The sequence below is a fragment of the Rattus rattus genome, chromosome 1 (genome assembly GCF_011064425.1).
Source record: "Rattus rattus isolate New Zealand chromosome 1, Rrattus_CSIRO_v1, whole genome shotgun sequence".
NCBI lineage: Eukaryota > Metazoa > Chordata > Mammalia > Rodentia > Muridae > Rattus > Rattus rattus.
Genome location: NC_046154.1, coordinates 158655769 through 158777664, shown reverse-complemented (window position 1 = coordinate 158777664; position 121896 = coordinate 158655769). Strand labels below are relative to the sequence as shown.

Here is a 121896-nt window from a genome sequence, read left to right as displayed (position 1 = left end):
TGGAAAATATGGTGCTTGCTAGGAAGAAGGTTCTGTGCAGACATAGGGACCAGGGCTCAGACCCACATGTAAATGAGTGTAAACACTTGGGTAAATGAGGAAGAGTCTGGATCCCCAGCACTCCCTGTGAGGCATGGCAACAACCTGTAACTGAGACACTTCAGAGGTGGACACGGGAATCTTCTGGCAAGTAAGCTAGCTAGATTAGTGGGGACTGGTGAGCTCCAACTTCAGTGAGAGATGTTGCCTCAATAAACAAAGTGGAGAGCAGTAGAGGAAGACAATGTCTACTTTGGGCCTCCACATTTACTTGCTCACATCTGTGCATATACATATTCATTTGTATATGTATGTGTATATAGCTAAGGATGTAGCTTGCTTTGTAGAGTGTTTGCGTAGCATATATGAAAACTCTGGGTTTGATACCTAGTACTGCCTAAAACCTGGTATATTGGCATCCAAGCTCAGGATCAACTTCTGTGTAAGGTGGGCCTGGGCTGAAACAGGGAGGAGGGGAGGGGAGAAAGCTGTTGTCAGTTTTCCCTAAAAAGTCCAATCGAAAGCATGTCTTTCGTTCACATACTCTACAAGCTAAGGCGGACTGAGAGTTCCAGGTTAACCTGACCTGGTAGACAAAAATTGCTGGTTTCTTTCTGAAATTTTATGTCAGACAGCAGAAGAAGGCATCGGATCCCCCTACAGATGACTGTGAGCCACCATGTGGCTGCTAAGAATTGAACTCATAACCTCTGGAAGAGCAGTCAGTGTTCTCAACTACTGAGCCATCTCTCCAGCCTATTTTCTGATTCTGTAGTGGGATTTATATGTACTCACCTGACTAAGAACAGCAGCCTAGTCTCAGGCCCCGCCTCCTAGAGTGGCGCCCAGAACTAGGCCACACCCCATATCTCGCGAGATCTGAGAAGCGGGAAAATGGCGCCGACGTGAGCGTGAGCCTGTGCCGCCGAGGAGGCCGCCCCTGCTGGAGCCAGAGCCACCGAAGGCACGGGAACCAGAGGTCTAACTGAGTAGAGGATGGTGAGCGCAGCACCCCGGACGCGGGCGCGGAAGAGCAGCGGGACTGATAGGGAGCGGTTCTGCCGCGCCTCCCTCCAGCGACCCCGCCCCCACATCCGGGTCCCCGCCCGCCGCTGACTGTCACTTAGTGAGCGTCCAGCCCCTTCAGTTAGGCCTGGCTTCGCTTGGGCCACGCCCATTCTCCTAGAGTTCAGCCCCTAAATTTAACACATTCTGGCCCTGAACATCCCTGCTCAGCTCTAGCTCGACCTATATTCCCCATCACACAATCCCCTCCTGGCCCTCCAGCATTTCCTGGTTGCTCCTCTAGGCCACGCCTCCGCTCCATGGTGCCTCTCCTGCCAAAGTTGAAGAGGAAGGGATGTTGATGATGTTCTTTTATGCATAATCCCTGATGACTCCTTCTGCAATTGGAGTTAGAAGACAGTAGCTCAGTTTGCCCTTACCTCCCTTACCTTGCTGATGACTCAGAAAGTGAAATGACTGGGGTAATATCTGGTGAGAGTGGAGGGAGTGTTGTGGACCTTTGTAGTAGAAGGGCTTCCCTCTGTCCTAGGGATCCCAGTCTGATTCTAGCCACGTCTTGCACCAGGAGGAATTATCCGGACCCAGCTCGGACACGCTGGCCACTGTAGAATCCAGCTCCAATGAGCCTGACAAGGAGGTGGCATCTCCAGATGTGGCAGCTACAGCCACTCTTTCCTCTGTGGAGGAGCCCGGCCCTAACCCAACAGCCACGCCACCAGTATGGGACCGTGGAGGACCTCTGCAGCAAGTTGCCTGTCCAGTCCCAGACAGCTGCCAGACTAGCTCGACCACCAGAGGCGTGGGGACCAATGAGGACCTTCGGTTGCCTAGACGACGTCCACCACCAGGTTATCTGTGGAGTTTCTGGGGAGTTACATGCCTTTGATAGGACTGAGATGGTGCAGGATATCCCATGGGGGGTGGTCTTCACCATTTACTGTGCATCTTGTCAATATGTCAGGTATGGCTCCAGGGATGAACTAAACCAATCTAGTCCTTCCAGGAAGTTTATTCTAACAGTGGCTGGGTGGGGAGTGTTCAAGGCTTTGGGAATGAGGGGAGGTCAGTAAGGAAAAGATTAATGATACCCATTTATCCTGCAGGGAAACAAATACCCTGCTCTAGCCCTGGCTGCTCCCTCAGTTTCCCCAGTGTTCGAGATCTGGCACAGCATCTCCGTACCCACTGTCCGCCCACACAGTCACTGGAAGGTAAGTGGAAGGTTGCTGATAGTGAAGCAGATTAGGGTGGAAGATAGGCAGCTCCCCAGGGTTAGTCTTAACCACCCCACTCCACATCTGCACTTTATCCCTACCAGGCAAACTCTTCCGATGCTCAGCCCTGAGCTGCACTGAGAGTTTCCCCAGCATGCAGGAGCTGGTAGCCCACGGCAAGCTGCACTACAAGCCCAATCGATACTTCAAGTGAGACCCTGACCATCCCCTCTGTCGGTTCCCAATCTTTAGGGCTTCCTAACTGGAGGAAGGGTGGGTTGAAGTATGAGTATGGCCTGGGAAACCAGCCCCAACCGTGCATGGAAAACAGATGTGAATTAGGAGTAAGTCACTGTGGCTACAGGCTCAGTGTGGAGGTGTAGAGTACACATGCTGTGGTTCGGTCCAGTTCCACCTCATTTCTTATATGGAAAACTGGTCACCTAAGTACAATCAAAACTTGAGAGTCTGAGCTAGAAAGATCCAGAAGACTACAGGCACGGAGGCCAAGCTCCTTCACTTTGGGTACAGTACCACAGAGGTTCTGATGTAGATACCCTTCCCACATCCTGGTCCCTGGGTAGCAATGGATAGGCCCTTCCTGTTGCCCAGGAGACAGTCAAGTACTGTGCCTGCCTCCAGGTGTGAGAATTGCCTCCTGCGCTTCCGCACTCATCGCTCGCTCTTCAAGCATCTGCATGTTTGTATAGACCATGGTCAGAACCCAGCCCCGCCACCACCCCCTGCCCTGGACAAAGAGCCACCTGTACCAGAGCGTCCCCCAGAGTCCGACCCTTCGTCCTCCCTGGGCCTGCCATTCCCACTACTTGAGCCTTTCACCTCTGCCCCCACTGGGCCCTTCCTTCCTTACTTGAACCCTGCACCCTTTGGCCTGAGTCCCCCGAGACTGCGCCCATTCCTGGCTGCCACTCCAGGGCCACCGGCATCCAGCACTGCCATCTGGAAGAAGAGTCAAGGTGAGTATAGGAGCAGGTTGCCTACAAAGCTGGTTGAGCCTACTTTTATTCTGAACTTGAACTGCTTCTTTCCTACAGGTGCTACCAGTAGTCCCAGAAGACCTCAGGGCGGCTCCGATGCGCCCTCAGGTGCGTGCAGGTGACCACCAGGGACGGGTGGAGGGGCCTTCATTCCTGTGCCCTAAGTGGGCCCTGTGAATGCTGGAAAGCAGCGGTGACTGTCCCTTAAAATACATGATTTTTGCCTTTCAAATGACTGGTATCTATGCCTTCATTTGGTATCTGTGCCAAGTTCCTGTGTAAACATTTGTGTCTTGTTCTGTCTCTGAGTGGTCTTCTTCTATGGTGGGTCCAGGGATAGGAGGCAAATGTGGTACCTGCTGTGATGGGTAGTCACGCCCAGGGAAAAGTCTAATCTGTCCTGGTTGACATCTACCATCCATGGTTGAAAGGCTCTCTGGAGGGAGACCCAGGACTCAGAGGCCGGCCGGCCTGCCTGCCTGCCTGCCTGCCTGCCTGCCTGCCTGCCTGCCTGCCTGCCTGCCTGCCTGCCTGCCTGCCTGCCTGCCTGCCTGCCTGCAGGGTACATGGCCCCCAGCCACATTGTGTGCGAACACATGGATGGCTGATATTCGTGTGACTTCTTCTCAGTCTCTCGGTCTGCCATTATACTGCACCTGCAGGACCACCACCCTGGCTACCCCACAGCCTCAAACCTGGGTTCCTTGGTTCCAACACCCAGTTGGGTAAGGCTGAGGAATGTTCAGGCACGGAACTAGAGGCAAGGGATGAGGCACAGGCTCAGCTGACCCCTCCTCAACTCTACACAAGACCCAACCCTGTTTGCTATTGGGGTGTCACAGTGGTCAGAGGGGGAGAATCCAGTTTTATCACAGCTTTGAACCAGCTCTGCTGGGCTAAGTTGTAGGGATACAGAGATTTTTGTAATTTGAGGAAGAAGGGGACAATAGAGGAGGCACGTTGTGCCAGTGTGTGCTGTGTCTTGGGTTCCTTGCCCCTCAGATTTTTTTTTAATGTCTTTATTTTTTTAAGAGAGAGTGCAAGTGATGTGTGTACAGAAGTGTAATGCTTGTGAAGGCCAAAAGAGGGTATAGGATCCCTAAGCATTTGTGAGCTGCCAGCGTGGGTGCTGGGAACCACACTTGCATCTTCTGTAAGAGCAATATGAGAGTGAACTTTCTGTTAGTGTCACAGTTAATCTTTTTTTTTTTTTCATTTATTTCAGAGTTAACTCTTATCTGCTGAGCCCTCCTCTACAGCCCCCCCCCCCCAATAAGTACTAGGCTGATACCTATGGGACTAGGGTGCTCACACACCTTGGGAGGGGGACTTAAAATTGACTTCACAGAATCTGACTCTCATCAGAACTCCTATTTTCCTGGCATCTCAGCTGTGGAATCCAGATCTGCAGTTCACTGCCCACCCTAGGGGTAGTCAGTGCCCACTGTTCTGTTCTACAACTTCCAGAACCACATAGGTTTGTTATTTTCCCAGATGGTTTTCCTTTATTGAAAACCCAGGCATAGTGACACATGCCTCTAATCCCGGCACTTGGGAGGCAGAGGTAAGTGGATCTGAGTTCATAGTCAGCCTGTTCTACAGAGCTAGTTCTAGGACAGTCAGGGCTACACAGAGAAACCCTGTCTTGAAAAATAACAAAAAAGAAATATGGGGGTTGGGGATTTAGCTCAGTGGTAGAGCGCTTGCCTAGCAAGCGCAAGGCCCTGGGTTCAGTCCCCAGCTCCGGAAAAAAAAAAAAAAAAGAAATATGGCTTACCATGTTCAAGTGCTTGCCCATGCAACCCTGATGGCCTGTTTGAGTGGGGTAGAAAAAGAAAATCAAGTAGCCAAAATTGTCCTTTCATATATTAAGCCCTGAGCTTAAAGCATGGTGGCACACATCTTTAATCCCAGCACTTGGCAGGCAGTCAGGCAGATCTCTGTAAATTCAAGGTCTGATCTAAGTGACAAGGTCCAGGCAGGACACATAGTGAACAATGTCTCAAAAAAATGAGGGGGAAAAAAGCCCCATGGTATGGTGGCACATGGCACATCCAAGCTCTTGGAAAACAGAGAAGGATCATTCTTTTTAAGTTCATACCAACCTAGACTACAAAGCAACACTGTCTCAAGAAATTTTGTTTTTAAGTATCAAGAATTAGGAAGGCAATGTGGAAATCTAGGTCTGAGTAAACCCTGCTCCTGAGGCCAGTGGGTTCACAGAGATGAAAGCCTTGGGTAGCTATAGTTGAGGAGTTGGGCAGGTCAAGATGGAGAACTGAACTTTATCAGCATCTTCCTTGCAATCAGCAGACCTTCTGTTGCTGCTGGCATCTACCCCAACCTGTATTCTGGAGAGTCCGGGGTCCATTTGAAAATGTACTATGGATGGGGATGTAGCTCAATATAGTACTTGCCTAGCATGCACAAAGCCTTGGGTTCTTTCTATCAACACCACATAACTAGGCTTGCTAATAAGTGCTTAAGTTCCAGAACTAGGAGGAGGTGGGTATTAGCACTCTCTAAGCTCCACCCCTACAGTTAACCTAGCAACAGCCAGGCATGCCTGACACTATGAAAAGGGCTGCTTGCCCCTTCCTCTCTTCCTGCTTTCTTGTTCTTACCCCTCCCCCTTCTCTCCACGTGCTCATGGCCGTCCTCTACTCTTCCTCTACTCTTCTATTTCTCTACTTCTCTCTCTGCCCTACTACCCTCTTAATCCCCCTCCCCATGCTGGCTGGTCCCTCAGAGGGATGGGATGTCTCAGCATGGGCCTGCTGAGGCACCCCCTTCCCCCAGACCCCCATAGAACATAATCCCCACCCTCTCCTTTATCTTTTATAAAACACATTGGTGGGGCTGGAGAGATGGCTCAGAGGTTAAGAGCACTGTCTGCTCTTCCAGAGGTCCTGAGTTCAATTCCCAGCAACCACATAGTGGCTCACAACCACCTATAATCAGGTCTGGTGCCCTCTTCTGGCCTGTAGTTGCATACATGCAGGCAGAAAGCTGTATGATGTATACATAATAAATTAAAAAAAAAAAAAAAAACATTGATGCTAAAACCCAGGACATATCCTTATCTTTTAATAAACACATCAGTGGGAGTGTGGACTCTGGAGGATTGGGAGTTCAAGGTCATCCTGGCTAGATATGGTATATGTCTATACCCACCACTAACCCCCCTGTCATATATATCCACAAAGAAAACATGGTGCCTTACTTCTGTTCCAGTCCAAAGCCAGGCTGGCCACGCCTCTTGGAAATAGAAGTCCAGTGTGTTGTTTTTCCATTACTTAGAGGTTGGTTCTAACCTCTGTCTAGCAAGGGTAATCCCCTCCTATCCCAAAGAGCCTTTCACAAGTGCTCCTTAGTGTCCCTCATAGGTCTCTGGATAAAGACTCCTTGGGCTGGAGAGATGGTGTAGTAGGTACAAACAGGATCTGAGTTTAGATTCCCAGTACCTATTTTAACACAATACGGTAGTACATGTCTGTAACCCAGTACTGGTGGTTGGGGCAGGAGGGAGGGTGCGGGGGCAGCCATTCTGGAGGCTTGATGGCCAGCCAGTCTAACCAAAACAGCGAGTTAAAGGTTCCATTGAAAGACCTTGTCTCAAAGTGCCTGAGGAAGGCATTCTAATATTAACTTCTGTCTGGTCTCCACATGTGCTGGCATGGTTGCCTGTACCCCACATGCACAATACATATACAAACACAGATCCAGTTCTAGTAGCCCACAAGGCTCCTCCTTAAACTTCCCCATCTTCTTCCATGGCCATACTCTTCATACCTGCTTCTTCTGGGAAATGTAAAAATCTGGAAAAGAAAACCTCAAAGACCTCCTTGGTACCACCCGTTTGTCTCACTCACCACTTCCTTGTATCCTAACTTTAAATCAGGATTACCCTCTATCACCTCTTTGTCCTAGTATCTGCAGCCAAAAGGTGACATTACTCACCTGGTAAGCTAGGTCCTCCAGAGCCTACATCTGTCACAGCCCTCCTATCTTTTTATCTTCACTGTTTGTAGGATCCAGAGAATGATTTACACAGTCATATTTGGTTTTGAATGAGTTTATTAAGCCAAAGTAAAATAATAAATAGCAAGTGATTAGTGGGGAGGGGAAGGGAGGTAAGTGATAGATACCTAGGACTTCTTGGCTGGCCAATCTAGCAAAAAGTGAGCTTCAAGTTCTGAGACCTTGTCCCAAAAAATAAGTTGGAGAAGACATTGATGGCAACTTTTAGCCCCTACAAACATAGGCACAGACTCATGCACCCACACAAAATAAGGTAGATGTCATTATGCTAGTACTTTGGGATCTTCTGGATGAAAAGGGTTGAGTGGGGAGAGTAGGGGATTTGGGAAATGTCTTCTCAGTGGTTCCTGTCCCAGAAACTTAGTATTGAGGGTCAGATACCAGGGACATACAGAATTTCCACTGCAACCATTTCTGCCCAAAGTACCTTTTATCCTTGCTGTTTTACACACGCCCAATCTTTGCTCTTCTGGGAAGCCTTGCAATCCCTATCCCCACCCCCACTCACCCTTGTGCCACCCCACTCCCTGCTCCTTAACTCCCATAATCCCCAACCTCCTTCTCTTTAAACTGGGACTCTTTGTGTTCTACCCTGAACTCCCACATAGACAATGAAGTCTTCCTATTGCCCCAGCTTTCCAGCAGAGAACACCCAAGAGTGTTCAGTGAAGGAAAAGCATCTGCTGGCAGGAGCTTGCACAGCTGCTCAGAGGCCAAGGTTAACTAGAACAGATGGAATTCCTGGAGATTTCTTTGCAGGGTCAGGTTTCAGGCTACCTCTTGGCAATTATGCACTATTATGCACTAACAGTTCTGTCACCTCAAGGATGCAGAATTGCTGATATTTATTCTGGCTAAGAGAGGTGGAGAGCACCAACAACCCCAGATGGATCACAGCTCATATGTCTGGACCGCGCTCCTGCTCCCTCCTTCAAAGAACTCCCCAATCTACCACAATAATTTAGCCCTCGATCTTTTTTTTTTTTTTTTTTTTTTTTTTTTTTCAGTTTCTTTTTTTCCGGAGCTGGGGACAGAACCCAGGGCCCTAGCAAGCGCTCTACCACTGAGCTAAATCCCCAACCCCTTAGCCCTTCATTATAGGCTTCTAGTTCAGCCCTTCAGTTTGTGTTGGTCTTGATTGCCTACTGTGTGCTTTCCTTTCAGGCCAGCACAAAGATCAGAGGACAGCTGTGGGGTTGATTTTTCCCCTCCATGTTACATGGGTTCCAGGAATCAAACTAAGGTCATCCAGTTTGTTTTAAGCAAATGTTTTAACCACAACCACAACCGCTAGCCATCTCACTGGCCCATTGTTATCGGTTTTGAGATTGGGTCTCCACTCAGTTACCAAATCTGAATTGCATGCGTGATCCACCAGCTACACTCTTAACCAGTAACTGAGATTATAGGCATGACTTTTTTCATATTCCTACCTCTGACTCCATTCAAGATTCTGGAAACTTAAACCCAGACTTAGCCATCCCTAACCATCAAGACTCCTGTAAAAGCAGACTCATCTCTAGGAACTCTCCAAGACAGGAAAGCAGAAGCATCAGAATCTTGATGCTGTGTGCTAAAATGAGGGAGGTGTCTCTCCCAACCTAAGCTGCTTTCTTTCCATTTAAATAAGCTCATGAAACATCACCTGAGCTCATTCCCAAGAGTTATACAGGTTCTTGCTATTCCATCAGCCTCATAACACACAACAGCAGACTTATCACCTAAGTCAAAACGTGTTTATTTTGTTTCTAAGATTGGGTTTCATTGTGTGTGTTCCTTGCTACACTGGAACTATGGCCTTAAACTACCAGACCTTCCAATTCTCCTGTTTTTACCTCCCAAATGCTGTTTTATGAAGTTCTGGAAATCAGGTTTAAGCCTTTGTACATGCTATATAAAAGTACACTACCAGAGCTACAAACCTTGGATTTATTTATTTTCCTTTGACAGGGTCTCAACTTTATTTTTCCCAAGATAAGTTCTCATTATGTAGCCCTGGCTGTCCTGGAACTTGGTATGTAGACCAGGCTATCCTAGAACTCAGAGATCCACCTGCTTCTGCCTCCCAAGTGCTGAGATAAAGGTCATTATGTCCTTTTAACAGGGTCTCAACTTTCTAGCCAGAGTATGGTCATGCACTTAATATCCTCTTGCCCCCAGTCTCCCAAATATTGGGATTACAGATGTGTGCCACCATATCTGAGCAGGACATGGACTTCTTTGGTTAAGTTTCTTAAGTTTCTGAGTCAGGGTCTCATTATGTAGCGTTAACTGGCCTGAAATTCACTATGTAGATTAGGTTAACCTTGGAAAGGTTACTGCTACTACTTCTGCTGGTATTACAAGTATGCACCACGACATCAAGTGCGTAGAGATGTACTTTGTGACTCCAGGGACATCGACACATGTGTACTCATCTATGCACTGGAACTACCCTACTAGGGTCTACATATTCCTACTGGGACCATAGCCCAGACTGGTGACATCGGAATCTCTGGAAGATCTTTTTCAACAGTTCAAGGAATTCTATTCTGTTCCCAAACTGAGAATCATATCTCTGTACTTTGCTGACTGTTCTTTGTTCCTGTGGACTGAATCCTGTGCTCGGGGCTCTCCTTTTCCTATATCTACCTTTGTCTCACTTTGGGTCTCAAGGGCTATTTCCATTTTCCTGCAATTCAGTTTTCTGGTTTCTCCTCTCTCTGCTTCCTTTAACCACAAGAAACTTGAGAGGTCCTAAAACCCCCTACCTTCACAGGAACAATCATATCCCCTGACCCCAGAGACTTAAAATTTTTTAATACCACCCACCCATAAATCTGCTATCCCAGTTGATTATGCTTTGGAGGTACAGCCCTGACTGATGCGGCATTTGTCACTTTAACAAGGAAGTCCTGTTGAGAGTACAAGTGGTGAAACAAGGCAGATGAAGCAATATAGGAAGACAGATATGTCCTCATAATTGCACCAGCCATATCCTAGGCCTAACTCTTAGAGACTTCTAAGACCCAGAAAAAACCATAAAATCCCCACTGAGGTGCTCTGTTCCTGTGGCTGTCCTTGCTTCTTTGGAGACAAAGCTTGTCAGAACCCCAAAGTGTTAAAACTAAGAGGGAAGAGGGACAATAGGGAAGAGGCTAGTGGCAGCTCTGAACTGTGTGCTTTAGAGATGTGCTTAGGTCTAATGACCTGGCCTTGGGGACAGTAGTAGACAGGCAGGAACTCAAGGAGGTGACAGAAGGCCAACTCCGCCTCCTTCCTCCTCTGCCCTCCTCACCCTGACAGCCCCTACTTGGTGTGTCAGCCTGTGGAACAGAAACCACTGTTACTTCCTCAAGACAGAAGCGTAAGCTCAGAGCCCATTCACCCTGTGGTTCATCACACCCTGAAGCCATGGTGAGTCCTCAAGCCCCCATTGGAAATTCTTCTGGCCAGGTAACAAGGGGGCAGAAGCAGAAACTGGGGAACTATAAATATGCCCCCCAGGAGTAGCCTAGCAGAATAGAGATAGAATAGTCTTGGGAATGAAATGACCCAGGAAAAGATAGGGACTAGCCAAGGCATAGCTTGAGCTCTTGTGTACCAGCTTTGTATTTGTGACTACAAGGCAGTGTGGTGCTGGTTGGGTCTGCATGAAACAATATACCCTCAACCCAGGTCAGCAGCTGGGATATAAGCAGAGGCTTCCTGTGGGATGATTATATGGGTCATGCACCTGCTACACCAGTCCCCATCTCCAGCCAGTCAGTTACCCAAGCTATGCTGTTAAACTCTTCCTTATCTAGTCCTGTGGTCATCTGGAGTTGTTGCCTCAACTCACTTAGACTGGGGTTTCAACAAAGGCATGTCTGACCTCAGGCAAGAATTTGCTTCCTTCCCAGAGATCCTTCTGAGTCCATCTCAAGATGGGTTCACAAGGTTCTGTCCTCTCTGTTCTCCAATCTTCTTTACCCTTGGTGAAGATAGGCTGGGAGTATCTATCAGTATTTCTACCAGCACCTGTGACCTATGGCAGAGAGCCGGTCAGACTTGAGAGCACAGGAGATGTTCTGAACATGTCATATGGTGCCTGTACCCATTTGGAGATTCTGCCTGCTGGTCCTCATGGGGGGTTTCATGAGTCATATCAGGGACTATCAGACCTTATACCCACATCTTAGATAGATGTGTATGAAGCTTAACTTAGACTGGCTGGCCAGCAAGCCCTAGAGGGCCTCCTCTCTTATCCTCTCCAGAGCTAAGGATGACAGGTACTGCTGCTGACTTTTTTATATATGAATACTAGGACTCAGGCTTGCATGACAAGTACTTTGCCTACTGAGCAATCCCTTTAGCCCCCAAAATAAAATTTTAACAGTCTATAGTCAAACTGGATGTGGTGGTACACACCCATAATCCCAGTACTCAGATGGCTGAAGCAGTAAAATTGTGGAATCCCAGACAAGCCTGGGCTACATAGTGAGAAACTGACTCAAAACAAGTAAATAAATAAAGCCAGTGGTGGCACACACCTGTAATCCAAGCACATGGGAGGTGTAGGCAGGAGGTTATCAAGGTTATCTTCAACTCTAAAGCAAGTCTGAGGCCAGCCAGCCCAGGATAAATGAGACCCTGCTTCAAAACACAAATACTGAAAAAAAAAAAAAAAAAACAACAAAGCCCCTCACTACTGGGGAATAGAGCTCACTGCTACAGAGCTTGTTTAGCAAGGTGCTACGTTCCCTCCCTAACACCATGAAAATAAAAACCCTCAAAACAACCTTGTAAAGACAGCATAACTAGTATAAAAAACTTCCTAGGTAATGAGAGACAAAGAAAACAGAAAATGTTAGTGAATATGGGCAACTGGGAAGAGAAAACTGATTTAAAATGGGGTTTTCTCAGAGGTCACCCTCAGGAACATTATGATAAAGACATGGAGGAGGACGAGGAGAGACCAATGCACTGTGTGGTATGCATTACAGACAGAACAAAGGCTATGAGATGGGAAGGATGTTGCTGAGTCATCTAGGGACTGTTTGCTTTCCCTAGATATGAAAACGCGCTGAGAGATTGGGAGCAGACTGGGTAGGAGCTCATTACAGTGATCTGTGGCGGACAGTTCCTCTAACTGGGGTGACAGTGAGAAGTGGTTGAATTCCGGATGTATTTTGAAATCAGAAAAAAAAAAAAAAAAAAAAAAAGGACTGGGGAGAACATAGTGGTCAGGCAGGGGGGCAAAGAAAGATCAAGGGGGGAGCAGTGGCACAAAGGTTGAAGATGCTGGGAAGGTATTGTTGACTGGAAGTACCATGTGAGGGCCATGGGCTAGTGGAGAGGCATAACGAGCTAGGTCCCGTTAGAGGTTAGACACAGCTTAGGTGGAAGAGTCTGGAGGGTATGGGTTCCAGGAACCTGGGACAGTAGTAGTTCTTACCCAAAAAGAGAAGCTAGCTGAGGTTGGGGAAGAACCAATGTTAGATGGGAACCTACGGGAAGAGGAGGTTGATGGGTCTGTGTGCCTATGACCGACTGTTTCTCCATCTGTTTTCTTGTTATGAGACCCTTCCTGAATGACCCATGTCCTTTTAGGGGAGCAATCAGGACTTCAGAAACCTCCAAGCTAAGTTCCAAGCCTCTCAGCCAGAACTTGGAGAACCGTTCAGAAAACCCCCAAAGCCTGAGTTCAACAAACTCCTGAAGAAGTTTCCACAGACTGAGTTAAATGAGCAACCCAAGAAGTCCTCACAGTCTGAGCTCAGTGCAGTGTCCTTGAAACCACTGCAGCTGCAGTTTGCAGACCTCCCCAAGAAGCCCCCACAGCCCGAAGTCCTTAAAAAGTTGCCACAGCCTGATCTAGCCAAGAAGCCTGCACAGGCTGAACTCCCAAGGAAGCCTCTACATCCAGAGTTCGCTGGTCTCAAAAAGCCTTCCCAGGCTGACCTCACAGATCTCAAGCAGCCCTCACAGCCCCAGTTTGCCAGCCTCCCCAAACCCCCCCAGTCTGAATTCCCTAACCTCCCCAAGAAGCTCCCCAAACCTGAGTTTGGAGAGCTCTCCAAGAGATCTCCACAGCTTGAGGCACCCCAGGAGCCTAGTGTACCTGCCCAGAAGTCTGAGCCCAACAATCCTGCCAGGCCTCTAGATCTCAAGCCCAAGAAGTTTTGGCAACTTGAGTCCAATGAGGCCCCTCTGAGGCCCTTGCCATCTGAGTTCAGTGCCTTCCCCAAGAAGCCACTGCAGCCTGAGGCTGTTGGTTTGTCTGGGAAGTCCCTAACACAGTCAGAGTCCATCGAAGTTCCTCAGACATCCCCCTCTAAGCATGGATCCAGTGAGTTTTACTCCCACTCCCCACAGCCTGACATCAGTCCCTTTCCAAAGAACACTGTGCAGTCTCAGTTCAATGAGAATTTTAGGAAGCCTCCATATCTTCAAGCCACTGGTTGCCCTAAGTCCCCAAAACAGCCTATGTTCTATGAGGTCCCCCAGACACCCTCCTGGAAGCCTGAGTCATGTAACCCCCAGTCTCACTCCCCGCAGCCAGACTTCAATGCATTTCCCAAGAAGCATCTACAGCTTCAGTCAAGTGACCTTACCAGAACATCCTCCGAGCCTGAAGTCTGCAAGGTTCCCAAGAAGACTCAGCATCCAGACCCCAATGTGCTTTCTAAGAAGCCCTCACAGCCAGAATTGGGTCACCTTCCTAGAACATCCTCGGAACCTGAGTTCAGCTCACTCCCAAGGAAGCCTCAACATGGCAAGTTCTTCCAGCCTGAGTTCCCCAAGGGTCTGCCTAAAAAGCCCAAGCTTCCTGGTTCAGTGTCCGAAAGCTCCCTGCCCCCTGCTATTGCGGGCTCCAGCCCCCAGCTCCCCCTCAGCCCTGGACTTAGAGTTCCTGGTATACCCCGCTGGAAATCAGAAGACTTCCAAGTCCGGTGCCCACCCCGACGGCGGCCCCTGCCCTCAGCCAGCAGCCTGGGTCACCCCCCAGCCAAGCCCCCACTACCACCTGTCCCCATCAATATCCAAAGCTTCAGGAGAGCTCCTGCAACAGCCACAGGTGAGTTAGGGTAGGTCGCTCATGCAGAGGAAGGTGCTAAATATTTGGGCAGAGCCATTTCCCTTGCTCTTTCTCCACAGCTGTACTGAAAAGAGGCTCTTCTATTGGGACCCACTTCCAAGGCCAACATTCTCAACATATTGCACAGTGAGTATATAAAGAGAGGGGCCAGGCATGGGTGTGAGGCTAAAGAAAGCTCATTTCAAGTATCTTTTTCAGGAACCCGGATGAGATCTATGAATTGTATGATGCTGTGGAGGCCACAGATGACTCTAGTCTCAGCCCCAGAGGCAGAGGTTTGTAGGTGGTCTTGGTGGTTGGCCTGGGCACCCATGAAACATTAATTGCAGAGGCATTCTCTCATGCCCCAGGTTTAAGACCGGAAAGTGATCCAGACTAGAAGGGATGCTGGAGGGTCAGATGGTGAGGAAGGGGAAGCCCAGAGGTACCCAAGTAGACAGGTTTGCTGTTGGTAGAGGCATGGTCCAGTGAGGTGACAAGAGACCTGGACAGCAATGAAAGAATTGGCATGGCATGTTCCCTTTATAAAGCCTAGCACTTATGTGCACGAGACATGGGAGAGTAAGGCATTAGGTTGCAAAGCTGGGTAGTTAATTACAATGCATACCTTTAACTACAGCATTTAGAAGAGGGCAGGATGATCAATCTTGGCTACTTAGCAATCAAGACCAACCTGAATTAGATGAAACCTTGCAAACAAAACCAAAGCAATCCTACCCACCAGGTTCCTTGCAGCTGATCCTAGGAGGATGCCACAGTAAGATGTATCTCTGAAATCAGAAGTTTAGGCTGGCAGTTTGGCAGAAGGTTCTTTTAAGTCAATTCAAGGGGCTCCAGGATTGGTGACTCCATGGCAACATGAGCTTCTATGAGAAAACTGCTGACTCTGCAGCAACGGTCAAGGAAGTTACCCTATTACCAATGAGTTCAAGTATCTAAGACTAGGTCAACCAGTTAATTCTAGCTGAGCTTCCCTTCCCCTGACTGTCTTACTGGGCCTCCGAAGAGGGTACTCTAGGCATTGAAAGGCACTTGCTGGGGCTGGGGATTTAGCTCAGTGGTAGAGCACTTGCCTAGTAAGTGCAAGGCCCTGGGTTCAGTCCTCAGCTCCAAAAAAAAAAAAAAAAAGGCACTTGCTCTCTCCGTCCCAGCTGGAGATCCTCATACCAAGCCAGGTTCCTTCAAATTCTCCTGCCCCTTGCTCCTTCCTGGGTGCCTTTTGTTTGCTTATCATGGTATAACCATGACAATATTTACAATACCTCCTTTAGTCTGTCCATCTGTTTCCTCCCCCTCCCCCCCATCTCTCTCTCTCTTGGTTTTTAGAAATAGGGTTTCTGTGTAACAGCCCTGACCTGTCCTGGAGCTCACTCTGCAGACCAGGGTATCCTTGAACTCGAGATCCAACTACATCCACCTCTGCCTCTGCAGTGCTGGTAGTAGTTCATTACCTTGCCCCTTAATGCTTCCATTGAGAAGATACTCTATGGGTCTTTTTGGGGGTGGGGATGGGGGGTGGTTTGGTTTTTTGATAGGGTGCAGCTTTGCAGAAGCTGGTGAGAGCGAGCCCTGGCTATTGTTTCCAAGGTAAAGAAGGACCTCCCTTTCCTAAATTTAATAAACCACACCCCTGCCCCCCAGTGATTTAGTAACATCCTCCCAGTCTTTATCTACCTTTCTTCAAGATCATCTTTACCAGACTTCTTGGGTTTCTTTCAGTGGAATGTGGTATGAGCCTTCCTCTGGGTACAGAGCCTCTTAAAGGCTATTTTGAGCATTTCAGTGATCTTTCTAGTACCACAGTGGCCCAAAACCTCTAGCTTCTTCCTCCTATACTTGGGTTCCTTTGAAGCATGGCAGCCTCACTCTTTTTTCAGCTGGGCACTAATTGGGGGTGGGGGGGGCGTTTGGCAGGGTTCAGCCTTTCTAGGATATGTGCAGATCAACAGAAAGGGCAGACTGCTAGTGGCCTACTCAGAACAAGCTGTAGGGTAACCCAGGACCACAGGACCCAGTAGTATCACAGTCAAGTTTGCTTCTGAGACCACACAAGGCTGAGGCTGATAATGAGAAAAGCGGGTGCAGTACAGGTTCTAGGTAGGAACCAGGTATTTGCCTGGAGAGTGGAGATCAAGTGGTACACACAGACACCCCCTCTGTGGACTGTTCATCAGAAAAGACTGGTAGTCTGAAATGTCCAATGACATTTGGGTCATTAACAAAAATGAGGCTTTTGATTCAGACCCTCACTCAGTCAGGCTTAAAGAGGTTGTCATGCAAACTCTGCCAACAGTTGGACTCACTATGGAAGCCTGGCTTACTGCTGGGAAGTAGTACAAGTTAGCCATCCAGAAATTGGCCATTCAGCCTCAGCAGCAGAAGGTTCAGACTAAGAACACCCAGGATGCTCCTCCTCAGGGGTAAGCACTGGATGCCATAAGAGAATGTGTTTTTAGCTCTGAATCCAAAATCTTATTATAACTTCCAACATATTCTGAGAGGCAGAAACAAAATGGCTCCCAGAACCTACAACTTGTAGCCACACCTTTAATCCCAGCACTCAAGTTGTCGGAAGTAGATAGATCTGAATTCAGGGTTGCCTAGTCTACATAACAGCAAAAAAGCCTACAAATCCATCCCACCTCTACAATTTTACTAGCTGGGTAGCCTTAGACAGCTGACCAACTTCTCAGCCTTTATTTTCTTCACCAAAGTGAACCTTACCCACAAGAACTGATGAGCCGAGAAAAGTGGTTGAGGTTCAGGTAATCACTGAGAACCCAGAGCCAGCAGGATCATCTCACCAGTCACTACGGTAGAGGCATACAGCAGGGGGCCTTCATACTGACTCTGTTCCTGACTCTGTCCAATGCACTCAGATGAAAGGCAGTCTACCCAGCAAGCCACCAGATGGCCTCAAAAGGAGCCAGAGCTCAGGTACACAAGGCAAATGGGGTGTTACGGTGTTGGGCTGAGCTCCGGTCCTCTGATGGGGATACTTCTTGCTCATAAATACCCCGTTACCTGGGTCTTTTAGGAAGGCAGCCACACAGCCCCAGCAGCTGCCAGCCACAGACCCCAAGCTGCAGAAACAGATCAGGAAGGCAGAAAAAGCTGAGAGAGAGTTTAGAAAGAAGTTCAAGGTAAGAACATGGGGAAGAGAATGGGTTCTGGGAAGACTGGTAACCAGGCCCAGGACATCCATCCCAAGGAAGAAACCAAGAAACAGCAGAAGTTAACATGATGTTCTCCAAGTTTGAAGGTGAGATTGTAATTCACACAAAGATGATGATTGACCCCAATGCCAAGACCCGGCGTGGGGGTGGCAAGCACCTGGGCATCCGGCGTGGAGAGATCCTAGAGGTGATTGAATTCACTAACAAGGATGAGATGCTCTGCCGGGACCCCAAGGGCAAGTGTAAGTATGCTTAGCTTACAGCCAGAGAGATAGGAGTAAGGGGTGCCAGGGCCGAGAATCCACTCTACCCATTCTCTCCTGCAGATGGCTATGTGCCCAGAACTGCATTGTTGCCCTTGTAAGTGTTGGTCCTTCCTGGGGGGAGTGGGGTACACCAGGGTTGGCCTCTGCTGACTCTATTATGCTCTCTCTGCCAGGGAAACTGAAGTATATGATGACGTCAGCTTTGGGGGTATGTACCATTGTAGTCCCATAGAGATGCTTTGTATCATCCCTGTGGCACAGGGTCACTTAAAATTCATCCTTCTTTGCAGACCCTCTGGACACGCAACCATTTCCTCAGGGACAGTATGGCAGATAAGTGGGTTCCAGGACCAACAGTCCAGCCACTGCTCACTCAGGAGCCCCGGATCCCAGCCTGGCAAACAGACACCCAAAGGAATGTGCTTACATAAAGTCCTCTTTAAATATCCTGGTCTCTGGTCTTTTCTCCCTTTCCTGACTGGCACACACAGTAGAACACATGCATATATATGTCTGGCACCAAAGGTGAAGGGGAAAAAAAATCAGCTACCCTCCTAATTGAAAGGAGCTGATGAAAGGATACATCCACACACAACTTGAATGACTTAGTAGCTGCACCACACTTGAAAGCTTCCTGTAGGCTGCAAGCATCTGTGTTTCTGAGTGAGTGAGTCTATGATGACCCATCACTGGTGGTGCTCCAGCCTAGCAAGACATCCGTATGAAGTATGTCCCAAACAGTGACATTCTCAGTGGGCTTGAACAAAGAAAACCCAAAGTGAAGTGAGCTGGGACTCAGAATAAAGCCAAAGGATGACTTTCAGGATTGCTGTAAGATATTTCAGGGTTGCTAATTCACACCTAGAAAAATGACAACCTTCTAGAATCTTTACTAATAGTGTTCCTAGTATAACCAGGTCCTCTCTTCAAACCCTGGGGCCCACAGACAAGCAACCATGAGGGTGAGATCCCTGGTGTTGACAGCTTTGAGGAAGAAGGAAGTGCAAGCTGCCCCGCTCTGCAGACCTCAAATGGCCACCTCTACAGAAACAGACAAAAATACAAAAAGGCAAGCCACTTTCAGGAACTGGTATTTATTATCAAAGTCATATTCGATGTCAACAAGATGCCACAACTACAAAAAAAATTGCGCACATTGCAATCTCAATGCAAACAGTCAAATGGAACCCCAATCATTAAAAAATTAATTCAAATTACCCCAAAAAGCAACTGAATTTTTTAAACATCTTTATACATCCAGCCAACAAATTAAAATGGTTAACAAGAAAAAATACAAATTCAGAGGTCTGGTACTGATGTTTAAAAAAGGCAACTGCTTAAGCGTTTCTATCAATTCGAACATCAATCTCTCGGCCACTCAGCTTCATGCCATTCATCATCCGGCAGGCTCTCTCAGCCACCTCTGGAGACTCAAACTTAACCACACCGCACCCCTTGGACTTTCCGTTCTCCATCTTGATGTCGGCGTACAGCACGTGGCCTGGCACAGGGAGGGAAGAAGAGACCACACGCATCAGGCAAACCCAGAGCTCAGCCTCAGTCTGGGCTCCACTCAGTCCAGATCACCTGTTGGATTTCGGTGACAAGAGTCAAAAAGGAGAGACCCTTGCATATGAAGTGAATGCTCAGAACACCACGTATGGCGGCGCCAGCAACTACAGCCCCCTCCACTACATTGCCATTGTTCTCCAAGCATGACAACAACTTAACCTGCTGTGAAGAACCTGCAAAATGGCTTCAAATATTTGTGGTTATGCTCCAGCAAGTTACAGAGAGAGGGGACTATGGAGACAACCTTAGAGTAGAACTCTTAAGGGTGATTGCTGAATAAAACCATCTTGTCACAAGGCCATTACCAATACGATGGTTCTATACTGCCCCAATGTAAGGCAGGTATACTCGGTGAGTAGCTTATGGACCTATATGATTATTATGTACCCAGGTATGCGTCAAGCACAAAAGAAATGGGTCTATAATAAATAGATTAAGAGTCACAGACACACATTAGTGCTGTTAGGGCCCACAATTCTAGTGCTACTAATGGCTTGGGGAGAGATGACATTCCACTGGCTTCTCATGATAAAGTTCTGAAAGATATTAAGTAGAAATTCATCAAAATAAACATTCCTCCCAAAGTTGGACACAATGGTACCTGCAAATCTTAGTACTTGGGAGACTAAAGCAAGATTTTGCATTCTAGGCCAACATGGAGCTACCTGGCAAGGTCCAGGCTCAAAAGGGAATGACAAGACAGAAGAAAAAGAGGGAAGACAGAAAGAAAAATGGAAAGGTGTCTCACCTGTAATCCCAGCCCTTGGGAGTTGGAGGTAGAGGAATCAAGAGTTCAAGGTAACTAAAGATGCAGCTCAGTGGGCATAGTGCTTTGCCTAGCATGCATAAAACCCCTGGTTTGAGCCCCAGCATTTGTACAAACCAGGCAGGGTGGCACACCTCTGTAATCCCAGCATTCAGGAAGTAGAAGTAAGAAGACTACAAGTTCAAGATTATTTTCAGCTATATAGTAAGGGTCCATCTGAGTTTTAAGAGACCCAATCTATACTACCACTCCTAAACGCCCCGACCTCCAAAAAAACCAACTAGAATTTAAGGTCATACTTGGCTACATAAAGTCTTTGGAACCTCTCTCTCTCTCTCTCTCTCTCTCTCTCTCTCTCTCTCTCTCTCAAAAAAAAAAAAAAAAAAAAAAAAAAAGTAAAGGAGCAGAGGGAATTTTCTGGCAGGAAAGCACTTATGTTCAAGGGCGGGCGCGCGCGCGCGGGGATGGGGGATGGAACCAAGTTTCTAGAACCTTTTGAATTTGCATTTTCTCAGAAGTAGGGAGAGCGACACATTCCATTCCCAGTTTTTGGAATATCTAGTTACAATATTGACTGTGGTGAAAATTACAATTCAGAGAATCATAGAAACAGACAAGAAGGTTGGCTTTGACTCTACTGCTTATCCTAAAGAATCAGGAAAAGCACTAAGAACACTGGAACGTGAGCCATTTCTGCATGAAGAAATGAGAAACAGGTGTCTTGACCCAGCAGCCACCCACACCTTGGTTTAGTTGAGAAGGTGCAATGAGAGCAGGGGAAGACTGCATCTCGGTCACTGAAGAAGCTTTCCAGAAGAAAGGTTGTCTTGTGTTAAGAATCCACAACCAGAGACTTTCACCCCACACTGTGTGCCCAGATCTACAACTACTGAGCATGAGTTCTCTGAGGAACCTATGAGCTTAATGGGGGAAAGCAATTTTTCTTGAATATACTTTTTTCCTCTTACAAGATTCTGAACTTAGGAACACTGCTTCGCTGACTCTTATGTAAAAAGATGACAATATGGCTTCCTCTCAGAAACTCTGAAAAAGCAGAAGTGGTGGCATTTACCTATAGTTCCAGCAAATGCAAGGCAGAGGCAAGAGAATCATGAGTTCAGGCTAGGTTATAAAGTCAGAGAGTCTAGTTCAAAAGACTAACTAGAAAAGAACTGCAAGGATGAAAGGAGCAAATAGCATGACACATCCCAGGACACCCAACACCTGCCTGTATACCTGCAGAGGTAGAACAATGGCAAGGCCCATGGATGCTCTAGAGCCCATGGACAGTGGTTAAGACTAGAAGAGAAGCTTCACTGCTCCAACTCAACAGCATCACCAACAAGCCACAACACAGGAAAGCACAGAGAGCCTATCTTAAACAGACACTTACCACATTCATTGAATTTGTCCTTTAGCATCTTCCATGTAAAATCAAATGGGAGCTGAGGAAAAAAGAGGCAGACTAATCTGTGATAAAACAAAGTCTTAATGTACAAACACTACAATAGATACGAGAATATGACCTGAAGGTACTTGGGCTGGGTATAATGTGATTTGCCTAGTATATGTACAGCCCTAGATTCAATCTCCAGTAATCCCTCCAACTCCAATTAAAAAAAATCCTCATTTCCTGACCTCTGTAAGATAATCAGCAGGGAACAAAACAAGTCTATCTAGAATTAGGCTATTAAGTGGCACAACTCACAATTTGGTGACAAAATGTAATTCATGCACAGCTACCTTTCCCGGAATTACTGTGCCAAGACTGGAGTGCTCCTTAAGCCAAGGGATCAGAAACCACAAACCTTTTAGAGCTCAGTCAATTCCTCACCTGGCATACCACAGGCAAATGCCAGACTATTGTATTTGTTTCTTTGTTATTTTAGAGATGGTGTCTAACTTGGTAGCTCTTGTTAGACTGGACCTCAGAGTGTCACCTCACCTCCGCCTCTAGAGTGCTGGGATTAAAGGAGTGGGCCACCATGCCTGGCACTGGGACTACTGCTATTCCAGTAACCCTTCAACCTCCTGCCCAACTCTGGAGATGGGCAAGCGGTTTCCCCATACTGCCCAGTTCTCCCTTCATCAGACTTTCCTCTCTGGTCTACACCATTCTGTCCACTGACCTCCCCACCACTTCATTCATATCAACACAGGAATTCCACTAAAGAACCACTTACATTTCTCACAAATATCTGGCAGGCCTTCCTGGCTACTCCAGGTGCATGGCCTCCAGCTCCGCCAAAGGAACCTGCGAAGCTTCCTCCAAAGTTGCCCCGCTCCATCTCAATGGCTCGGTCAAAACTAGCACCGCCGGCGCCACCCATGGCCAGGCCCATTCGCTCAATACCAGCGCCCAATGCTGGGCCCATGGCAGGGCCCATCCGTTCCAGGCTGTTGGCGCCCATTCGTTCCAGGCCCATGCGCTCAAGACTGTTGGCTCCCATGCGCTCAAGGCCCATGCGCTCCAGGTTGTTGGCGCCCATGCGCTCCAGGCCGGTGGCCATACGATCCATCACAGGACCCATGCGCTCCAGGCCGGCCCCCATGCCTGTGGGCACCATTCGATCCATGCTTAGGCCCATTCGCTCAATGGCAGGACCCATGCGCTCTACACCAGAGCCCATGCGCTCAATGGTTTGGCCCACACGGTCAATGGGTGCGGCCATGCGCTCCAGGCCGAAGCCCATACCGGCACCCATGCGCTCCACACCAGAACCAATGCGTTCCATGGTCTGGCCCATGCGCTCAATACTGGAGGCCATGTGGTCAAGGCCTAGTGGGCCCATGCGCTCGATGCCGGAGCCCATGCGCTCAACTGAGCCCATGCGGTCCATGACCAGGCCCATACGCTCAATCTCAGAGCCCACTCGATCCATGCCATGGCCTAAGCCTGCGCCCATGCGCTCCATGCCAGCACCGCTAATGCGGTCAATGCCAGGGCCCATCCTTTCGATCCCAGGGACACTGCCTCCAGCTCCACCTGAAACAGGAATAAAATAAAATAATAAAAGGCACAAGTGGAAGTCAGGGACTTGTGTAGATGTTCATATACTAATGTATGCCAGGCTGGGCACTTCAGATCCTAAGTTCAACCACAAATCAGCAAGTCATACTCAAAGTAATTTACGATTAAACAACTCTCAAAAATTAGCATTGAAATCCACACAATGATCCTTTCCACTACATAACAAAGGTAAAGTTTTTAAAGTAAAATTTAGAAGGAATAAAATTTCATCTCCATACTGGTACCTGTGACAAGCTATAAGTAATCACACTTCATTTCTTAAAAAAAAAACAAAACTGTAATTTCCCCAGCAGCAGACATTGAGAATGCTCTTTAAAAGAAGCATGGAAAACTTCATACTCAGGGATAACTGACAGGGAATTACATGGAGACAATTCACAGTCACTTACAACCTTCATCCTCTCTTAACTTCTCCCTCTTAAAATGCCCTGCTGATGGCTACTCTGGCTGCACTTTCAGGGCATAAAATGATTACACATTCATGTAAGCAAAAAGTAAAACAAAAATATTCATATAGACCCCCAATGTACACAAGCACACAAACTGGTCATTTTCTATAACCTTTCCTTCTATAAGGAAAATTGATAGCTATTTTATTGCTTTGGAAGTAAGATGCTGCCAGCATGGTAAGTTCAGTTCTGGAAGAGGCTAAGGGTCAGAGACTAATGCACAATGACTCTTATCCGTAAAAACACAGACAGGACAGGAAAGGTCTGACTCCATCACCAAGGCCAAGACGCCACCAACTTCACCAAGCAGAGCTCAAAACTGAAGTTTCATATTACCCACTTCTCAGCCCACAGCTAGCCTCCTACTGACACAAGGTGCAAATTCAACAAGAGATTACCCAGCAATTTTTCTAACAGTGTGACCTGGCCAAAACTGTGTGACCTGGCATAAATCAACTCACCTTTCTGTGCCCACTTCTGTGGCTGAAATGCAATACACTGATTGGCAAAATCCAAGCACAACTTCAAGAATGTTAGCATTTCAGAACAGAAATACCTCACAAAGCTCATTTCTTTATATTTGCAGGATGAAAAAAGTTGTTGGCTCAACACATAATATAGTAATAATGCTGGCAGCCACATGCCCACAGCAGCAGAACCAGGAATAAACTTAGCAATGATCAAACAGAAATTCCTGGCAAGTGGGCTGCCAAGAAAAGACGGAAGGGAAAAGGGGGGTGGAGGGGAGGTGAGCCTTAAAAAGGTAAGGTTAGGGCTGGAGAGCTGGCTCTGCAGTTAAGAGCACTTATTACTCTTGCAAAGTACCAGAATTCATCCAGTTCAGTTCAGAACCCACACCTCATAACTTTACGACTACTTGTAGTGCCAACTCAAAAGAGGTCTGCCGCTTCTGGTCTCTATGGCGTGTGCGCACACACACACACACACACACACACACACACACACACACACACACACACGCACGCACGCACGCACGCACATTTAATTCTAAGTGCTCATAAAACTATCATGGAAGAACATACAATAAAATGTTTGCAGTACTCAATGTACATGCAGGTTTCAACAAACATTTGTCATGCATTAGGTGGTGCACTTTTCAGTTTTTTTTTTTTTTACGGGGTTGGGGATTTAGCTCAGTGGTTGAGCACTTGCCTAGGAAGCGCAAGGCCCTGGGTTCGGTTCCCAGCTCGAAAAAAAGAACCCCCCCAAAAAGACTTTTAGCCCCCCTGTAGGTGAGTTTGTCACTTGTCATAAGCCACACAGTTAGGAAAAGGCAGCAATTGATACCACCCTGGGTCATCTGTGTCAGAGCCCATGTTTGTCACATTACTGTTGACTTCTCATTAAGTACTTGTTCTAACAACAACAACAACAACACAGAGAACAAACAGCTAAGTGATTCCTACCTCCTCCTTGCTTTGCAATGATCTCTCCTCTCTTCAGTGCATTACTTAGGATTTCTAAGGAAATCAGGAAGAAAACATAATTAGCCAAATATTTTTGTAACAGAAACCTGCTCATTATGTTCTAAAAGTATACATAGATTTTAAGAAAAAGGGGGACGGATTTGAGAAACATACATAAAACAACATCATGCTAGGACTCCTTATAGCTTTAGCATGAGGCCCAGTTTACAGGGGTGCCTGCAAATTTGTCCAGCAAAGAGGACAAAACTTCAACCTTGCTCAGTAGCAGTTTTCTAAAGGTGGTCTAGACACACTTAGTATTGAGGCTTCCTTAGTAGGCAGGAAACCAAGGGTTCTCCAGGTGTCCTGGAGCCTGCATGGACTTTTCTCCGCATCACAAGTCAAGGTATCTGTACAGAATAGGAGGTGAGACCATCAGCACCCACTGAGTAGGCAGTATGTGATGGTGACAAAGGAGAATTATTTCCCTGCCCACTGTCCCATCGAGAAAATGTTGCTTGCTGGCCAATGGCTCATACCAGCCTCAGGTTTGCTACTGCTTTAGAAATTCAAAGCTTTAGCTTCTATCATGTGAGAACACATCTACTAGCAGAAAATGGGTCCTTAAATTACATCAAATTTGCTAGCTGGACTTCCAAGCAGTCATAAGGGTTTGCAAATGAGCCCACAGGGGAAATCTTTATGAAATGACATACACAAGCAGATCCACTTTCTGTGGCCATCTTTTAGGACTACATGCTTATGCCTATGCCATGCTCTATGCCGTCGTGCAGCCATAGCAATCTTAAAAGAGTATATTTGCCAATGGCAGGCATCTAATGGCCCAGAAAGAATGCCATCCATGTAACCTTTGCCCCTCCTGAGGTCCAGAGCTGTTCCTACAGACTCTGGTTATCTCCTCTTAGTTGGGAAACACTGTGTATGGTATTTAAAAGGGAGTAGGTGACTTTAGGCAAATCACACTCGGTCATCATCTTTGCAGGAATGCATAATGGGTAGTATTTGCAAGGAATAGAGAGAAGATTCTTAAATGTACCCTGCTTGCTGATAAAGAAGTAGAATAATCATCATCCTGGGCATGTGGGAAAATAAAGGGGAGAATGAATGGCTACTTGGCTCCCAACTTAAGCACAGACCTAGCAAGCTTGGGGGATGTGAGCTAAGGACCCAGTTCCACAGGGCCTGGTTGATAGAAGACATTCCTGTTATTGTTTTGGAGACAAAAAGTAAACTTAGTGTGGTGCTATGAAGTGTGTCAGTCAGAATAAAAACCTCATACTGCTGTGTTGTTCCAGGGCATTGTATACAGGTCCACCTGTGTTGACCTAACAAGAATGAAGTTGAGACTTGCCTACCAGAAAAGGCAAGGTACCCAAGAAAGCTAGGTGCTTCTGTGTCAACATCCTGAACAAAAAGAGCATGGCCTTAAAAAAGAAGGAAAAAAGACCCTGCCTTGGCCTTGGCCTCTGTATGCTCCAGCACTCTTGTTTCCTAGCTGTCCCCAAATGGAGATTGTTGCAAGCCTTTGTGATTAATAATTTGTATTACAATGGATACCTAAGTATTGTTATTACACATTTTTCCCCCACTGTAGCTGGAAATCAACACTGCTTCTTAGGCAACAAAATACACAGAAAATGGAAGCTCTTTATCAAGAGTCAGTATTAATCTGAAAATGCTCAACCTTGCTACATGGACACCTGAGACGCATTTTAGCACTTGTCTGGATTTCACAGAACACTGACGCTTACTAAGAATGCCTACAACAGGAATGTCTTATCATTAAAGTTTTGCTCACTGTCCTTCTAATGTGTGCTTGAGGTCATCAGGTCATAAAAAAATCTAGGAAAACAGAACTAATTAGAAGGAAGAGGGCTTTCAAAAGAAATGATGAAACTTCCTGGAAACTAAAGTTTCTTGATAGTTTGTTTTTTAAGAGATTTGTAGACTTAGAAACTGGGTGGTGGTGGTGGCATACATCTTTAATCCCAACACTATGGAAGAGGAGGCAGATCTCTGTAGTTCAAGGCCAGTCTGGGCCAGACAGAGAAATCCTGTCTAGGAAAAATTAAAATATAACAAAAAAAAAGTATCTATAAAGCAAAATAAACAAACAAAAAAAGCACAAACAACTTGCATGCCACAGCTGTGTTCTATTTCTTACTTTGTAAAATAACCATTTTAACATTTGATAAAGCATGTATACATGAAAATATTTATTGAGAAAATATTCATTTTATTACCTTCCTTGTACTTTACAAGTAGGGAAGTTTTACCTTTTATGTCATATAATAAAAGGACATCTTTGAAAAGGAAAATAATCCCTCCTCACCCCACCCTCCCAAACTTGCATTTCTCCAGTCTTTTTTGTTTGTTTTTTTTGTTTTTTGAGACAGGTTTTTATGTAGCCTTTTGGCTGTCCTGGAACTAAGAGATCCAACTACCTCTGACTCCTGAGTGAGAGGAGCATACATTCTCCTCAGTCTTTTGCTATGTAGGAAAATATACTCAATAAATTTAAACTTTCTATAGATATTCATAGACAGCTCCCCTCACCACCCCACCTCCATGCAGATGCCCCAACTAACTCTGTACCAAGTCTCTGGGCCTCCAAGTCATTGACTTCAATTGTTCCTTTATCCTGTCTCCCTACATTTTTGCTTTGAGCATAGCTTATCTACTGGTTGTAAAGAGCAATCCTTTCTAGGTCTTAGCATATTGCATGTGCTGCTGATATAGCAACTTGGCCAAGGTCACATGCCTGGCAAACATGATCCAAAGGCTGCCCAAACCGAATACCTTCTATCCATTTGTTCTTTATACCACTGTTAACACTGCTGAGAGTTATTTGCCATCCTATCCGTTACAATGTCTTAAAAATGTTGAAGTTCTGTAAGAGACAGGCCAAACACATTTAATACCTGCCTAAGATGGTCTTCACGGGGCTGGGGAGATGGCTCAGTGGTTAAGGACAGACAAACTGGGCTTGATTCCTAGCACCCACATAGGCTCAGAACAGTCTGACCTCAAAGGCAACAGGCATGCTTACGATGCACATACATACACAGGCATATTCATAAAATAAAATTCATTTAAAAAAAAGTCTTGGGCTGGAGAGATGGCTCAGTGGTTAAGAGCACCAACTGGGGCTGGAGAGATGGCTCAGTGGTTAAGAGTACCCAACTGCTCTTCCAGAGGTCATGAGTTCAATTCCCAGCAACCACATGGTGGCTCACAACCATCTGTAAAGAGATCTGATGCCCTCTTCTGGTGTATCTGAAGACAGCTACAGTGTACTTATATATAATAAATAAATAAATCTTTAAAAAAAAAAAAAGAGCACTAACTGCCCTTCTGGTGGTCCTGAGTTCAATTCCCAGCAACCAAATGGTGGCTCACAACCATCTGTAGTGGGATCTGACGCCCTCTTCTGGTGAGTCTGAAGACAGGTATAGTGTACTTACATATGTAAAGTAAATAAATATTAAAAAAAAAAAAAGTCATGTATGACCCCTACCTCCATCTACTTTATACCTGTACATATACATCCACCTCTCTCATGCAAGATTCAAATGTGCATCACTTTGCTTTCCGCCTCTACTGAAAAGTCATAGGAAAATCTAGTAGTATTGGATAGACAGGGGAGTATAAATCCATGGTATGCTTGTCTGGCATGCCTGAGGCACAGGGTTCAATGTCCAGCCGAAGGGGGAATAAAAACAGTATTATTTCACTCCTTGGGAATATCAGGCAAATTGGTATTGTATAATATATACCTTTTAGTGTATAACTGTAAGTTTGCTTGCATACAGCTCACACTTATCCTTTCAAGGAAGTAAACAATTAGAGATATGGAAGTTAGGCTGGGTTAGAATTTTTACATTTGTTTGTTTAGACGTGCTGCCTATGGGAAAGTGCACATGCCAAGTTGCCAAGGACAACTTGTAGAATTCAAGTTTTCTTCTTCAACCATGTGGATTCTTGAGACTAAACCCAGTTCAGTGGAAATGTAAACCTATCTCTGCATTACTCACAATGTAGCTTTCCTGTATCTCTTCACCACCATCTATCTATATTAAGAATCAGAGAAAAGGTAACAAAACCTACACATAGCTCTGTGTACTCTGGAGGCTGGATGGTGCAATCCTCAAAAACACCTTAGAAGATGCTAGCCTGCCACATACTGCTTGAACACATTACTAAAGAACAAAAACAAAGCAAAAAATAACCAAAACGTGAAATAAAACAAAACAGCACAAATTCTTAATGACTCTTATGACTTAATCTTAATGACTTAGGGAACAGTACTAGCAGCTTTTCAGCAAGTAGAAATCAAACTTCTTTTGGCACAGAGAGGATTTTTAAAAGCAAAGACATCAAGTTTCTCAGCACAGGGGGTACCACCATGCTAGAGGTGATCCTAAAAGACAGGATGTAGGCATGATGAAGAGGTGAGTTCTAGAGAAAGGCTGAATTCCATACCCCAGCATCGCTAATTAGTAGCCATATGACCCCTAGTTTCTGACAAAATGAGGGTAACAACACCTACTCATGTGATTCTTAGAAGGACTGAATGTAGTGATATTGGTTGTTCTGTTTCTAAAATATATGTTGGTTAATACTTAAATGTGAAGACGATACTGTTTCACTTTTGGACCATCACACTGGCACCAAGACCTTTTGATATCTCCCATTCTAATTTATGTACTGAAGAAATCTATATCTAATTATGGTTGTCTTAGGAATCAAGTCAGGTGTTTTAAATCTGAGCATATAAGAATGAATCATAGCCATGCAGGTGGCCTATGTCTTAATACCAGTACTTGGAAGGCAGAGGCAGGTGGATCTCTGAGTTTGAGGCCATCATGGTCTACATAGAGAGTGCTAGGACAGCCAGGGCTGTCTCAAAAAGAAAGCCTGTCTCAAAAAAACAATAAAAACAGGAGGAGAAAGAGGGGAATGATTCTCTTCACCTAATAAATACTGCATGACTTACTGTTGCAAGATTTACAAACACCTGCGGTGGGATTTACCTTATTACCAGATATGTAGTAGCCTAATGCATTCTGGACAAACTTTGTCTTCTCAAATAATGAGATCTCATTAACTAATGCAAGTAGATGCAAGGATGAATCCATCCCTAAGTTGTTCAAGCCAAATATACAGAAGACAGTTATCTGAAGTCTTATCACAACTAATCTGACTTCCATCAAGTAACTCTTGGGTGACTCAAAACCCCACAGATTAGAGAAAGCACCACTGATTTCTATTAAAGATGGTCCAATCCTGTATTATAATTCATATCTACATAAGGCCAAGTATTCGTGTGTACATAAGGCCAAGTAAACTAAAAGGCTAACAAGCTGATGTGGTCAGCATTACAGGCTTGATGCTCTGAAGTTACCTGAGGTTTTGGAACCTCTTCTGTACTTGCAAACAGATGGCCTTATTTTGTCAACTAGGCAAACAACACCCAAGAACAGGTCAAAGCTGTGTTTCAGGATGAATGACATCTCCAATGCAGTGAAGCAAGGTGTATGTAACCCCCTTGTAATTAGTATCATTAGGAGATTTAATTCTTTCCAATAGTCAAGTGTGATTCCTTGGGCATACTGACTGAGAGAAAGGTCTTGTCATGAGCAGAGAAACTGTAAGACTTCATTAGCAGTTACAGGATGAATGGTCTACCATGGGCCAAGTCAGGCATGCATTTACCCACTTCTCCTTTTCTGACCTCAGGCCCAGGAGCTCCAGGGCTCAGGTCTAGAAATTACTGTAACCCTATGATTGAATGAACCTGGGAAAAAATATACCCGTTGAATTTATGTCTACATAAGGCCAAGTAAACCAAAACAAGGCCAGCAAGTTGGCATCAACATACTGTTAATCTTGTAATATAAGCATTATCACCATAAGGTTGAAAGGGATATTATAATGTGTTACATAACTGGATTTATAAATAATTTTTCCACATTTTGGAGTAATCAGGGTAACAAATAAAAATAAAATGTACCAGTTTAGCATTCTGTGCCAAGAGCATTTTGGAAGGCATTCTTTAAAAAACTATCATTATTATTTGCGCATGTGTATGCGGTTAAGGGGGTGGGGGAGAACAGACACGCAGAACCTGCAGAGATCAACTTAGGTGTCAGGTTCCCTGGAACTGGAATACGGACAGTTGTGAGTCATCATGTGGGTGCTAGTAATTGAACCTGAGTCCACTACATGAGTTGTGTATATACTCTTAAAAGGTTGAAATCTCTCTCCAGTCCTGGAAAATGTTTTTGAACGCTGAAGGCAGTAAAGAAATTTGAAATTTTTACTACTCAAGTAGTAAGGGGGTTTGATACATTGGCTACCTTCAAAGTCTTAAGTGAATTAGGTTTTTTAGCAGTTTCAAAGGTATGTGATTAAGTGGAAAGACAGAAGTAGGACATCACTCACAGTAGGCTTACAAACAACAAGAAGAATCCCTCGGCTATCAAAGGGTAGACAAGTCACAAGCAGGAGGGAATCCCATTCTTACCATTTATCCGGCCCATGTTCATCCCGGATCCAAATCGCCCCATGTTTTCCATACCACCACCAAAGGGTCCTTCCATGCCTATAAGAAAAGTATTTAATGTCATCCCAACAAACCTGCTCACATTCTTCAGGCAAGGAAAACTTTATATTTCACTTTTGACATTATGTTATGAATATACAAAGTTTTAGAGCTTTTGGGTAAAGAAAAGATTTGATTTCCTTTTTTAAAACATGGCTTGATTCGACCCCTTCGTGAATACACAAGCAAGAATACAGAGAGAGAAAGCAATCTGCCCAAGGTCACAGAGCTAGTTAGTAAGAAACCCAGAACCAAGGCAACAACAAATAACCACTGGAATAATATACAAATAAAATCAAGTAATTCTTAAGACTTCTAGAAACCAAAGGAAGATACCACACAGGGTTTTGAAAACAAGGAAAATGGGGGGAAACACTTTGATTACATTATTTTAAATTTCTTACCTCCGATTTTATTTATTCCAAATCCTATGCCTTCCATTCCCATTCCTTTAAAAGAGAAAGTCAATGCAAACAAACTTTATGTCAAAACAATAATGCTTAACTTTAAAAGCACAAATTCCAAACCAATACATTAAAAAAAACTTTGATGTTATTATATTTCAAAGGTGGGGGTATCCACTATCTTAACTGTCAAGATTGTATTTCAAGCAAAAGCTTTTAACAGAGTAAGTTTAAATGTAGATTAAAACTAGAGCCCATGTAATCTTATTAAATGACCAAGCCAGACATTAAATATAAAATATAACAATCAGACACAAACTATGTAAAGTCGCTTTTTAAAATGTTACAGAACAGAAAGAGATGATTTTAAAACCCTATTAAAAGCAAAAATTAAATAATAATAATAATAATAATAATAATAATAATAATAAAGCAGTTTCTAAACCATACATGCTCCCTCCACCATTCCCAATCAAATAAAGTGTGTTGAGGTTGGTAGAGCCATGAGATCAGGGATATGTAAGAGTGACAGTGCTAAGGCAAAGCATCCAAATAACCATTTCAAATGATTCTATGAAAAGTCCAAGTCTATATCCAAAAGAATGAAATATGCCTTAATAGCACAGAAATATAGTACTCAGAAACTTAAAAAACACACATAGCTAAGCTTTTACTCATTCTATTTTTCTTGTCTTCTGAACAAAAACTCTCAATTTTTCCTTGTAATCCATGAGTTTTGTCATTCATAAAAGCTTTCAAATTCCTTTTATTTTACCAAAATGCTCATACTATAGAAAAAAGTTATGTCAACATCAGGTGCAAAATAGTCTTCTTAACAGGCTTAAAGCACCAATGGTAGAGCTGTGGGTCCTACAGTCAGTGGGCTGGCTGCACTGTTACCCAGTGTGACCTTGGGTGAGATCAACTCTCTACCTTGCTTCCTTTTAGTAAATGGTCTATGTCTGCTCAAAAGTCATCATGACTAAGATGAAGAGGCACAGTGGCTTAAAAAAAAAAAAAAAAAAAAAAGTCAACTCAAAACAATGCTGCTTTTGTGCACATGAGGATGAAACAAAAATGAGATTTTGTCCCAATTGCATTAATCCTATTTGAAAATCTCCAGATAGAACTGACCACCTAATAGTGGCTTTTAAAAAATTCAATTTTCCCCAGTTATTCCCACTACAATTCTCACCTGCAGGTCCTAGGTTTCCCATTCCAATGCCTTTGTTCAAGTGGTTGGCATCAATAGGCTGCCCTCCAGGTCCTAACCCCATACCGATACCACCAAGTCCATCTGAAAGAAGCAGAGAAAGTCAAGAATGTGGCTTCCCTTTCTGAAAACACGGGATCCTCAGAGGCAAGACACTGGTATATTCTGGCTGCCATGCTTCATCCCTAGACCAAGCAAGCCTGACTTGACTTTAACACTTATACACCTGCATATCTTTGAGTGTCCCTCTTTATACACGTACAGCTTTTTACATACAGTCAGACTGGAGCATATAATATGTACCTATATAACAAGGGCAGCTACAAAGTCAGTTTGCAGGCTGGCAAGACTCAAGGGTTACGCCCAATCCTGAACTCTACCTCCAGAACCTATGGTAGAGAAAGCTGGTAGATTCCAGTTGTTCTATGCCCTTCAGGCACCTGTACATTTACACAGACATACACATACAAAATGAGTGTATGAAAGAAACAAATACAATAATATAGTACCACTATGTAGCCCTCTCTGCCCTCAAACTTACAAAGATCCACATGACCCTTCCCTGAGTATTGGGATTAAAGTTATGCACAATGCCTGAGCCCCACGCCATTTTTTTTCTCTAAAAAACTCTAACCTTTTTCTCTTCCCTCCCCCTTTGACCCCTTCTTTTAAAAATGAGGTCTTGGGCTGGAGAGATGGCTCAGAGGTTAAGAGCACTGTCTGCTCTTCCAGAGGTCCTGAGTTCAATTCCCAGCAACCACATGGTGGCTCACAACCATCTATAATCAGATCTGGTGCCCTCTTCTGGCCTGCAGGAATATATGCAAGCAGAAAGCTGTATGATGTATACATAATAAATAAATAAATGCTTTAAAAAAAAGTTTTAAAAATGAGGTCTTACTCTGCAGCCTAAGGCTGGCCTCCAACTTGAGATCAACTTGCCTATAACCTCTGAATGCTGGTATCACAGATGTGGGCCACCACCTCAACAATTAATAAATTGATATTCAGCACATCCTCACCGCTATGTTCCGCAAACACAAACAAGAAAACAAGAATGCAGACTGATATTTGGAAAGAGCTACTAAGGCCTGACACTTAAACCAAGATAATGAGCGAAAAAAACCACGTCAGGCTCTAGGTACTTAATCTAACAAGTAGGTTTTAAATTGCATGGCAACAGCTCCAAGAAGTCACCAAGGGTTATTACTCTAATGTACTCAAAGCTCTGAGATCAACCCTTTGAGCCATACCAAGAGGCCAAGAACCAAGAATAATGGGCTCCCTGGGGCATAGTGCTCTTTACCTCTAGCACGAGCATCAACAAGAACCACAACAAACTTGTTAAGTGACCACCTGCAAATAGGTAGTAAGGAAATATGGTCCTTTCAACAGACAAGCCATCTCCTGTCTCCCTGATCCCTTTTTTGGTACTGGCTAATCCAATCAGTATATCTGCATTTCTGATCTATTCTTAAAGCCACAGGCTCTTTCAGGCTACCATTACACAATTTCATTAACTTTTTCATCACTCTGAAAACCTCATCCCCAGTAGCAGTCACTCCTCAGCTCTCTCCTCAGCAACCATGGGACTTACTTGCTGCCTTTTAGATCCACTTGTTCTGGGCACTGCCCAAAATTGGAAACAAGGTTTATCTATACTTCCATTTGCAATTTGTCTAACTACCCACCTACTCCAAGACACTTTCAAACTGCATAATTATTTTGCCCTCTATATCTGGGCAGCCTGCCTTGTCACAGTGTAATCCAAGAGCCCTTCTTTAAAAAGTATCTGCAACAGAAAAACTCAATGCGTTGCTCTCCTAATTCTTTTATAAAAAAAAAAACCAGGACCAAAGCAAACCATTAAAAAAAAAAAAAAAAAAAAAAAAAAAAAGGTTTAATATGGGGCTCATGGTTCCAGGAGTTAGACTCCCTGATCATCATGGCAGGGAGCACAGCAACAAGACAGATACCAGAACAGTAATTAAAAGCTAACATCTCTACAAAGACAAAGCAAAGAATTAACTGGGGATATTGTGGGCCTATGAAACCTTGAAGCCTGCCCCAGTGACTTATGATCTGCAATAAGGCCAGACCTCCTAATCCTTCATAATCGTACCATTAACCGGGAACCAAACATTCAAATATATGTGCCAATGAGGGCCATTATCACTCAGACCACCACACACAAAAAAGCCTTGGTACACAAGTCAAGGTCTGAGGACAACTTGCAGGAATCTCTTCCTCGAACATGTGGCTGCCAGGGGTTAAACTCAAGTCATCAGGTTTTGTATCAGATCCCTTTACCCTCTGAGCCAGTGCCACTATCAAAACTCTTTAAGTTGTGAATTTCTTCACTCATTTCTTATCCTGAAAAATCTATAGAAAGCAACTAATCAAGACATGCATAGCAAGTGCACATCATTAATCCCAACACTTAGGAAGTTAGAGGCAAACAGATCTCTGTGAGTTCCAGGCTAGCCAATGCTACATGGTGCAACCTGTGTAGGGTGGGGTGGTGACAGGACAAACAGATCAAGAGAATCCCCAGGGTAACCTTTCCACAATTGCAAGTGTAAATATAACTGTAACAGTTTCTATTTAGTATAATTCATATACTCACGGGGAAGTTGCTGTGGGCGTTCAGGAGGAAAAAAGTCTCCCTTTGGTAAAGCCCTCTCATCCTGGAAAAAAAGAAAGAAAGAAAGAAAAAAAGAAATCTCTACTGGAGCACCAATAACAAAAGAACCAGAGAAGCCATCTGTACACCTCCACACCTCTAATCACAACACTTCAGAGACTTACAAAAAAGGGTCAGGAATTCAAGGCCAGCTTTGGGATACACACCAAGTTCTAGGATAGCTTACATTACACAAAACAAAACAAAAAATAATAACAAAGATAGGTTTGGAGATGTAGCCCAGAGATAAAACACCTGCCTATCATTTACAAGGCCCTGTGGCCAGTCCTTAGCACCAGGGAAAAAGCAAAAGTTTAAACTAAGCAAACCAGATAACTAGTTAAATATAAATAAACTATGACATAGCCACGGCACAGAACTACATCAAACATAAAGAGATATATGGGAGTATGTTTTTATCTTCTGGGCCAACAACAGGAAGGATAAAAATACATTTGTATTATTTGGTGAGTAGGGCAGCACCTGAGCAATAAGTACCAGTGAGGCTTACACTATCATTTCATGGTTTAATTATTTATGCTTATCTTATGTGCACTGGTATTTTACCTACATGTATATCTGTGTGAAGGTGTTGGAACTCTTGGAGCTGGAGTGGTGAGCTGTCATGTGGGTGCTAGGAATTGAACAGGAGTCTTCTAGAAGAACAGCCAATGCTCTTAATGCTAAGCCATCTCTCTAGCCTCTCTTTTCATGTGTTTTGAGACTTATGAATCCATTAGCTATTCAAAGAATTAAACTCCTTCAAATAACAAAACCTATAGTTCCATTTATTTCTGAATCTGAACCCTAACCAGACTGCCCTCAACATCTTCCAGTACTGTTTCTATAAATTATTTTCTTTGGCAACGCTATAGCAGAGTTATTGTTTATGAAGACTAACTCCAATAGACCTTTAAAAGCTGTCTGAATCAAATATTTGTTCATTACAAATATAATACTAACCAAACACTGTATGTTGTACTTTGAAAACTGGAGCTCGCAGGATACTCAATGGACTTCCTGAACATAGGAGTTAACAGTAATAGTCAACCAGAGAGGGATCTACAGAAAAAATTTCCATGAGCAAAGGCGCTCATCTCTCCGCAGACTACTAATTTAAGGGCTAGATATAGTTTTAGTAATTCTAAATTTCCCCTAACTTATTTGAACATATTACAAAGAAAGTGATCCTAGTAACTTACCATCTTGACGTGCATCGGTCTATCAAACAGCAACTGGCCATTAAACATAGCTGGTTATTACAATTAAGGCTATTTCTAACAACTGTTAAAGCATACTATATAAAACGATAAAAAGGTAACAACCCCATAGCTACCAGTCCCTCTCTGAATTCATAAGCAATTTCAACTCTTTAGGTATGAAGTTTTAGTAAAGACTTTATACTACAAAATGTTTCTGGTTAGTTAAAGCAAGCAGTTTTCTATGTGTTCAAGAGTTTTACTACTTCTAAAATAGCATATTTTCTGGATAAATCATACAGTAATACTCTCCTGAGTTTAATTTCTGTAGTTATGTGTGACATGCTTCATGTAACTTTAAAAAGATGTAACCCCAGGGCAAGCCTATGGCAGGGAGAAAGGTCTCTTCAATGTCTACTCTACAACAGACAGAAGGTTCAATTCAAAAGGATATTATAAACAAATAAAAGTCCCAGTTCTTATGAGTTTTCCTAAACTCTTCTGAAAAGACCATTCTTAGCATGTCTATCCATTTGTGTTCCACTCCAGAAAATTTTCAGATTCCATAGTAATTTATTCACTCTAGTCACAGAAAAAAGTTACTTCTGCCTTATTATTATAATATACTTAGGTACACTAATGTCCAACAGTGCCGTGGGCACTGTCTGCCATGAGTAAACGCCCACAAAAGGATACATATAGCTTGCACAGCTTCAATGGACTGTTCAAAAGTCACAGTGCCTATTCCACGACTTTTCCCATCTTTATCTTCCAGAATGTCTGCTCGGACCACCACACCAGCCATACTAAATACTTCTTTCAGTTTCTTCCAGCCAACTTTATAATCCAGCTAGGTGAAAGAAGAGGGTAGAAACCTCAAGGTAAACTTTGGAGAAAAAGACATACTTTTACTATTAAGACTTGCTTGACTGACTTCACAAGAAAATTAACTTCAGTGGAATTTTTCAAATAGGATTGCAGAGCCTGGCCTTAACTCTGCTATTTATTATCTCTTCTCTTAAATGGAACAACCTAAGTCTCCTCACATTTAACAAACTTTCCCCCTCAAACTTAAAAAGCCAGCAGGATGGTGGTGGCACCTGCCTTTAATCCCAGCACTCAGAAGGCAAAGGCAGGTGGATCTGAGTTGAAGGCCAGCCAAGGCTACTCCACAGACAAATTGTCTTGAAAACCCCAAAAAGTCACTCCTTCTTTTAAGTCTGTCCAACACTCCTGAACCCACTTTGTCCTAAAAGTATTTGTCCTTGCAGAGAATAAAGATATCACCATTTACTCCAGACACAAAAACTGTAACTCTATTGTCTGTCCATTCTTCCCTATACCTAAATAAACCCCAATAAGGATGCACATACAGCTACTGCTTTTGTTAAACGCCTGAAAAACACAGTAAACAAGACCTGGGTAGGACTGAGATCAATCCTGAAGCCACAAATGCAGGGGTTACAACAGAACAAAGTAGAAGGCCTACTTTAAAATAAAAACAAGCTATCCATCCTAAGTCTTACTTAAATTACTTGTATAACAGTGATACAATCAATCTAAAGTGTTTTGCACATTTTTCTAACAATGTAAAATTAAATGCATACTATTTTCACATATTCCCACCCCTCCCTATTTTTCTATTTTAGAGAATGTTCCCATTTACTTACATTTGCTACAAATACTGTGCTTCCAAGTCTTCCAGCCTGTAATGCATGGATAATCTCATTTGGGATGTTAGGATTATTTAGGATACTGGGTGGGATATTAATCATTCCTGGGCCACCTGGTCCCATACCCATCCCACCAGTCGTAGCCATCACCTTTTGCATTGCTCTCCTTGCATGTTCACCATCAGGATCCTGAAAGAAGCACAAAGCGTTATAGCTTGAAGTAGGTCAGAATAGGCTTGCAGAAACTAGTGGAACTGCTGCCTTCACCACTACAGAGGCTCCCTTCTGCCGAGGTGCAGCTCAGCTCAGTGAAAGTTTCTGCCTGATATTCCAAAGTGCAATCCCCAGCAACAACCATTAAACAAATAAAATACAATAAAAAGGCTCTCAGTAAAGCACTGTAGCAGTGGTGGTAAAATAAAGGTCTATAGCCTTAACCCTCAGGATTGCTAAAGCAATTCAAGGTCTGTTTGAACTCAAAGCCAGCCTACAAAGCTAAGTGAAGCCTTGTCTCAAAGTAAGTAAAAAGCTTCACGTAGGACTCTGTTACAGTCCAGTCTGACACTCCTTGCTGTGTACTCAGTAAGTCTCACTTTGGATACAACTTAGTAATGGCAGACCTTATCAAGCAGCACAGTATGCACCAGTCACCCCCATTTCCAACACCAAAGAAAAACAAGCAAACAAAACAACAAAACTGCAGAAACTAACAGTTTGAAAAGTATTTCTCAAATTAACAAGACAAAACAAACCACAGCAACCAGAAGAGTTCTAGAAGAGTAACAGTTCAGAACCAAAAGGCATAAAACTAAAAATCCAAAAACGATTTTGACTAAAATGAATAGGTAAGGGATAAAAGGATTGGCTGACCTGAGTTAAAAATTCCAGATTGAAACAAGGTCTTCAGGGGCATACAATGGTTGACTCTTACTATTAGAGTAACTTTGTAAAACTCATCAATGATTTTTTCACAAAGTCTGAAATCACCATTCTATAATCCCAGGTTCCCCCACCCCTCAAGGGCACCAGTGCTAGCACTTAAGTACAGTCAATGCAGTGTATCAGCACCTAAACAGAATTATGAAAATCTGATGCTGGCATGATTATCTATCTTATTCTTATTTGTGTCTGTGTGTCCATATGGGATATATAGCAAATGTATGTGAACATGCCTTGGAGCTGGAATTATACAGGCCGTTGTAACCTGTGTATTTCCCACTTGAGTGCTGGAAATTAAATGCAGATCCTCTCTAGAAAAGCAACAAGCATCCCCAACCACTGAGCCATCTTTCCAGCTTGACCCAATTCCTGAAGGCTGCCTCTTCAATTTACCATTAACACATAAGAACTGACTTACACCTAGCCATGTTTTCCTCTAAGTCCCAAATATGTTGTGTTCCTTCCAAAAGGAAAAGGTCTAGAAGAGTGGGTAAGGCAGCTGGAACCTTAGTTATAAATTAGCCTGGGATACACAGCAAAAAACTGTTCTCAGACATCTCAACACTGCTCCCTAGATATTCAGTCAAGAAGGTAAATATTTGACAGTTAATACAACATCCTTCTATAGAAAAAAAAAAGTATAGTGGCAATCTAGTAGGCACAAAGCCCTGGGTTCAATCTTTGCCACCAACAACATAAAAACCAAACAAAGAAACAAAAACCCCAAGGTTTAGATTTAATAAAGATGAATACATTCATTTTATAAAGTTCAAAGATGGATAGGAAAATGGCTCAGTGGGTAGATGAACAAGCATTAATACGGGAGCTCAGCTCCTCAGCCATCCATGTAAAAGCTGGGGGTGTGGAGCATGCTTGTACTCCCAGTGCTAAAGGGAATGGAAAAACAGAAAGATCCCTGGAGTCCACTGGCCTGCCAGTCTAGCTTCAACAGTGAGCTCAGGTTCAGTGAGACCACTCATCTCAAAATCTAAGGTGGAATGATTGAGGAAGAAAAACATTCACTACTAGTATGACCACCTGTGTACACAAGTGTACACAAGTGTACACAGGTACATAGCACATACACAAAAATAAAGAGGCAAATGGTAAATGTACTGTGACACATCACTGCGATCCTAACACTTAGGAGGCTGAGACCACCAAAACTTCATAGCAAAATTCTATCTCAAAAACAAAACAGAACAACAACATCAAAAAAACAAAACAACTCAGATGGGCCAAGAATAGTGTTCAGATTGGTGGATAAAAAGACTCCCTTATACAATTTCAATTCTAAAATCCAGAAGCCCGGGTTTTGTATTTCTCAGACAGCAAGGATTGAAGAGTGGTAAGCTTAGGTTACTCAGGATCTGCTATTACAAAGTCACTATCTTCTTAAATTAGTAGCAATTAAGAGATAAAGAAAGTTCATGAGTTCAAGGCCAGTCTTGACTACAGGGTCTACCTTAAAAGAACAAAGAGCCAAATAAGTCAAAAACAATAGGTATATCTACTTAGTACATTCTAGTCAAAGGCCATTCTTTTTTTTTTTTTTTTTTTGGTTTTTTTTTTTTCCGGAGCTGGGGACCGAACCCAGGGCCTTGCGCTTCCTAGGCAAGAGCTTTACCACTGAGCTAAATCCCCAACCCTGTCAAAGGCCATTCTTATCCTCATCAAACAATTATACCTTACTTTTTGAGTTGGAAATGTAATTCAGTAATAGTCTGTTTTCCTAGTATGTACAAAGTCTTGGGTTCCCTCACTAACACCAAAGGAAAAGGGGAAAAAAAGAGCTCACTTCTTTGACTTTCAGTGGCCTTCCACTCAGACTATGCTTGTTTAGAACTTCGGCAGCTTTTTTCATGCTCTCCTCCATCTTGAACTCAACAACACTATAAAAAAAAAAAAAAGTCAAAAAACAAATGAATGAAACCAGTCTTACTTGGAAAATTGAACTTGGAAAATTCAAATGCCAGTAAGTATAAGTAAGTAATACTTACGCACATCCCTTTGAAAGAAGCCACAGACCAGTAAGATGAGCAAGGGGAAAAAGAAAAAGAAAAAACAAAAACAGTAAATATCAACGACAGTTATGAACAAATTAAAATATGATGTTTGTAACAAAAGTCAAGATTTTTTAAAAATTAATCCTTCTAAGGGGAAGCTGACAGAAGTGCATGACCTAGCCTTCCATGTAAAAAGCTGGGCTCCTTAATCTCCTTTTCCTACACATTATCGGCACTGCACTAAAACTAAGTTATAATGAGCAGACCTAAATCAGGTTCTCCAAGAAATCACACAAACTTTTGATCTGCTTCCCTCTGTATTCAATCAATCCTTACCATACTCCTACTAAATAAATCCATCCTCTCCATAAACTAAATTCATCCTTTGGATTATTCTAAGCCATTCTATTACACGACAGAGAATAGTTTATGTTCTCATTAAACTAGGCCAATTTTGAACATTCAGGTTTGTAATGTGTGGTTTACAATTACTGGCACAAAGGCTACTTTTCAGAATCTTTGGTTCACACAACTTTCAAATCAGCAAACAACCGAGAGTAACATTTTCTAGACAAGAACACACTTTTACTTTAATTATACCACCACTAAAATTCCATGCATAATTCACACACAGCCAATTCCTGTTAAACAAAGAGACAATGCTGCTATTGGTCCCCAGTTATCCAAATTGGGCATCCAAACAGAATACCAGAAAGCTCTTTGGCCAGCCATTTGGAAAAGCGGGACTCCTGTTTGCAAGCCCCCTCCCACCCTACTGGAATGTTGGCAAAATCAAACATGGCTACAGTAACATGAGCACTCACTGCCTTCCTGATTTCATTCGAGTCCACGCCACCATACAGTTACATTTGTCATGTAGTAAATCCACAGAAGAAATTCTCTCAGACACTTACCCTTGACTTTCCTTCAGCGTCCATTAAGAGCTCCACGTATGTTACCTCACCAACTACAAATCAGTTTCCAGACGACACATAAACCAAGGGAGAAAAGCCAAGAAAACAATGGGAATTTAGAACAATCATCAGCAACCTTGTATGGAGCCTCTGCCTTATAAGAAAGCCCAGAAACACTCCATATTCTCTAAACCACCAAACTAGGCATTACAGGTGTGCAGTAAATAGGTGAAAACTCATTAACAATATGTCCTTGATTTTCCTCCCACCACAAGCACACTACTTCCACAGATTTCCATTATCAATTTCCCTGTCTGTAATGCTCACTCATGACTAGAGGCAATCCAAATCCACAGGAAAGAATTCTGCAAGATTCAACTTTCAAGAAAAGGAAGATGTTTTTGCATCTTACTGGTGAAGTCAAGATAAATCGCACACACATCACAATGCCACTGAACTGAGCTCACATGCCACAAATACAAGAACATACCTATACATAAACCAAAAGGCATATAGACACAACTTCAGGGCCAGCTTTGTGTGTATAAACTGTTTAACAGTTCAGGTTTTTAGCCTAAATCATCTTGAAATTTCTAATATTAACAAGCAGCCTCTCATTTTGTACTGGGCTCCTCAAATTCTATACCTAGATTCTGCATACAGTCCAAGACACCACGGTTTGGAAGAAGAATACTGGCTATACAATTGTTAAGTCAGAATAGTATCAAGCCTTATTCTTCCATTTTTAAAAATCTCTGTAAGAGGGTAAAAGTTTAAGTTTGGGGTTCAGTTGGCAACAAACAGTTAAACAGTACAATGAATCTAAACTACATGCAATGGAAAAAAGCAGATTTTCAAATTTTCAGTAGATTTTCCTCAAGGTTTGGATTGCCAATTCATGACCACCAGAACCAGATGTTAGAATCCATCTAAACAACCACCAAAATGGCTGCTGAACTTGAAGATGGCTCAAAGCATTAACTTGTAGAAAACAACATCTAAATCCAATTTCCAAAGTTTAAAAAAGAGAGATAGGGGGAATTTCCTGGGAATCAACCCCACTCTTTCCTTAGAAGGATGATTAACATCTTTAACGCACTTAGGTTTAGCAGTGCTCAGGGAAACATGACCCATTAATGGCCCAGATTGGTCCTCTCTACTTACAACTCCTTTGTTCAAAGGATGTAAGAATTAGAATTTTTCAAATACAAAAAGATTCGGGGTTGGGGATTTAGCTCAGTGGTAGAACGCTTGCCTAGCAAGCACAAGGCCCTGGGTTCGGTCCCCAGCTCCGAAAAAAAGAAAAAAGAAAAAAAAGATTCAAATGGAAAACATAATTATTTCACAAACACAATGAACATTTTAAGGGTGTATTTATTAATGGAGTTGCAGTGTTTGAAGGCCAAGTGTTCAAAGTTTAAACTTTATAGCCTCATCCTATCCTGAAATGTTACAAAACTGGTACTTTGCACAAAACAAGGAGAATCAGTGCAAAGGGGGGAAAAATAAAAGGAGAAGGGCCATTACATTTGACTCTGAGTACATACTTTATGTGGGCAAACAAAAAAACTGATCATAGCCAAGTGACAGTTGTACAGTTTGGCTTTATGTTATCCTTACAAAAGTTTAAACAGTTCCAAAACTCCATGACCACTTCTAAAGTCATTTTAAAAAGCCATTTATTTCAACAGCAGCAGCCATTCAATGACCAACAGCTCTTATCTCCACTGATGAAAATGCCTAGTGTCAAACCAGTGAAGAAATTCCAAGTTTATTTCCTACCAGCTGTGACTACTGCTCAATGACCTTAAATAAAAGAATCACTCCATCAATCTCAAGACAACTTTTAAGTTTGTCAGAATCCAAGGACTGTTACGTTTGAAATTTCTAGCTTGTGTCCAAAGACACTTTACCCAAAACAATGTTATTACAACCTAGAAAACAACAAAGTCCAAAGCAAACTTTTTCCACAATCATAATCATTTAACAAAATACCAAGTTAAGAAAATTTCAGCTTTTCCCATTTGACATTCTAGTAATGACACACATCCAGCTTCAATTCTGTGCACTAAAAATTTGATTTAAAAATTATATCCCTTAGAAATATTTTCTCTGTGGCTCAGAAGTATTTCTAAACTGAGGTACAATCAGCATAATCATGCTCATCCCAAGTTTGGAACATTCCCATCTTGATACACTGAAAAACTTCATCTGGTTACTCTTAGGGAATCTGCCAACTGCTTGTAATTCACATCTATAGAGGTAGACAATCATGAAAGCTTTAAAAAGGCTGATTCATCTTTTGTACTAGTATGTAGTTAGGAGGTAAGTTAAGTGACAACAGCAGCCACACAAGTGAACTCAAAAGTTGATGAAATATGCTATAGCTCTTTGATCACGAACATGGATAAAACCCACAGAATCCCAAGATTCTGTGACTTCTAAGACAAGTCTATTGTACCCTTAAATGTCAAATTATCTAAATAAAAGACTGAAAAAGAAATAAAAAGAATAAAGAAACTAAAGCTTTACTGAAGAGAATGCAGATGTGTGCTTGTGTACTAGGGATTGAACCTAGGATCTTTCTTTCATCTTTTTTTTTTTTGCAATCTGAGTTTGTATCTTTGTGAGATGGGGTGGGTATTCATGGCACCATTGTGGAGGTCTGAGGACAACCTTAGGTATAGTCGTCCTTGCCTCCCACATTAAGGCACTCTCATTTTTGCCTCTGCATACACTAGTATAGCTGACTTGAAAGCCTCTAAGGATTCTGCCACAATCTCCTTGTAGGACCAATGAGATTACTGTAAGGTTGTGAGGATTCAAGATAAAGTCTTATGCATGTACAGCAAACACTTTTACCTACAGAACCAGTCTATGTTTTTAAAACAAGGTCTCATGTAGCTCAGACTTGCCTCTAAATGTACAATCCTCCTGTGTTCACCTTCTAAGTGCTGGGATCACAGGGGTGTGCTGGGGGATATGTACATGAAAGAAAGCAGGACAGACTGTTGAACATGCTCTTTTGTATAATAATGGTCAATACTCAATCTAAGAGAAAACTGTATAGATTAAAGGCCCGGTCCAGAAAAATTTCCCTGTAAAGACAACTTATGTTGGGAGCCCGCCTTTAGCCCCTTGGAGGAAGGCGGATCTCAAGGCCTCAATGGTACCTGTCTCAAAAAAAAAAAAAAGACAACTACCTATAGCAAAGACCACAGAAGAAAGCTTCACAGGCTGTACTCCTGGGGCTCAACAGCTGTACTTAAACATCTGAGTACTTGGTTTGCATAGCAGGCCTAGCAAAATAACAGCTCAATTTCCAACAGGAAAATATGAAGAATAGACTGGGCAGGAACTTCATTTAAATTGAAAGCAGTTTTGTCTCATTCAACCCACAATGCAAATTATTACAAAGAAACAGGAGAGGTTTGCTGTTGGACTACTTCTGCCCTCTGGGCCTCAATTTTCTGTCAGCAGCAATCTGAAATTTATTCAAAGTGACGAACATTAAATAAGAATGGAAGGATTAAAGGCTTAAAGAAGTCTTTGCTTATACAAATTAAACTGACTGCTGCTAAACTAGGATTTGAGAGTAAACTGTATCACTGACTTTTCTTTCTTCCTCAAACTGGGCATAGTGTTTATTCACCAGTGCAGCTAAGTCCAGCCAGAGTGGCAGCTGCCCCACCTCCACACTGCTTGCTCTCTAGGTAGACCAAGAAATAAGAAGCTCAGAACCCAATTTTCTTCATTCTGAGAATTTTAATGTCTCTAACTAACCTTACACATTAAGATGCCAAAAACAAAAACAAAAACAAACAAACAAAAAAAAACAAAAACGAAAAAACAGAAACAAAATAAAACAAAAACCTCCACATATTTGTTTAAAAGAAATCTTCATTTTTGGTACTCAAGCCCTACAGAGTCCCATATTCTGTTGTAATTCATCTAAGTAGCTGTGGATGAAAGTTACTTTCAAACATAGTTCTGGAACCTGTAATTTAAATTCATGTAAAAGTAGTTCCCTTTTTTATTTTTCCAATCCAAGAACTCTCTAGCACCACAACCATTACCCCCATTAAAAAAGATACTTAAGTTGTGAAAGTCATCTGTCACCCTAGCACTTGGAAGACTAAGGCAGGAGGGATCAAGAGTCTGAAGCAAACCTGGGATGAGAACCTGTCTTGAAAATAAATAAATAAATAAATAAATAAATAAATAAATAAATAAAAGTTGTACCTTAATCTAGGAGCTGCACTGACAGGAGTTGAACAAAACAGCAACATGGCTCAGAGGAAAACAATGCTTTCCATACACCTTGTTTTAAAAATGGGTAATAATGGGCTGGAGAGATGGCTCAGTGGTTAAGAGCACTGGTTGCTCTTCCAGAGGTCCTGAGTTCAATTCCCAGCAACCATATGGTGGCTCACAACCATCTGTAATGGAATCTGAAGCCCTCTTCTGGTGTGTCTGAAGATAGCTACAGGTTACTCATATACATAAAATAAATAAAAAAATATATATACATACATTCATATGTACATATGTCTATATAAAGGGTAATCCTCTGACTTCACCATTAGTACCAATCACCAACAAGTTTTGCATCATTTTTCCAAGGGGAATGTGCAAGTGACCAGGTTTTTATCAGACCATTAACAGACTGTCCTAAAATGCTGATAAAGTGCTAAAATTAAACACAAAATATACACTTGATATCACAGAAAGGGAAGTCCAGAAGTCAGGAAAGGGTACATGAGATGCTATTGCCAGTACTGTTGCCCTTCCTGTCTTGTTCTGAGAGGCTGCAACTAAAGACAAGTTGCAACGGTAGAGACTGGAAGTAAAGATAACTAATCCTAGTTCTTTTTCCAGGAGGACATAGTTTTATCAGGGTAGAACGCAGATTGGAAAAACTCCTTTCATTGTGTCAGTCTAACCTGGTCACCAGCAGTCTAATCTGTTTAGTTGTGGTTGCTAAGAAACAAATCTTCAGTTTAAGTACCTTTATCTGCCACTCAAGCTTTTCAAAACTTAGGGTTTTCTGACAACACATTATGCCTTTAATCCCAGCACTGCAGAGGCAGAGGCAGAGGCAGAGGCAGAGGCAGCTGTATCTCTATGGCTACCATGGTCCGTATAATAAGCTCTAGGACATTCAGCTACAAAGTGAAACCCTGTTGTGAGAGTGAGGGTGTGTGTGAGTGTGTGTGTGTGTGTGTGTGTGTGTGTGTGTGTGTGTGTGTGTGTGTGAGAGAGAGAGAGAGAGAGAGAGAGAGAGAGAGAGAGAGAGAGAGAGAGAGAGAGAGAGAGAAAAGATAGATAAGAGACAGGAAATAACACGTTTAAAAAAATCAAACAAGGACATTTTAAGCCATTTATTTATATATATAAATATAAATGTCTTTAAACGCCACTGAATCTCAACACCACTATAAAAAAATTAACCTTTCTCTTATGAATCATTTTATTCCCAAGCTAATACTGCTAATTTTTTATACAGCAGAATCATTAGATTGAACTGGGGAGCTCTAAACAAGAACATTTTAATGTTCAATAAAAACAAGATTTACTGCACACCTGTAATTCTGAGTTACACCACCAAAAGTACACTGAGAGGGAGAAGCACCCATATCCATGGCAGTATGCCAGGGGAATATGAGAACCAGTTTGGAAGGATCTGAATAAATCACCAGGCTGGCTCCACACTTAATACAGGACAAATAGTAAATTGAGGTGAACTGCTTCTACATCCAGAAACGTCATGGCTGCAACTTTATGGCTTCCAAAACTTAATTACTGAATGGTAAAGCAGTAAAAGTATCACCTACTTTATCCATCATGTCCCAAAACTGGTTCACACACTCCTAAAAATGAAAAGTAGTTTGGCCTGCAATCTCTTACAAAACTCTAACAATTGCATTTTCAAAGCCACATTCCTGGTTCTTGGAACTACTATACCTTAATTATCAATGGAGATAGCAATTCAGTGGTTCAACCAAATCACAAAAGAACACAAATTTGAGGTTTATTCCAAAAACTAATTCAAATGAGATCCAACTGTACTATACAAAAATTCTAAGCTTGTATTAAAGCAGCAGTCCCATAGAACCAAGAACACTGTATCTGGGATGCCACATGACACTTCCTTCAGACAAAAGAAACTTCACTCTTGCTCTAGAATTGGCAGGAATGATTTGGCTGACCAAGGCAAGAAATAAATCTCACACAGGAGCAGCACATGTGACTGAAGGCTCACAGTGCCTAGTGCTTCTTGCATGTCACGGTCAACTTAATTGATAGAATAATGATGGCGGTAGCCACTCAGTTTCAAAACTCAATTCTGGGGCACCAGTACACACACCAAAAGGGCCATCCAAGTGTTATCCTTGTCACTAAGAATTAACCATTCAACAAATCAAACTCAAACTTCTCTTCATTATGAATGCTCCAGAAAACCAATTCCTTTCAGTCCTTCAAAGAAACTCCATTAAGGGTGATTTGATCCTAGGTTCCCTTGGGAGAGAGGAGCTGCTCAAGGCATCCTATCTTATCTAAACCAGGACCCAGCAATCTCTTCAGTCCCGAGAGCCACCATCAGGGATAAGAATCATGAAGGAAAGGAGGACAAAAGCAAACAGAGTGCAGGAGAGGGCGACGCTCCAGCGTGCAGAGACACTTGGTCATTTGTCCCGTCTTAGGCCAGAATTTGGATGCCTGGGCTGGGACACCATACACCCTTTAAGGCACCACATGCACAGATGATCTGAGATCTCCCATTGCCAATCTCTGACTCCAGAGGAGAGTTCACAGTTCAAACAGAAAGTCCTGTTGCAGAGTTTGAAATCTGAGCAGCATACATTCCAGGCACTAAATTTTGATTCCAGGAGGATACCCACAAAATTTAAAACTATCTCCTAATCAGACTTTTAAAAAACTTTAAAAAAATTAAACACACACATACACACACACACACACCCCAAAACAACAAATAATGTGAAGAATTTGATACATTTCCTTAACATAAAAACTCCCCTCTCTGACTGACGTCCCAATAACCATATTAAGCCAGTAAAATCATTTGTAGGTCAAGGGACCATATAAATCACCCTATTGAACACATAGTCATGATCACATAAAATGGATGGGAGGATTGAGGGATAGCGCTAAACCTGAACAGAACACATGCTCTTCCTAGAGCAGCTTCCACTGACAAAAACCAGGAGATAGCCACAGAGAAGATGACACATTGACCTTCTTACCCTACTTCACCACCAGTACCATTACCTTTTTCTTTAACCAGGTCTTTAAGTGACTGCCATTTCACATCAAAAGGTATATTTGTAATGAAGGCTCTGTATCTTTTAGTTGGGTTGGCATATGGCTCAAAGCGATTGCCTCCTCTTTTTATGTTTTTCTCCTTCCTCTTCTCATTCTGAGTAGGTCGTTCTTCACTGAATTCAAGAGAAAAAAAAAGTTTTTCAGTTAATACAAGGAAAAGCCACTATTTGTCATACCAGATTTATTATCCCACACAGTTTTGTATGACATGGTCAATGCTGGTTTTGATTTGTAATACAGCAAATGAAGGATGGAGACAGAGCAGATATCTGCAATTATGCATTCCCTAAAATGTACCCCACTCCTGAATTGGACATAGTGGCATATGCCTACATTCCTAACACCCAGAAAAAGGAGTCAGAGTCAGCCTCAGTTACATGAGAACAAACCTTCCTACCTATCATCAACCCACCTTCAAGAGAAAAGTGCTATCCTAGGCTTAGGTATGGTGTTCTTTATGCTAACACAGAGTTATCAGAAAGTGAGGCAACTGCCCAGGAATGAGGGGTGGGGAAAGGGGACGACTGTCACCTAAGTTTACCAAACACAACACTATCTGCCAAAGCAACTCTCAATGTTTCTTGACAGATAACATGTTAACTAAAGTTCGTAAATTATATATCAATCCATTTGTCACCATCCACCAGAGAATTATGGATAGAAAGGTATTTAAATAACTCAAATTTTTCTCAGACATACTCAAATGCAGATTATAACAGGTAGTATACCACAAAGTTGATAATACACCCAATGCTATTTTTTCATTTGTCACAAGACTAATGAATATTTTCTTACCAAATCCTTATATACAATTTTTTAAAAAATATTACTTTAGTCTATGCATAATATTTTTTTTGTACTACATGCTTGTCTGGTGTTCCAGGAGGACAGAAGAGGGTGTCAAATCCCTCTGGAACTGGAATTACTGATATATCTGAGCTGCCACATTTGATTAAACTCAGGTCCTCTTAACCATTGAGTCATTTCTCCAGATCTGTAACATTTAACTCTGAAAGTCTCCCTTTCAAGCAAATAATACAAAATGTACTCATAGAAATTTTTTTTGTTTTTTTTTTTTTTTTTTTTGAGACAAGGTCTCACTATGCAGCCTTGTATGGCCTAGAACTGGCTATGTAACCAGGCTGGATTTGAACTCTGCCTCCTAAGTGCTGAGTTATAGTTTGTGTATGTATGTGCTTGAGTACTGATGCTGTTTGGAATGTATGTGTGTGGTAAAAAGGAGACAACTATTGGGAGTCAGCTTTCTACTTCTACCATGTTTGTCCTGCACCTTTAATCACTATGTCTGAGCCATCTCACTGGCCCTTTATAGGCATCGTTATCATAAATACTCCAAATCCGGAAAGTATTAAAAATTAGATTGATAAAGTACCTGAAGCAAATTTTAAAATGACAATATATGATTATCTGTATGTATTATATAACACCTTTTGGCTGTTTTTGTGAAAAATAAAAGCAATATTCAAGAAATTAAAAATTCAGCTGGGCAGTGGTGACTTATGCTTTTAATCCTAGCAGAGGCAGGCAGATCTGAGTTGGAGGCCAAGTTGGTCCAGAGAGGGAGTTCCAGGGTATAGTATATTGGCCTCATTTTCTTTATTAACTTACAGTTGTTTCTGTGTGTGCTTATTTGCAATCCATATTCTTTGGTAAGATGTTGACAAAACTTTGTCTTTTCTTCCCTTAAAGAGAAAGTCTCATTCAGCCCAATGCAGCCTTAAACTTTAGCCAAGGATGATGAAGTCCTGCCTCTGCCCCTCTAGTGCTGAGGTGACAGGCCCACACCACTACATCTACCACTCCTGACTGTTTTTAAACTTCAGGTTATTGGGCTGACAAGTTAGCTAATCAGGTAAGGTAAAACCACTTGGCACCAGGTCTGATAAGCCAAGTTCAGTCCTCGGAACCCACATGGTGGAAAGAAGCTGTTCTCTGACCTACCACACACCCCCATTTGTAATTAGTCTATTATTTTATTCTGAATTTCACTAACATATTTTAGATGTATGTACTTTATAGACACACAGTTCACTTTTAAAAGAATCATCGGGGCTGGGGATTTAGCTCAGTGGTAGAGCGCTTACCTAGGAAGCGCAAGGTCCTGGGTTCGGTCCCCAGCTCCGAAAAAAAAAACCAAAAAAAAAAAAAAAAAAGAAATCATCTTTGCATGCCATTTCATGGTCTGGGGATAGGGATGAGGGTTAGTGTTTGGCAGTCAGTCCTGAAGATTAAATACAGGTTTTGCACATCTTAGGGAAAACTATCTTCAGCTCTTTATTTTTAGATTGGAACTGGTCTGAACTGTCTCTTACTGCCTCAGCTTCCTAGACAGATATTCTTGTTATCCTATACTCTGAATTTCAGGATGCTTAGAGGCATCCTGACTCTACTCAATAGCTAACAGTTAACAACTCAATCCTCTGTTAAGATTCTCAAAGGAAAGGGAGAACCAATGGCATATGCCTAAGGGAGAGCTGATCAAACATGTCAGGAGTATCATGGAAAAGTAATCTACAATGTTACAAAGTGGGGTTAAGAAGAACTGGAGCAGGGTTGGGATTTAGCTCAGTGGTAGAGCACTTGCCTAGTTTAAGGCCCTGGGTTCGGTCCCCAGCTCCGAAAAAAAAAAAAAAAAAAAAAAAAAGAAGAACTGGAGCACTTATCTGGCTAACAAATGACATCAAAGTTGTCCCCAGGACAAGGAAAAAAGAGAATAGAAAGATAATGATGATAATATATGCTCTTGGCTCTACCTACTGAATACTGGGACTACTGGTATATACCACCCAGCCTGGATTAAATTTACACTTTCTTTTCATGTTTTTAAAACTTTCTAACACATGCCAGTAGTTTGACTTGTAACCTTAACATAAACTAACAAATCTGTAATCTTTCAAAGAAACAGCAGACACAACAGGCAGATCTAGTTAAGGCAGCTAATCTATTTTAATATATGGCTCTCAATTCCAAACTGTCAAAGAAAATTAGATCCTGACACCCAGTTAGCTAGCTACTCAAAGTTCTAATCAAGCCCAATAAAATAATCTTTTCAAATAGTGTAATAAATTGCTGTATCTCATAATATACTGTTAAGACCTAAAACACGTTAGGTACCTACAAGACATTAAATCAACATTTGTTTAATACAACTTTGGAACTGCTTTACTGTGTTGCTTGAAAATTGACAATTTATCAAGTCATTGTTCTGCCACACTAAAATTATACTATATACAAAGGTCATAATTTATATACATTAAATGCCTTTATACAATTTTATATAAGCCACGAAGGACTGCTCTATCCAGTATACTAAAACAGTATCAAGCCTGGCATGGTAATACATGCTTTTAACCCCAGGACTCAGGTGGAGTTCTGAGCTCCAAGCCAGCCTGGACAATGAGTTCTAAAACAATCAAAGATATATAGAGAGACCCTATCTCAAAACAACAAAAACAGAAAACAAACAAACAAAACACCTACTGTCACCCTAACATCTCTTATGTCTTCATGACACTCCCATACACAATTCCTACTCATATTATTTCTGGAATTTCTCAACATATGGGAAATCTCAATACTCTGAAATTCTGATCACATTTTCCGAGATAAAATGCATCTTCCCCCTCGAAAACAACCTCTTATAATTTGGAGGTTTTAATGGAACACTATTCTAGGTACAGATTCTCCCCTTATCAAAACACATAATCAGGTCCGTTTCCAGTGTGACTACTAGCCAACCAACATAGCCTGTATCCACAGTAGCACACAGGCTTGCTTTGAGAATCAACAAGAACTAGTCAAGCAGTGTATACTCTCAGAATTCAGGAACAAGAAGCTGGGAAGTAGGGTAAATTAAGAGACCAATCTACTAGTGTTTCAGACCAACCAAAGATACATAAGAGCTTGCCTTTAAAACAAACAAAACCAAAACCAGCAGGATTGTGATGGTTCTCTGTGAATTCCAGGGCCACATAGAAAAACCATCTTAAATCCCTCCCATCCAAAACAACCAACCAAACAAACAAAAAAAGTGTAACAACATTTTTTGTTGTTAATAAACATCTTCCAGGCAGGTAGAGGGCATCTTTAATTCCAGTACTGGGAGGCTGATGAAGGAAGATTTCTTGAGTTTAGAGCAACATGATTTAGTTTAAAGCAAACATGATCTACAGTGAGACCCTGCCTCAACAAATATAAATTAGCAAGCTGTTTCTATTTCTATTACTATGACTACAAAAAAATACTAAGACAAGAGGCAAGTTGGTATATGTCAAGAGCAAAATATGTAAGGAGCAGTACTGTGGATAACTAAGAGCTAGAGTCACATATCCAAGCCTGAATAATACTCTCATTTGTTAAGTGGAAGCTACTACTAAGTCACAACGAAAAGAATTAGCACACAGCACACCAATAATAATTTTGAGAAGTGTAAAAAGGGAGACCTGTTTGCTCCTAGCCTTTTACACTGTAATCTCTTGGGAGGTTTTAAAACATTCCAACCAGTCTTCATCACTGAAGAAACCTAAGCACTGAACTCACTACCAACTACCACAGGGACGGTTCAGTTTTAACTAATACTGCAAAGCAGTGTAATATTACAATCCATCTGGGAAACCCTTGAAGAGAGGGAAAAAAGGTAAAAGCAAGCTTATCTTTGTAGGCTGGTATCTGTTTCCGTAGTCAATAAAAAAAAAAAAAAATTAAAGGACAAAGTAACAGCAAAGCTCTGACAGCACAAACCCAAATAATACAGAGCTTCCATTTCTAATCTTGAGCTAACAATCTAATGTGCCTCAAAAGTACTTTTCACCAAGTATACAATCACTTTTAGAAAGTACAGCAAACAGAGCAGAGCATGATGGTACACATATGTATTCATAGCACTCGGGAGACGGAAGCAGCAGGATTCAAGGCCAGCCTGACCTACAGAGTGAAATGCTGTCCGAAAACCCCAAACAATGGGGCTGTAGAGATGGCTCAATGGCTAAGAGCACCGATAGCTCCCAACTTCCTGTAACTCCAGCTCCTGGTGATTTGACCCGCTCTTTCTGCCTCCAAGCACATACAACACTTAAAAATAAAAAGGGTTTCATTAGGTATGTAGCTCAGTTTTAGAGTGCTTGCCTAGCATGCAGGAAGTCATCAGTTGATCTCTAATATCAAAAACTAAATAAATGGGCTAGAAATTTCCTCCAGTAACAAAATACCCATTACTTGGTAAATACTTTATTAACAAGTGTTTAAGTACTCTCAAAGTCCTAAAACTTCCCTTACAAATTTGATGCAAAACAAAAATTCAGAGACATGGGCGTCAGATTTTATAACCAAAATGTTTCTTCAGACCTTCTCAAGCTGGTATATTGATATATGAGTATGAAAAGGGTTCCACAAGGGCAGAATCTTGTTTTCCTCCTTGAAGAGAACTTTTTCTGGGCCCAGAAAGAATGCCCTGTAAATGGAATCTAGGGACTTTGGAGTGAAAGGCCATGCTATGTTTTCATCCCTCTTTTTCAGAGTCTGGGACTAGCTCAATTTCCCATTGACTGAATGGCAACCTAGACTGATCTCACTCTTTATAGCCTGGCCACACTTTGCATTTTGAATCCTGCAGCTCCAACTCCTCCCAAAAGGCCAGGACTCTTCAGGCCGTGCTAGGACACTTATAGAAAAGCAAACCAAGGTCCCTAGACAGACCTCCAAACAAGATTCCAAAAAAGGGATGATGACGCCTGACTATTCTAATTTCTGAAACCCCGAAGTGGTGCCTCCACCCGCACACTTTATGTCTTGTTGCGTTGCTAAGGATGAACACTGAGCAAGTAAAGCAGGGATCATTTCTCCCCATTGATACCAACTGCGCACTTTAGGAAGTAGGGATATAAAGAGGAGGAAGAACTCCAGTCCCGGTGCCCGAGTTCATTCTGAAGAAACAATTCTTGCAGGATGAGGGGAACACCGGGGTCTCGGAACCCCGCAAGGATGGCCGTGTAGACACCTTCGCGCCGCCGTTTGCTGACCGTACACGTGACGCCCCGCTCGCGCACGCCTCCCGCCCCTAACTTCTTAGACCTGGGAAACCGAGACAGAATATTTCCACAACCATGGGTTGTATGTTAAGGGGTTGAAACCACTCGGTCCTAATGGCTCAACCCTCGAGACCCCAGTGAGAGGTGCAGCGGGCCTTGGGCTCCCGCAGCCTGCGCGCCATCACACTGCTCCAAGAGTAAAATACCAGGCCATAGGCCTGAGGCCTCGACGACGCGCGCAGACAGGCAGGAGGCTGAGGCAGCTGAGGCAAGCGCTGTCGACAGGGGGCGATCCGGGAGGCTCTCCTGGCTTCGTCGTCACAGCCTCGGCCGCCCCCAACTCTCGGCAGGGAAAAGGCCTGCGCAGACGCCGCGCCGCCATGGGAGAAGAGAAAGCGGCCAACAGACCTAACGGAGCTGCGAAGTAGCCTGGCTGGAGTTAGAGAAGGATAAATTGCTGATGAAATACTCACCCCTTCGGGACCGGAGCTCCGTTGCCGCTCGGCACGCAGGGCGCGCCGCTCTCTTCCTCCATTTTGGGCTCTGTCGCTGCCACTTCGGCCGCCGCTTCGACCCCTGCCGCCATTTTCTCCGCGTCTGGGCTTTGTGTGAGGGATCCGGCTGTGCTGATCTGCGCCTGTGCACTCACGTGACCCCGAACGACCAGTAACGCCTGCGTGTGCGACGATCGGCTCCCGCTTCCTGCTCGTCTCTAGCCACGCCCCCTGGACGGCAGACCACGCCTCCTCGAGTGGCAGCCCTCGCCTCCCAATGCCCGCGGAGACAGTTTGGGTCGTGGGACAGGGGGAGAGATATGTATCGCTCTTTCAAACTTATAATAGGAGCGCACATACTGACCTAGTCATTCCAGCTTACTTTATATTTTTCTCTGTTTTTCTTTACTCATTAACTTTCTTGAGGCAGGGTCTCACTATGTAGCCCTCCAGCCTCTCCCTACTTAATCAAGTGCAGGAATTAAAGGCATGCACCACCACGCCTGGCTATCATGTATTTTAAGTTTGTTTGGGGTTTTATTGTTACTGAAAGAGTGAGTATCTGAGCTGCCCACCTACTCCTCTTGAGTGCTAGAATAGGCTAGGGGAACTGTTTGTTCAGTGCTAGGAATCAAACCCACTTACTTGAATATGCTAGACAGTCTACCAGCTTCAATCCCTGACCCTATACTGTACTTTTATCATATTCAACTCCCATTACCGTTTTATTCCCCCCTCCTCATTTCCACTGAACCTTTTTTCCAAGTTCCCCCACGTACTTCCTTGTCTTTGTTTTATGACCTACTGAGTTGGGTTCACTAGCAAGACCATAGATTAGGGGTTTTATTTACCAGGGCAACTAAATAGATGGCTACAACACTAAAGAAAATGACACCTCTTTCCCCCAGCAACTACTGCCAATAGGTTTTCAGGGAGGAATGAACCACCCCCAACATGATAGGGTTCTATCTTGTGCAAGTAGCCACACGTGCTGTGACAACAGCCATGGCATATCAAGGAGATATCAGCTTTCCTTAAATGGAGCTGGGCAGAAAGATAATGAAAATTATGTTGGCAGGAATTATTTTTATTGGGGAGGGGAATGATTGAATACGGGCTTTGAGCATGCTATGGCTTGCAGGTAGGAGTTGATTTTCTCTTTCCACCAGGTGGGTTCCAGTAATCAAATTTAGGTTGTCAAACTTGGCATCAAACACCTTTACCCACTGAGGCAAAGCCAATCCTGTATGCGGAATTCTTGACAGGTTAACATCAAAATAAAACTCTCCATGCAATTCAAAGCATTAGAAGAGATGTATAACAGAAACCTCCCTCCCATCCCCTTTTCCCTGCCTCCTCTTTTCCCCTTCTTTCCCTCCTTCCTTTCCTCCCTCCCTCCTTCTCTATCTCTCCTTGATATCATGTCCTGGAGCAGTCCTACATCCCAAAGTTATGATGAGAAGTAGGTACCAAGCTAGGTAGGCCAGAAGAGTGAAGATGCTTATGTGTGATTATGTAAGGTTTTTCATGGATATCAGCTCACCAGTCACCTAATGTCTGATCATCTCAGCTCTGTTCCTCAATCATATTGTTTCATATTGTTTCAGCCAAGAAGTCTTCCTACAGGCCAAACAGATTCCAGTCTCTGAGTCTTTGACTTCTGAAAAACTGGCTTCCCCTCGAGCTTCCTTTCAGGGCAGCAAGATATTGTTTTTATGTTCCATGGTACCCTCATCCCATGGATGAGCCTATATACTAGGCAAGAGATGGGTGCAGAAAACAACAGGAAAGACCAAACTGTACTGGATCTACTGGGATGATGAGACTACTGTTCTGAGGCTCAATTTGCTCATCCAGAAGTAGGGTTAATGAAAGACTACTGCCAGACAGTAGTGGTACCTGCCTTTAATTCCAGTACTTGGGAGTCATAGGAGGTGGATAACTATGAGTTTGAGGCCAGCCTAGGCTACAGAGTAAGTTACAGGACAGCCAAGGCTACACAGAGAAACCCTGTCTCAAAATAAATTTAAAAAAATAATAAAAAATATAAATAAATAAATAAATAAAAATGCTCCTCAGAAACCACCATTCAGGGCTGCCCTGGGCATTAAAGGCAGGAAAATGCCTAGAGTCCTGGGCTGTTACTCAGCATGCAACAAGAGCTCAAAAGTGAGCTAGCCAGGTATGGTGGCATGTACCTGTAATCTCAGTAATCCAGAGGCAGAGGCAAGAGGAGTACCACAAATTTGAGGACAGCACATTTACATTATTCCAACTAAAAAGAGAATGAGGAACAACAGAAGGTGTTATTACCACAGCCACAGTCTACATCTTTCCTGAGTCTGCCAGGGTACAGAGCACAAAGCTTACCATTGGGGTAACCCCAGCTCCTAAAGCTATAGAACTTCAGATAAAGTTTTCATATGCTGGGCCTCTGTCTTCCCGCCTTTAAAAATTGACATAGAAATATGTTCCTTCCCCAGAGAAGAGGGGAGATCTGAAACAAGCTCGGAATTTGGTCTCATCCATGGTAACCCCAGACTGGTATAGAGTATTACCATTAGTTATTATATGGGATCTAGCAAATTGAAAATACAAAGTACATGAAAATTGTCCTTACCTTTTTTCTTTTGGAATGAAACCAGGACCTCCCATATGCTAAGCATATTTTGTACCATTGAGCTACAAACATGGCCCTTGTAGACTGTCAAGCCTTTTTTATTATTTTTTGTTGTTGTTTGTTTTGTAGTTGTTACCATTGTCATCACTATTGTTTGAGATAAAATATTTAAGCTGTTCTAGGGGTTGGGGATTTAGCTCAGTGGTAGAGCGCTTGCCTAGGGAAGCGCAAGGCCCTGGGTTCGGTCCCCAGCTCCAAAAAAAAAAAAAAAGAACCAAAAAAAAAAAAAAAAAAAAAAAAAAGCTGTTCTAGAACTCCCTATATAGACCAAGCTGGCCTTGAACTCGAAGAGCTCCCACTGCCTCGGCCTCCTAGCTGGGACTAAAGGTATATGCTTCCTCATGCAGCTTATTTTATCTTCCTAAGACATGATCTCATTATGCAGCCCTGGGAAGTCTGGAACTTGCTATGTATTTCAGGCTGCCCTCAAACTCACAAAGATCTGCCTGCCTACCTCTAAATCTGTGCACTGGATTAAATATATGTACCACCACAACAGGCCCTTTGTGATTTATGTGTGTGGGTGTTTTGCCTGCCTGTGTGTCTGTGCACCATGTGTATACTTGGTATCAGTGGAGACCAGCAGAGCATGTTGGATCCCCTGAAACTAGAGATTCAGATTGTTGTCAGCCATTACATGAATCCTGAGAATCAAACCCAGGTCCTCTTCAATAAAAGAACAGCCTAGTGCTCTCAACTACTGAGTCATTTCTCTAGCACACACTCCCCCCACTTGTTTTATTCATAAAGTCATTTGTTGCTGAGTATATCACTCCATGACAGATCATTTCCCCAGAATATGTGCAGATCAAATTCAATCCCCAGTAGCATTTTAAAAATATATGTGCATATAAATAACACACACACACACACACACACACACACACACACACACACACACACACACACTGCCGGGCATGCATACCTTTAGTAACTGCAGGACTCAGAAGGTAGAATCAAGAGAATCTCTGAGTTCCAGCCTGCCATAGCTACTTAGAGACCCTCTGTGTATCTGTGTCTGTGTGTATATGTTTCTCTGTGTGTGTGTGCATGTGTGTATGCTTCTGTGTCTGTGTGTACTAAAATTATATTTAAAACTTTATTTAATGTTCCTAGAAGTCTAACCCAGAACTTTGTCTTTGTTATTCAAGTACTCAATCACTGAACTACATCACTAGGTAAAATAACTTTTTTTTTTTCTTCTTCTTTTTTCTTTTTTCGGAGCTGGGGATCGAACCCAGGGCCTTGCGCTTCCTAGGCAAGCGCTCTACCACTGAGCTAAATCCCCAACCCCTGTAAAATAACTTTTAAAACTCATTTATTGTGGCTAGAGAGATGATTCTGTGGTTAAGAGCACTTGCTGTTCTTAGAGAAGACAGAGGTTCTTTTTCTAGCCCATGTCAGCTAACCACCATCTGTAGCTCTATCTAGCTCCAGGGAATCTCTTGCCCTCTTCTGGCTTCCTTAGGCACTGCACGCACATGGTACACTCACTTATATGCATGGAAAACAAAACACTCATACACAAGAATGAAATCTTTGGGGTTGGGGATTTGGCTCAGTGGTAGAGCGCTTGCCTAGGAAGCACAAGGCCCTGGGTTGGGTCCCCAGCTCGAAAAAAAAAGAAAAAAAAAAAAAAAAAAAAAAGAATGAAATCTTTACAAAATATTTTTAAAAGATCATTCACCATAAATCTTGCCCAGGCCAGTGGGGTGGTTCAATGGGTGAGTGCACTTGTGCAAACCTGATAGCCTAAGTTGATCCCTGGAGCCCATATGAAGGTTCAAGGAGAGACTCTGCTTTTCTAGTAAGGTTTCTTCTGACCTCTCCCAGCAATAACAATAATAAATAATTTAAAAATACTAATAACTAAGCTAACCCCATTTCCTGTTCTTTGACTTTTTTCTCCTCATGTATGGGTATGTGCATGCCTGTTTATACCTGTGCATGTACATGCAGGGGCCAGAGGCTAATGGTGTCTTCACTCATCTTCTCCACCTTATACACTGTCAAGGTGTCACAACTGTACTCAGAGCTTTACCCATAAGGTTAGTTTAGCTGGCCAGCTTGCTACTAGGATTTCCTAGACGACAGAAACACACACACTTCTAATCTCTACAGATTATAGAGATGGGAAGTCTTCACGCTTGTGTACCAAGCACTTTAACCACTGAGTTGTCACCTAAGGCCCTGCATGCTATTCTTTATTAAAAATAAACAAACAAACAACAAACAAAACCTCTGACTTTACTTTTTCTTTAGGCTTCCATGACTGTCAACTTGACAGATCTCGAGTCCCCTGTGAGGAGACTCTCTGGGCATGACTGTGGGGATCATCTTGATTGTACTGATTGCTATAGAAATACCCAACTTAATTGTGCCTTCATTTCCTCACCATGAGGGACTGTACCTAGAGGTGTGAGCTAAAACCAAATGTTTTCTCCCTTAAGTTACCTTTTTTTAAAAAAAAAATGTATTTTATGTGTATCGGTATTTTGCCTGCGTTTGTGTATATGTCCCATATGTGAGAAATGTCTGTGGGAGTCAAAAGAAGGCACTGGATCCCCTGAAACTGGAGTTAGAGACAGTTACAAGCTGCCACAGGAGTACTAGGAATTAAACCCCAGTCCTTTTCAAGAGCAGCCAGTGTTCTAAACCACCAAGCCATCTCTGTACCTCCATTGAAGTTCCTTTATCATAAAAATAAGAAAAGAAAACAGCTTCATGGCAGATCCCTTAAAACAAGCCAAGCATTTTATACTTTTTGCCCCCATAGAATCATTTACTTGGAGTAGTTTAGAAACATAACTGATGAGTCCATATTAGCCAACAAGGGCTCCTTTTATTCATTCAGGGGTAGGTTTTTGAAATGCAGTGCAACTTTATAAGTTTATAAGTCAAGAGTGCCAGTAAAGCAAGCCAGCTAGGTGCAGAGTAATGCAAGAAGCTTGCTGGAACCTTCCAGCCCAATGGGCACGCACCCTTGACACCAGCAGCTAAAGCTGCTGTCCAAAAGGTGTCAAACAGATCTCAGAATGAGACAGGGGTGCCTACTCCATCCAAAGCTCAAATCTGTCCATCTGTGCTTGCCATATACAATAATGTGCAAAACAAAACCCTTAAAAATATGTTCACACAGGGTCACAGAGCAGGCTCTGTCTGCTGTGGCTATTGGCCTGAGAAGCATCATAGCTGTGCATGAAAAGTCAGGCAGACTCCATCTTTCCAAATGCCGTGCACTGCCATCTGACTCGGGTCTGTCCACTACCTCAGAGTCCTGCCAGCCAGGCCTTCACACAGGGGTCTCCTCTGCCACCTTTTTTAAAAGTCCAGTAGCCAGCAAGGAGTGGTGAGGGTCCTCGGAGCCATCTGCTTCCCGGATCTTCAGGCGGACTTTCTGATTGGTCTTCCTCCATTCCGAGTACAGCTGGCAATGGTATCGGAAAGAGACCTGCGGGGGCAGTCCTGCAGTGGGTGGGAAGGTAGAGACAGGCCTCCACCCTAGGGAGGAAAGGGAGCCCTGGCATTTGTCATGGGCCAAACCTAGAAGCAGTGCCACCTCTGGGCATTTTTTGTATACTATGCATGCACTCACCCATTTGGTCCACTGAGGATGCTCTAATAAGCTCCGAGTCCTGTAAAAGTGGGGGACCCACCACCTCGACCCCAGCAGGAAGTATGGCTCTTCTAACAGTTGATGAGAATGTAGTCTTACCAGTCTCTTGGAATTATTTAAACCCAACCAATCACACAACTGCCCAATCTGGAAGCAACCAAGGTGTCTCTTCATAGGTAAGAAGATAAAAATGGTGGTGCATTTACAGGACTGGGAAAATAGCTCGACTGGTAAGAGAACTTGCTTCAGGACATAAGTTCACAATCCCATCATCCATGTAAAGAGCTGAGCAGGACCCTGTGCCATACCTGGGACCCAAAAACTGGGGAGGAGAAGGAGGTAGAGACAAGAGAATTGCTAGGACTAGCTAGCTGGTAACACTCACATGTGTACATACACACATACCCTCCCTACACACACACACATACACACACATACATACAACCATCTGGGATGGTTTGTATATGCTCAGCCCAGGGACTGGCACTATTAGAAGGTGTTGTCCTGTTGGAGTAGGTGTGTCGCTATGGGTGTGGGCTATAAAACCCTCCTCCTAGCTGCTGGGAAGTGATATTCTGCTAGCAGCCTTCGGATGAAGATGTAGAACTTTCAGCTCCTCCTGCACCATGTCTGCCTGGATGTCGCCATGTTCATTCCCTGATGATGATGGACTGACCCTCTGAGCCTGTAAGCCAGCCCCAACTAAATGTTGTCCTTTATAAGACTTGTCCTTGGTCATGGTGTCTGTTCACAGCAGTAAAACCTTAACTAAGACACCATCACTTACACACACACACACACACACACACACACACACACACACACACACACACACACACACCCCTACCTAAAAGAAGTAAGAGATGGAATTGCAAATCACTGGTAAAGTGCTTGTCCAGCATGTGGCTGGTTGCACCACTAAGAGTCCAGCTGGTACTGTAGGAATGTAACCTGAGTAACTGGGTAAATCCAGGTCAGGACAGTCACAAATCTAAGGTCTGCCAGGACTACAGAATGAGTTCAATGCCTGTCTGAGTAAGTTAGTGATACTGTCTTAAATACCAACACAGAAGCAGGCTGGGGATGAGTTCAATGGTGGCTTGCTTGCTTGGTATATGGGAGCCATGGACTCGATACTAAGTATGGAACGAAAACAAAAGTGGGCGATCAAGGCCACTTAAGGCATGGAGAAAACTTAAATTCAAACAACTAAGTGAAAGAGGTCAATTTAAATAGGCTACATGCTATCTTGCTGTATGACTCCAAGTATCTGACATTCCAGAAGAGGAAAAACTTTGGAGACAGTAAAAAGATGGGTGGTCACCAGGGGTGTTGGAAGAGAGAGGGACAAACAGGTGGAGAACAGAGGAGTAATAAAAAAAAATGTACAATCAGTACATTAAAATGCTCAAGTCTCTAGGTTCAATCCCCAGCACCACAGAAAGAAAAGAGAAGGAAGAGAGAGAGGGAGGGAGGGAAAAAGGGAAAGAAGAAAGAAAGAACTTCATCAGTAGTGGCCCAAAATACTATTTGTAACATGGGGGAGGGGGGAAATCCTACACATTACCAAAAGTCTCAGAGTATGTCAAAAGGAATTGATTAAATAAATACGGTACAGCCACACAATGAATTGGTGTTCTTGGGAGCCATCCCCTTTTCTTTTGAAGGATATTAGCAAGGATAAAACAAGCAGGTATAAAGCAGTACATATGTTTTCATATACTTTATATATTTTAACATGTGCCCCTTTATGATAGGAATGCATCCTGAGAACTGTATCACAGCCTTGCTGTGCAGACACTGGCAGTACTAAGACACCACTAAGCAAAACTGGGTAAGTATTCCACCGACTGAGCTACATCATGGCCAGGTTTCTTTCTTCCTTCTTCCTTCCTTCCTTTCTTTGTTTCTTTGGTTCTTTTTTTTTTTTTTTTTTTTTTTTCTGGAGCTGGGGACCCCACCCAGGGCCTTGCGCTTGCTAGGCAAACGCTCTACCACTGAGCTAAATCCCCAACCCCCCTTTCTTTGTTTCTTTCTTTGTTTCTTTGTTTCTTTCTTTCTTTCTCTCTTTCTTTCTTTCTTTCTTTCTTCCTCCCTGTGTGTCTTTTTTATTAACTTTTTATATTAACTTAATTTCTTCTTTCACAATTTCATATACGCATACATACATTCTGATTACTGTCACCCCCCACTCTCTCAACACTACCCCCACCCTCATCAAACCCTTCCTCCCTACAGAGCCTTTCCCCATATTCATGTGTTTTGTTTTACTCTGTGTGGCCATGGATTCTGGTATACACCAGAACCTGGTGGGCCCAGCTGTGGATATACAACTAAAGATAATTTCTCCCTTTCTCCAGAATCTATCAGAAGCCAACAATTCAACAGGGCAAGGTAAGGGCTCCATTTTTAGAAGGTTTTTAATCTATATTTTTGTTACATTTATTTAGGTATTTCCATGGCAGCATGTCCCATGGCATCCTATGGACAGATGGCAACCAGGAGTCAGCTCTCACCTTCTACCACATAGTCCAGGAAGTCAAACTCAGGACCAGCTGCTCTACTGCTAAGATATCTCACCTACTCTCAGTTTCTTAGTATTTGTTCCACTTCACTCCCAATCTCTTCCTAGCTTCAGCCTTTTGCTGATCTGTCTTCCTTCTTCCCACCTGACCCATAGTGATTAAATGTCCTTGTGCACTTGGAGCAAACGGCTCACTGCTGGCTTCGGGCATCCCCGGACCTGTGTTCCAATGCCAACCTGGAACAAGGAAGCTGAGCGGACCACTCCCAGCAGAAGCAACACTCACACACAGCCTAGGGATCCCAGCTGAGCCCACCCACATGGGCTTCACCCACTCACCAGTGTCCAGAGCACATAGATGGTGAAGAGGGCGATGGTGAGGGCAATGAGCCCTACAGCCTCCAGCCGGCTATGCAGACGGAGGTGGTCCTGGGCCCCTCGCAGGCACAGCCAGCCTGAGATGGCGGCCAGTGGTGTGATAAACACAAAGCACACCATGTCACAGCACAGTGTCCGCTTCTCGGTGCGCGGCCCTGGGTCCTTCAGCCACTGTAGAGGAGCAGATGATGGATAGAGGTTATGTGGAGGGGTGCGCAGAACAGATAGGGTTGGGGGGGGCCTGTAAGCCTGGATCTTCATTTATGTATTAATAAAATGGAGTCTGCTGAGTATTTGCCCCATTTTTCTGATGTGCAAATGGGGATATCAGAATAGAAGAAGAGTTAATAAATTCATGCAAAATCATAGACTGACTATTCCTATTCTAAAAAATCTATAATCCAAAATGTTGTAAAAATCTGAAACTCTAAAACATAGCAAAATGGGGAAAGGGGAACTGGAGAGCTGGTCCAGACGTTAAGAACACTTGCTACTTCCAAAGGTCTAGAGTTCGGTTCTCATCAGCCATGTTAAGGGCTTATAACCAACCACCTGTAACTCCAGCTCCAGGGGATCCCATGTCTTCTACTGGCCTCTCAGCACCTGTACCCAAGTGAACATATACACATATTCCTAAATAGAAAATAAAAATAAACCCTTGATTTGTTTCTTTGCTTCTGAGATCTCTCTATGTGGTCCTGACTGTCCCGGAACTTGCTTTTGTAGACCAGGCTGGCCTTGGAACTCACAGAGATTCTCCTGCCTCGGCCTCCCCAGTGCTGGGATTAAAGGTGTGCTGTTATGGTACAGAAGTAGAAAAATTCACACCGTGAAACTGTGTGTGTGCGTGTGTGTCTGTCAATGAAGGTCAGATGAGGGAGTCAGATCCCTTCAGAAGCTAGGGTTACAGGTGTTTGTGAATGGCCTGATGTGGGGGCTGGGAACTGAACTTCAGGCCTCCAAAAAAATAGTAAGTGATCTCACTGCTGAGCCATGTCTCTCCAGAAGAAGGGCGAGAGAGAAAAAGAAAGAACTGACACCATATATGTTGACTCCAAGACACTCAATGAGCGAGTCCTTGCCTAGTGTGAGCACAGCCCAGGGTTCAACCCTAGCAATATAAGAAACTAATTACAGTAACATATTTTCATAAACCTATCTTAGGAGTAGAGCATAAGGTATATATATACACATACACATATATATACACGTACACACACATACACACACATACATATATATTATTATTATTATTATTATTATTATTATTGTCCATGAAAACATTCCTAACTCCCCAAATACTCGAAATCAAAATCATTCCATTCCCAAGTTTTTTCTTTTTTTTCCAAAACAGGGTCTCATGTAGTCTAAGTTGAATATGAACTCAACAATATATAGACGAGGCTGGCCTTGAACTTGTGATTCCCATGGTACCACCTCCTCAGTGCTGGGACTATAGGCATGTGGCATCATGAGGAATTTTATGAAATGTTAAAGATCAGATCCAGGGCTTCATGTATGTTAGGTCATCTACCAGATGAACCACAGATCCCAGGCCCAATGTGTAGTCCAGTCTGGCCTTGACTCTATGATCCTTTTGTCTCTGACTGTTCAGCATACGACCTGTGTGCCCCACCACAACCAGCAAAGCATTTTGGATAAGGGTTATAGCACCCTTTGTCACTGCATTGACAGACTCACAAAGATGATGGACCAAGAGAAACAATCATGGTTCATTAAAAAATCTAGGGAAGGCAGCAGAAAGGATCCCTGTTCTCGTATGCTAGTGAGGAAGATACACAACAGGGAAAGTTAGGGGCAAGCAAGATGGCACTTGCCACACAGGGTTGATGATTTGAGTTCAATTCCCCAGAACCCACATAATGGTAGGAGAGAACCAACTCCCTGAAAGTCATCCTCTAACTTCCACATGTGTGCTGTGCCATACACACACACACACACACACACACACACACACACACACACACACACACACACACGTACACGCACACACAGAGAAAAATGTAATCTTTTTAAGTGGTGAAGATGGCCAGGGAGCTAAAGACCTTGTAGAGTGGACAGAGGAGTGGGAAGGGAGACAGCACTGCAGACAGCAGGAACATCACAAAGGGCAAGCCCTTTTAAACTGGTCTGAGACAAGGGTAGATGGTTTATGCAGATACTGGTCCCACTCACTGCCCCTTGGAGCCCAGCTCCCAGGTGGGCTGCAGGTTTTATTTGGGTCTCTCAAGTGACCTACAGCAGCCTTGACTGAACTAGGCAGTACTGGTCTCAGGACCTGACATTGTTCTACACAGTTTATCCCAGTGCTGTTCATGCACGGATGGCAAGCACTTTAACCACCGAGCCATCTCAATTTTTTGTTCAAAACACCTCAGATGTTTGTTCGAATATCCCCAAGGATACAACAGGTATTCTTTAGCCTAAATTGGCTTCAAACTCCCTATGTAGCCAAGAATGACCTTCAACTTCTAATCCCCTTGCCTCTACCTCTCAAGTGCTGGGATCTTTACTGGATTCTACAGATTAATCTCAGGACTTCATACAAGCTCCTCCTGGCCTCAGGGCCTTTGCACTTGTGCTCTCTACCAAGACTGTCTTCTTTCTAGGCTCTCTAAATTCCTGACTGTCACCTCGGATCTCAACTTGGGGATTCAGCCTCAGCCAAAGTCTCTCCCTCACTCACACAATCCCAATCTTTGTGTGTGTCTGTGTTGGTGTATGAGTACAGGAAAGCATGTATCACAACATTCAAGTGGAGGTCAGTAGACAAACTCAGGTGTCCAATCCTCATCCTCCACACTGAGATGTCTCCCTCATGTGTAAACCAGGCTGGCTGGCCAGTGTGTTTCAATGTTTGATAGCCAGTGTGTTACCTCCCATCTTGCATTAAGGATTACAGAAATAAGCTACTACACCTGGCTTTATGTGGGTTCTGGGGATCCTTGTGCTTTTATGGCAAGCACTTTATCTATTGAGCTATCTCCCAGGTCCTAAGACTTCAAGTGTTGCCCTGCACAAATCCCATCCTGCAACATTGCCCTCTTTGATGTTTAGTGAGTTTTTTAAATTAATTAATTTTTCACATGCATTGGTGTTTTGCCTCTATGTATACCTGTGGGAGGGTACCAGATCCCCTGGAACTGGAGTGACAAGCAGATGTGAGCTGCCATGTGGGGCTGAAACTGAACCTGGGTCCTCTGTAAGAGTAGCCAATATTCAACCACCAGCCATCTTTCCCATCCTGTGATGTCTAGTGTTAATAGTCAACTTGATAGAATCTGGAATCACAGAAGATCAGAGTCTCAAGGAAGAACTGTCTAGATCAGGGTGTGCCTGTGAGGGATGTTCTTAATTCATTAACTGAGGTGAGAAGACTCTCGCTGTGAACTGATGGGTTCACATCTCATAGGCTAGCCTGGATAGTAAAAGGAGAACTACGAGAACTGGTGGTGTCCCCTCTCCACTTCTGGGCTATGATACAATGTCACAAACCATCTTGTTTGAGAGATAGTCAGTCCACCACTAAAACTTTACTTAGGAGATGGAGTGTGACCTGGAACTCTGAGTCATAACAAAGTCTTTCCTGTTTAACTTGTTTTTGTCAGGGTATTTTATCACAGCAAACAGAATAGGAACTAAGACACCCTCATAATTATCCCTACCAACTAGCCTGTCTGGAGGTCATGTGGCCATTATTAACTGTGGGTGTCCTGGTGACCAGGACCAGCACTTGACAAAACACTGGGCACACCAGAGGTACTCAAAGAAACACTTTGTGATCTGAGCTTGGGAGCACCTACTGGTAACCCCAGAAACCAGAAAAGTCTGGGACAGGAGGATTCCAAGCTTTGGGTCAACTGGGCCTATGATAGGTAGGTAGGTAGGTAGGTAGGTAGGTAGGTAGGTAGGTAGGTAGGTAGATGAGAGAGAGAGAGAGAGGGAGTGGGGGGAGAAGGATAGCTGGCGAGATGGTTAAGCAGGTAAAGGCACTTGTCAAGCACCAAGCCTGACAAGTTGAGTTTCTTCCCAGGTCCCACATGAGATAACTAACTTCTACATGCTGTCCTATAATATACACTCATAATCTATGGCACATGTGTATCACACGCACGCGCACACACACACACACACATACACGGGGTGGGGGCAGGGACAGACACAGGGACAGAAAAGAAGAGAGAGGGAGGGACAGGGACAGGGACAGACACAGGGACAGAAAGGAAGGGAGAAGGAGAGAGAGGGAGAGGGAAGGGGGAGGGGGAGGGAGAGAGAAACATACATATATACATATAATTTAAATTTTAAAGTATTTGAAGAAGAAACAATGGGATGACATAGTAGAACATAACATTAATTCCAGCCCTCAGGAAGCAGAGGTAGGCGGATCTCTGGGAGCCTAGCCTGGCCTTCATAGGGATTTCTACGCCAGTTTTAGAGCTACTTAGAGAGACCCTGCCTCAAAAACTACCCCCAACAACTGTGGTAGCTGGAACATGAGGCTCACAGATAGCTCAAAGTCAGCTTGGTCTGCATAGCAAGTACCAAGCTAGCCAGGGTTACATGATGTAGCCTTGTCTTAAAAATAGATAGACAGACGACAGATGTAAACAAGTAAAAACCTAGGCATGGTGATGAACTTATTAATCCCAGGATCAGGACTTTAAAGCCAGTCTGTTATAATAAAGCAAGCTGTAGGTTACATGAGACCACATCTCAAAAATATAAGAAAGAACTAACAACGGTAGCCCTAGTGTTCAAGCCTTGTGATCCTGACAGTCAAAGTAGGAGCACCTCCATAACCTAACCCTGAGTCCCAGGCCTCCCTGAGATAAAATGACAATACCTACTTTACAAAAAACAAAAAACAAAGCCAGCCCAGCATGGTATTACATGTTCATACTCATAACACTCAGGAACCAGAGACAGGAGGAAAGTAGCAAATTAAAGGCTAATATTAAAAGTGGGGAGCTGGCTAGGACTGGGATTATGACTCAATTGGTAGAAAGCTAGCCTAGCATGCATGAAGCCCTGAGTTCCACTGCTAGTACTACATAAACCTGAGGTGATACAGCATGCCTGTAATCCTAGCACTTGCAAAGTGGAAGCTGGATGATCAGGAGTTGGAAAGTCATCTTCAGTTAAAAGCTACTATGAGGACAGCCTAGGACACTTGAGAGTGTTTCAAACACAAAACCAAACAACAATCCCGGAGGAGAGGGGGGTAGGGCACGGCAGGGAGGGGCTTGCAGACCTATTGGGTTCCCACAGATCAGCAGATCCCTCCCAGCACAGGCAGGAACATAATCAGCTTTCCCAGCTGACCTGGGTCGCTGCTACATCTGTCCTCAAACTGCCCTTCCTCCTTCTGGATGTCCAGTCTCCCCCAAGCAATATACCTCTGTGAGAGGTCGGGGCCTCTTTTCCACTGCAAACTCAGTGTGACACAGCTCACAGTAGCTGGTGTTGGAGGAAGACAGCCATTTCTCCAGGCAGCTCTTGTGCACAGCTCCCAGGGTGCCAGTACAGCCACATGGGGACAGCAAGTTCTCCCCATTTGCTCCCTCATGGCAGATTCGGCAGAAGGGACAGTCACTGGAGGGACACAGAGATAAGACTTGTGAATGATGGATGGTAAGCTTCTTGTTTAAACTGATATCAGTACTTGCTAGCTTATAAGCTCACTGTCACTCCCACGATGCTATTTGGTAAACCTCTGCACATCGTTCAACAGCCCAGCTCCAGATGTCCTCTTCTTCACGTAACTTTTCAAATTCCCATTGGTAGGCCCATATGTTCCCTCCCCAAAGCTACTGTGGGCTCTTTGTAGCCTAGAGTGAGCAATCCTATCCATCCATCGGCCTGCCTAATGCTCTCTTCTTTTGGTGAAACACTATCATGATATTCCTACATAAATATCAACTCTTTGTGGTCCTTCTGTGGTCCATTCTTAGTCGTTCTGATGTTTTATCTTGTCAACTTGACAGGAGGTAGAATCACTCTGGAGACAAGTCTATGGGCATGTCTGTGAGAGGTTTTCTAAGTTAAGTTAAGGGAGTGGAAAGACCCACCCTAAACATGGATGATACCACTCCATGGTCTGGGGTCCTGGAGTGAATGAAAGAGAAGAAGCAGAGACACAAGAAAGCTCAGTGGATAAAGGTGCTTGCTGATAGGTCTGATGACCTGAGTTCAATCCCTGGAGCTCACATGGTGGAAGAGTTCTGACCTCCATACACATGCCATGGCAGATACAAATACACATGCCATGGCAGATACAAATACACATGCCATGGCAGATACAAATACACATGCCATGGCAGATACAAATACACATGCCATGGCAGATACAAATACACATGCCATGGCAGATACAAATACACATGCCATGGCAGATACAAATACACATGCCATGGCAGATACAAATACACATGCCATGGCAGATACAAAGGAATGCGCACACACAACTTTTTAAAGAAAAAAGCAAAGTGAACACAAGCACTCGTCTCTCTGTTTCCTAAGCTTCCTAACTATGGGTGTAATATGACCAACCATCTTGTGTTTCTGCCATTGTGACTTCCCAGACAGTAGCTTGGAATTGTAACTCAGAATCAATCTTTCCTTTCTTAAGTTGCTTTGGTCAGGTGGTTTGCCAAAGCAACAAGACAAATAACTAATACAGTCCTCAAGGACTATGGCACACACATGATCATACACATATATACTAACACACATCACATACAGGACTACAACACATATACTACACTAACACATATCACACACACACACACACACACATATATATATATATATATGTATATATATATTACAAACACAAGATTTTTTAAAAAAACATTATTATTATTTTTTTTTCTTTTTCTTTTTTTTGGAGCTGGGGACCGAACCCAGGGCCTTGCACTTGCTAGGCAAGTGCTCTACCACTGAGCTAAATCCCCAACCTCTTTAAAAACATTATTAAAACTCCTGGCTCTATCTGCACATAAAAGTCACACTGTCTGAAAAACCCATTCATGTGAGAAAATTACTTATTTGTTTTTCTGTGCACGGCTGAGGAAGGCAAAGGGAGGGATGGGCCAACAGGCGTAGAAACCATGCATACACAGCTGCTTTGGGGAGTCTCTAATCACAGCCCAGTCTCTAGGGAAGTTGCATTCTTCCTGGGGCTGCTCAGGAAGGCAGGAGGTGTGGCTTTGGTGAACCCATGGACTACCCAGTACATGAGTCATTGTTTTTTAAACATTTCTGCCCAGAAAGCATAGTTGTCAGGCGTAACTTCGTAACTGTTCAAATACATATACAGAGAGAGAGAGAGAGAGAGAGAGAGAGAGAGAGAGAGAGAGAGAGAGAGACTCTTTATTCTCCATAGGGGTATTTTCCACTCCCCAATCCTTTTCTCCAGTTTTCCTGTTGTGTGGTTGAAGCCTGGCTACTTTTAAAAGAGCTCAACAGAGGGCTTGGGACTTAGGCTCAGTTGGTAGCATGCTTGCTTAGTAGTCAGAAAGCCCTGGGTTCCATCTCTACCACCAGACCCACAAGTCTGTGAAGCCAGCACTTTGGAGTTAGAAACAGGAAGATCAGGAGTTCAAAGCTGAAGCTCAGCCTAAGCTTACATCTTTCCTTTTAGCCAAGTCTCTAAGATGCTCTTTCCTTCTGCAGTACCAAAGGTCCACTGGCCAGACTGAGGAGCCACTCAGCTAGTAAGGAGCTTCCCTGCAAGCATAAGAACTGGAGTTGGATCCTCAGCGCCCACAAAAATACCAGCTGGGTGTGGTGGCCCATGTGTAATTTAAACTAGCAAAGTCATCAAGTTGTGAGTTCAAGTGAGAGACCCAGGCTCAGTGTGTGTGTGTGTGTGTGTGTGTGTGTGTGTGTGTGTGTGTGTGTGTGTGTGTTTTGGAAAGAACCAATAAAGATACCTGATGTCACCCTCTGACCTCCACAAACACACAAGCACACAATCACACAAGTACACAAAACTGAACGTATAAGTACTCACACACATGCAAACTCTCACACAGGCTTGCAGTTATACACCACACACACACACACACACACACACACACACACACACACAGACACACACAGAGAGAGAGAGAGAGAGAGAGAGAGAGAGAGAGAGAGAGAGAGAGAGAGAGAGAGAGATCTCACAGGAAAGGACTCTCCATTCCAGAAATCAACTCAGGGAAGGAAGCGGTGAGAATCTCAAGAGCCATGTATGCTTCCTTTCTTCTGGGAAGCCTGGGAACTTGGGAACACCAATTCCAACAAAGGCAGAGAGGGCAAAAGTTAACAGTTTATTGAGCACTCTTCATATGAAGTACTTTTGAGACCATTTTGTTTTTGTTTTGTTTCATTTAATTTTTCTTATCTTACACACACACACACAAATCACATGAATGAATGAATGAATGTGTGTGTGTGTGTGTGTGTGTGTGTGTGTGTGTGTGTGTGTGTGTGTGTATGAATGAGTATATGGGTCATGACCTATGGGTGAAGGTCAGACAGAGGACAAGTCCCTTGTTTGAGGCAGGGTCAGTACTGTATGTTCCAGGCTTGCTTCTCTGAGCTTTTGGGGAGTTTCCCATCCCCGCCTCTCTGTAGGAATGGTTAAAGGTTTGCAGGCTTGATTACATGGACTCTGGGGATTTGAACTCAAGTCTTCATACTTGCATAGCAGGCCTTTTACCAACTGAACCAGCTTTCCAGTATGTTCTTATTTATGTTAAAATAAGATATGTTAAAACATGATTTCCAGGGCTACACAGAGAAACCCTGTCTTGAAAAAGAAGAATCAAAAAAAAAAAAAAGACATTGTTTCATAGGTAGCCTTGATTGTCCTGGAGCTCACTCTGTAGATAAGACTAGCCTCAAACTCATAGAGATATGCCAGTCACTGACTCTGAAGAGCTAGGATTAATGATATATGCACCATACCTGACTTCAACTTTTTTGTTTGTTTGTTTTTAGGCAGGGTCTCATATAGCCCATGTTGGCCTCTAACTTGCAACCGTAGCTGAGGACAATCTTGAATCCCTGGCCCTCTGTCCCTACCTCTCCAGTACTGAGATGCCAAGCATCTGCTACCGTGACTAATACTTTGTTTTTATATTTATTTAAAGACAGAGTCTCACTACGCAGTCCTGGCTGGCCTGGAACTTGTTAAATAGACCAAACCAACCTTGAACTCAAAAATCCACCTGCCTCTGCCTCTGAGTCATGTCTGCTACCATGTTCCTTTGTCCCTAGAACTCACTGCATACCCGAGGCTGAGCTGGGGGTTCACTGTGCTGCACAAGCAAACTCAAGCCGACATTGCTCTGCCCTGGGATCCAGAACTGTGGCTACAGGCTGTAATTTAAGTATAAGACTGGGCTTCATCTATCTCATTCTCACAAAGCCTGGAGGAAAGTACTCACTCACTTCCATTTTAGGTTGAAAAGTCCAAGAAAGCTAGACAATGTGGCACACATCTGTACTCCCAGGGGTAAAAGGCAGAGGTGGGAAGTTCAGGAGCTTAAGGCCAGCGAAGCTACATAGAAAGCTTGGGGTCAGAATATGTTACATGGAATAATGCCTTGAGAACATTAAAAAAGGAGGAAGGAAGGAAGGAAGGAAAGGTGAAAAGGGAGTGGGAGCGGAAGGAGAAAAGAGAAGGCAGGGAGAGGGAAAGAAATGAAGCCTGGAAAAGTTATAGCAGTGTGTGTGTGTGTGTGTGTGTGTGTGTGTGTGTGTGTGTGTGTGTGTGTGTGTGTGTGTGTGTGTGTGTGTGTGTGTGTGTGTGTGTGTGTGTGTGTGTGTGTGTGTGTGTCTGTGTGTGTGTGTGTGGGGGGCACACACTGAGTTAGTCTCAGGGGCTGGCCTGTGAGCAAGCATGTGGAGGTCTTCCTAGGGTTTCACTGAACTGGGAGTCTGCATTTCCAGCTAGGCTGAAATGCTAGCCAAAGAGCTCTCAGGATCTGCCCACGTGTCCTGCCCAACTGTGGTTAGGTCTCTCTTTCCGTCTTTATGTGGGTTCCCAGGGCTGAACTCAGGTTGCCAGGCACACGGAGCCAGTTTTTAATACACTGAGACATCTCGCCGGCCCAGCATTTTCAGCTTATTGCCCTTTCAACTTACAGTGGGCTCCTCAGAACAAACCTTCATTATGGACAGGTGCAGCAAGTCCCCACATTCTGAGGACTGTAACACTATGTTCTCAGAATAATCTGACCAGAAAGGCATTTCAATTTGTCCCAGGTCCCTTGGAGACAGAGGCATCCACAGGTGTGTCACCCTCTGCATTGCTTCTCCAAAGCCCCAGGTCACTGGTGTGATCCACCCATCTGGGCATGACAGCCTTCATCTTCATCAGAATAGCTGGAATTATTTGCCCGTAACCTTCAAGACCCAGCCTGTTGACAACTGGCCTTCCCTCCTAGGAGGAGGAGGTGAGGTCATTGGATCCTCCCTTGAGATCCCAGACACTAACTCCTGCACCTCTTCCTGCTAAAAATACTCCATTATTTCTCAGTTACGTGTGATCTTTTATGGTCTAGGAGGTGCTAGACTACAGTACATGGGAGCTTCATGAAAGGGGACTGACTCCATGTATGATGCTATAGGAAAGTCTTCATCAATGCTGGGTGAGACTTTCTGGTGATTCAGCTATTTCGGGTGTGATGGTTTGTATATGCTTGACCAAAGGAGTGGCACTATTAGGAGGTGTGGCCTTTTGAGAAGTAGGTGTGGCCTTGCTGGAGTAGGTGTGTCACTGTGGGGGTGGGTTTTAGACCCTCATCCTAGCTGGTTGGAGGCCAGTCTACTCCTAGCTATTTTCAGAACAAGAGGTGGAACTCTCAGCTCCTCCAGCCCCATGTCTGCCTAGACATTGCTATGTGCCTACCTTGATGATACTGAGCTGAACCTCTGAACCTGTAAGCCAGCTCCAACTAAATGCTGTCCTTTATAAGAGTTGCCTTGGTCATGGTGTTTGTTCACAGCAGTAACACCCTAAGGTATCTATGCTCCTGTAAGTAACCATACACCCATGCTGTAAGTAAGCCACGTAAACTCATTAGTCCCCACAGCTAGACTTTGGTGTGTGTATGTAAAGGCCAGAGGTCAACATCAAGTTGATTCCTCAGGGGAAGTCCACCAGGTTTTTCAAGAAAAAGTCTCTAATTGGCCTAGGACTCACTAATTGAGGTAGCTGGGCTCACCAGAGAGTTCCAGAGACCTGCCTGTCTCCACTTCCCTAGTACTGGGATTGCAAACACAAGCTACAATGCTTGGTTTTTTATATAGATTCTAGGGATGGACCTCAGGTCTTCAAGCTTGCACAGCAAGCATTTTATCGAATGGGCTGCCTCCCTAGCTCCACTGATAGACAAATACTCTAAATACTTGGCACACACGTGCATGTGTGTATATGTGTATGTGTGTATGTGCATGCGCTAATATATACTAAATTATTAATATATATTATTAAATTATTATATATATACTACTTGTGTCTGTGAGGAGAGAGTACCCAAAGAGGCCAGAAGAGGGTGTTGGATCCCCTAGAAATGGAGTTACAGATAGTTATAAACTGTCTATTGTTGGTGCTAGGACCTTAACTCCTGTCCCTAAAAAAGCAGCAGGTCTTTTTACCAATGAGCCATCCCTCCAACATAAGCATTTGGCTCTTTTTCTCTGGCATATTAACCCCTTTGCCTCTCTCAATGACTGGACTCCTGACCTCAGACTAGTAGAATATCATTCAACCCAGAGACAAGTGGGGACAAAAGCCTGGCTACTCATGGTCACTACTCACCTCGGTGTATCCAAAGCCCGGATGACAGTTGAGAGCAGCCGGCCATCCCTTGAAGTCACTTGAGCTACATACTGAGGTGGTCCAAGCCCTGTGGCCTCCACAACCTTGGAAAAGGCAGGGCTGCTAGAGCAGTCACACAGGGAGCCAGGGAGGTGGCAACAGTCACCTGTCGTCATGGCCACAGGGAGCCTCCTGTCCTCAGGGCCTGAGGCCCATGGTCCCAGGAGCCTGGAGGTAGGGGAGCAGAGAGATCAAAGGCAAAATTAGTGAGTCACAATAGCAGTTTTGTTTCTCTTTTTAGATGTGTGTGTGTGTGTGTGTGTGTGTGTGTGTGTGTGTGTGTAAACATGTGCAAAGGAACACAAGTAGAAGTCTGAGGTGGCAAGAGAGCCTTGTCTTCCACCTTATTTGAGACAGTCTCTTTCTTTGTGCTGTGTGCACCAGGCCAACTCACCCGCAGCTTCCAGAGAGTCTTCTGGCCCCTCCTCCCATTTCACAGTATGAGGACTGGGGTTACACGTAAGCTTTATTGTGTCTGACTTTACATGGGTTCTGGGGATGTAAACTAAAGCCCTCACATTTCTGCAGCTAGCACTTACCCACAGAATGTTCCCAGCCTGAGTCCCTCTTTTGATCTCACTATATATATATATATATATATATATATATATATGTTTTAAGGGTTTATTTATTATATGAGTACACCGTAGTTGTCTTTGGACACACCAGAGAGGGCATCAGATCTCATTACAGATGGTTATGAGCCACCATGTGGTTGCTGGGATTTGAACTCAGGACCTCTGGAAGAGCAGTCAGTGCTCTTAACCGCTGAGCCATCTCTCCAGCCCGATCTCACTATATTTTACTTTGTGTTTATGTGTAGGGATATTTTGCCTGCAGGTCTGTCTGTGAACTACTGCCTGATGCCTGCAAACACCTCCTGGAACTGGAGTACACATGGTTGTTAGCCACCATATGGTTGCTAGGAATTGAACCCAGGTCCTTAGGAAGAACCACCAGTGCTCTGAACCTCCAAGCCACTGCCACAGTCCCTGACCTCACTACAATGCAGACTAGCCTGGAACTTAAGTTCTAAGCCTTCTGAATGCTAGATTATAGATCATGCCTGGCTCTTGAGTCCTGTCTTGGCAAAGATTGTAAAGGTTATTTACTTGTCACACTGAAACAATCAAGAGTCACCTGGGAAATGGCTCTCAAGGAGGAATTGTCTAGACTATTTTGGGATGCAGTCACATGCCCTTGGGGGACATGTTTTTCTTTTTAAATTATGTTTGTTTTGCCTGTATATGTTTATGCATGTGGACATGTATGTTTCAGAGCATGCATGTGAGAGTCTGAAGATAGCTTGCAGAACTCAGTTCTCTTCTTCCACAATATGGGCCCTAGGGGTTGATCTCAGATCAAGGTTGATGACAAATGCTTTCACCTGCTGAAACATCTGGCTGGAGTCTCTCCTACCTAGGGATTTTCTTAATTGGTTACTTGAGGCGGAAAGACCCACACTGAATGTAGGTGGGCTACACACTGGACTGAATGAAAAGGACAGAGTGAACTGGGCACTAGCCTACAGGCATTCATGCACTCTGTTCCTGATTATAGATGTGATATGAATGCCCTCCAGCCCTTGCTACTGTGACTGCACTGAAGTGATAATCTGGAACTGTGAGCTAGAATAACCCTTTCTTCTCCTCCTCCATGGTTTGTACATGCTCAGTTCAGGGACTGGCACTACTAGAAGGTATGGCCCTGTTGGGAGTAGGTGTGGCCTTGTTGGGAGTAGGTGTGACCTTGTTGGAGTAGGTGTGTCACTATGGGTGTGGACTTTAAGACCCTCATCCTAGCTGCCTGAAGTCAGTGTTCTGCTAGCAGCCTTCCCATGAAGAAGTACAACTCTCAGCTGCTCCTGCACCTGCCTGCCTGGATGCTGCCACGCTCCCACCCTGATGATAATGGACTGAACCTCTGAACCTGTAGGCCAGCCCCGATTAAACATTGTCCTTTATAAGAGTTGCCTTGGTCATGGTGTCTGCTCATAGCAGTAAAACCCTAAGACATCCTCTAAGTTGCTTTTGTTATGGTATTTTATCAGTTCAACAGAAATGACACTAAAACAGGGCTCTAAGACTATGGACAAAGACTTGCCTCTTTGAATCTCTGTTTGCATTTGTAAAGTGTGGGTGAGAACGCTCCCAGCTGATGTACACAACTTAGGACAGCTGGGACTTGTGCTGGATTTTTCTCTCATTCTTTGAGAAAAAGAAAGGCATGGCCCCACTTCCTAATCCTACAAATCAGATTTTCAAATCACATTTTCACATAGAGGAGCATTGATTGAAAGTGACTGCACACCTGTGTGCCAGGCCCTTTGCTCGGTTTTTTAACACAGCCAGAATCACCCTGTTCTAGCTAAAACCAGATCCTTGAGACTGTGCTCAAAACATTTAAGCTGTCTTTATTTACTGAAAGCAGAATGCACCTAGAGAGGCTGGGAGCATGGCTCGGGTAGAGTAGTACCTAGAATCCACTGAGGGCCTGCGGCATAGAAAGCACTGCCCTAGGATGCACGAAGGGGTGGGGGGATGAAGGGAACTAGAAACGTAATGTTTTGCACCGGAATGGTGAGTCACTCAGGTCACTTGTGACTCATGGCCTCTGTCCAACTGTGTACCCTAGGAGACCTCAGTTCATCAAGAAAATGACACTTTTGTGTCCTCAGAAGACCAGTTGCTCTGTCCTCAGTTCCCAAGGAGAGGCTACCGGAGATAATGAACACCTTAGGTAGCCATTCTGAAGTCTGCTCTGGGTAACTTTAGTGGGATTCTGCCCTCTGCCTCAGGGTCTAATCAGCAAAAGGGAACTGTACGAAGACTGGTCCTGTTCTCCAGAGTAGCATGACTAGGATTCTAGCTTCTCAATTGGTGGAAATTACTTCTATGAATGTTTTCTCCTTCCTAGTAGTGGGGCTTGAACGTAAGAGATCTGCCTTACAGGGGTTGGGGATTTAGCTCAGTGGTAGAGCGCTTGCCTAGCAAGTGCAAGGCCCTGGGTTCGGTCCCCAGCTCCGAAAAAAAGAAAAAAGAAAAGAAAAAAAAAAAAAAAAAAAAAGATCTGCCTTACTAGGCAAGCACCATATCACTAAGTTATATGCCCAGCTCCTCCCCCACCACCACATACACATTTCTCTCCTAACCAAGTAGGTTTTGGAGGCTCAAACTCAGGCTCGATGGTCAATGAACTATCTCACCGGCCCATAATGTTTTAATTTCAGGCAGAGTATCACCAAGCTACTTGCTGAAACTTGCTCTGTAGCCTAGACAGACCTTGAACTTAAGACTTTCCTGACTCAGCTCTTCAAATAGGAATGTGCCATTAGGGGTGACTCTTACAAAAATCCATGAAAGTAACAGAAGGCTCATTAGGCATCAATCCAGAGCTAAAGATCACTGGTTTTAACTTGTCCAATACCCAGGACTATTATCAATAAGAGTTACATCCAGAGCCCACAGCAACCCTAATGGTATTTTAAGTTCCAACTGATAGGGCCAGCCTGGCCCCAACTCAGCTCTTACCAGTACTGCCTGTGAAAATCAGAAACCCAAAAACACGGAAAATAAATTATTAACTGACTTTTTGTACTCAGCCTGTTGACAAATCAGCTCTTCCCTGAAGAGCTCAGCTAAAAACCCAGTACAATCTCCTAGGCCTCCATGGCCCAGCCGGAGGTCAGATAAGCAAGTATCAACCAAAGTCAGACACAGCCAGGAGGAAGGCTGAGGGCCAGAGATAACAGCTACAGGGCATCGGCCAGGCTGCTTTGTTGTGGACACTGATGTTCCTTCAACCAGAATGTACAGTTGAGAGGTCAGTGGGGAAGCGCTGAGCCCTCCAAGAGAAAGCATGCAGAAAAAAGTCCACCTCAACCTCGGATGATTTGTTTTAGATTCTTTCCCTTACCATCCCTTCTCCCCCGTGTCCCCTTTTATCTTTTCTTTTTTGTTTTTTAAAGATAAGATTTCTAGGCTGGCCTAGAACTCACTGTATAACCAAAGATGACCTTTAACTATCATTTTTTAAAGGTTTTTAAATGTTATTATTTGTATTTTATTTTATGTGTATGGGCATTTTGCCTGTGTGTATATCTATGCACTACATGCACATCTAGTGCCTATGAAGCAAAAGGGCATTGGATCCCCTGGAACTGGAGTTACAGATGGTTGTGACCACCATGTGGACACTGGGAATTAAAATCCAGGTCCTGGGCTGGAGAGATGGCTCAGTGGTTAAGAGCACTGACTGCTCTTCCAGAGGTCCTGAGTTCAATTCCAAGCAACCACATGGTGGCTCACAACCATCTGTAATGGAATCCAATGCCCTCTTCTGGTGTGTCAGAAGACAGCTACAGTGTACTCATATACAAAATAAATAAATAAATCTTTAAAACCCAGGTCCTCTGGAAGAGCAGCCAGTGCTCTTAACTGAGCCATCTCTGTAGTCCCAACTCTCTTGATCTTTGCACCTTCATCTTCCAAACACTGTCATTTTGGGAATACCATGATGGTCTATGAAGTTCTGGCCATGGAACCCAGGGCTTTGTGCATGCTAGGTGAACACTCTACCAACTGAACTACATCCCCAGTGTGCACGCATGTGCCTCCCCCCCCCCCCTTTTCCCACTTTCCTTTCTCCCTCTTTCCCTCCCCCTCCTTCTCTCTCACTCTCACTCTCTTTTCTTGGTGATAGGATCTCACTAAACAGTTGAGGCTGGAACTCCTGATCCTCCTACCTCTGTCTTCCAAATACTAGAAGATGAAAGACCTTAGAATTCATATAAACAAGTGTGCATTACAAGAACCATCACAACTCCTTACTTTACCTACTATTAAGGGGGGAAATCCACCAACAGTAGTAAATTTGCTCACATGTCCTAAATTGTAACATAGTAACAACAATGCTGAGCAGAGTAGCACATGCCTATGATTCTGGCACTCTGGATACTGAGGCAAGAGGATCAACAGTTCAAGTTTATTTTGGCTACAGAGACTGGAGGCCACGTGGGGCTACAAGAGACCTTGCCTCAAAAAACAAACCAAACATCAGGAGGTAAAGGCATGGCCTGATGTTTGGTTTGACCTGAGTTCTAGTCCCAGAATCACGTGATGGAAAGAAAGAACACACATGCACACACTCACACACTCACTCAACTCACTCACTTGCACATTTAAAAAACATAGTAATAGCAGCAAAAATGTATTAACCACTGCATACTAAGGCTGGGGTGGTGGCTCAGTTGGTAGAATGCTTCTCTGGCACGCACAGAGCACTGGGTTGCTCCTCATGACATTATAAAACAGCACGCAGGATATGGGGGTACACACTCGCCATCCAAGCACTCGGGCAAGAGGATCAGAGGGTCAAGGTCATCCTCAGCTATATAGTGAGTTTAAGGACAGCTTGGGCTACGTGAGACCCTGTCTCAAAAATAAACAACACACACAAAATAGTAGATCGTCAAGCTATCTGCCTAAGTTCAAACCCAAGGAATTGTTGTGAAGTGTCTCCTTCCAGGGTCACATCCCTGGAGCACCTCTCTCGGACTACTCCAGCTAAAATGACACAGGCATCCACACAGTTCACTCATGGCATTGGGTCCTCTTCCGAAATGTTTTCTCTGTTAATGGACCTACCACACCCATCTTCATGCTCTTCGATGAATTCTGGAAAAGAGGGACCTTGCTGGACATTTTTTCCTGCTGTCCCCAGCACCTAGCCCTAGTTCTAGCACAGAGTGACTGCATGTAGCATTGCTGCATTCACTTCTTATTCCGACACTGTAAGTGATTGGGAGACATAAGTCTCAGAGGCTGTCCTGCCAGTCTCTATAATGAGAAAAAGTTCTAGGGCTACTGGGATGGATTTCATCTGGTCCTCACAACAAAACTATGACGTAAGTCCAGTAATTAGCCTCGATGATTGAAAAAGAGACCACACTTCAGAAAGGGATGCCTATTTATTCAAGGTCACACAGCTAGCAAGGGGCAGTGCCAGGATTTAAACTAGACAGTGAGTTGTCTGGTCCTCAAGAGACATTAGGGGTTTTGTTGTTGTTATCTTGTTTAATTGTATTTGCTATTAATTTTATCATGTTTTTTTTTTTTTTTTTTAATTTTTTTTTTTGGGGCTGGGGACCGAACCCAGGGCCTTTCCCTCCCTAGGCAAGCACTCTACCACTGAGCCAAATCCCCAACCCCCAATTTTATCATGTTTTATTAATTTCATTTTACATGTATGAGTGTTCTACCTCCATACACATATGTCCAGTGAGTGCTTGAAAGGACCAGAAGAGGGAATCGCATCCCCTCAAACTGGAGTTACAGATGGCAGTGAGCCACCATGTAAGTTCTGGGAACTGATCCCAGGTTCTCTGCAAGAGCAGCAAGAATTCTTAACCAATTCCAGCTCCTAGTTTTTGTTCCTCTGTTTTTTGAGACAGTGCTTCATTACATAATCCATACTGGCCTTGAATTCTTAGTGATTCTCCTGCTTCAGCCTCCTGTGTGCCAAGATTGCAGGAATTGCACTGAGATTCCTTTTTTAGATTAATGTATTTAGGGGATTTTTGGGAGGGGGAGGGGATACGCCAATAGAGAGTAGGAGTAAGGGTTTATTGACAAGCATGTGGGCACCTTACCAGTGGTTTCATCACTGAAGAAAATGCTTCTTCCTCCCTCAGCAACCATAAGTTGCCTATAGAGTCTGAGGAAAAGGTAATATAAGTAACACCTGGCCCTCAAATAAATAAAACCTCTGCCACTGAGCTACATTCCACCCTTTCTTTTTCACCTAGAGTCACATAGACTTTATGACTATGTGATTCTGGTTATACCCATCATGCAGCAGTCATCCTGCCTCATTGGCTTCATTCTCCTGAGAGCTTAGACTGACTACAGGCATGTGCCACCAAGCCTAATACCGGGTTTCTTTCTTTCTTTATTAAAGGCTGGTAAGATGGTTCCTTGGGTAAAGGTGCATGCCACCACCAAATCTGATTAGGAGGAGATAACTGAATCCCAAAACTGTCTTCTGATCTCTACATATGCTAGAGTGGGTGAGGGCTCACAAACTACACATAAACAAAACAAACAAATGGACAAATGTTAAAAACACAATTGTGGGTTAGAGAAATGGCTAAGTAAATAACACTATTTACTGCTCTTGCAAAGGACCCAGGTTTGGTTCCCAGGACCCATGTGGTGGCTCACAACTGCCTGTTCCAGTTCCAGAGGATCCAGCACCCTCTTCTGGCCTCTGAGGGCTCTTACATAATAGACATAAATTCACAGAGGCACACATACATTTAAAAAAATGGTATGGTGGCACACAGGTTTAGTCCCAACACTTGGAAGGCAGAGGCATTGGGATCTCTAAGAATTCAAAGCCAGCCTATTTTCCATAAGGAGACCCAGGGCAGCCAAGGCTACGGAGTAAGCCCTTCTCAAAAATAAAATAAAAATAAAACAACCAAACAAAACCAAAGCTGCACTAAGTAATCAAGCCAGGCCTTGAAGTCTTCCTGCCTCACCCTCCAGAGTAGCTGAGATAAAAGGCCTGTACCACCATGTTCTATGGTCTAGGCACTTTACCCTGGCTCTGCCACTGATACTGTATGTCTGGTTAAAGTTAATTTGCTTTTCTGGGCCTCATCCATCTCTTTCTTATTTTAGGGTGTGTGTGTGTGTGTGTGTGTGTGTGTGTGTGTGTGTGTGTGTGTGTGTGTGTGTTTTGGTAAAAGCAGGGCCTAGTGCATGCTAGGCAAGTACTGAGCTACATCCCCAGTCCACAAACTAAGTTCTAATCCCAAGTTCTACTTCTTATTTGTTTGTGTGGCCTTGGGAAACGGCTTTAACTTCCCTGAACTTCAATTTGCTCATCTAGATGAAAGGAATTACTTTTAGTACTTCAACCCCACTAACCACATAAATTCTGTCTACAGAGTTTTTTTTTTAAAGTGTTTTCAATTGTATTTATTTTGTGTGTATTTATGCATATGCACGTGGGTGTGCCTATGGAGTTGAAAAGACAACTTTTTGTTGTCAGTTTTTCTTTCACCATACTGCCCTCAAAATTGAACTCAGACAAGCACCTTGACCAGCTGAGCCATCTTGGCAGTCCCTGACTACTGTTTGAAAAACAACATTTTCAGTACAGTGCACTGAGTAGCTTTTTGTAAAGCTCCCAACTCTTTAAAATGTTAATAATTATCCAGACAGAACCGTTATGAAGAGGGTTTCAGATTGGCATTAGCCACTTTTGATCACCTACTGTATACCAGGCGCTTTTCTCATCAGCCATCTCCTAAATCAGGTTGGCTCCGAGATGACCCACTTTTCATAGATGGGGAAGTCGAGGCTCACAGAGGTTCCTACTACGTGGCGAGGCCCGGAGACCTCTCACCAACGTCGAAATGATAAATAACTGAGGTGCCTGCGTCCGGAGCAGGGATAAGGCCAAGGGTGCAGCCCTGTCTCGCCCGAGTACTCTGCCGGGGCCTCGAACCCGAGACCTGGGAGACCTGCCTACATACTTGGGCCAGACCCGCTCGCTGTTCTGTGCCTACCTGTTCTGCGGCCGGGCCGGGCGGCCGCGCAGGCCCCTCGGTTCTCCCTGGCCCGGGTCCCGGCCCGGCCCGGCCCGTCAGCAGCGGCTTGCTCCGGCTCCGGCGGGCACCTGCGTCCGGGCACCGCCCGCCGAGCCGACAGCACGGCGAACCAATGGAGACTCCCTCTGAGCACCATCTGCCAATCAGCGTACACGTCCCGCCCAAGGAGGTGGGGCCTTCAAAATATTGGGACGTCCTGGGCGGTCCAGGCCAGCAGCTCCTGGCTCCGCCCCTGCCGCGTTCTGGCCCCGCCCCCAGAATGGGCCCCGCCTCATCCCGGCTCCACCCCCATCCCAACTCTGGCGGCAGACCGCCAGAGCCTGCAGCAGAACAAAGACACGCTTAAGTAAACAACTTGACCCTTGCCCAGTGACTTCTTTCCGCTTCTTTTTTTTTTTTCCATTTTTTTAAAAGGCATTTTTAATGTAGATCAGGCTAACCTCAAAACCGCTTTGTAGCCAAGGATGACCTTGAGCCTCAGATCCTCTGGCCTCAACTTTCCCAGTGCTATCGGGGAGCTAGAATGGAATCAAGTTTTTCTTGCGTGCTAGGCACAAACAGTAGGAACTGAGATACATTTTTGTCACATTTACCGATCTTAGGGTAAGGAGAAAGGATATGATCACATTTTGCAAAAGAAAATCAACCCGAAGGGGTTACAGTTCTGTGGGGGAAACTGAAGCCATCATCACTCATTCAAGCAAGCATACATTCAAAAAATGGAGCAACACATGGTAGAAAGAGCTGTTGAGATGGCTCAGTGGGCAAGCGCTCTTGCCTGGCAAACATAACGATCTGAATTAAAATCTCCAGCATCCACATAAAAGAGCTGAATGTGGCCTGGAACTCCTGTGACCTCAGTGCTTTAGATGGTGTAGGCAGGAAGGTGGCTGGGGTTTGCTGACTGCCAATCTAGCACTAGTTTCAGCTAGACATCCTGCCCTAATACAACACTCAGTACTTGCCTTGCCCTGGGTTGTACACAAAGCCCTGGATTTGGTTCATGCCTATATTCTCAGCACTCAGGGGGTTCAGGGACACCCTCAACTACACAGAAAGTGAGTCCGACCATATCAAGGAAAACAAAAAAAGATCAAAATTCTGTAAGAAGCATTATTAGTAGCAAGTGCAAGGCCCTGGGTTCGGTCCCCAGCTCAAAAAAAAGAAAAAAAAAAAAAAAAAAAAAAAAAAAAGAAGCATTATTACAGTCCAGGCTTGTGAAAGACCCTGGGGGCATATTAACTAATATAAATATTGTGAGACAAACATTAGCGGTTTTTAATCACTGTGTTTGTTTGTTTGTTTGTTTGAGACAGGGTCTTACTATGTAACCTAGGTCCTGCCTCCCCCTCAGAAGCGTAAGATTACAGGCCTATGCCACCACAGCCCCACTTTATCAGTGTGAATTATTATTCTATTGCAGTACCTGTGGTAGAGCCAGAAGCCTGATCTCTTAGGTAGGTGCACCACGGAGCTACACCTTAAGCTTCATTTTGGTGGTGGTGGTGGTTGAGGTGATGATGGTTTGGATTGGCTTTTAGGTAGAGGGTTTCATAAAGTCCAGTGTGGCTTTGAAGTGTATATTCATCCAAGAATGACCTTGAACTCCTGCTTCCAAGTTCTAAGTGTGGGCACGAGTTCACCCTGCCTGGCTTTAGTGACATGTTTTTTAAGTTGCCAACAGAGTATGGACGTGTCGGAAACAATGTAGAGTCGCTTTTGTTCAATTTCCACAGCAACAGTAAAAAAAAGGTTAAAAAGTCCGGCGTGCTCCTGGGCATATACCGAAAAGATGCCCCAACATATAACAAGGACACATGCTCCACTATGTTCATAGCAGCCTTATTTATAATAGCCAGAAGCTGAAAAGAACCAAGATGTCCCTCAACAGAGAAACGGATACAGAAAATGTGGTGCATTTACACAATGGAATACTACTCAGCTATCAAAAACAATGACTTCATGAAATTCATAGGGAAATGGAGGGAACTAGAAAATATCCTGAGTGAGAATATTTTCACAAAAAAACACACTTGGTATGCACTCACTGATAAGTGGATATTAGCTCAAAAGCTCAGATTACCCAATGATACAATCCACAGACCACATGAAGCTCAAGAAGAAGTCTAGACCAAAGTGCGGATGCTTCAGTCCTTAGAAGGGGGAACAAAAATATTAATAGGAGGAAATACGGAGACAAAGTTCGGAGCAGAGACTGAAGGAAAGGCTATCCAGAGACTGCCCCACCTGGGAATCCAGCCCATACACATACAGCCACCAAACCCAGACAATATTGCTGATGCCAAGAGGTGCATGCTGACGGGAGCCTGATTTAGCTGTCTCCTGAGAGGCTCTGCCAAAGCATGACAAATACAGAAGCAGATGCTTACAGCCAACTATTGAACTGAGAACAAGGTCCCCATTGGAGGAGTTAGAGAAAGGATTGAAGGAGCTGAAGGGGCTTGCAACCCCATAAGAACATCAATGCCAACTAATCAGAGCTCCCGGGAACTAAACCACAATCCAAAGAGTACACATAGACAGAGACCCATGGTTCCAGCTGCATATGTAGCAGAGGATGGTCTTGTTGGGCACCAATGGAAGGAGAAGCCCTTGGTGCTGCCAAGGCTCAACCCACCATGGTAAGGGAATGTCAGAGCAGGGAGGCAGGAAAGAGTAGGTGGATGGGTAGGGGAACACCCTCATAGAAGCAGGGGGACGGGGAGGGGAAGTTATAGATAGGAAACTGGGAAAGGGGATACCATTTGAAATGTAAATTAAAAAATATCAAATAAAAAATGTTAAAAAAGTAGGGTGTGGTGGCACAGGCCTTTAACCACAGCCTTCAGAGACAGAAACAGGCAAATCTCTGCGAATTGTAGATTCTGTGAGGTAGGCCAGCCTACTTGACACAGCCAGTGAGACCTCATGTCAGCAGAAAACAAACAAACAAACAAACAACAGCCTGAAACCCAGAAATTATAAAAGAGGATATTTTACTCACCCATGCTTCGTAACTGTCATTAAAAAAAAAAAAAACATTATTATAGAGGACACTGAAACTTTACAAAAATGTTTATTCAAGAACATTTGCTGAACAATGTTTGCACTGTCTCAGGCTGACACCACTCTTCTTATTGTTCACTGTCTCCAAGGACAAGAGACTCAAAAATCACTTATGTAGTCCTTCTCCATTTGCCCTTATAGTGTTCCCCTTGCCTCTGCCTCTCTGAATATGCACTTGGTCTGCAGCGGTACACATATTGCCATCATGGAGATACTCATCATCTGTCTTTCTTTTATTCTTCTTTTGTTGTTCTTATCTTTTTATTCTGAGACAGGATCTCATGTATCCCAGGCTGGCCTCCAGTTTGCTGAGTAGCTCTTGCCTTTATCTCCTGAGTGCTGGCATGGCAGGTCTGCATCACCACTCTGGATGGATCTCCTGGCTTTTATGCATGCCATGTGAGCACTCCACCAACTGAGCTATAGCCCCAGCCCTGACTTTGGTTTTTGAGATAGGATCTTACTGAGCAATTTGGGCTATTCTTGAGTCATGGTAATCCTCTTGCCTCAGCCTGCTACATACTAGGAATGCAGTTAAATGCTACCATGCTCAGCCATTTCCCGAATAGGAGCCCATTGTTCCATATAATCAGAGGGCAACCTTCAAGATCAGAAACTTAACATTAACCCTGTATCACTATGTAAGTGTCAAAGCCCTTTCAACGTTTGAATGGCATCTTTTAAAGATAGGCCTAGGTGATGACGTTCAAGGCCTGGAATCCCCCAGAGGGGCTGAGGTCCTAGTTCAACAGTAGTGCCCCTCCCTAACTTGAACAAGGTACTGGGTTCATCCCTAGCACCCAGGAGTGGGGTTGAGAACAGTTCCTCAATCATGCTTTGTCTTCATGACCTTGATACTTTTCAAAATGGTAGATGTTGGGGTTGGGGATTTAGCTCAGTGGTAGAGCGCTTGCCTAGGAAGCGCAAGGCCCTGGGTTGGTCCCCAGCTCCTAAAAAAAAAAAAAAAAAAACCAAAAAAAAAATGGTAGATGTTTTGTAGACTAGCCCTTCATTTGAAAACATCTACATTTCTTCCTCACATTGTTCTGTAGAAAGTCCAAAAAAATGACATTGTGTTCTCAGGATGTATATAGTGTTGATAACCTCCACTACTGATTATGCTGAGTTGAATTGTTGCTTTCCTGTTTCTCCAGTGTGAGTTAGTGTCCTATATTGTCAATAAGTAACTTCTGGGAAAATATTTTGAAAATAATTAAATATTGTTTGTCAACAATGTTCGTAATCAATTTGATATCCATCGATGATTATTGACTGATTTGATTACTATTGTTTCTGGGAATGTAGGTCAATAAACCCATTGCCTTAGTTTCTCCATTTTGAAAAAATATTTAAGAAACAGAAATTGGGGTAGTAGCATCAATCTACTTATAGTTTTGGGATGAGGATATAGCTTAGTTGGTAGAGGGCCTGCCTAGCATTCACAGAGCCCACGGTTCCACTAAACAACAGGACATGGTGTCCAATGTCTGTATTCCATCATGCAGAAGGCAGAGACTGAAGAATCAAGAGTTCAATGCCATCCTTACCTATATATCAAGTTAAACCTCAGCCCAGAATAACAATCCAGTCTTTAAAAATATTTTTCTTTTATGCTTCGGCCAAATTTAAGAAGAGGTATACTTTCTCTCCACCATGAATATAGCCCTTTACAGTCATGGAAAGCTGTGAGATAAAGGCTTGAACAGATAGAAATTCAGCTGTGACAGGCTAAGGAGTCTTCCTCTGGATGAAGAAGATCTGGGTCAAAGCTAAGATGAATTGTTTCATTGTCTCTTCTACCACAGAGACAATTTTAATTTTTTTAAGATTTATTTTTTATTTTATATTTATGAGTGTTTTGCCTGCATACCAGATAAGTACAGTTCATGCAGAATCCAGAAGGTGGCATTAGATCGCTAGAACTGGAGTTACAAATGGTTGTGAAGTACCCCTGTGGGTTCTGGGCATCTAACCTGTGTCCTCTACAAGAGCAGACAGTGCTCTTAACTGCTGAGCCATCACTCCAGACACACAGGACTTTTGGGGGGTGGGGGGTTAGAGGAAAATGTGGTCTTAGGGACTTAATCCCTTTGTTTAAAAAAAAATGTCACTTATCAATTTTGTGTATGTGTGTGCTGTCCCACACACAAGTGCCTGACATAGTACCTATGTGGCCATCAGAAGACAGCTGGCAGGAATCTGTCCTCTCCTTCCACTGTGTGGGTCCTGAGAGTAAGCTCACATTGTCAGGCCTGGCAGCCAGTACCTTTACCCACTGAGCTGTTTTGCTGGCCTAAGCACACCTGTCTTATTTTACTTTTATTCCACACCGCCCTTCAACTAGCTACGTAAAGGTTTGTGCGACGCTGAGAATGAAACCCAGAGTGTCTGTGCTATGCAAGCATTCTGCCAACCGAACTACATTTCCACTTTGTTTGTTGTTTGTTTATTGTTGTTGTTGTTATTTGTGCAGTGTCTGTGTGTATAAGTGAGACAGACAAATAGACGGACAGACAGAATGAACAGATATTTTTACCCTCTAAAAAACCTCATCTGCCTCCAGTTTTGAATGTGCAAAAAAGCTTGAATGTTTTATTTGTTTATGGAAGGATTTAAGATCTCCACCAATTTGCATTTCCTGCCTGGTAGAGTTCTGTGCCCTTAGGTCTAGTCCTTTGATCAGTATAGTAGGAGGCTTTCATATCTTTTTTTTTTTTTTTGAAGATTAACTTCAAGCTCCCATTACTTCATGCTCATTAAACATATTCATTTTGGAACCAGGTGTGATGGTACATGCCGTTAACCTACAAAAGTACACACGGGCAGAGGCAGAGGCAGTCTGATCTCTAAGTTCAAGGCCAGCCTGGTTTATATAGTGAGTTCCCGATCAGCTAGGGTTACATAGAAAGACCCTGACTCACAACAAAATAGAGAGAAGGTGAGGGGTGAGTATGTAGCTCAGTTGGTAGAGTACTTGCTTGGCACATACCAAGCCCTAGGGTCTACATTTTGCAGTATATAACACTGGGCATTATGGTGCACCCCAATATTCCTAGCAGTTGGATAATAGAGGCAGGAAGATAAAAACTTCAAGGTCATCCATGGATACGGAATAAAAGCCAGCCCAGGCTATGTGAGACCCTGTCTCAAATAAAGAAAAAATAAAGGAAAAACAAGATTGTTGGGGGAGGGAAGGGAGAGGGGTTAGGGGGATGTTTGCCCGGAAACCGGGAAAGGGAATAACATTTGATATGTAAATAAGAAATACTCAAGTTAATAAAACAAACAAACAAACAAAAAAACCCACGATAGCCCTGAGTCTATCCCTACTCCCACATAAACTGGATGTGGTGGTACATACCTGTCATCCCAGCACTTCAGAAATAGAGAAGGATTGTGAGTTCAAGGCATTCTTGGCTTAGGGAGCTGAAGGAAAAGGCACAGTGCCTCCCTGTAAATGATTTGTTCTCTCTTGTCACGGCTGATAGTGAATCACAGTCCTACTAAAAGATGGCTTTCTGATTCCATCTTGCCTATTACTGGCATAGCAAGATATTTCAGGATGACTTTTTACCCTTCCTCTGGACTGGATCTGAAATGGGGGTATGGGGTGATGGAACTAGAGAAATACACACACACACACACACACACACACACACACACACAGACACACACACACATACATATATGTGTGTGTGTGTGTCTCTGTGTGTGTCTGTGTCTGTGTGTGTGTATACATATATACAAAGAGGACCTAACTTGTTCTCCTGGCCTCTGTGGGCCCCAGGCACGTATGTGGTGAACAGACATACATGCTGGCAAAACACTCATACACATACAATAAAAAAATAAATTTAAATTTGAAATCTGAACTTAGAGGATCGCTCAGTGGGTAAGAATACTTGCTACACAGGCCTGAGAATATGAGTTCAAATCCTTAGCACTCATGTACAGACATAACAGTGTTTGTCTGTAACCTTAGCACTGTAAGGGGGTAGAGAGTGGAGGATCTCTCACACTTCCTGGCTGCCAGTTTTGTTCCAGGTTCAGAGAGACTCTGCCTCTCTCTAAAGGAGCATAATAGAGCAGGATAGCCAACATGGTTCTCTAAAATGCTCAGGTGAACACGAGAGGGTGCATCAGCATCCAAAAGTGCACAAATCATTCACTCACTCACTCGCACACAATCTGCTGCTTGTTTCAGTAGTACATGAACTAAAATTAAAACAATACAGAGATTAGCAAGGACCCTGCAAGAATGGATCATCTAAAAATTCATTAAGCCTTCAACGTTTAAAAGGAAAATTGTATAAACTGAGGACATGACCTATCTAAAGTATGATTGAGGGTAAGGTTTTTATTACACAGGTGAGGGAGGGGGACTATAGCCAGAGGCATCTGGAAGAGTCCAGAACAGGGAAAGTAATAGATTGAACAGACTAAAGCTGGCTGTGGGAAGAGCAGGGGATGCGGAGCAAGAGAAAAAGAAGAGTTCAGGCAAAGGAGACAGAGAGAAGAGTTGGGGGATGTTTGTGGAGGGGGGCAGGAAGGCGACGTTTGAAATGTAAATAAATAAAATTATTAAAAAAAAAATTAGATCAAGGGTGTTGGAGAGATGGCTCAGCGGTTAAAAGCACTGACTGCTCTTCCAGAGGTCCTGAGTTCAATCCCAGCAACCACATGGTGGCTCACAACCATCTATAGTGGGGATTCGAATCACCTGACTAGGATAGTCAGATGAAAAATTGTCCTAATTGCATTAGTTGTTGTGGAAAGATGCACCCATTTGCAGGCAGCGAGATAAATGGAGTATGGCAGAATAAAGATTATTCTTTTGCCTGCTTGAACCCTCTCACCAATGAGTTCACATACGTACCCTGCTGGGCTGATACTGATGACAATTCTTTCACTGATGTCAGAACTAGCATTTCCATGCTTCCACTGTGCATTGAGAACCAGTGACTCTCCAGGAAACCTCTAAGATTTCTTGGGATTGTTGAAACACCCACTCCTGTGCATTTGGCAACCACTATGTTGTCAACTTCTCTCCAGTGTGAAAACAATGGACACTGCGAAGCACTACAATTGCTGAGGCATCCAGTCTCAAGGATCGAGCAACTACCAGGCTCTCAACCTCGAAGGTGTGACCGCTGGTGTTACTATTTCAAGATAAACTGATTTAATCCATTATTTACATGCAGTGTTTCTTCTCTAGCTCACCATACCTTCTCCCTCCTGTTCACAGGCAGCTTTACGCACCCGTCCCTGCCTTAAAGCTCTCCTCCTTTCTGTAGGTTCTGCATGTTGTTCCTGGCTACACGGATTCTTTTTTAGTTTGACCTCAAATACTGCCTGGCTTATTATAATAATCAGAATTGTAAGCTGTTAAGAGCACAGAGACTGAGGCGAGTCTGTGCTATCTGGACTCAGGATCTCAGTGGCCGTTGGTGTAAGCTTAGCACCCTCAGCAAAAGGGAAGGTACCAGCTCATATGGCCTGAGACACCCTGCCACTTAACACATGAACATACATACACACGGAGCAGACTGAGGAGAGAAAGGTGGTTTGAATGAGAATGGTGCTATAGGCTCATATATTTGAATACTCAATCCTCAGTTAATGGAATTGTTTGGGAAGGATTAGATGGTGTGGCCTTATTGAGAAGATGTATCACTAGGGGAAGGCTTCGAGGCTTCAAAAGCCAATAGCTATACCCCAATGTGCTGCTTCCTGACTCTGAATCAGGATGTGAGCTCTCTTCTGCTGCTCCAATGACATGCTCCCAGCCATGATGGACCCTTGTCTTAGATAGGGTTTCTATTGCTGTGAAGAGACCGTGACCACAGCAACTCTTATAGAGGGAAACATTTCACTGGGGCTAGCTTACAGAGTTAAGAGGTTTCAGAGGTTTAGTTCATTATCATCATGGCAGAAAGCATGGCAGCATACAGCCAGACATGGTGCTGGAGAAGGAGCTAAGAGTTCTACAGCTTGGTCTGCAGGCAGCAGGAGACTGAGACACATTCCTCAAACAAGGCCACACCTTCTCCAAGGCCAAACCTCTGACAATGTCACTCCTTATGAGTCTATGGGGGCCATTTTCATACAAAGTACCATATGGAACTGTAAGTCCCCAAGAACTCTCCCTTCCGTAAATTGTTTTCACCATGGTGCTTTATCACAGCAATAGCAAAGTAACTAATATATCTGAGTACCCAAATTCCACCGCTGGAAGCCATGAGCAGGTGTTTCAATGAAAAAATGTTCCCTATATGCTCTGATATTTGAACATTTGCTTTCCATATGGTGGCACTACTTGGGGGAGGTTTGTGTGGAAGGAGTATGTCACGCTGGGCACTTTGTGCTTTGTTTTTACACTTGGTGTAACCTCTCAGCTTCTTGCTTTTGCCACCGCCGACTCTGGAACTGTGAGACAATGTAAGTTCTCTGACACTTTGCCTTAGTCACGGTGTTTGTCACAACAGAAAACTAATACACCACATAAAAGTAGGAGAACTGGGGTTGGGGATTTAGCTCAGTGGTAGGCGCTTGCCTAGCAAGCGCAAGGCCCTGAGTTCGGTCCCCAGCTCGGAAAAAAAAAAAAAAAAAAAAAAGAAAAGTGGGAGAACTGACTTCACAAATTTGTCCTCTGACTTCCACACGTGCACTGTGGCATGTGCATGCACACAAACATATCATAAGCATTCGCAGTAATAATTATAGTAATGATGATAATGTAGTTTAAATGACAAAAGCATGACTGGATACTTATAATTCAGTCAGATGAGGTAGCACTTGCCTTTAATCTTAGTACTTGGGAGGTAAGGCAGGAGGTCGTTGCCAAGTGTGAGGCCAGTCTGTGCTAGATACCAAGATCTTGTCTCATAAAAACAAATTCCAGCACTTGGGAGGCAGATGCAGGAGGATCTCCAGAGTTTGAGGTCACCCTGATCGATGTAGTAAGTTCCAAGATAGCCAGGGCTACATAGAGCCCTGTCTCAAAAAACCAAAACAAAACAAAAACAAAATTCCCCTCCCCAAAAAACCCAAAAACCAAACAACAACAACAAAAAAAACCAAAAACAAAATATCTTATCTTAGGGCTTCTGTTGTTGTGATGAAATGCCACAGCAAAAAAGCAAGTTGGAAAAGAAAGGGTTTCCTTGGCTTACACGTCTGTACTATAATACATCACTGAAGAATGTCAGGACAAGAACGCAAACAAGTAAGATCCTGGAGGCAGAAGCTAATGCAGAAGAGGAGTGCTGCTTATTGGCTTGCTTTTCATAGCTTGCTTAGCCTGGTTTTTTTTGTTTGTTTGTTTTGTTTTTTTAATAGAACCCAGCACCACCAGCTCAGAGGAGACACAACCCAGTGGGCTGAGGACTGCCCCCATCAATCAATAATTAAGAAAATGCCTTACAACTGGATCCTATGCAGGCATTCTTTTTTCCAATTGAGATTCCCTTCTTTCAGATATCTCTAGCTTGTGTCAAGCTGATATTAAGCCAGCCAAAATAATCTTCTAATACTAACCAAGCACCAAAATTATCCCAGAATCCTCATCCTCGGACTGTGGGAAACCTGTCCAGGATAGTGAGTGACTCATCTGCCCAACAGCCCCTCCCAACTTTGGCTGTCTAAGACCATTTTAGTTGCTGTGACAAAGGGCTTGGGAGCAGGATATTGGAAAGGGGGGGTCAGTTAGATTATTCAGCAGGTAAGGGTGTCTACCGCCAAGCCTGTTTGATCCCTGGAACCCACACAGTGAAGGAGAATCAATTCTTGAAAATAAATTGTCCACTGAGCTTATAGATAGATAGATAGACAGACAGACAGACAGACAAAGAGAGAGAGACAGAATTTTTTTATAGTAGAGAGGCTCATTTAATCACTATTCTGGTGACTGAGAGGTCTAGGAGCAAGGTGCAACATCTGGTGAAGAACTTCTTACAACTTTGTAATGTGGCAGAAGGAATTGCAAGGTGAGACACTAAGTGTGCCAAGTTGGGTCTTTCCATCTTATGAAGCTGCTATGTCATCATGGGAGCCCTACTCTGATGACCTCATCTGTTTCTAGTTAACTCAGAAAGGCCACCCTTCCCAATACCACTAACATTTTTTCAGGTGTGGATCAGAGTTTTGAGAACACCCACTGAGGTTTCCAGGGTCTACTGTTCCAGAGAATTGCACCTAGGACATAGTTTCAAATAGAGACAGTATGGGGCTGGATGATGGCTTAGTGATTAAGAGCACTTGCTGTGTAAGCAAGAAGGCCAGAATTTGGGTCTCATAATCCATGGAACAAACCAGGTGTCGCCCTGCACACATCTGTGATCCCAGCACTGATGATGTAGGAGAGGGAGATTGCTTGGGCTTGCTGGCTACCAGCCTAGAAGAAAAAAAATGTGGGGCTGGGGATTTAGCTCAGTGGTAGAGCGCTTACCTAGGAAGCACAAGGCCCTGGGTTGGGTCCCCAGCTCTGAAAAAAAAAGAACCAAAAAAAAAAATGCACATTCCAGATTCTGGGAGAAATCCTACCTCAAGTAGAGGAAGACACTTTGTTACCTACCTCTGCTACTCCTCAAAGGTTTGTGCATCTATACACACATACACCATCACCATCCACACAATACAAACTCAACCACAAGGATCATGATTCTTTAGAGGTTTACACCTACTTCCCCACATTTTTATAGCTTGGGCTTTTTCTTTTTCCTGTGTAGTCCTAGAACTTGCTATGTAGACCAGATTGGCCTCAAACTCAGAGATACTTCTGCCTCCCAAGTCCATGGGCTTTCTTTCTTTTCTTTCTTTCCTTTTTTTTTTTTCTCTTTTTTTCTTTTTTCTTTTTTTCGGAGCTGGGGACCGAACTCAGGGCCTTGTGCTTGCTAGGCAAGCGCTCTACCACTGAGCTAAATCCCCAACCCCGTCCATGGGCTTTCTTGAGCATGTTCTGTTTGTTGCACGTGGGCAAGGGTTTCCAGTGCTTTTGTTTGTCTTGCATGTGTTGATCTTGGTACTGTTTACTCCAGTACCTTGACAATGGGTTAAGTTACAAAACCTAACAATTCTATAATAATCCGGTTTTATGTTTGCCTCTAGCTCTAGTCTGATCCCTACCTGGACACAACAGCTAAAAGCCTGACCAAGCAATTGAGTTGCTTATGCATTTTTCTTCTTTTTTCTTTTTTTTTTTTCGGAGCTGGGGACCGAACCCAGTGCATTTTTCTTTATTTATTATTGTGAGAGACAGTGCTGGTGTAGGTGAATGCAGGCATGCGTATCCTTTAAGGGTCCACAGCATCACTAGCTTCGGGCTTTTGACAAGGCTTACTGTGAACTCTTTTGTGGAATGGGCTCTAGATTTAATCAGAAAGGAACTGCTATTCAGAAGTCAAACCACTACTGCACCAGCAGGCACATCTTGCCTAACATGTCAGTACTGTAGCAAGCAGGGTCTACAAGCAGAGCTACCAATGACAGCCATCTTCTAGCAGCCTACATAGCCCCTGGCACTATGAAAGCTAGGCAGGAAGCTTCCAGATCAGACCTTTTTTTACTACTTCTTACAATCAAAGCATATGATGTGTTGCATGTACAGTGCCTGTGAGTGTAGGTCTACACTTATGTGTACATGTGTATAGTCTGAGAACATCTGTGTGTACATTCCATGTGGATACATTTGCGTGTGCAGTGTATGTGGCTGTGTGTGCACATACAGTCTTTCCTGAGGGTCAAGGTCAGGGGGACAACCTTGTAGGGAGTCCTCATCTTCCACATGGTTTGAGGCAGGGTCTTTCTTGTTTTACCCCTGCCAAAGCTCGCCCATGAGCTCCTGAATATCCTGTCTCTGTCTCACTTCCCTGAAGGATTGTTGAGATCACAGGTGTCTGCACTAGTGAGTTCTGGGCTCTATATTCACGCAGCACTTTACCCAGAGCCATCGGCCCAGCCCAGTGATATACACATTTTTTTTTTTTTTTTTGGTAAAAACATTTAGTGTCACGTGGAGATCAGAGGATAACTTGGAGTTGATTCTCCCAGTATGTCAACACCACTGGCAGTTCTTGCAAGTAGAGTCTTAGATCTGTGCCGCCTCCTGCTTATGTCTGCTAGACATCTCCCATCAGCAGCTTTGGCCTAGGCTGACTTCTGGTCTGTGATGTGTCCTGAAGATCCATCCCCAACTTCTTTGGGGCCTTTAGTTTTTCCTTTTTTTTTTTTTTTCCTAAATTTTATTTTTTTAGACAGGGTCTCAGGTAGCCTTGAACTAGATCTTCCTGATCTCCTGTCACCACTCCCAAAGTATGAGATAACAAGTGTGAGTCATTGTGCCCAGCTTGGATCAGAGATATTTATCTGGGATTGACCCCTCTACACACACATACACACACACACACACACACACACACACACACACACACACACACACACACACATTCATTCCAGAATCAGGAGGCAGGGCACCCCCAGGTTCTCTTCATCCAGAGACTAGGGCTTCTAAGAACAGCTGGCTGTACTTGGATTGTAAGATTTCCTTCAGGGGTGGAGAAGAACATATCTTGTTGTTGTCAGCTTTGGGCACAGAGACAAGGGAGATGGGTTCCGGGAGCGCCAGTGAAATTCAAGAGCCACTCACCTTGCAGTCACTGGCGCTCTCCACTGTCCCCATCAAGTGTCAGTCTTGAGTAAAGACAGCTGTGGTAGGGCTGACAACACTCACTGTTACCAAGCAAGCCTTCCTTGCCAGGACCCTGGATGAGGAGGCCATTGTTCGCAGCAGGTGGCAAGCCATGGGTGCTCATTCTTCCCATTCACACCAGGGGGCGCCCTCAGGTCGGGCAATCCAAGATACAAGCTATTTGGGGAAGGTAGGTATAACTTCTTCCTAAACTGTTCCAAGTGAAGGCTGCCATTTCAGGTCACCAGCACCTCCTTCTTCCATCTACAGGAGCCACTTGCAGAGGGCTCACCCTTCCCCCTCGGGGCCCAGGATCCTCATCTTACAGCCTGTTGTGCAAGATGAGTAGGCTCTAGACTAACCTACTACTGGGGACAAGTACAAGGCCCTGGTTCAGGTGCATCACTTGGTGGAGAGAAAGAAGACAGAGGCTGAGCGTTGGGTTTCTGTACAGAAGTGGCTTATACATTTTAGTAATGGGCAACAGTGCAAGGGCTACAGGGAGAATAAGAGTTCGAGAGCTGGGGTTTGGCGTAAATTTTACAAAGTGTATAAAGAATCTGTGTTTCTCTACAATAACAAAAAACCAAAGGCTACAAGAGCAGTTGTATATACAAAACACGGAGATATTGCTTCACTTGCAGACAGGTTCCTGACCAGACAAGGAGACGAGACAAGAGAAGTGGGGACGGGCAGAGGAGAGCGCTGCGTGCAGAGGAGGAAGGAGGGGGGCAAGGGTGTCTTCTCCCAGCTTATGCTACAGGCAGGAGCAGGAGTGCGCAGGCCTGGGAATGCTGGAGGCCGTGCTGGCGCTGGCGCTGGCGCTGGCTATGGTGGTGTAGGCAGGAGGCAGAGCCCAGAATGTCCACCTGCTCAGCCCCTGATGCCTGGCTCTTCGGGTATCAGCTCAGAGAGGGTTTGGGGTGGGGATGCAGGGCCAGCTGGGTCACCTGGCCAGAGAGGGAAGGAGGTGATTGCTCCCTGGAGTCTGACATGGAAAACAGGAGAAGCCGGCTCCTTCCACTCATCTTCCTCACCTCTGGCTGGTCCTGTCCATCCTACCAACCTCCCTACCCTGTCAAGATGCCCACAATATCCACGAGCAGGTACATAAGCAAGGGGCTTCTAGCTTCTCTCAAGCAGGCAGGACAGGAGAGGCCACTGGACTCCTGCTCTTCCTGGGCCATCGGGCTGGCAGGCGGAGCTCACTTGGAGGGTGGGAGCAGCCTGTCCTAGAGGGACAAGGGAGGGGCCGGGAGGACACTGGTGAGGGGCTGGCCAAGGACCGAGGACGTGCACGCACGCTGGGTGGAGGTGCAGGGCAGTCACAGGTTCTGGCAGCACTGCAGCTTATTGGGTTTCTGTCCATCGGTGGTGGGTGGCACACTGATGTCCACCACATTGTTGCCAGGGGACTCGTCATGAGCTGCACGGTCAGCAATTTGCTTCTGTGACACGATACGATAGATTTCTGCAACAGGGAGGATGTAGTGAGCAAGCTGTGTACCCCAGTGAGGGCAATTTACCTTTCTGCAGGATACAGGACAGATGATTCCTAACCTTCAACTTGACAGAACCTAGAATCTCCTGGGAGCAGGGCCTCTGTGCACGCCCATAGGAGAGGATCTTGATGACATTAACTGACATGGGCAGAGCCATTCCTTGCACAATGGAGAAAGGGAACTAAGCGGTAGCTTTCATGTGTCCCCAGTCTCCTGATTGTGATGACGAGACCAGCTACGTAAGTACCTTGAGCTGTCAGTCAAAATAAATGCTGAATTTGCCCTTTTTTAAAGAGTATTTTATCACAGCGGTAGGAAACAAAGACAATTCCCCACCATGCTGGAAGGAACCCCAACCACATCACGGTAAAACAGAATTCAGAGCTGGACTCTGGGCACAGCCAAGTGGGCAGGGGCAGGAACAGGGCACAGAGCTGGTCCTACCTAGCCCATACTGCTTGTTCCTTCCTTCCCCTACAGCCCCAGAAGGGCCCATATCACAGGGACTTAGGTGAGGACCTCTGAGCCCATGCCAGCAAAGGCTAGATGTGTCATGACTCTGTGGGGCAAGGAAGGGCTATGCTGGGCCTACAGTGCTCCTAAAATAGGCGTGACCTTATACCCACCCAGACCCTGGCCCACCTGTGAGGATGTTCTTGAATGCTTCCTCTACGTTGGTGGAATCCAAGGCTGAGGTCTCAATGAAGGACAAGTTGTTCTTTTCTGGAAAATAGAAAATTCTCTCTTCATGAGAGGATCTGGCTCCCACACCCCTCTCACAATACTCCTCTCCAGGACAATACCTGCCCACCTGCCAACTCAGAATCTGAAGAGTTGCTGCTGGTGGGTGGGACTAGCTCAGGGACACGAGGCTGAACACAAGTACCATGACTATGAGCCGCGACACCGGAAGGACTCAGAGCACAGTCCTACCACTTACTGGCACGTCTGCCACAAGCTCACCTGCAAAGGCACGGGCCTCGTCAGTGGGCACAGCCCGAAGATGGCGCAGGTCGCTCTTGTTGCCCACCAGCATGATAACAATGTTGCTATCTGCATGATCCCGCAGCTCCTTCAGCCAGCGCTCCACATTCTCATATGTCAAGTGCTTGGCAATGTCATATACCAGCAGTGCACCCACTGCACCACGGTAGTACCTGCAGAGTAGGTGCAGACATGAACCTTAGTAGACTGCAGAGTGGTGGCAGCCTCAGGGGAACCCCAGAGGAGGGCCCAAGAACAGGGCCCAGACAAAGGGCAGCCATTCTATCTTCGAAGGAGACCCTTCAGGAGTGGGAGAGACTCCTGAGACTTCAGGAGTGGGAGGAGGGAATTTGGGGCTCAGGAATAGAAGACACCCAAAGGCCATCAACAGAAAGAGAAGATACAGCAGCTGTTTAGAGAAAAGGCTACTACCAGGCAAAAGTGACAATGCCCACTGTGCAAACAGGCCTGTACCACAGATGGGACCATTTTCATCCTCTGGACATGAAGGACCCATGATGAGGCCATGGCAAAGAAAATGCAAAGCACAGCAACTGAGGTGAGGGGACAGCCAGGGGGCTCTGGGGTGCAGAAAGAGGCAGATGGGTGGGGTGGGTCTTAGCAATTGGGAGGCAAAATGTATGCTAAGACTGGGAGAGGATGTCAGGAACAGGAAAGCAGGTAGGCTGCCTGGGTGAGGTTGGGTGAAAGTGGAAGGCCTAAGTTAGACCTTTCCTGTCTACCCAGTAATAACCTCATGGCTAGGATATACAATAGGCTGGGTATTGGTCTGCCTCTGGGTCCTATAGCTCTTAGGTACCCTCCTACTTCCTGATCTCAGCTTTCCATGCTCCAGTTCAGCCCCTACATACCCTTCCAAGCCTCCATGTCACATGCCCACACACCCCTGCTGGCTCCAGATCTTGACCCAAGCTAAACTCACGCAGAGGTAATGGCACGGTAGCGCTCCTGGCCAGCAGTATCCCAGATCTGAGCCTTGATGGTCTTGCCGTCCACCTGAATGCTGCGAGTGGCAAACTCCACTCCAATGGTGCTCTTGCTCTCTAGGTTGAACTCGTTTCTGGTGAAGCGTGACAGCAGGTTGCTCTTACCTACACCTGAGTCCCCAATAAGCACCACTTGGGGGCAGGGAAAGAGGAAGGAGAGGTGAGGACCCGGCAGCACCCAATGTTTCCCATATCCACCCACCAAACCTGCACGGTGGCTACCTGATTTCTGCCACCCACAGACATGCTGGGAACACACAGGCAAATGGAAGCGTCAGAAACAGTCAACACAGATACCTTTGCTTGTCTTTTTGTCTTCAGAGGAAGACTGTCCCAGCTAGAATATGGTGACATCCCAGGCCACGCTGCAGGCAGGATGGCTTGAGACTCACCAAGCCCATAGTCTGGTAGCCGAGTAAGTCAAGAATGGTCACAGAAAGTTCTGGAGCTGAGTGACCTTGAGCAAGTCACTTAGCCTTTCTGGGTCACCTATTCTACATGTGTGAACAGGAAGGCAGTATGCCTACTTGAAGGCTGGAGATGAATACACAGGAAGGGACACAGGTGAGCATTTGTCATTATTACTGTGGCTTTGTTCAGGGCCCAGGATGTGTCAACATCAGGATAGTTAATATCTATAGAGTTTGTCAGGTGTTTTAATAACAGGAAGCAATACTCCTCCCCTGTCCATGCTTCTCCTTCTCCAGCTGCTTTAGACAAACCGACCTTCATTCACCTGTAGTACCAACAGTTAAGTGAGCAACAGGAACATGTGTCCTGGCTACAGCCTAGACACAGCTGGCCACCACTCCTGCCCAGGTCAGGATTACTCTACTCAGTGCTCCTACAGGGTCCCATCACTGTTGTCATCTTATAAGGTTTATACATAAATGTATGTGTATGGCTTCCTTCAGCATAAAAGCTAGCCGTGTAGCAGTGACAGGCAGAAAAGGTCTCTATCTAGCCTTGTGCATGCCTCCTTGCAGCTGGAGCCATTCATGAAGATGTAACCTGGGGTTGCAGCTCAGATGGTAGACTGTCTGTCTACCATGGGTCAAGCCCTGGGTTCAATCTCCAGCACTGCATAAACTGAGCATGGTGGTGCATGCCTGTAATAACAGAACTGTAATCCCAGCACTCAGGAAGTGGAGGCAGGCAGATCAGAAGTCTAAAATCTTTAATCCCAGCACTTGGAAGGCCAGTCTGGTCTATATATCAAGCTCCAGGCTATTCAAGGCTAGAGTGAGACCCCAAAGCTACCCCCCAACCCCCCAAATTAAAAAAATGAAAGAAAAAAAAAAAAGGTCACTCTTGGCTACCTAACAAACTCCTTGAGGCAAGCCTGAGCCTCAAACAACAACAGTAACGAAATGGCAATCTATTCCAGAATGACTAAAGGACAACATGGCTAGGAAAGATAAAGTGTTATGGGTTAAAGCTCCCCAGGATACAGGTGGTGACACCAGCAGACAGACTATGCAGGAGAACTGACTGGTACCAGGCTGTAAAGTGAGCCCTAACCTGGCTTGGAAGACATAGCCTCCAGGGGCTGAAGCATCCAGGCTCTGGGGCCTGGGAGGGTCGTTCTTAGTCCAGAACACATAATGCAGATGTGAAAGGCAGTAGGCATCTAATCAGATACCTCAGGCAGAAATATTGTGGTCCCTGAAGGCAGAGATCTGGAACTCTGTAGCTAAGGAAAGAGTTTACCAGTAGAGAGTCAAGGAAGGGAGCTGCAGGCTTGGTCATCCAAGGCCTGAGGAATAGGAAAGGGTATTCACCAGGATCTGGCTCCCAGCCTGGAAAGACAGGCTCAGCAGGGCCACAGAGTGAACCTGAGCTCACTGCCCCTACTGAGTATGTGAGAGACAAGCAGTGGGAGAGCTCTCAGGAGGAACCCAGGACCCACCTGGGAGTTTTAAGGCCTGGAGGGCCCAAGGCCCAACAGGTAGAGCCCTCCTTCCCCTCCTACAGCCACAGTGAGCTGCTCAGCTTACATGTCTGATTTCTCTTTCTTGAAAAGAATACATTTTTGTGGGGGCGAAGAGAAAGAGGAGAGTAAGAGGACAACGAGACAGGGTCTTACAAATGTAGCCCTGCTGACCCCAAACTTTTCACCTTCCTGCCTCAGCCTCCTGTCTTGGGATTATAAAAGTATACCAAAAGGCCAGGCTAAGAATACACTCTCTTGATGCTTTCCCACTCTGGGCACTGCCCTAATTTTCTCCTTTCTGCACATGTAATCCCTAGAAAATGCTCTCTATACTTCTGTCTCTGCCTCCAGTTCCCCAAGGCCTCTTAGGCCCCAGACTGAGCACTGTCATCCAGGGTATGGGGAGTGAAAGGGACATCCATCTTGGGATCAGAACCCCATGGTGCAGATTTGAGGCCGAGCTCACTGGCCCTGCAGAGCAGGCTGAGGAGCATGAAGTAGGAAGAGCCCTCAGGGAACTCAAGGCCCCCCAAGGAATACACCAACCTAAAGACATACCAGTGGCTATAACAAGAAAGAGGTCAAGTGTCAGTGCCTTGTTCCCAGGCAGCAGCTCAGAGGGCCCTCCTCCTACACTGTTTCTTCCTGTGCTTCAATGATGCCGCCCTGTCTGCCCACCTTAGAGTTGCTGCAAGTTATCCTTCTACTTGAAAATAGAAGGGAGCCACATGACTGGGTCCCCATATGACCCTATCCAGGCTTCTGGTTGCAAATACTATTGGTGACTCTTACATTAACCTCCATTCTGCAAGCTCAGATTGGTGCATCCTCTGCCTTTATATCCTGACAGAGCCTCAGCATTTCAAATCAGCACAACAGAATAGAGTCTCCTGCTCACCCAAATCAACTCACTAGGTACCACCTTCACATTCCCTAGCTTAGTCAATGACTCACTCAGCTTGGAAGGTACTCATTCCAACCACCAATAGTCAACTTCAGTTCTTTCTTCCTCTCATACTCTAAGATCAATCCTGTACCCCCTTCATAACTGAAAGGACACTAGGATACTTCTGGGAACCAGTAATACAATGTTCTGTTTCCATGTGGGTTCCATCAGGTGGCTTCAGATGGTGAAGACATACAGAATTATACCTATATGTGTACTTTCTTTTGAGATAGGGTCTTATGTAGCTCAAGGGGCCTCCCAATGCACTACGTACCTGAGAAATACCTAGAACTATTGATCATTTTGCCTCTTCCTCTTGAGTGTAGTGACTAGAGATATTTGGTAGCATGCCTACCTGGTGTATATGATGCTAGGGTTGAGAATCCAGGGTCTCATGCATTCTAGGCAAGCGTTCTACTAACTGAGCTACACCCCTAGCCCTTCAATTGCTGGACAAAATATGTGTGTGTGTGTGTGTGTGTGTGTGTGTGTGTGTGTGTGTGTCTGTGTGTCTGTCTGTCTTCCTGTTCCTTACCATCTCCAAAGGCCAGGTTATCATCTTACACTGTTATCACAGTGTCAGCCTTCTCTTGAGTTCCCAGCCAAAAGTCTGTATACTCCTCATAGCCACAAGAAAACATGTGAGCACTAGAGCCACATTGCTTGCCCCAGTCAGGGACTTAGGAGCCTAAGAACTTACATGGGTCCTAAATCCCTAAGAATCAAAGCCCAGGTCTTCCCTGGGACCTATAAGGCACAGCACTGTGTCCTGAAGCCCCTTTCCCTTCCTTGTTCTCTCTCCCACGTGCTCTAGCCAGCTATATGGGCTCCTTGCTCTGCCCCTAACACACCAAGCAGAGTCCTACCTTAGAACCTTTACAGAGTATTCTTGCCTGATCATTCTTTCTCTGGCCCTTGCCTCATGTCTTTGTAAACTCTTTAGATGCCACTTGGTTACAATCCTATTATAACTCTACTTTCCCAACCCTCCCCATTCTCTCTGTCCTAGGTCCCTCCTCCCAACCCCCAGCTCTTGCAACCCTCACATGTGTCTAGTTTCACTCTTTTCTTTTTTGTGGCTATCAGCCCCATAAGCAGGAATCTCGGATAGTCCTGTTCCCCGTTGTATTCTCAGGCCTGGCACAAGGCCTGGCACACAGTAAGGGCCAACAACTGTCTGTGGAATAAATAAGCACACCCCAAAGCAGCTGGAACGGTCTCCCCTGTCTACCTTGTCTGGATCCAGACACATCTGTAACATACTGGGAAGATGCCCAGGTCACCCCTCTCAGGGCACAGGTGAGGATGCAGCAAAACAGGGAGCCCAGCCCACTCCATCTTCGGAGATGGTTGCTTTAGAGTCAAGAATAGTAAGACTGAGGCAGGCATAGTAATACATGCCTATAATTCCAGGACTCAGGAGACTGCATCAAGAGAATTATGAGTCTAAAGACAGCCTGGACTACATAGTAAACTCAATGTCAGCTTGAACTACATTTTGAGTCCCTGTCTCAAGAGACAAACAGTACTGGGGATACTGCTCAGTTGGTACAGTGCTTGTCTAAATATGCATAAAGCCCTGGGTTCGATCCCTAGCACTGCATTAAACTGGGCGTGGTGGGCATAAAGCCAAGTCTGATGGTATACCCTGAAACTACTCTGGAGATGGAGGAGGCAGACGATCAGAAGTTCATTACCATCCTTGGTTACATAGTGAGTTTGAAACAGACTTAAGCTTCATGAGACTCAAAAACTAAGCAAACCTGGTGTGGTGGCACATGTTTTTAATCCTAGCTCTTGGAAGGCAAGCAAAGGACAGCCAGGGATACACCCTATCTGACCCTATCTCAAAACAAAAACAAAAAACCCACAAAAACAAAACTACAAAACAAACAACCTACCCCCAATCTACAAACTGACTACTAAGAGGGGGAACGAAAAGAGGCTGCTAAGATGACATACACCACCTCATGCAGCCCACGGTACAGAAAAGGAGACCGAGGGTCAGCTGAGGAATGAGGAACCCAAGGCATGCTGTGATCAGGGAAATGGAGGCAAAGCAGGAGTCAGAGCCTGTGTTTATCTGCAGATTTGCCCCCCACCCCCAATCACATTCACCAAGCAATGCATGTCCCAGTTACCCGGGCAACTTGCCTGGGTAATTGTCTAGGCAGAATCTGACTTCAGGTCTCTGGGACAAGGCCTTTCTCTTCCATCTTAACTTCATGTCTTCCCCTCAGGAGTCCTGGTTCTACTCCTGGAGGCAGCGAAGCCCAGTGCACCCCAGCCTGCCTATTTCCGAGGTTCCTACCACCTGGGCATTCATCAGGGATAGCCAACAAATTCTGACTCATCTTCAAGATCCAATAGTCTATGACACTCCTCAGTTCAGACTTTTGTTCTCCATGCAGACTATCACATGGTCTGGTTCACAAGGCATACGATGACAGGCTTAGCATCCTGTGACAGGCTTAGCAAGACTCTGTGAATACCCAGTATAAGAATGTCCAGTTCTGGGAGGGAGGCAACATTTGGGATGTTAATTAAAATAATTAAAAAAGAAGTGAAGTTCAGAGAAGGATAGATGTGGAGCTAGTAGACAAGAGCCTATAACCCAGAACCAAGGACTTTCAACCACACTGGGTGGGTACTGACTTCTGAGCCATACAGAAACAAGCTAGACTGCAGGAATCTTCTGCCACATCTGCCCCTTACTTCCTTCCCTCAGGAGCTGCCACAGCCAGGAGAACTTTGTTCCTCACTCTCATGCCCACAGGAGTAACATGAAAACTGTGCCCTGCTCAAGAGGTCTCTCACACCTTTGCTGTCTTCTCGGTCTTGCCTCTGTTGTATAGCCTCGGGGACTCTTAGCCATAGCATCTGCACGAAGACCAGGACTGTACCTTGGGCCAAGCTTAGGCCCAAATGCCTCATGGGCCTACTCTTAGTAAATTCTCAAGGCCACCCCAGGGACAGACACAAATGTCAACAATCCAACTGCAGTAAGGGATTCTCAACCCTGGAGTCCAAATCCCCAGTCCAAGGTTACACACTTAGAACAAGAATGCATGTCAGTAGACCATGCCCAGGTGAACAGCTGGAAGGCTAGGCTGCTCAGGCCATCCCCGGCACAGGATGCCTGATACACCAGAGTGGCAACTGGGCTGGCTGTCTCTACATGTAGAATGGGTATGAAATGGCATTGTTAAGAAAACAAGTGACCACATTGTCTTGGGAAAATATGGGCCCTTCAGGAAACCCCCAGCATTTCCAAAGAAGTCGGCGACTTTGCTGGATAGAAAAGGTCCCTCTGGATATGTCATTTGGCTGCTTGAACAGGCAAGCCAGTTGGCACAAAGATCTGACACCTCTCAGGAGCCCTGGATGCTCTGGCCTGCCCTATCCTGTTCCCAGGATGGAACCCCTGGAGACCCAATGTCGGGAAGGTGTACTCTAGGAAGTGGCCCTAACTATTCTTGGGCCTGGCACAGGGGAGGATTATTGACTTAATCTCTGAGGCTAGTGAGAGTCACTAGCACAGCAGGCCTGGTAGACACACTGCCTAGTCTGGTGTACTTGGCAGAGGAATTATAAATTCTAGGGCTAGCCCTGTCCCTGGTGTCTAGTGATTTCTGTCCTTGGGCAGGGGTGGGTACAACTCAAAAGAACAGAGTTCCTGTGCTTCCCACATGACCTATGTCCTTGAAGACTGGGTAGGCACTAATGTCTGGGAACTCTGGGAAAAAGAATCTAAGGATGGGGCTTAGGAGATTCCAGGGCAGTAACCCTAACTCAGTGTTCCTCAGAGAAGTTATGGCTATCCCTAGGGATCCACCAGCAGGTTGGGAAAATGGCCAGTGCCTGACAGGAGAAAATGTTGGAAGAAGAAACGTGAGGATCTATAATTAGGTACAAATAAACAACCTCACTCCTGGGGCAGAAGAGACTATTTATGGAGGAAAACAAATGGCATATGGCCACCCACTCTTGAGACCTCTTGGCCTTAGCCTTAAGGTCAAAGGAGCCAAAGTGTGATGTGGCTGCCAAAAACTGTGTTTGTGTATGAGCAGCCACTGTCGCAAGCACAGGCTTGTGGCCCTACATGTCAAAGAAATGTGACCAAAGCCTAGGATAAGGAAGTAGGGACAGGCAAAGGTGGTGGATCCAGCACAGGGGTTTGGGGGTGAGGTAGGGCTCCAGACTACTATACTTCCTGAGTTCCTATAGGTGGCAAAGAGAGCCACATAGTGACAAAAGCAGCCCATCAACACTTCCAGTGCAATCGTAGATTTTTTTTTTCTTGAGACAAGGTCTTGCTATGTAGCTTAGGCTGGCCTTGAATTTATCTTCTTACCACTGAATTAAGACGCCTCTCCAAGGCTGACCAGGTTACCACCATTGTTATAATGGCTGACCTGGAGCATCTAAAGGCTGTGAGTCTCAAAAGGGATTGGCAGGTGCAGTGTACTCACATTCTGATGAATTCGCCACATGCAGGCAAAATGATGTGATTGATGATAACGACCTGCCTGGCTTCCCTTTTTATTTCATAGCACTCCTTTATCTAATTTAATGGTTTAAAGTCTGAATGAAAATGACAAATGTTAACCCTCAGGTGAGATGCCAGGAATGGAGAGGAGACCTAGGGTGAGCACTGGCAGAATGCTCACCTTGGGGGTTAGGCAGCTACTATGACTTACTGAAGAAGGTACCTGCCAGACCAGGAAAGGAGGCCAGTAGGAGAGGGTAGTGGGGGCAGGTAGCTACTCTCCCTCTACCAATACCAACCCCCCAACCCCGTTGCCAGCTGCTGCAGGAGCTGATTGGTGCTTCCAGGAAGTGAGCTCTGGAGACAAGTACCAGGAATGGCAATGGAGTTCCATCGCCCCTGACCTAGTAACTGCACTTCTGGGAATGCACATCAAGGAAACAGCCCACAGGGCAAAGAGAGGACTCGGGCACACATTCAATGCCAGGCTATTTATAACAGTGAAAAGGCTGAAAACAAGCAGGGAATGACCACAGATGCCTGGATGTGATGACTTGAAGGGAAAAGATCCCCCTGCCCTGCCTGGAAGCTTCCTCAGGGTGGTCTGAGTGGGGACAGGCCCCGGACACAGCAGGACTTGAACCTTTTCTGTCACCAGAGAGCCTTCCAAATCATACTCTGCCTCTGAAGTGATACCTGGACTCTAACACCTGTAATTAGTCTCACACCTGGATATAGCCCATGCCTAGCCCATGGTGCTGTGTGGTACCCGTATCTTTGCAGAAGTCTCTGTCTCTGTCTTATGAGCCTTTTGCCACAAGGATATCCCAACTACCTCCACAACCCCGAGGGCAAAGGTATGTCCCTGGAGGATCCAGAAGTTATCTATCAAAATCCATCACTGTCAATCAGAGAGTCTAGCATGAATGGTCAGAGGACCCAAAAGCCCAGCTTGGCATAGAAGGTGTCACAATGCCAGATCCTTAAAATATGTTCACCAGAAGAATGGGGAACCCCAATGACACGGACAGAAGCTTACAAAGTAGGGAAGCTCTTCCTGAGTTAGATATGTATGTGTTGAAGGGAGGTATAATACCTGTCTTTCCCATATCTAAGCTGCAATCCTTGTCCCTAAACTTATACTCTAAGTGGCAAAACCTGTCCTGGGCTCAACCCTGCTCCACCCTTAGGAACCTGATTCTCTGAACTTCAGTTTTTCCCTTTTGTTTTGAGGACAGACTATGGCTGTGTAACCTAAGTTAGCTTTTAAAAAATTAAAAAAACAAAAAAAACAAAAACATCCAAATTCTGTTGACTTACCACTCCTGTCTCGCCCCTTTATGTGTACCAGGTTTGCCTTGAACTCACAGATCTCTGTCTCTCTCTGCTTCCTGAGTGCTGGGACTAAAGGTGTGTGCCACCACATTCTGCTAAATTTACACTATTTTTTTCTGTGTATCTATCTATGTGGGCTCATGTGCCATGGAGTACATGTGAAGGGCAGAAGACAGTTTGCTGACTCTCTTCCACCATGGAGGCTCCAAGATTGAACTCAGGTCATCAGGCTTGGCAGTGTACACCAATACCTAAGCTCCCTCACCAGCCCAGGTTGGCTTTGAACTGGAAAGAGATCCTCCTACCCCCAACTCTGAGTACTGGGATTCCAGGTGTGCACCACTACAGGCCTGTTTCCTGGACAAAGTGGACTGTATAAACTCATAAAGAGGATTAAAAGGGACCATTGTTGTAAAGTCTCAGAATAGTGCAAGTACTGCATTTGATCTCATCCATGTTCTTTTTTTCTTTGAAAAAGGGTTCCAGTAATCCAGCCTGGCCTCTGCACTTTTTTTGCTCTTCCTACCTCTGCTTCCCAAGTGCTGAGACTACAGGTCTGCACCATCACCAATGTTTATGCGGTGTTGGGGACAAAACCCAGGGCTTTGAGCATGCTACTGATAAGCATGCTACTAACTGAATCACATTTCCGTCAATTACCAAGAATTTGAACTAGTGATGAACAGACAGGCCTCAATCTACCCAATTCCAAAGCACCACAATTTAAGGATACTGCACCACATGACCCAGCCTCCACTCCAAGGTAGGCCCCGCCTGTAACAAGTCAGCCCTAGAAGGCTCACACCAATCAGGCTTAGTGGGCACGCCCACAACCTTCTCCATCGCCCTACCACCACCTATAATCCCGCTTTCAACGCAGTCCGCCCGCCAAACCCAAGAAAGCCCCGCCCCTCAGGACGCCCCGCCCCAACGGCCTCTTCGACCACTTCGGGCCCCACCCCCTCAAGGCCCGGGCCCCGCCCCGGCGCATCCGGGGTCCATAGGCCTCTCCGAGCCTCCCTCATCTCACCGCTGCGCACTAGGGCCCAAAACCTAGCAAGCTCCACTTGCCACGGCTTCCTCAGACTCCCTACCCCGGATAGGCCCCGCTGAAGCCCCGGGCTCCACCTTGAACCCTCTGGTCCCGTAACACGGCTTCGGCCCTCCAGTCGCTACTGCGACCTTGCTTATTTGTACCCCACCGGGCGCACCTTTGAATAGGTAATCGTACTCGTCGTCCCGGGTCCCCATTGTCCTGGCGCTTCCGGCGGGATCGGCGACTCCGCAGCCCCACCACAAACACCCGACGGGGGCGGTACCGGCGCCGCGCAGAGCGGCGGTCTGGTGGCCAGTCAACGGTGAAAGCGCTAGTGACCGGCACCTGAACAAGCCAATCAAACTTAGGAGGCGAGCTCAAGGGGTGGGATCGTCCTGGGATCCACCCTTCTAGTCCTCGGTCTCCTGGAGAAAGGCGGAAGGAATGCGGACCTTTTCGAAGTGACAGATTCAGCAGCCTATCAAAAGCAGATGGAGAAAGGAGGGGCGGAAGACTTGAACAATGAAGCGGATTGACAGAGTATGTAACCAATGAGAGACTGGACTGAGACTCGGCCTTCCAGTGGACCTGTAGGGGAAGGCAAATCGAGCTACCTCTAGGTGAAGTTACGGACTTTAACGTCCTGGTGACATCATAGAACAGTGGGTTTCCTCTGGCCTCTTCGTCTAGCCCCATAAATGACCATTTCCGGGTGTATGTACGTGGATTGGGGTGCCTTCTCTGAGTTGCACTTCCCCAGTTCTTTGTTTAAACCTAAAGCTTATGTCAGTACCTCCAAAACAAATGGGGTTCCTAGGCTTTTTTCATTTGTTCTTCTCAAAAAGTTCTATTGTTTTCTGCTTTCACCATTACTCATATTTTTTATTTTCTAAGACAGATTTTCACTATGAAACCCTAGCTAGACTGGAATTGGTGATGTGGCTCAGACCATACCTGTCTGGCTTTCTTTTCCCTTTTTTCCTTTATTGTTTTTTCGTAACAGGGTCACACCATGTAGCCCTGGCTGTCCGGAACTTGCTCTGTAGACCAGGCTGGCCTCGAACTCACAGAGAGCCGCCCGTTTCAGCCTCCCAAGTGCTGGGATTAGAGGCACTTGCTACCACCACCCGGCTTGATATTTTGTTTTTTGAGACAAGGACTTGTGTTACCCTGGCTAGCTTCAAGTTGAAAAGGGAGTAGCCCCTTTCCTCAGCTGCCGCCAAGGTGCTCAGTCCTTCTGAGGAAGCTAAGGCTGCGTTGTGGTGAGGCCCTCACTTCATCCAGCGACTAGCACTGTTCGGGCAGTCCACAACATGGCTTCTGTCTCCGAGCTCACCTGCATCTACTCCGACCTTATCCTGCACGATGAGGTGACGGTCATGGAGGATAAGATCAATGCCCTGATTAAAGCAGCTGGTGTCAATGTTGAACTTTTCTGGCCTGACTTGTTTGCAAAGGCTCTGGCCAATGTCAACATTGGGAGCCTCATCTGCAATGTAGGGGCTGGTGGGCCAGCTCCAGCAGCTGGAGCTGCGCCTGCTGGTGGTCCTGCTCCATCCACCGCTGCTGCCCCAGCTGAGGAGAAGAAAGTAGAAGCAAAGAAGGAAGAATCTGAGGAGTCCGAGGATGACACGGGCTTTGGTCTTTTTGACTAAACTGCTTTTGTTAACATGTCCAATAAAAAGCTGAACCTGGGGGGGCGTGAGAAAAGGGAGTAGAGACAGAAAAAGGCGAAAGAGGGGCAGGGGTTGGGGGGCCAGGAACACATGGAGAGAGGGGGCAAGGAAGACGGGGAGAGAGGGAGAAGGGGCAGAGAGTAGGAGGATAAGAGAGTGAGGAAGGGTCGCTATTGCATGCTGTGCACTATATGTTTTCAGTGCCCATAGAAGTCAGAGATGATGTTGGATCCTTGAGACTCGAGTTATAAACAGTTGTGCCACCATGTAGGCACTGGGAATCAAACCTGGGTCCTCTGTTAGAGCATCAATGATCTTAACCACTGAGCATTCTCTCAAGTCTGAAGCTAAATTAATTAGAATGCAAAGGCTTGATTTCAGTCCCTAGCACTGAAGTGGGGGAGGAAGTTATTACTGGCACTATAACAGGTGTTTAGAAGCTGCTTTGGGACTGAAAATGGGGCTCAAGTGATAGAGTTCTAGCTCAGTATGCACAAAAACTGGGTGTGGTGGCGCATGCCATTAGGAGAGTCAGGAGTTCAAGGTCATCCTGTACCACGTGAGTTTGAAGCCCTTATTAAACAACAAAAATAAGGGGCTAGAGGGAAAGCTCATCCATTAAGATCACTTTCTGCTTTTACAGAGGGCCCAGGTTTGATTCCCAGCACCAGAATGGTGGCTTACAACCATCTGTAACTACAGCTTCAGGGTGTCTGATGCCTTAGGGTCCTGGATTCATGGGGTACACATAAATCCTGAAATGCATACACAATCACATTATATGGTTGCATAATCCATATTGTGCACTTGGGAGGCAAAGGCAGAGGCAGGCAGCTGGATCTCTGTGAATTTGAGGCCAGTCTGGTCCATGAAGCTAGCTCCAGAACAACAATGAGGAGGGGGAGGAGGAGAGAGGAGGGATGAGGGAGGTGAGGAGGGAGGAGGAGGGGGAAGAGGAGGAAGAATAGAGGAAAAAAAGAAAAAATATATGACCCACAAGAGAAATTTTAAAAAAGAAAGAAAAAGAAAACAAACAAAACCCTTTTATTAAAATGTGTTAGTTCCTTGTTGGTGTCTAAGAATTGCTTCACAAACCACACGAATACGGATCTCAGTCAGAAAGGGGTGGCTTATTGAACACACACCCTAATACTGAACATTCAGGACCACAGAAAAAGGAATCAGGTGCCTAATTGTGTTACCAGTCTGTTCTCAGGGCAAAAACAAGGGGAAAAGAATACATTGAGCTCAAATGCTGGTGCAGGAAATGTTGCCCAATGGTCAACTCTGACTCAAGCCATGTTAGACATAACATTTATATTGACCTTTAACTTGTAAAGCTATCTGGAATTTCTTAAGATTAACAAACCTCATACAGAATATAACAGGGGATATGATCAGCGTGACCCTGCTCTGAGTCAAGTTATTTCTCTGTGTCAATGACTGGCAGGCATATTACAGCAACAGTATGAAATAGCTGGCAGGCATGGAGTAAAATGACTCCAGCTATGTTGGGGAGGAGGATCAGACCACAACTTTCCTCACTTAGACCCACAGGATAATAGTAAGATGAAAGCCTGGTATTTCTGCCTTCCTTTTGTCTTGTCTCTCTTGCTTTGGATAAAGACTCTTTCTTGACCCGAAAGTCATGTTAATCACCCAAGGAGTGTCTATCTATCTAGCTTATCTGATTCCCCACTTCTTGTAAAGTCAATGACTTAAACCTATGATCACCTTGGATTCCAAGGAAAGCAGAACCTTGCATTACTTCCCACCTTGAGATAAGGGTAAGTGTGATCAGGATAGTAAAAAATGCCGTTTAGACGTGTAAAATTAACTTAGTCAGGATCCCCTTTGCACCTAAGACTGCATGCACTCAATAACCAGAACTCAGTGACATAACTCACTCAAGATAACCAGATGTAGTCCTAGAACCGCATGGTGCCCACTGCCCAATATGTAAGCAGAGACTAAAAGAAATGCTTTGCCTACACATATGAAGAGACACCACCTTGGTTTGCCCTATTGCCAGAGAATCTCCTCTAGGATCCTGAGCCTCAAACCAGAGAATTCTGTTAGAGACTAGACTTGACCTTCATCTAAAATATACAGGTGAGCAGCCTTGGGAAGATAGGCCTAGGACTGTGGTTAGAAATTTAGAGTGGGAACGTTGTGTGATGACCCTCAGCATAATAAAATAGAATTTAAAAGAGAACTTTTGTTATATCAAATACCTTCTTGCTTGTGACAGAAAGCATCTACAATGAAATAAGGCTGGACCCCAGATCAAAAATGATGTCTATAGAGAGAGGACTAATCTCCTCAAGATGATGATACCACATTGAAAAGCCAGAGCAGAGAGAACAATCAATGAGATGGCAGTTGACTTAGACTACTTAGCTACAAATGCTGCTTTCTTTGTGTGTGTGTGTGTGTGTGTGTGTGTGTGTGTGTGTGTGTGTGTGTGTGTGTGTGTGTGTGTAAGCAAGCATGTGAAGGTCAAAATCAGGTGTCTTCCTCAATAGCTACCATGTTAGTTTTTGAACATTGAACCTGTATCTCAATAATTTGGCTATATTTATTGGTGTAGTGATTTGAATAGGTTTGACTCGTGTGTTTTAATGCTTGGCCCATAGGGAGTAACATTATTGAGAGGCATTATTGGTAGTTTTGCCAGTCCTAGAACTCACTATTCAGAAAAGGATAGTCTTGAACTTAGAGATCTTCTTGACTCTGCCTTAGTAGTGCTGAGGTCAAAGCTGTGTGTCCCTATACCCAGCTAAAGCATATGTTAAAGCAATGGGGTGATAAATTATATGAAGCAGGGTAAGAGGGAAATGTTACACTGGAAGTTGGTGCTGTAATGGGACTTTGGGGGAAGCATAGGCTCTGGCAGTTGAACAGGTAAGGCTAGCCTAGTTAGCCCAATTAAAGAAACAGATGAAAAGACTGCTTGCTTAAGAACAACAAAACCCTGGGTTCTAAAACCAGAACCACAAGTATATGTGTGTGCATACATAGTATATGGCAATCTCTAGGCAAACAGGAGCTACATGAGGCCCTTTCAAAAGATCTCTGTGACCTTCAGGTCAACTTGGTTTTCATATTCAGTTCCAGGACTATATAAACTCTGGAGACAGAGACACAGAGAGATAGTTTATTTTTACTTTGTGTTTTTTTTAATGTACAAAATGGTGTTTTGGTACACGAATTCACTTAAGACCTTCTGTGGTTAACTTTTGTGTGTGGCAAAGTATTAAGGAAAGCTATGGCATACACTGCAAATGTGATGCTGTCTTTCACACTGTTATTAACCACAAAATATGCATCACTGTCTTGATCCGTTTAGTTTTTTGTTTTGTTTCTTTTTCCAGTGATTAGACCAAACCTAGGACCTATAGACAGGTGCTTAGCCACTGAGTCACACACACAACCAGCCCTCACTTAAGTTTCTGTAGCATTAACAGAATTATCGGTACTAAGAGGCAGGGACTGTGCACACTATTGCTGTACTCTTATACTGAGTATCTGTTGAGTGAAGTAACATAACCGCAGGGCCCACATGGTAGTTAAATAATACTTGTTTCTATTCTGGGTTCTGGGGATCCTGACTCCTTTCCACTTGTCACCCTTAACTGCCTCATCCTGTCCCTCATCCTCCTACATTCCTCAGCTAATCTTGGTTATTAACTTTACATATTCAAGAAGACTAAACTACAATTGAGGAACTATCTCCACCAGAATGACCTGTGGACATGTCTACGGACATTTTCTTGATTGCTAATAGTTGAAATAGGAGAGCCTAACCTACTTCAGTTATACTACCCCTAAGCAGGTGGGCCTCGACTGTAAGAAACATTGTTGTACATGAGCCAACATGCAGTATTTCTCTGTGGTCTCTGCTTCAGTTCCTGTTTTCAGATTCCTGTCTCGAGCTCTGGCCTTGGCCTCCCTTGGTGATGGTGGGCAGTAGCCTGTAAGCCAAATAAACCCTTTCTGTATCAGCATGCTTTTGTTCAGCATTTAACCACAGCAATATACTGGTTCTAATTGCTTCTCACCAACTTCATGCTATCATTAATCATGACCCCCATCACTAGACTAGGCAGTTTCTTGCTCTCTGCTCTCCCTCCTTCGCTCTCAGGCACTCACTTTTCACTGCTTTTCCTAAAGCCACCAGAAAGAGTATTTATTTAGCGTCTCAGGTAGACCTTGTTGACCTTGAACTCACTATGTATCAGGGATGAAGTTAAACGGAACTTCCTGCCTCCTATTTCTAAGTGCTAAGGATGAAAGGCACATGTCACCTCTTCTATCTCTGAGGGAGTTTTAAAAACAAGTGAGATCATGTTAATTGTTGGATTAAAAACCTTTTAGAAAAATATTAGGAAGATAAAGACAAGAAAAGCCTTCTAATCCATCCTTTCGTAAACACCAAGTGCTTACTATGTGCTGGCAGTGTTCCCAAAGAGAGTGAGCATCTGTTATGTGAAGTAATCTCATGGCAGGTAGGATCTGGCAGCAAGAGTAAAACAAAAGGAAACCTCTCATGGCAGAGCAGGCCAATAATCCAGCTACTATGAAAGTTGAGGCAGGAGGATCAAAGGAAGCTTGAAACCATAGCCAGTTCTAGACCAGACACGTTTCCATAATCCTATTGTTCTGAAGTTCAAACAAGACCTTGTTCCAAACATCTAGGCATGGTACTACATGCCTATGATCCCAACACTTGAGAGGCAGAGGCCAGAGAATATCCAGGCCAAAGTCATCCTTGACAAAATTGTGAATTTGGAGCCAACCTGGGTTACATAAGACCACATCCTTTTTTTTTTCTTTTTTTCGGAGCTGGGGACCGAACCTAGGGCCTTGCGCTTGCTAGGCAAGCGCTCTACCACTGAGCTAAATTCCCAACCCCATAAGACCACATCTTAAATGACAATAATAAACCACCAAAAACAATGAACAGTGGGCAAGATGGCTCAGTATGTAAAGTGCCTGCCTCTGGTGGTCTAAATTCAATCACTGGAGCCTAAGTGAAAATGGAAGGAGAGAACTGAATCCAGAAAGTTGTCCTCTGTCCTCCATGCACACCATTCCATGTGTTTCCCACCAAACAACCCTTCAGAGAACAAACTAAAAAAAAATGAAAAAAACTAAAGCCACTAATGCCATCTTAAGTCCACTGCCTTGAGTTTCATCTACTCTAACACCATTAATGTACGACTTTGGGCCAGGTGGTGGGTGGTGCATGCCTTTAATTCTACCATTCAGGAGATAGAGGCAAGTGGATCTCTGAATTCATGCCCAACCTGGTCTACAGAGGGAGTTCCAGGACAACCAAGGTAACACAGAGATAGCCTATATCAAAAAACCAAACAACAACAACAAAACCAAAACCAAACCAACACACACACACACACACACACACACACACACACACACACACACAAACACAATGTACCTTTGGAGGTTAAATTTTAACACATTGAGAGGTTTTTTGTTTTTGTTTTGGTTTCTCACAAAATCTTGTACTCCTGATCCTCCTGCCTCTACCAACACAACTATAACCAGAGTTTGAGGCAAACATCACTGCTCCTGAAGTTTCAACCAACCAGGCTGAGCCATCCTAATACTCTAATTAAAGGGATAAATAATGGTTGAAAGCAGAGAAAGGAGACTTATTTAATCATGCCCATGGAGAGAGGGAACCTCAAAAAGGGTTAAGTGACCACAAGTTTCTCTTTAGGATACTGATATGAACTTTTGGTTTTAGATAGAGGAAGAATCAGGACAAGGACAAGATGTGTGCATAATTAAGTAGCCTTGGTCTAGAAATGGTCCCAGCTTCTCCTCTCTGGTGGCTGATAACAGTCTGTTAAACTATAAACCATTGATAGTGTCTGTTAGCATCATTGCAAGCTATGGAGGGGACCAATCTGATTTCCTACAGGATGATCTACTCCCCACATAGATAACTGCTTTCATCCTCGGGATACTCTATCCTGTGAAGCTCCAATCCACATGGAATTAAAGGCAACTGCAGATTGTAAGCTGAAGTTCCCAGGAAAACACCACACCTAAGTTAAGGATTCTATGAGACCAATTGATTGACTACAGCTCAGTATTGCAGACAGTTGAAATGCTACAGGACCAATCAAGTAGTCCAGAATACCTTTACATTCAGTACTAGGGAGGCATAGGGAGGCAGATCTTTGAGTTTGACACTATCCTGGTATACAGGGTGAATTCCAGGATAGCCAGGACACAGGGAAAAACCCTGTCTCATATACATATACACATACACATGCACACACAGGCTTATAGCCTGAAGAAGGCATCAAAACTCCTGGAAGTGCAGTTACAGAACCCAGATACTCTGTAAGAGCAGTAAATGCTCTTAAGCACTGAGCTAACTCTCTGGCCTCTCTTTAGCCCTCATAATAGCCACTCATAGTCTGGCAAGATGGCTCATAAAGATGATGTTCCACTCGAGCCTCGGGACCAAAGGTAAGACTAACTTATCTGCTGCAAGTGACTTGCCGGGTGGAATCGGGACAACAGAGGCAGAATCCCTCTAGGACCAGGCACGTCCTGTGTTTACCGGAAGTCCCACACCATGCGGATCCCGCCCGCAGCAGCTCTCTGCTCCCAGAACCGTGGGGGAGATACCTTACCGCCTGGTCAGGTGGGCACTCCTGAGGCTGCAGAGCAGAAGAGACCACCAACACTGCCCACCCCTGCCCACATCCCTGGCCCAAGAGGAAACTGTATAAGGCCCTGGGCTCCCGTGGGAAGAGGGCCCAGGTGAGGCAGGAGCCCTGCCTGAGACACCGCCGGAACCTGAAGGAACAGACCGGATAAACAGTTCTCTGCACCCAAATCCCGTGGGAAGGAGAGCTAAACCTTCAGAGAGGCAGACAC

The 121896-nt window shown here is 44.5% G+C and overlaps 6 protein-coding genes across 15 annotated transcripts; 3 read left to right on the top strand and 3 right to left on the bottom strand.

Moving 5' to 3' along the window:
* Positions 1–926: 926 nt before the first annotated feature.
* Positions 927–3580, top strand: Znf414 (zinc finger protein 414). 4 transcript variants are annotated; one of them, XM_032910078.1, is made up of 6 exons: positions 927–1038; positions 1631–1913; positions 2169–2276; positions 2384–2489; positions 2922–3256; positions 3335–3580. In XM_032910078.1, the coding sequence occupies exons 1-6, from the start codon at positions 1036–1038 to the stop codon at positions 3397–3399; spliced, it is 900 nt and encodes a 299-aa protein (XP_032765969.1). In that variant the 5' UTR covers positions 927–1035; the 3' UTR covers positions 3400–3580. The 4 variants fall into 4 exon arrangements, with proteins under 4 accessions (XP_032765969.1, XP_032765962.1, XP_032765956.1 ...); XM_032910071.1 differs by having other exon boundaries at positions 1595–1913; XM_032910065.1 differs by having other exon boundaries at positions 2922–3580.
* Positions 3581–10593: 7013 nt separating this feature from the next.
* Positions 10594–17918, top strand: Pram1 (PML-RARA regulated adaptor molecule 1). The gene is made up of 8 exons (XM_032911467.1): positions 10594–10714; positions 12890–14357; positions 14438–14504; positions 14577–14653; positions 17258–17315; positions 17416–17521; positions 17634–17796; positions 17881–17918. The coding sequence occupies exons 1-8, from the start codon at positions 10712–10714 to the stop codon at positions 17916–17918; spliced, it is 1980 nt and encodes a 659-aa protein (XP_032767358.1). The 5' UTR covers positions 10594–10711.
* Positions 17919–18898: 980 nt separating this feature from the next.
* Hnrnpm (heterogeneous nuclear ribonucleoprotein M) lies at positions 18899–56754 on the bottom strand. Of its 4 annotated transcripts, XM_032910028.1 has the most exons (17): positions 56586–56752; positions 50012–50178; positions 42722–42774; positions 41802–41809; positions 41600–41693; positions 39013–39051; positions 38860–38895; positions 37886–38039; positions 37193–37242; positions 35934–35994; positions 33290–33391; positions 32095–32139; positions 31613–31690; positions 25066–25119; positions 22342–23144; positions 21552–21603; positions 18899–19321 (listed from the first exon to the last, which is right to left on the bottom strand). In XM_032910028.1, exons 1-17 carry the CDS (start codon positions 56696–56698, stop codon positions 19158–19160), a joined length of 2073 nt encoding a protein of 690 aa, XP_032765919.1. In that variant the 5' UTR covers positions 56699–56752; the 3' UTR covers positions 18899–19157. The 4 variants fall into 4 exon arrangements, with proteins under 4 accessions (XP_032765919.1, XP_032765913.1, XP_032765936.1 ...); XM_032910022.1 differs by having other exon boundaries at positions 38860–39051; XM_032910036.1 differs by having other exon boundaries at positions 19310–19407; positions 38860–39051; positions 56586–56754.
* A 4763-nt stretch (positions 56755–61517) lies between these two features.
* On the bottom strand, positions 61518–86420 carry Marchf2 (membrane associated ring-CH-type finger 2). Of its 3 annotated transcripts, none has more exons than XM_032910097.1 (5): positions 86276–86420; positions 77641–77868; positions 71225–71420; positions 65766–65975; positions 61518–62787 (listed from the first exon to the last, which is right to left on the bottom strand). In XM_032910097.1, exons 2-5 carry the CDS (start codon positions 77814–77816, stop codon positions 62671–62673), a joined length of 699 nt encoding a protein of 232 aa, XP_032765988.1. In that variant the 5' UTR covers positions 77817–77868; positions 86276–86420; the 3' UTR covers positions 61518–62670. The 3 variants fall into 3 exon arrangements, with proteins under 3 accessions (XP_032765988.1, XP_032765995.1, XP_032765982.1); XM_032910104.1 differs by having other exon boundaries at positions 61518–62751; XM_032910091.1 differs by having other exon boundaries at positions 61752–62737.
* Positions 86421–100509: 14089 nt separating this feature from the next.
* Positions 100510–113604, bottom strand: Rab11b (RAB11B, member RAS oncogene family). The gene is made up of 5 exons (XM_032909987.1): positions 113475–113604; positions 103497–103692; positions 102533–102726; positions 102212–102292; positions 100510–101538 (listed from the first exon to the last, which is right to left on the bottom strand). Exons 1-5 carry the CDS (start codon positions 113512–113514, stop codon positions 101393–101395), a joined length of 657 nt encoding a protein of 218 aa, XP_032765878.1. The 5' UTR covers positions 113515–113604; the 3' UTR covers positions 100510–101392.
* A 993-nt stretch (positions 113605–114597) lies between these two features.
* Positions 114598–114954, top strand: LOC116889890 (60S acidic ribosomal protein P1-like). 2 transcript variants are annotated; one of them, XM_032890715.1, is made up of 2 exons: positions 114598–114675; positions 114757–114954. In XM_032890715.1, the coding sequence occupies exons 1-2, from the start codon at positions 114613–114615 to the stop codon at positions 114952–114954; spliced, it is 261 nt and encodes an 86-aa protein (XP_032746606.1). In that variant the 5' UTR covers positions 114598–114612. The 2 variants fall into 2 exon arrangements, with proteins under 2 accessions (XP_032746606.1, XP_032746605.1); XM_032890714.1 differs by having other exon boundaries at positions 114598–114954.
* The last annotated feature ends 6942 nt before the right edge of the window (positions 114955–121896 follow it).

Bases quoted from the DNA above. Each gene is read 5' to 3' on its own strand.
- Hnrnpm (XM_032910022.1), bottom strand. From the start codon at position 56,698: ATGGCGGCAGGGGTCGAAGCGGCGGCCGAAGTGGCAGCGACAGAGCCC. The intron at 35,995-37,192 runs GTAAGTTACTAG...CTTTTTTTCCAG, and splicing joins GACCGATGCACGTCAAGATG to GATGAGAGGGCTTTACCAAA. The intron at 21,604-22,341 runs GTAAGTGGTTCT...TTTTTTCCTCAG, and splicing joins GCCAGATATTTGTGAGAAAT to CTCCCATTTGATTTTACATG.
- LOC116889890 (XM_032890714.1), top strand. From the start codon at position 114,613: ATGGCTTCTGTCTCCGAGCTCACCTGCATCTACTCCGACCTTATCCTG.
- Marchf2 (XM_032910091.1), bottom strand. From the start codon at position 77,816: ATGACGACAGGTGACTGTTGCCACCTCCCTGGCTCCCTGTGTGACTGC. The intron at 65,976-71,224 runs GTATATTGCTTG...GCTCCTCTACAG, and splicing joins GGCCCCGACCTCTCACAGAG to TGGCTGAAGGACCCAGGGCC. The intron at 62,738-65,765 runs GTGAGTGGGTGA...CTGCCCCCGCAG, and splicing joins TCTATGTGCTCTGGACACTG to GTCTCTTTCCGATACCATTG.
- Rab11b (XM_032909987.1), bottom strand. From the start codon at position 113,514: ATGGGGACCCGGGACGACGAGTACGATTACCTATTCAAAG. The intron at 103,693-113,474 runs GTGCGCCCGGTG...CCTGCCCCCAAG, and splicing joins GTACGATTACCTATTCAAAG to TGGTGCTTATTGGGGACTCA. The intron at 101,539-102,211 runs GTGGGCCAGGGT...TCCCTGTTGCAG, and splicing joins ATTCAAGAACATCCTCACAG to AAATCTATCGTATCGTGTCA.
- Pram1 (XM_032911467.1), top strand. The intron at 14,358-14,437 runs GTGAGTTAGGGT...CTTTCTCCACAG, and splicing joins AGCTCCTGCAACAGCCACAG to CTGTACTGAAAAGAGGCTCT. The intron at 17,797-17,880 runs GTAAGTATGCTT...TCTCTCCTGCAG, and splicing joins CCGGGACCCCAAGGGCAAGT to ATGGCTATGTGCCCAGAACT.
- Znf414 (XM_032910057.1), top strand. The intron at 1,914-2,168 runs GTTATCTGTGGA...TTTATCCTGCAG, and splicing joins TAGACGACGTCCACCACCAG to GGAAACAAATACCCTGCTCT. The intron at 2,277-2,383 runs GTAAGTGGAAGG...TATCCCTACCAG, and splicing joins GCCCACACAGTCACTGGAAG to GCAAACTCTTCCGATGCTCA.